Source organism: Pelophylax lessonae, assembly GCF_965119305.1.
Source record: "Pelophylax lessonae genome assembly, chromosome: 7".
NCBI lineage: Eukaryota > Metazoa > Chordata > Amphibia > Anura > Ranidae > Pelophylax > Pelophylax lessonae.
Window position 1 is genome coordinate 224,390,093 of NC_138774.1, and position 144,179 is coordinate 224,534,271.

The 144,179-nt window shown below is 46.8% G+C and overlaps 1 protein-coding gene across 1 annotated transcript; it reads right to left on the reverse strand.

Annotated features, from left to right (window-relative positions):
* Positions 1–476: 476 nt before the first annotated feature.
* Positions 477–71,889, reverse strand: LOC309559354 (heat shock factor protein 3-like). Its single transcript, XM_082262596.1, has 13 exons — positions 71,685–71,889; positions 60,165–60,273; positions 49,671–49,798; positions 44,712–44,839; positions 38,538–38,613; positions 34,627–34,688; positions 33,240–33,327; positions 21,883–22,049; positions 15,502–15,708; positions 12,870–12,975; positions 11,424–11,489; positions 11,246–11,306; positions 477–1,111 (listed from the first exon to the last, which is right to left on the reverse strand). The coding sequence occupies exons 1-13, from the start codon at positions 71,793–71,795 to the stop codon at positions 819–821; spliced, it is 1,602 nt and encodes a 533-aa protein (XP_082118722.1). The 5' UTR covers positions 71,796–71,889; the 3' UTR covers positions 477–818.
* Between the last annotated feature and the right edge of the window lie 72,290 nt (positions 71,890–144,179).

Genomic DNA, 144,179 nt, shown 5'->3' on the forward strand with positions numbered 1-144,179 from the left:
TGTGATTTAAATAAATAAATATTCAAGGCTTTAGTATCATTTTAAACGCTTTTTGCAAAGTTGCTGAATTCCTGGAATTACGCTTTAAGATGAAATACCTAGCAAACCTGGTAAGAGCTGAAGTCACCAACACTATATGTTTTTACATTTTAGGGTTTAACAACACTTTAAAGGATGTCTACACTGAATGCACAAAAAAGCAATATATTGCAGTTACCAGTCGGATGTGGTGGCTTCATTCGTTTTTTTTTCTTTTACTTTATTTTCAGCTGGTAATCCTGCCAGTAAAATACTTCCTAGAGTGACAATACTCACTCATTGCTCCATATCTATAGAGGAATAACATTGCCACCCTAGGACAGGACACCTTCCTCTCTCCTCCGCTCCATAACATACAGAGAAGGGTCAGCAGAAGCAGGGAGCACAGATGTTTTCCTGGCAGGATCAATAGGATTTTATTTATACTAACTGATCGCGTGGCTTTCTAAATCATGCAACTAAAAACTTCCATGTGTACCCAACCTTAGGACACCTTCCATTCCCTATGGCTTTAATGAAGGTTGGGACCATGATACCACAAGCAAGGGTGGCTAAAAGAAGCCTTTCTAGACCTCAATCTTGGTATTGTTTTTTTGTTAATTTTTAATGTCAAAAGAAGTAACACTCCTGTAGAAAGTGAAAAAAATACTTTGATTTCCTATGACAAAACCTTATTGCATACATACCAGCCCCGAGTGGGAACAGTTCATATATAAAATAGTCTTCGTAGAACAGCTTATAATTTGACACAAAACACGCCAGGTACAACCTCCCTACAATCAGAGTTCCTCGGCTTCTTTGGCCTCGTCAATCAGTTTGTTGACAGGGCTAAGGACGAACAAAGGTAAAAGTTCCTGGTGGCCACTAAAATCTTCTGCCAGCAGGTCTGGCTCCTTGCTGGAGCTACACCCTGGAATATTGTCATCCTGCATTGCTGAACCGCCTACGTATGCGTCGTCTCCCATCGTGGTCAGCAGATTAGCTGGGTCTATCGCATCTGTTCCATAGTCGCTGGAAGGGAGATCGAACAGGGAGACCAGAGGGTTTCCCGTGTACTGCATTAGCTGCTTGTCTGTAAAATAAAAGACACACAATGTAAACCTGCTGTGTAGTATACAACAGTCTATTCATTTGTTTAACATAAATGCAGGACCTTCTCATTGCAAGCCAGAGGGAAGGAGACACCGAATGCAGCGGCAGAAGATTCCAGCACCTAGCAATTTATCACAGGCACTATTAGGCGGAAAGATCCCCAATCTGATGGCGCCCAAAAAACCCCAGCCCTGACATCAGCATGAAAACAAACATGGGACATGGGAGGCTGCACAGGGGGGAGCGACTACTGAACACTATTGCCAAGTCGTATACAGTGCTTTGCGAAAGTATTCGGCCCCCTTGAACTTTGACCTTTTGCCACATTTCAGGCTTCAAACAAAGATATAAAACTGTAATTTTTTGTGAAGAATCAACAAGTGGGACGCAATCATGAAGTGGAACAAAATTTATTGGATATTTCAAACTTTTTTAACATATAAAAAACGGAAAAATTGGGCGTGCAAAATTATTCAGCCCCCCTAAGTGAATACTTTGTAGCGCCACCTTTTGCTGCGATTACAGCTGTAAGTCGTTTGGGGTATGTCTCTATCAGTTTTGCACATCGAGGGACTGAAATTTTTGCCCATTCCTCCTTGCAAAACAGCTCGAGCTCAGTGAGGTTGGATGGAGAGCGTTTGTGAACAGCAGTTTTCACTTCTTTCCACAGATTATAGATTGGATTCAGGTCTGGACTTTGACTTAGCTTATTTGTGAACCATTCCATTGTAGATTTTGCTTTACGTTTTGGATCATTGTCTTGTTGGAAGACAAATCTCCGTCCCAGTCTCAGGTCTTTTGCAGAGTCCATCAGGTTTTCTTCCAGAATGGTCCTGTATTTGGCACCATCCATCTTCCCATCAATTTTAACCATCTTCCCTGTCCCTGCTGAAGAAAAGCAGGCCAAAACCATGATGCTGCTGCCACCACCATGTTTGACAGTGGGGATGGTGTGTTCAGGGTGATGAGCTGTGTTGCTTTTACGCCAAACATAACGTTTTGCATTGTTGCCAAAAAGTTTGATTTTGGTTTCATCTGACCAGAGCACCTTCTTCCACATGTTTGGTGTGTAACAACACTTTTTATGGATATCTTTAAGAAATGGCTTTCTTCTTGCCACTCTTCCATAATGGCCAGATTTGTGCAATATACGACTGATTGTTGTCCTATGGACAGAGTCTCCCACCTCAGCTGTAGATCTCTGCAGTTCATCCAGAGTAATCATGGGCCTCTTGGCTGCATCTCTGATCAGTCTTCTCCTTGTATGAGCTGAAAGTTTAGAGGGACGGCCATGTCTTCGTAGATTTGCAGTGGTCTGATACTCCTTCCATTTCCATTTCATATTATCGCTTGCACAGTGCTCCTTGGGATATTTAAAGCTTGGGAAATCTTTTTGTATCCAAATCCGACTTTAAACTTCTCCACAACAGTATCTCGGACCTGCCAGGTGTGTTCCTTGTTCTTCATGATTCTCTCTGCGCTTTAAACGGACCTCTGAGACTATCACAGTGTAGGTGCATTTATACGGAAACTTGATTACACACAGGTGAATTCTATTTATCATCATTAGTCATTTAGGTCAACATTGGATCATTCAGAGATCCTCACTGAACTTCTGGAGAGAGTTTGCTGCACTGAAAGTAAAGGGGCTGAATAATTTTGCACGCCCAATTTTTCAGTTTTTTATTTGTTAAAGTTTGAAATATCCAATAAATTTCATTCCACTTCATGATTGTGTCCCACTTGTTGATTCTTCACAAAAAAGACGATTTGCCTATAGTTCTACTTTAAAGCCAAGATAGAAGCCAGCCAGTCAGCCAAGCTAATATTCTTGTCAAAATGGTCATCATAGATTCCCACAAAACATTATATAAATCCTTTATGTGAATATACAGTGCTTTGCGAAAAGTATTCGGCCCCCTTGAACTTTACAACCTTTTGCCACATTTCAGGCTTCAAACATAAAGATATAAAACTGTAATTTTTCATTTTGGATAGAGCAAGGTTATTTAATTATTACACCTGTAAAGGTTTATTTTTGCCATGTTTGCCCCATTGTAGAAATTTACCTTTACTTTCTGTCCCAAACTGAAAGTGAGAGGAAATCCCAATAATAACAAAATTTGGGGGTTTTTCATTTTACTTTCAATGATAATGGTAAAAACACAGGACAAATAGAGGGTGAATCGCTCCAGCGTGGGACAACAGACAGCAATAAACACTGACAGATGTTCTAATACATCGCCTCTCCTCCACTCTATCCAAAATGAAAAATCAAAGTTTTGCCTTTAGTTGTACTTGAAAAAGGTTTAGACATTATATTAATATTTTCTTTTCTTTTATGAAGAAGTAAACTGCACTACTAGTTTGATGTCATACTATTTACTGTTACTTCTAGTAAATAGTGTTGTTTCTGCTATGCTATTTTCAGACTTTCCTATATGTATGCAGGGCTTGCAGGCCATGCCAGGGTCCAGGAAAGTGTACTTTAAGAGCAGATGAAAATAAAAATGATTCCTTAATTGACTGCTTGTTTTTTTTTTTTTTTATATAAAGTTTTGAAAACCATTGGGCAGTGGGCTGGGCATGGGCAGTAATCGTGATGCATAGTGGAATCAAATCGAATCGTTGACAAGATAATCGTAATCGAATCGAGAGACCAGTGAAGATGTGCAGCCCTACTGGGGACTGTAAAGAGATTTGAGTAAAAAGAAAAACCCTTGAAAATGTCCTGAAGTCGGAACCGGAACAATCACCCCTTGAAATAAGTCTTGCACTGCCCCAAAGAGACCCTGTAAGTGATCTGAGGACAAGCGCAGGTTGGAAGGGAAAAAACCTTTCCGGAGAACAAGAATGAACTCGATCTTGTAGCCTGACCAAATAACTTTGCGGACCCACTTGACCTGTACCAGGCAGGTCCATGGATCCGGAAACCAGCGGAGATGTCCCCCCACCCCAAATACAGGTGAGGGCGCCCCTTCATGCAGAGGCAGCCTTGTTTGCAGGTCTGGAAGACCCCACTTGTGGCTTGCCACACCAGGTCCTCTTGGAACCTCGGGTGGAGGCCCTGACTTTTGATCCCTAATCTTGAGATCCTGAGAGACAAAGAGGCCGTTTAGTAGTCGAGGAGAATGGCCCACGTCTACGACGGGGGCTCCTTGCCCTTGGTAGCCTGCGGAAGAAGAATACTCTTCCCCCTGTGAGACCCTTAATGATGTCATCCAAGGAAGCTCCAAAAAGGCGACCCCCTAAAAGAGGGAGATCAGATAAGGCCTTCTTCTAAATCTAGCCTGCAGACCAGCATTTCAGCCAGACAATACGCCAAAGGACCACTGCTGATACAGACAGCCTAGAATCAAAAAAAGCCGCATTCAAACTGTAGCCCCTGGACCAAGTGGTCCGCCAGCTCTGCAAAGACAGGGGGAAACTATTCTCCCTCCAGGTCCCGGCGTAAAAGCTTAGCCCACTTGGTCAGACTTCGCAACACAAGGGCAATAGTAATTACCGGCCTAATTGCCGAACCAGCCAGAGCGCATCCGCCCTCTTATTAGCTGGACCTGTAAAGGTCGGGGGCTTCTCAACAGGGATGAAGGTAACTCAATTTGACCTGGAAACCCCCGAGTCCCACTACAGGTAGGACCCGTCCACATTTTACGCAGTAAATCCTCATAAGGATACCGCAAAAAAACAAATGCCTAGCAACCACTGTGGTTTAGACAACCCGGCTGTTTGTGACAATGTTGTCAAGGTAAGCGAAAAGAGGAACACCCTCGCTGCTTTGGAGAGCCTGTGGGTGCCAAAAGGAACCAGTGCCTCCGACGCAGAATCAGCCGCAACTTCCATTTTTAAAGTTCCGCGCACTGACACAAATAGTGCATCCACCAGCGCCTAGTTAAGCGTGGCTAGAGAAGCAGAGGAATCATCCTCACTATCTGAGAACTCTGAGAATAGGACGCCAGACAATGGTCCACAAATGGACCACCTATATTGGACCCCGCAAAAAACAAGGGGGTCGCCTTCCATAGAGAACATAATAGGACATAGCCCCCTTAAAAGGGGGCCGCTTGCAGTGACGTGGACGTGCAGGCAGGGTACCCTTGCTAAAACAGGGCAGAAGCCCCAAACAATAATGGCGGCAAGACTGGCATTAAAAATGAAGCGCCCCCACAGTGCCACCCGATCCAAGGGAGGTGCCAAGCTGACCAAAAGGCCCAGCAGGCCGCAGTTGGTCTAAATTTTTGGGCAGATCCGGCCGCCTGAGCTGCATACCCGTAGATGGTAAAAACATTCACTCCCCAAGCCCAACAACCGCCGCAGGGAGCCCAGAGGACCTCCCTGCCCTAGTCACTAACCCCCAGGTAGGCAGGGAACCCTGCTCAACCCCCCATTGCGCACTAGAAAAACCGGCGTGGCCAGTCCGGCGCCACCAGAATCACCAGATTTTGTTCCGAGGCCAAACTGCGAAGGAACCTGGACAACAACTGAAATCGGAGGAAAGGCATATATCAGATGATACTGATGCCAAGGCACCACCAGCACATCCGAGGCGTCTGCCCGTGGATCGCGCGTTCTTGCCACGAACCTTTTTGTTTAGCCGCGACGCGAACAGATCCACATCCGGGGATCCCCACTTCGCACACAACATTTGAAATACCCCTGGGTGCAAGGACCATTCCCCCTGGTCCAGGGACTGGTGGCTCAGATAATCTGCCTGCCAATTCTCCACACCCGGAATGTGAACTGCTGAGATCGCCGGGACATGAGTCTTGGCCCAAGACAAAATGCTGGTCACTTCCTGAGCCGCCCGGGCACTCCTGGTGCCCCCTTGGTGATTGATGTACGCCACCGCAGTGGCATTGTCCATCTGCACCCGTACAGGGCGGCCCTGAAGACGATCCGACCAATGGAACAAGCACAGCTTGATCGCTCTTAACTCCAAAATGTTTATCGGGAGGGAGGAGTCCTCCTCCGACCAAGTGCCCTGGGCAGACAGGTTGCCCAGTATGCCACCCCAGCCTGACAGGCTGGCATCCGTGGTTATCACTGTGCACAGAATTGGCCGGAAAGATTTTCCGTCCGACACCGCCAGGGACTAAAGCCACCACAAGAGATCCATTCTGGTTTGGCGACTCAGAGACACTCTCAGGTCCAAGGACTGAGGCAGTCTGTCCCACCTGGCCAGGATCTCCGCTTGAAGAGATCGCGTGTGAAACTGTGCAAATGGTATCGCCTCGAAGGTTGAGACCATCAACCCCAGGGACCGCATACAGGTCCTGAGTGATGAGGATTCGTTGTCCCTGAGGTACCCGACCTCGTTCTGTAGGGTCCGGAGCTTGTCCTCCGGCAAGAACACCTTCGCTTGAGCAGAGTCCAGAACCATTCCCAGATACGGGAGATGAACCAAAGTCGACAAGGTCGACTTCTGAATGTTGATGGTCCACCCGAACTCCTGGAGCGTCTGGACCGTAGTGGACAGATTGCGTAACAGGCTGTGACTGGCACTCGATCTTATCAGATCGTCCAGATAACCCAAGACCGCAATGCCCTGTGCCCGCAACAGGCCCAGAACAGGCGCCAACACTTTGGTAAAGGAGCCGAAGCGAGACCGAAAGGTAACGCCACAAACTGGTAATGATCCTCCGCGATAGCGAATCGGAGATACCTCTGATGACCGTCGAAAATGGGGATGTGCAGATACGCATATTTTAGGTCTATAGAGGCCAGGATCTCCCCCGGATTCAGGGAGGCCACTACCGAGCGGAGTGATTCCATGCGGAATTTTGAACGCGCACAAAGCGGTTCAGCGCTTTCAAGTCCAGAATCGGACGCACTTTGCCCTCCTTTCTGGGCACAGTGAACAGATTTGAATAAAAACCCCGAAACCTGTCCCGATGAGGCACCGGGACGATCACCCCTTGGGCGAGGCGATCCTGCACCGCCTGATGCAGGTCCTGCAACCGTCCTGGGGTCAAAAGAAGATTTGAGGGAAAGAATCTGTTCGCCGGCCATGAAAAATTCGATCTTGTACCCTGACCGAATGATTTCCTGAACCCACCTGTCCGTGATACGGAGCAGCCAAGGTTGGAGGAAACCGCGCAAATGTCCCCCCACCCCTGAAACGGGTGAGGGCGCCCCTTCAGGCAGAGGCATACTGAGCCGCCGACCCAGCCTGGCAGAATCAGAAGAAAAGGAAATTCTAGGCCTTTTCCTAGCAGCACGTTCAGACATCAGCACATCCATTTTTGACACCAAAGTTGCCACAACAGCAGCCAAATTAGTGACGGTAGAGGATTCAGAGGACCCTGAATCCCCCACCAAAGCTGGAGGAAATTTGCTGTCCTGGGATTCCATAATAGAAATACGTTTTTTTTTTCAACTGGCCCTTTAAGTGCGCTGCGGACCCCCACAGCACACCGCTATCGATACTGTGAGACACAGACCCCCCGCAGGGACAAAACTGACCAGGAAGTGTAGCAGGATAAGAAAGGAACAGCAGGACAGACACCCCACAGTGTGTTACCAGCTTCATCGGTCGGCTCTGTGAGAAAGAAGGAAGTGATGTCACCGCTGGAGGCTGAACTAGGCTGCAGGCCAAGGGAAAATGGATGCCTATAGAAACTAATGGGAGGCTTCGGCAAGATGGCCGCCGACATGTGCTCTGAACGATCGTAATGCCACACGCAAGATAGCGCTGCAAGGCGCCAAAATCACTACATAGCATGCTGTAGAAATGCCCACAATGAAGCCAGCATGCTGCCCACACTTAAAATGGACCGGCGGTGTTTAACCCCGCAGCGGTCGCCGTATGCGTCTGCACCTCCAAGCACCCAAAGTGACCTTAGGAGAGGGACCCCCAAAAACCCCACACAGCACTGCTGAGAGGGAATAAAAAACCCCCGCAGGGACTGGATCAGGGAGCCCAAAAACGCACAGTCATAGGGGACACCACAGACACACAGGACTGCCGACCCCAGACAGAGGCCCCTCACAGAATGTACTTACCTGTACCCGATGGCGTGGGGTGCCTCATATCAAGCGGGAAACCGCCCACCCTCAGATGGCAGGGGAGTGCCGCCAGCCAGAACGCAGGACACTAGAAGTGCACGGACGAACCAATGCTGTGTCCAGTGAGGTAGCCACCTCACATGGCTGCATCCCTGATGGACAGGGATGGGTCGTTTGTGAGGCCGGGGCGAACACATAGCCTGCAAAACGCTCGATGGCGGGCTGGGGTTCCATCTGACCTGGAGAACCAGGACGGCCAGTCCGATTCCCAGCTCCGCAAATGCCGTCTTCATCCGAAGATCCACTAACTAGTGCTGATAAAATAAACAGCTAGCAATGTAAAGAAAAAAGACATCTTTTGAAAATAAATCATAAAAGAAAAAAGAGGAAGGCTGAGACAGTAGCTCCAGCACAGGGAAGCCTATCCACTTCTAAGCTAGGCAGAAGACAAAACTGAATTGGGATGGCTATTGCAGGGGGGTATTGGACTAGAAGGACAGCCCCCATGGGTGTGACTATGTAGATTAATTGTTCTTTTACAAGTCTTATGCCTAGAAACTCCTGTGGAGATGAAATCAATACCCCATAAGTGAAGACTGTATGAGTGGGCAGCGACTGTCGGAGGACGTAAGAGAAATGTGTTTTTTTCCCAGCAGCGGCGGGTTTACTACCACTTTAAATGATTCGGATGATCAAACTAATTTTAATATTGCACAAAGATAACCCGAGTAAATGCATAATGCAGTTTTTAAATGATGATTTCATTTGTTAAGGGAAAAAAGCTGTTCAAACCTGCCTGGCCCTATGTGAAAAAGTAATTGCCCCCTAAAGCTAATACCTGGTTGTTCCACCCTTGGTGGCAACAACTGCAGTCAAGAGTTATCGATAACTGGCAATGAGTCTCTCACAACGCTGTGGAAGAATTTCGGCCCACTCTTCTTTGCAGAATTGTTTTAATTAGGCCACACTGGAGGATTTTCCACCATGAATGGCCATAGCATGTCAATCAGACTTAAGTCCGGACTTTGACTAGGCCACTCCAAAACCTTCATTTTGCTTTTTTTTCCCATTTTTTAAGTCATTTAGAGGTGGACTTACTGGTGTGTTTCGGATCATTGTCCTGCTGCATAACCCAAGTGCATTCGAGGTCAGAAACCGATGGCCGGACATTTTTATGGTAGAGTGCAGAATTCATGGTTCCATCAATTATGGCATGTTGTCTGGGTCCTGAAGATGCAAAGCAGCCTCAGACCATCACACTACCAACACCACGTGTGACTGTTGATATGATGTTCTTTTTATGAATTGCTGTGTTAGTTTTACTTCCAAAAAGTTGAATTTTTGCCCATAAGTCTTGGGGATAATCAAATTGTTTTTTGGCAAATGTGAGACGAGATGTTGTTCTAGGCTCTTTTATGACCTCCTGAATGAGCGGTCATTGTGCTCTTGGAGTCATTTTAGTCGAGCGGCAACTCCTGGGAAGGTTCGCCACTGTTCCAAGTTTTCTCCATTTGTGGAGAATGGCTCTCACCCTGGTTCACTGGAGTCCCAAAGCCTTAGAAATGGCTTTGTAACCCTTTTCAGACGGATACATATGAATGACTTTGTTACTCATCTGTTCTTGAATTTCTTTAGATAGCGGCATGTTGCATTGCTTTTTGAGATCTTTTAGCATGCTTTACCTGGTCATACAGCTTCTATTTAAGGGATTTCAACATGTCTGGCAGTATTATGGTCCTCCAATGCTGCTGAATTAAAACATTTCTGCAAAGAAGTGTAGCACCCTCCTAGGTAGGTGCTAGTGAGAGAGTATAGTTTTGAGCCCTGTCTGCTTACCAGAGGAGTTGCAGGTAAATCTATATTGCTTTCTGCCTATCAGGGAGCAGGATCTTTTAGGGAGGTCTGCTGTGTGCGCTCAGTATGCGATTCATTCAGTCGGAAGAGTGTTTCACGTTGGTTCAATAGGGAGGCATGTTGGACAGTGGGAGGAAACCTGACGAATGGGGTGCATAGGCTTTGATACAGTCCTGGTGATTGGCAGAGGGCAGGTCGCCTCGGTGCCTTCTGGGATACTGTATAAAAGCCAGGAGCACATGTGCTCTGGGGTCTTTGGCTTGAGAGCAGGATCCCGGAGGGGGCGGCTGCCTCCTGCTCTGAAGAGGTGCCATGCGGTCGCAGGAGGCCGTCCTGAGGAATGGATGAGAGGAGCTGAACCGAGAGGTGCAAGAAAGCTGACTGAGAGGGTAGACACTGGAGACCCTGGAACCACAGTATCGTGGGACTTGTGTCAATGGGCCTGACCTGAGGGGGGCCACCCCTAAGTGTAGAATAGTCAGTGGGCGGGTGTCAGCAGTGGAGAAGAAAGAGGATGCTGGTGAGAGTGTCCTGAAGATAATTGTCAGTTCCCCAAGTCGTGTTAAGGAAAGAGACTTAATTCAAGTTCACCCATAGTGGCAGGGTGAATGAACAGCTGTATCGAGTCCTCAAACATGGTCTATAATTCAAACTGGAGTATCCCACTAATCCATTCTCCTATCCCCCTATTTAAAATAAAACCAAAACAACCACCAAATACCCCGTGGAGTGATTATTGGAGCGAGCCCAGGAAGGAGAAAGAACTTGAAACTGCCATTAATGTATGCTGGTAACTCAGGGGGACCCATGGAGTGAAATCTGGCAGTCCTTATGGGTGCAGTGCTACAGAAGAATGGCCCAGAATTCCTCTACAGCGATGTGAAAGACTCATTGCCAGTTATCACAAACTCTTGATAGCAGTTGTTGCCGCCAAGGGTACAACCAGTTATTAAGTTTAGGGGGAATTACTTTTTCACATAGGGCCATGCAGTTTTGGACAGCTTTTTACCCTTAATAAATGAAATCCTCATTTAAAAACTGCATTTTGTATTTACTCGGATTATCTTTGTGTTATCTTTGTGTAATATTAAATTTATTTGTAGATCTAAATCTTTTAAGTGTGACAAGTATGCAAAAAAATTAATCAGGAAGGGGGAAAATACTTTTTTACAGCACCGTATGTAGAGATTCTAAACAAATCAACTACTGTAGTTGAAATCATGTATTTGTGCGATCAAATTATAAAATGGATCACCTTTGTTCAAATGGTCATTGCTGATCCGTAATGCAGCATCATCCTCATTTTCCTGCAGGTCCTGTGAATAAAAGTAGTACAACATAAGTTTGTACTTACACCCAATCTGTCTACAATTTGTCATTTGCGATCGTTACATGAGGCGATGTAACAAATCGTATATAAAATATAAACTTACATTTGCTGTGCTGGGGTTTGGTTTGGTCACGGGATTATCTGAGGATGACAAGTCAGGTTTAAAAAGCTGCAAAAAGTTAAAGAGATAAAAGAAGACTTGCCTTCATGAATTACCTTATGTGAACTCCGGATTTCTAGACCCAACCAGAAATACAAATATGCAAGGCTAAGCTGCAGTTGGCTATTCCAGGTTTTTCTAAGCTTGTATTTCAGACATGCTCATTAGGTTTTAAAGGGACAAAAATTATACATTTCACAGCAACATTCCCCAACTACAATAGCAAAAAAAAAAAAAACATACTAATTCCATCATACATTAGCCTAACCCCAGGGTTAGCAAACTAACTCCAAAACTCCAAAAATCAATTCTTCACTCATTATCATGACTTTGCATGGTTGCAATATATAAAGATCCCCCCCCCCCCCCACACAATATTTTGTGTCTGGCCTGGTACCCTCCTTTATTCTTGCCTAGGTAAGCATGACGTCTCCTCCACATCTGCAGCCTCCAAGCATATTAATGTCACATTACCCAGGAGGTTTCAGGTTCCTTGCAACAGAGGACAGACACAGCACTGGAGGAGGGGAAGCTGGTGCACATCATGAGGGGTCTGGCTGTCCGAACCCAGAGGAGACAGCTCCTGATGATTATAGCATGGGACCTGGCATGCCAGCTGTCAGAGAATGCTTTGCATTCCTTCCCAACATACAAAGCATTCTCTAAATCATGTGGCCCTTGCACCTCTCCTGCTGCTGCGGAACCCTCTGTCTCTGCTTCCACCTTGAAAAAGGAGAACAGAACTCCTCCACCAGATCCTGCGCTTCTCTGTGAAGCCCCCCCCCCAAAAAAAAATCTCAGCAGTCAGCAACAAATAGGAGGAGGACAGAAATGCTCCTACAGGTCCTGCACCTGTTTGTGCAGCCGCAGTACCCTCTTGTCTCCATTGCCCCTGGTCCCAGCATTCAGCAGACTCTGGCAGCTGACTACAGCCCTCCTCCAGACCCTGCATTTTTTGCTTCCCAGCTCCATCCCTAACTTCTTGCCTGCAGCAGCAAATGTTAAGAGGGGTGCACTGTGATGTAAATGAGGTTAGGGGACTCTTGACTTCTTAAAGGGGGTGCTTTTGATAACTGATGCAAGGGGGGGGGGGTTCCCAGGACATGTAGCCTTACAGATACAATCCGCAATGTGAGAGCAACCATCATGCTGATGCGGCCCGCAATTAAATGGATTTGGAAACCCCTCCTATTGGTCACCTGCTGCCGCTTTACCAACCTCTGTACTTATTGAGAAATCTGCACTTCTATGGCCATCCTAAATCCTTACTTTGGGAATTTTAACACTCATAGAATGTTATACATTAGAGAAAAGCAAATATTAGAAAATAATTAGCAATGAACTGGTAAAGTACAACAATTAGCATTTTTTTTGCAACCTCCTTCTCACCTCATCAATAATATCAGTATCCACATTGAGTTTCTTTTTGCATAACATAGTCTGTAGCTCTTCCAGACTAGCATCAATACAGCTCAGGAAGTCTTGGATTTCCTCTCTAATAAAAAAGGACACCCCACAAACATTAGCATTAAGTGGCATATATCAGATGATTCCAAAAAAATGAGGCAATAATAGTGAATTGTGATCTTAGACAGAAGAAAATGTTCTCCATTAGGTTGGATATGTTAACAAGAGGACTAACATTCCTAGAGATAAAATAAATCTGTAGATCCAAAAAAATAGAAGGTGCTGGGCACCCCATTAGCTAGCCAGGTGCCAAAACCAAACCCTCCTGGAACAATAAAGCTTCACTTATGAAGGATCTGCTGCTTTCCTTGCCGCTAACGGAACCGGGAGTGACAAAATCCTCTTCACGGAGAGGGAGGAACAGCATTAGTTGAACAACATCAGTCCCACCACCCGTAGAAGTTATCGAGTAGCTGTTCAGCCACTCTAAACACTTCTGCTAAACAAAGAATTGCCGGCCGCAAATTTTATTATCGGGATGATGTTTGCACTGCAGGTTTAACCACTTCAACCTATGGACGTCCTAGGGTACTGAAGTGGTTAAAAGCTTCAACAAAGCTTGCTGAAAGCTCTGCAAATGCTCTGTCAAAGCATGTTCAATGCTCTGCAAGATGCTGTTCACACACCCATACTAAATCTCATTAACGCGAGTCTAACGTCCATAATAACGCTATAGGAGCATTTGTTAAGCGGAGTTCCAGCCATTTTTATGTTTAATAAAAGTCAGCAGCTACAAAGTGTAGCTTCTGATTTTTTTTTTTTTTAGATATTTTTATTAACAATTTTAAGACATACAAAGTAGTAACATACAGTGTATTCTTTGAATCGTAGCAGTAATAAGTTTGAACATAAAGAACTTGTATAGCAGTAAACGTTACAAACCGGTATAAGTATCGGGTGATAGGGGTGGGGAGAGGGAGGTAGGGAAGGTGAAGGAGGCTGGCTTATAGCCTTGCATGGTACGCTTCTGACTTTTAATAAACACACACTCACCTGCCCCAGGATCCAGAGATGCAGCCGCCCGAAGCCTCGGTTCTATTCCTTTTCTCCCTGCGGGGTCGGCATCACTAGTGTGGGCACCTGGCTGTGACAGCTTGGGGCTTCAGAGCCGGGTGCGCATTGCGCGATTCGTGCTGCGCTTCCTTAGTGCCCGGGCAATCTTCTGGGGCCTGTGTCATGTCCCAGAAGATTGCAGGGAGGGAGGGGGAGAGGAGAACTTCCGCCAGGAAAGTAGGAGCGGGTACCTGTCAAAATTAGGTACCCACTCCTCCACTCCAAAAAAATTACGTTAAACTTCAGGGGGTCAGGAGTCCTTAAAGCGGAATTTCCACTTTTGGGTGGAACTCCGCTTGAAGCGTTAAAAAATATAGTCAAGTGTAAACAAGCTCTAAGGCTAAATTCACACTGGCATTAAAAGCAGGCATTTGAGGGGGCGTAAACAACCCTCCCTAAACGCCTATGCAAATGATACAATGGACAGCACACAGTGCTGTTCACATTATCAAAACATATAGCGTTAGCGTCGCGTCATTTTTAAATTGAAGCCTCAAGTCAGGAGGCGTTTGAAGCCTTTCAAAGCCACCAATTCAAGTCTATCGTAATGATTGGCGTAGTTGCGTGGTGTTAAAATTTGTTTGTTTCCTGTAATATCACAATCCATTGTGAAGCAGTTTTAACACGCCTAAACACTCAGGAAAATGCTTCAAAACTGCGCATAGGGCGTTTGGGAAGAATATTTAACTCATCCTTAACGCTTGTAAAATGCCAGTCTAATGCCCATACTAAAGCTCATTGATGCCAGTCTAACGCCCATAACAAAGCTAATTAACGGCAGGCCCATACTAAAGCTCAATGACACCAGTCTAGCGCCCAAACTAAAGCTCAATGACGCCAGTCTAATTCCCATACTAAAGCTCATTGGCGCCAGCCCATCGCCCATACTAATGCTCATATAAGCGAGTCTAACGCCCATACTAACGCTATAGGAGAACTTGTTAGGCATTAGAAATTTGATATAGTGTGAATAAGCCCTAAGGGTAATTACACCAAAGACGAGATCAGTATTGCTGCAAAATCGGCTTTTAATCAGTTAGGCTAGCCATACATGGGTTCGAATTTGGAAAGAATTTTCTTTCGAAAATCTTATCTAATAATTTTTGTTTGCATTTCGCACCATTAGTGGGCTGCTGCAAAGGCCGATTTTCGTACAGTCATCGAATTTGAGTGATCGGGCATGTTGTAAAATTTTTGAAAAAGGAGCGATTTTCTAATCAATGATGGAAGAATCGTGCGAGAAATCTAATCAAAAAAGAAACGTGCATGATTGCAAGAAAAGAAAATTCCCAGAAAGAAAAGAAGATTCCCAGCCACAAAAATTATTTTCTGTAGCAATATAAAGTGAAATTGAAGTCTTGGCCGGTCGAATTTCAAAATCAATGGTGGCACCATCAAATCACAAAACACACAAAATTTCTGATTTGCGAAAGAATGTTCTTTCAAAATTTCGACACATGTATGGCCAGTCTTAAACTGAATAAATATTTTTCCTACTTACCGATATAACAATTCATTGTTGCTGGCTGCATTATTCTCATTCAGAATAGAACTGATCATGCTATCGGCATCCTCAGAAGAATTTGCTTGCACTAAATCCAGCGCTAGTCCTTCTTCCACTGCAGAGCTACTGGGGACTGGATTTTGCTCAGCCAAGGACTGCAGCTGTAGAACTGAATCATCAATGATAATCTCCTGCACTGTTTCGCTGTGAAAGAATAAAAAATAAATCTGAGTTTTATAGCTTACAAATGGGACATTTCACGTGGTGGGTGCACAATTGGGGTAGACTGATTACTGGTGCGGCCAATTTTCGGGGGCCGATATTTACTTTTTTTGAAGAATCTATCAGTCACAAACTTACCGATGTTGCTTCAAGGGGTTGTACCGGGGTGATGCCTGCAGCTGCCAGTAACGTTTTTTAGAGTAGGCAGTCGGCTTTCTTGTAATAACAACTGATGCGGCTAAGCAGCCGCTCGAGTGTTAATACAAGCATCAGGAAGGGACGTTCCCTTTCTGCCACCTTCCACTCCTCCGCCCGGGTCTCCCATCCCACTGGGAAGCCCGAGCGACCAGCTAGCACCATCCACCGGCTGGCCGAAAGACCTGAACAAAGGCAGAATCGGCTCTGATCGGGTCTCCGATATAGTAACCTAGTAGCCTTAAAGGTGGCAGATTTAAAAAATAAAAAATAAAGACAGTATTAAAAACAGCCAAACTTGGCACTTTAAATGCTTTTAAGTGCAGCGGAGGGACCCCAGATCTCTCCATAAAGAAGTGTCTGTCACTGCCTATTACTGTCACAAAGATGTTTAAAACTTAAAATGTACAGAATATCTGCACCTGATATCGGCTATCTGCCTGGAAGGCAGGCGAAAAATCGGTATCAACCCTGAAAAAACAATATTGGTTGACCCCTAGTGCACAATACCCACAACTGCTATCCAGTGATCTTTTACTGAGCCACTGTCATCAATACATAGTCCCAGTGTGTGAAGCACATTTAGCAGTCCATCTGAATGCCCAATCCACCTTTAAGAGATCATGTACATGGACATGGCCTTCCTGCTTTTGAAACGCACATCAAATGCAGATCAGCGAATTCCTGCTAACTTCAATGGAGTTGTGTGGATGACAGTTCAGAGGCTGTTTGACCTGCTTTGTGTTTCACTTCCTCGGATGCAGCAGCTCCTCCTGAGGTGTGTTTGCATTGCAGACAGGTTGAATGCAGCTTTATCCTGTCAAACACTGTAATTAGCATGTGAACGCATGTGCCTAAGCAGTGGTGTGTTTGAATGGAAATGGCTGCATTTATCAACACCCATTTACACAAGTCCTTACTAACTCTAAAAGACTTTGCAGCACCGCTCCAAGCAGGAGTGTATGATGTTTTCCCCCTCAGTCCTCATGTATAGAGGTGCCGGTGTTTGAGTATCACAATCAGCAGCAACAATGACCAGCATTGATGAACACTGCTCTCCCTCCCTACCCATAGAAGATATATTAGACGGCCTTAGCCAGCGCTCCTCTGCTGACCACTCCCCCCTAATGTGATTCGCCCCACCCAGCAGGTCTTGGTCTACAACTAAGCCCCGGTGGGCAGCGCGAAATGCGTCAATTGTGTGGTCAGCAAGGGCGCATTGGCTGGGGCCATCTAAATATCTTCTATGGGTTGGGAGGGAAAGCGGCGTTAATTGATGCCCATAATCACTGTTTGCTAGGGGAAGAAAATGGTATAATCCTACCACTTTATAAAACTCTGGTCCGGCCGCATCTGGAGTATTCTGTCCAGTTCTGGTTGCCAGGGATGTGTTGGAGCTGGAGAGAGTCCAGAGAAGGGCAACTTAACTAATTAGGGGATTGGAGTACCTTAATTATGAAGAGCGTCTGCAATCGCTTGATTTATTCTCCCTGGAGAAGAGACGCCAGAGAGCAGACATGATAGCAATTTATAAATACCTCAATGGTGATCTCAGCATAGAAAAAAAGCTATTCAGTCGAAAGGATTGCATGAGGACTCAAGGGCATACAATGCTATTAGAGCTCAGCTCTCAAGGCAGTTTGCTGAACCTGGCTTACAGGGGGACCATCTGACTTCCAAAGTCTGCAGGTCAGTGAAAACAACAAATGTTTTGTAGGAAGAAACACAATCTAAACTGAGGGGCAGAGGGAAGGGTGGGGCCTTTTAACAACTGTTGATTGATTGTCTTTCTGGTAGGAGGAGCCTATCATCTCTCATGTTGGGCTGTCCTGGAAGGCGAGGAGAGAAAAAAGCTATTCAGTCGAAAGGATTGCATGAGGACTCGAGGGCATACAATGCGATTAGAGGAGAAGCATTTTAACCTCAGGCAACACAGGGGGTTCTTTACTGTTATAGCTACAGGATTGTGTAATTCTCTACCACAAGAGGTGGTTGCTTTCAAAAGACTCTTGGACATACATCTCAATGATCAGAACATTGAGGGGTATGAGAGATGATTACGGCCACACACACCTACACAGGTTGAACTGGATGGACTATTGTCTTTATTCAACCTCAACTACTATGTAACTATGGGAAAAAAAAAAAAAAAAAAAACCTGTAAAAGGAATAAGGCTGTCCCGCTGCCTGTCCTTCAGATCTGTACTCTTTCGTAGAGCTACAATGACTAGCTTCAGAATTTGACCCCTTTGGATGCCACATCACTTTCGGATGTGATGGATGCTGCACTTTTGCCGTTCCACCCAATGGCCAATACATGACCACAGATCTGCAGGGTCGTATCAGTGAAGTTGTGGTCAACAGGGTAAACTACATTGCTGCAGTAGGTGGATGAGACATCAGATACACCTGAGGGGTTGGCTGCTGAAGATTCTTTGGCCAGTGTGCAAAAAAGGGTGAAGATCTGTATAACCTTTAAAGCTGAATTCCAGGAATTTAGCCACTTTATAAAACCTGACGGCACACTAGGAGTTAAGTCCAAGGAGTTGCATGACATGTATCCCTTTTATTTATATTCAACATGTTTATGGCTCTGCCGCAGCATACACAGACACGGGGCTGCGAGAGAGAAGAGAAAGGCACACAGAGCAGCAATGCCTGCCCCTCCCCGCTGCTGAATTCATTCACATAATACAAAGGCTTCTGTGATTGGGCAGGGGGAGGGGAGGAGCAGGCATAGCAGCGGACTCGAATATTGAAGATGCTTAGACTTGAAACATCAGCATCGGGCTTCCAGAAATACAGCGATAGCTGTATTCCTGGGAGTGCAATAAAACTGTCAGATGTAATATAATGGAGATAAGCCCAGGAGAGGTCTTGCACCTCCTTTGACTTAACTCATAATATGCCTTCACTTTTTACAAAGGAGCTGAATTTCTGGAATTCAGATTCAAAGCAGTTGTTCTCAAAGTCTGTGGCACCACCACCAGAGTGTCCTATGGATGGCATGACTGAATAGGCACATATTTAGTGCCCAGAGTGAACTGAAAGGGCAGCAGTCATATGATGCAGCTCTGTTCACTAGAGCTCAGCATGAAGAGAAAGGGAGAGAAGCCACAACATAGAACAAAGGTATCCACATTCTGGCAGCCACTGCGTTATCTGAACATCCTGTTATTGCAAGGATTTGGGCATAGCAACGGGCATCCAGACCCTATAAAATGTGAGTGTGCTACGGATGGTGTGAGTATTGTTGGGGCAACTATATGTAAGAACGAGACCTTATTTTATTATGTTTAAACTAGGACACTGCCTGTACCCAGGTTCCTTCAGTTTTTACCTATGCATGCAGTTGCTGTTTAAGTAATATCTATTTCTTTCACTTGAATTTAATTCTATTAGACATGACAAGTAAAAATTTCATATCCAAAAGTGTGTGCAAAAATATGAACAATTACAGAAGGAGTTTCTCTCCCTAAATTTCTAACATTCAACAGTAACATAGGTGTAAAGGACCATTGGTCCTAAACATTGTCATATCAGTATATAGTTAATTACCAGCCTTGTCTGGAGATGCAATGGGCTTTGTTTTGTGAAAAAGACTTTTAACTAGGGGCCCTTAAGCTATAGCAGTGTAGTCGTCCTTAGGACCAAAAATAAGTACTACTCTTGCTCGAGGGCATAAAAAGAAAAAGAGAGAAGGGCGGTGTTTTAGCGGAGAGAGTAAGGAGAAAAAAAGAGAAAAGAAGGATTAAAAAAAAAAAAAAAAAAAAAAAGGGGGGGGGGGGAAAGTATCAGGGAAAGGCCACCTTTACTTCAGGTATATTGATCTATAATATATAGTTATAACTCCAGAAAGCATGTAGGTGGTTGTGTTAGAGGGAAATAATCTAGCCAGGACTAAGTTATATCAATTTAGTCACTTGGCCACCGAAAGGTTTTACTGGCAATTGTGTGGTCATACCAAACTGTACCCAAATTAATAAAAATAATTTTTTTTTACAAAAATAGAGCTCTCTTTTGGTGGTATTTGACCACCACGGGGTTTATTTTTTATTATAGCAGGTAAAATAAGCATTAAACACGTCACCATTTTTCTACATTAATATATTTCTGAAGGTGCTTTTGAAATGAAATGTTCATCACAAGTCTGTAACAATGGGGTGATGTGCAGTGTCATATGACCTCCGAACATAATGTGTATTATGGCATCCAGAGAGTTCAATTGTGGTCTATACTATATTCTCCCAGTATTTCACAGGCTCTTCAATATTCTCCCAGTATTTCACAGGCTCTTCAGCAATGGAGTCTTGGGTGGTGAGCACGCATACAGAACATGGCGGTTGAATGCCTTACTTATTTTTTTCTTTCAAGCAATTGTACTTGCTAATTCTAGGTCTTTCTGAAGCTCTCTACAAGGGTACTTGGCTCTTGGACAATGCTTCTAATAATTATTTTTACTCCTCGGTCAGAAATCTTGCGAGAAGATCCTGTTCGTGGCTGGTTTATGCTTAAATTATATTCTTCCATTTCTGGATTTTGGCCCCAGCAGTGCTCACTGGAACATTCACAAGTTTAGAAATCCTTCTGCAACCCATGCCATCAGTATGTTTTGCAACAATAAGGTTTGCAAAGGTCTTGAGAGAGCTCTTTGCTTTTACCCATCATGAGATGTTTCTTGAGTGACACCGTGGTAATTAAACAACTTTTTATAAGCCATTGGTTGAGACTGAACCAGCTGATATTATTTTGCACTGACAAGGGGCAGGATTGCTTTCTAGTTACTGAAAGATTTCAGCTGGTGTCTTGGCTTTCCATGCATTTTTTCCTGCATTATTCCAGTTTATTAAACATAACTTAATTTCTAAACGTATTTGTTTTGGTTTCTTTGTAGGAATGGATTGCATAGGTTGTTACAGACATGTGGTGAAAATGTCTTATCAACAGCACCTTTAGAAATATATTTAACTAGAAAAAAATGGTGATATGTTTAATACTTTTCTTACCCGCTGTATATGAATGAAAATAGAAAAAAGATTATAAAATTGCTGTTATAATATATCCAAAAAAATTAAATATCTTCATACATTTAGGCCAAAATGTATTCTGTTACACGTCTTTGTTAAAAAAAAAAAAAAAATCCCAATAAGTATATTGATTGTTCTGTTATAGCGTCTACAAGCTATGGTATATACTGGAATTTATGCAGCTATAGAGGCTATACTGGTTGTGATGGTGATCAGCAACTTATAGTGCGACTGTAATAGTGTGGTGGCCAATCTGGCACTAAAAGACACTGGCTGGGAGGGACACTAATACAGTGATTAGATATAATACTGTACACAGAACTAATGACAATGGCTGGGAAGGGGGTAACATTAAGGAGCAATCAAGGGGTTAACTTTTTGCCTAACAAGAGTAATGTGCGCTGCTTTTACTAACAGATCTGTCTTTTTTTTCCAAGAAGAAACAGCCAGCTCGCTGGTCTGTGTACACAAAGTTTTGTGCGTTTGTAAACGCAGAACTCTGCTGTGATTGGACACAGCTGATCAGCAAGTTTCAGCCGAAATGATTTGTTGAAACCTGTTGACAAACTTGGGCGGTGTCCAATCGCAGGAAGGGGTGCGTACATGCGAGCCCCAAAACGTAGAAGAAAGCCGGCAACGTATATGTACGTTGCCATGCATACACCTGTCGCCCACTCGCTGTATATTTATTGTGGGCGAGTGTGCAAAATTTGGCCCATGTTATTTCTCATGCCTGTGATATATGACAGATGTGAAGGTTGATCAGCTTCCAATATTGGGCACAACAAAAAAAAAAAAAGCATGAGAACCACTGTTTTACAAGGGTGGGGCCTATTTTTATATATTTTTTTTTTTTTTAGCGACTAGGTGACTTTAATGCCCATATCGGCTTGTTCCACAACCAATATTTGAGTGAAAACAAACCAGTACATACTCATTGACGTCTGCTGCAATGGGTGTTGCTGGTTGGGCTGTGAAGTCTTGTGTTTGCTCTGAAGTTTGTAGGATGGGTTCAGATGTGCCTTCTCCGGGGCTAAAAATCTCATGGATTTGCAGAGTGCTTTCTTCAGAGTTATCAGAGTGTTGGGAAGAAAGGAGAACCTAAGGAACCCACAACAGAAACGGGAAAATGATTAAAACGTTTATACATGCTTATATTTAATCTGTAATAAGCTACTGCACACATTTTTTTTTTTTTAACAGAAAACCTAAAAAGCTTAACAAAGATAAGTGTGTACAGTAATTGCGGTGTTCCTAAACCACCACTCTAAACCTAGGCGTATCTAAACCCAATAACTGAAATGTATTCTATTGCAGCTTAACAGTCCTTAGACGTGGTGGCCGCATTCGTTCTTTTTCCAGGCTAAAAACATTTTTCGGCAGAGAGAATAACTGTTAAGAGAGAGATATGGGCTTTCTTTCCCTGTAAGCTGCTAAAAAATAAAAAAACAGTTACATTTCCGGAATACTGGGATTGCTGTTACATTTGCAGGTTTCCTTAAAGTGGAACTTTAATCAGAAAATTAAGTCCTGCTAGATCACTTCAGGCTGGCCCCTTTTTCAGATATAGCTATATGTAAAACATTAAAAAGAAGAAGTGTCTATATGCTGTAAAAACCAGTAATGCACTGTCTCACCCTGCTCTGCACATGCTCAGCTGCTCACTATTTTTTAGGTATTTTTAGGCACTGCCCAATTTGTAGAGGCCGATCTTCTGACAGCCTTAGTCTAAGTTCACACTAGCGCGACGTCAAAATCGCCCGACTTTGAAGCCGCACTGCACAGTGCGACTTTATCACGGCTTGCAAACAAATTTGTTAACAGAAGTCAATGCAATTCGCCAAGTGGTGCAGGAACCTTTTTCTAAGTCGCTCCGATTAGACTGAATGGGGCACGACTTGTCAGGGGACTAAGTCGCTTGACAGGTCGCCCAAGTGTGAAATCAGCGTTAAAGTGGAATTAAACCCTCCTGTCCTTTACAGCCAAGGAGGCTGTCTCCGTTTGATCTGCAACTACCAAGGTGCTGCACATTTCTGCTCAACCCCCCTTTTAAGAAAGGTCAAGACCCCAGCCCCCGAAAAAGAGTGAGGGAACACTAATCGACTCACACCACAAAATGTACGCTTTCCAGGTAGGATGGTGGATCTTCCCAGTGGTAGACCTCCTAGCGTTCAGCAGTGTCTAATCACTGACCCAGTCAAACCTCTATCCTTCAGCACCTGACTTTCAACAGCCAAGCCCTCAAAGCCAGTGACTGTCAAGCAGAATGGAAGATTGGCCCTTGGGACAAGAGATCCTCCCTGAGAGGAAGTCTCCAAGGGACTTTGGAGACCAGCTGCACCAGGTTGCCCTACCAAGACCAGCGGGGCCAGTCCGGGCCCACTAGAATGACCAGAATTCCTTCTGCCTCGATTCTGTGCAAGAGCCTCAGCAGAAGCTTGAGGGGAGCAAAAGAGAAGATCAGGCAGTACTGGCCCCGCGTGGCCACTGGAGCGTCTCTGGCGTCTGCCAGTGGATCCTGTGACCTTGCCACAAACCTCTGAACTTTTCTGTTGAGCCGTGACACCAACAGATCCACCTTGGGATTGCCCCACCGAAGACATACCTGATGAAACACGTGTGAAGGGACCACTCCCCTTAAAGCAGAGCCTGACGACAGATAATCCGCCTGCCAGTTTTCCACTCCCGGAATGAGTATGGTGCAGAGGGCCGGAAAGTAGTTTCTGACTACCTCCAGAGCTGCCAACACACTTCTTGTTCCGTCCTGGTGATTGACATAAACCACTGTTGTGGCATTGTCTGACTGAATCCGCACTGGAAACCCCCAGAGACGATCCATCCAGTGATCCAGGCACAGCCTGATCGCCCGGAGTTCCAGGACATTTATCGGTTGTCTGGAGTCTTCCAGTGTAGAAACACCCTGACCAGAGTTACGACCCAGGACACATCCCCACCAGGACAGACTGGCATCTGTGATGACCACTGTCCAATAGAAGGGCAGAAACTATTTATCCTGTCGAAGAGCAGGAGAGCGAAGCCACCAGACCGGTTCCCCAGCTCAGCCGGATTTGATTGTCTAGAGATTTCGGACACTTGTCTTATTTGACCAAGATCTCCCTTTGCAAGGACCTTGTATGGAACTGTGGAAATGGAACCGCCATGAAGGTAAGTACCATCAGGCCCAGCGCCCGCATGCAAGTCCGGATGGATGACTATCTGCTGGGCAGCAGGAGATAAATTGCAGCATACAACTTCTTGAGTTTGTCCAGAGCAAGGAACCCTCTGGCTAGAGCTGAGTACAGAGTCAGACCCAGATAATCCAGTTTTCTGGATAGAATAAAAGCAGACTTCTAGTAATTCAGAAGCCAACCAAACTCTCTCAGGGTCTGTATAGTGATCTCCACATCGTCCATCAGAACCGCAGAGGACTCCGCTCGCAAGAGGAGGTCATCCAGGTAACCCAGTACTGCAAGTCCCTGCTGATGTAGCAATGCCAGAACCGGAGCCAACCAACACTTTTGTGAAGACCCGAGGGGGCGTAGGTGGGACCAAAGAGTAACGCCACAAACTGATAATGCTTTCTTTGGGAACGTGAACAGGTTCGAATAAAAACCCTGAAACCATTCCGAGGCCAAAACCGGGACAATCACACCCTAAAGCAGCAGGTCTTGTACCACCCCAAAGAGAGTTTGCAATCGGTCTGGGGACAGGCGCACATTGGAAAGAAAGAAAGGACCTTTTCGGAGGGTAAGAACTAAACTCGATCTTGTAGCCGGACTGTATCACTTTGTGGACCCATTTGTCCTGCACCAAGGTGGCCCACGGGCTCGAAAACCAGAGAAGACATCCCCCCACGGGTGAGGGCGCACCTTCATACTGAAGGAGCCTTGTCCACGGGCCGAGAGAATTCTGCTCTTGTCTTTCCAGTCTAGGTCCACTTGGAGCCTCCCGAGGAAGACTTGAAAGGTATTGAACCCTTGTCAGAGGACCCTGAGGGATGAAAAAACTTCTTGTGAGCCGAGAAGGACAGGCCACATCTGCGACGAGGTTCCTTACCCTTACCAGCCTGTGGAAGAAAAGTGCTCTTGCGTTCTGTGAGACACCCTAATGATGTCATCCAGGGTAGCACCAAACAGGCGATCTCCCTGAAAAGGAAAATCAGTCAAAGCTTTTTTTAGAAATCTGATCCACAGACCAACACTTTTGCCAAAATATGCGCCTAAGTACCACTGCCGAAACAGACAGCCTAGAAACCAGGGGAGCCGCATCCAAAGAGGCATCACAGATAAACTGCAGCCCCTGGACCTTTAGCCCACTCGGTCAGAGTTTGCGATACCAGGGCAATGGTGAAGATCACCCTAAGTGCCGAACCAGCAACAGTGAACCTATTGTGGGCCACAGCCTTGGGTTTTCTGTCAGCCGGATCCCTAAAGGCCGGCGATTCCCCAACCGCAGTCATGGTCGCCTTATTCAAGCTGGAAACAGGGGGGGTCCACCACCGGTGGAACAGCCCACTTTTTAAGGAGGGGCTAGTCAAAGGGGTACCTCATCGCAAAGCGTTTAGGAACCACAAAAGGGACATTTAGGACACTTCCACTCTTTGGCGACAAATCTGTCAAGATAGGAGGAAAAAAGGAAAACACATTTGCCACTCTAGATGGCTTGTGAGTGTCAAAGGAGACAGCCACCTCCGCCGCATCAGCTGCATCCTCCATTTTTAAAGTTTCACGCACAGACACAATCAGTGTGTCCACCAGCGCCTTTTTTAGTGCAGCTACAGGTATGGAGGAATCATCCTCACTATCAGAGAAGTCAGGGTGAGTGGCTGCAGACCCCACAAGATGGGCCACATCCCCACCCCACCAGAAAGGCATCAGCTGCACCAGGATAGCACTTGCTCCACGTGCATCCAGGGAAAGGAAAGACCCAGGACTCCGCATCAGAGGAAAAGGGGGGGGGGCCCAAATGCGAGATAGCCGCCCAGAGGCTCATCTGTAATGGCTGCCGCTCTGTAGTATGCCGGACCAAAAAAAAAAAAATGGCAGTCGGACTACACAAACATAGCCTAAGACTAGAACAGGCTACAACAAAATGCCCACCGCGTGCGGCTGCATGAGGTTCCAAGAAGGGATCCCTTGGGCTTAGGCATGAAACTTGAGGGAAGGGGGGGAACCAGGCACAGGGCCACAGAGGTACAGTCCCCCCCAGCCTATAGCCCAGTTGCGGGCGGCATACCCCCCCCCCCTTCCCCAACACAGCACCATACCCCAGCCCCAGACACATCCCAGACCGCCACACTATTGGGGAGGGGGGGGGGGGCTAGATGACCGAAGGACCACCAGAAAACAGGGGGCCTAATGGGAAGGAAGGAAACCCAACCGTGTCCATCCCAAAACCCTGGGGGGGGGGGGGGGAGGGGGCGGGTTTGCTACTCAGCATACCGGGAACCAGGCAGGCACTGCTCCAGATAGAGCCTCCTTGCCATCGAAATGGGGAGGCTGTCGGCCAAAGGAGAGCTGAAACCCGGTCGCATGCGACCTTGCCTATCAAGTGGGGCTATCTCGCAGCCGACCTATCGCGGAGCTGTGGTCTGTGCGCACCTCGCTGGCCAGACTGGGGTGACCACTGGCTCTATATTATCCAGTCTGTCGCCCAGTCCTGCAATTGATTGAAGATCTCGCAGGAAAAAAAAAACAGGAGAAAAAAAGGGCCATTTAAGAAAAAAAAAAAAAAAAGGGAAAAATTGCCAGGACCAGAGATCCCACTAAGTCCTTACTCCTGACTAGGCAGAAAAGAACCTATAAAGAAAAGAGGACCTATAGCAGAGAGGGGTAGTATATTACCTGGGACTGCCCATAGGCGTAGTACATTTTTTTCTGCCTAGTGTCCTGCTCCTGTAGGTGGCAGGATAACCCAATGGTCAAGAATCCTAAGGAGCTGTGTCCGTCAACGAAAGAGAAAGCGTGTTTTTTTTTTTTCAAAATTAGCGGCCTTTTTTTGCTCAGAGCGAAAAAAAATAAAAACCGCAGAGGTGATTAAAAACCACCAAAAGAAAGCTCTATTTGTGGGAAAAAAAGGACATTATTTGGGTACAGCGTCGCACAACTGCACAATTATCAGTTTTTAACAAACAGACACTCACCTGTACCAGGATCTAGCGATGTGCTCACCCAAGCCCTTCTTTCTATCCGTGTTCTGTCCCCGGCGGCAGCAAATCAACTGTGGGAACTCAGCTGTGACAGCTTGCGGCTTCACAGTTGGGTGCGCACTGCGCTTTGTTAACCATTTGCTAACCACCCTATAGCAGTTTTACTGCTAAAGGGCGGCAGCTGCACGCCGGATCACGTATACAGTATGTGATCGGGCTCTTCTGACTTGCTACCTCTCCTTACTGTATGTCCGCTGGTAGTCGCCGATCATCCTGCAGAGTCAAGCCTTGCAAACTTGTATCACTGACGCCTGATGGCAAAAAGCCCAAGAGGCACTCAGTGCTCTAGTAGAATGCGCCTTCACTGGGAAAGGAGGAACCTGACCCTTTAGTGAATAAGCCTGAACCACTGTCTGCCTGATCCATCTGGATATAGTCACAGCAGACGCAGCCATTCCTTTGCGAGGTCCTTCGTTAAGGAAAAAGAGTTCGATTTCCTGAAGGGTTCAGTGGCCACCAGGTAAACTCTTAATTGCCTGAACCACATTTCGAAGAACAGATAATACCAAATTAAAATCCCACGGAGGCAAAGGGGATCGCCTCCGGGGGGCGCCATATGATGCACCGCCTGAATAAAAGTGTGAATCAAGGCATGCATAGCTAAAGGACGTTGAAAAAACACAGCCAAAGCCGACACTTGGCCTTTGTTAGTGCCCAAAGCCAAATGCTATTCAACCTTATGAAGAAAGTTCAAAACCCTAGCTACTGAAAACAAGCAAGGGTGCACTTTCAGCGATTCACACCATGAAATGTATGATTTTCAGGTATGATGATAGGTCTTCCTGGAAGTAGACTTTCTGGCCTTCAATAGTGTAGGAATCACACAGTCAGAAAGACCTCTATCCCGCAATACCTGGCTTTCAGCCATGCTGTTAAAGCCAGCGACTGTAAAGCTGGATGGAAGATCGGCCCTTGAGACAGCAGATCTTCCCGGACAGAAAATCTACAAGGAGCATCAGCGACCAACCTTACCAGGTCTGTGTACCAAGACTGGCGAGGCCAGTCTGGGGTCGCCAGAATTACCGGAATCCCTTCGGCGTCGGCCAGAGGATCCCTCAACCTGCCTACAAACCTCTGAACCTTCTAGTTGAGTCAAGAAGCAAACAGGCCGACGTCGGGTGTCCCCCAGCGGGCACACAGGAGGTGAAACACCTCTGGGTGCAGGGACCACTCCCCCTGATCCATCCGCCTGCCAGTTCTCCACACCTGGAATGTGCACAGCAGAGAGAGCTGGTACAAACTTTTCTGCCCAATCCAGGATCTCGGCCACCTCCCGGGCTGCCAAGGCACTCTTGGTGCCCCCTTGATAATTGATGTACGCCACGGCCGTGGCATTGTACGATTTATTCCGGACCGGGCAACCTTGCAGAAGGAGCCGTCCAATGACTCAGACAGAGCTTTATCGCTCTGAGCTCCAAGATATCAGCAGCTTGGACTCTTCCACCGTCCAGGATCCCTGGGCGCAGAGCCTCCCCAGCACTTCTCCCCAGCCTGACAGGCTGGTGTCCATAGTTACCACCGTCCAATACAACAGAAGGAAGGACTTGCCTTGGCGTAATGCTGACGAATGAAGCCACCATAGAAGAGCAGACTTTGTGTTGCGACTCAACCGAATCAAATTGTCCAAGGATGTTGGATCCTTGTTCCACTTTACGAGAATCTGTAAGGGTCTCATGTGGAACTGAGCAAACGGAACTGCTTCGAAGGTTGATACCATCAGACCCAAGGCCCGCATGCAAGTCCGCAGAGAGGACAACTGGATCGCCACGTGCAATTTTTGAAATTTGTCCGGGAGAAGAAAGACCCTCGCCAAAGCAGAATCCAGAGTCAGGCCCAGATAATCCAGTCTCATTGAAGGTATCAGGGCAGATTTTTTCAAATTGATGTTCCATCCGAACTCTTGCAGTGTTCGGACAATGATCGTCAAGTCGCCCAACAGTGCTGAGTGCGAGTCCGCTCTCAATAGATCGTCCAAGTACCCCAGTACCGAAATCTCCCGTTGGCGCAGTAATGCCAACACTGGGGTCAGACCAAAATGATGATGCTCTTCCCCAATAGCAAATTGGAGAAAACGCTGGTGTCCAGCGTAGATAGGGATGTGTAGATATGGGTCCTTGATATCTATGGAGGTCAAAAGGTCTCCTGGGTGTAAGGACGCCATTACCATGCGAATGGACTCAATTCGAAACCTGTGTACCCGCACAAAGCGGTTAAAAGCCTTGAGGTCCAGGATCGGACGCACTTTACCTTCCTTCCTGGGCACAGTAAACAGGTTTGAATAAAACCCCTGAAAAAGGTTCCTGTGAGAGGGAACCGCCACAATCACCTTTTGCGACAGCAGATCTTGTACTGCCTCTCGGAGATCCTTAATAAGGTCTGGAGATAGGTGCAGATTGGACGGGCAGAACCTATCCGAAGGTCAAAACCAGAGTTCGATCTTGTACCCTGATTGGATCAGTTTGTGAACCCATTTGTCCTGAAACAAGGAAGTCCATGGTTCCGGAAATAAGTGAAGACGTCCCCCCACCCCAGAATCGGGTGAGGGCGCCACTTCCTGCAGACGAAGATTTGTCTGTAGATCCGGATTTGCCTGGCTTCAGTTTACCTTACCATGTTTTCTTGGTACTCCCAGAAGACCTGAATGGCTGTCCTTTTTCTTGCAACCCGGAGGCACGAAAAAGCCGCCGCTGAGCAGTAAAAGAAGGCTTAAGGAGGATTGAGGGAGAAGAGTAATATTCCCACCCGTAAGGCCATCCAGGGAGGATCCTAACAACCTCAGAAGGTCAGAAAGAGCCTTTTTGGAAGCCTGGTCCACAGAGTAGCTCTTTAACCACACCATGCCTCTAATAGCAATCCCCATAGCAGACACTCTGGCCACCAGGGGAGCCGCATCCAGCTATGCATCACATATATACAGCAGGGCTTGAGCAATTTGATCCATGAACTCAATCAGCCCCAGGGAGAGCTGTTCCATTTCCAAGACACCTTTAAGTAACTTCACCCATTCAGTGACGTTTGCGACACCAAAGTGGTCACAAAAATTGGTTTCAAAATTGAGCCCGCTAACACATGTAAAATGATGGGACAGAGACTCAATCAGTCTATCAACGGGGTCCGAAAAGGCTGGGGATTCTTCCACCGGGACCACAGTAGGCATATTCAGTCTGGAAACTGGATGATCCACCTTTGGCAGCACGGTCCACCGAATGGAAAACTTATCCGCAAAGGGATAATGGCCATTTTTAAAGTTTCTCGCACTGAAACTATAAGTGCTTCCACCAATGCGCTTTCCTGCGCAGCGGCTGACGAGGAAATGTCCTCTTCGTCATCAGAATGCGATGACATAGAGTTACCAGAGTGGGATGCGTCTGCGGCGGCCATATCTGCCTCAGAATCTGAAGATATAGCAGAGGGAGGCAAAGGCAAAGGGCGCTTACGGCTAGTGTTACTTTTTAACACTAAATCCACTTTTGACACCAGGCTTTCCAAAACGGCTGTAAAAGCCGACAGGGGCTGTGACCCAGAGGGTTCCGCAGCTGCACTGAGGGGGTCTGTAGGTGAAATTTTGTCCTGGGACTCCATTTACACTGAAAATAAAAAGATGCGATCGCACCGCTGCACTAGTGGTATAGCAAGTCCCAGCCCAACACAGTGTCAGCAGTGTGTGTGGAAACCTACAAGAGACCCCAAAAAACATTACCAAACCAATCAGGAGGTACGCAGGAATGATCTATACAGCAGAAAGAACGATCTGACACAGGAAATGAAAAGCACCTGGGTCATGCCTAGAGTATCTAGTAGTGCCTTTGCTGTCAAGCATAGTGGACTACAAGAAAACTGCCACCCCATGCATTCCTATTGGGAAATTTAAGAAAATGGCTGCCCATGCATTACAATGAAGAGATTCTAACATTAAAGCAGAGCAAGTCTACAGCAAAATGGCGGCCCCCACGGCACGCCATGCAGTCTCCAGGACCCCTGGGGGGGGGGGGGGGGGTCAGCAGACAAAGGCATCGGATGGTGCCCAGGAGGGGACCCCCCCAGAAACCCCCCCCCTAGCAGAACCGCCGCAGCGGCCACAATATATCCGCCCCCCAAAGGTAGGGACCTGTTATGTGTGTGTGTGGGGGGGGGGGCTGGTATACCTGAGAGGCCAGGAGAACCGAGGGATAAACGAGGGTCTGACTATTGCACGGATGGGGCCCAAGTCCACCACAGAATTGGGGGGACACTTGCTCACTATACCACGATATCAGGTGGACGCCGCTCCAAAACAGACTACTTCCCACCCGGGGTGGGGGTGCTGCCAGCCAGGGGGTACGCTGCGACTCAGGGTGTTCCAGGTCGTTCGCGTCCCAGCGAGACGGTCCACTAGCGGGCTCGTCCCCGTCCAAGGGGGCTCTGTCATGGCGAGGCCTAGTGCTGGACTGTAACCTGCTCACGCTCGCTGGCTAGGCTGGGAAACCTTAAGGATCTAGAATATCTAGTCCGAAACCCAGCCGGCTGTTGCTTGTAGTTCTCCAGAAACTCTACTAAAAGAATAAATTAAAAAAAGGTTCCCAAAAATTAACAGCTAAGTTGTATTGTATGTACTGTATTGGATGATCAGATTGGGCCATAAGGAGGGTGTTGCCAGCTAAAGGCTTTCTATAAAGACTAGTAATCGCTCGATCGTGGGTGGAAGTAAGAAGAACATCTAAAAAGCACACCGGATGATCATTCATGAAGCCCATAAAGTTTTTATCATTCGTGTTTAAGTGGGCAAGAAACGATTCAAGGCCACCCACATTGCAATCGCAAATAAACAGCAAATCGTCTATATATAGAAAAAATAAACGTATATGCTGTCTAAACGGATTTCTATCTCCAAAGATGTGGGACCACTCCCACCAACCCATGTAGAGGTTGGCGAGTAGGGCAAAAACTTCGCCCCCATCGCAGCCCCACACCTCTGGAGATAGAAAGAGCCATCAAATGAAAAATAATTGTGTGACAATAAATAACTCAAAACTTCTAAAATGTATGCGACTTGAGTGGGTGGTAAGGCTGAAAAATGCTCTAAGTAAAAAGAGACCGCAGAAATAGCAAGGTGATGTGGAATACACGAATACAGACTGGCTACGTCACAGATGATCCATGTATATCCCTGTTTCCATACAACATCTTGCATTATCGTTAATAGAGGTTTTGTATCCTTAAGAAAACTGGGTAGGGACATGACTAAAGGCTGCAATTGGCCGTCCAGCCATTGTCCCAATTTCTCATTTAAAGACCCTATACCTGCCACAATAGGTCTGCCAAATAAAGGATCAAGACCTTTGTGGGTCTTAGGAAGATGGTGAAAGATGAGTATAATGGGGTGTGTGGGTATCAAAGCCTCTGCTTCTCTAACACTAAAAATGCCCAAATATACACCCTTCTGAATTAAATCATATAACAAACCTTTAAACAAGGTTGTAGGATCATTACTAAGTGGTGTATAAGTGTTACTGTCGGAGAGCTGTCTTAGAGCTTCATCACGGTACATGCTGGAGTCCATAACGACAACCGCCCCGACTTTATCAGAATTCTTGATGATCATTTTGATTAAGCACATGGTGTGAAACGCGTCAGCTGATCTAGTTTGTCCTGTGTGTTTGATGTTGGACCTTTGATTCTGCAATAAAATCAAGTTTTTCCTACTGCTGGAAGTGCCGCTTTCTTTCTACAAAGCATTTTCCTGCCTAGTGTCCTACTCCTGAACGGAGCAGTATAACCCAATAGTCAAGAAGATATGAAGCTGCGTCTGTCAATGAATGATAGAGAAAATGGCCTGGTCATGAAGAGGGGTAAATCTTCCAGAGCTGAAGTGGTTAATGGTCCCCAGTATTCTGGAACTTGTGCACGACATTTTCCGTTAGCAGCCGTCCCAGTTTTAAAAGCACATCAAAATTACCCATAATTTACATTTTTACATCTGAAAGATTTGTTAGATTAAGTTCCATAAAAACAGGGAAATGCAATAAAAGAATGAATGATATCAGAGGTTGTTTACAAGTAGCACTTTTTCTTATTTCTGAATATGATAAGTGCAAATTTCTTACCTCTTCCTCCACACCCTCAGGAAACTGCAAAACATTTCGACTGTATTTTGGAGGAGGAGAAGACGAGGTGGACTCCAGCGTCAGCTGTCTGGAAATAAAAGAAAAATTATGCATGAAGGACAGAGAAGTGATCAGTGTAGGACTCTATTCATACACTTCTTGTCATTATCAATTCAGATTTTTCTATTATTAACATAAAAGGCTGAGATTTGGGATTGTGTGGTTGTTCATCACACGGCATTGCATTGTTTTCAATGTAATATCTAGAATCAACAAAACCGATTACATCATAAATGTGGGTTCTGTTTTATGTATTTTTTTTATTGTTGCAGCACAGATACAGAACAAGCTGTCTTGTGTACAAATGTTGGCAAATACAAGACTACTAGAGCAGCCTTTCTGAACAAGGGCTCTGTGGAACCTTAGGTTGTACCCTGGGATCCTGGCCTCATATCTTTTTAGCAAAGAGACATTCTCCTGACTGATGATCAATGTGAGGGGTCCCTGATCTATGGATCACCAATATAAGGGGATTCTAGTGCACTGATCACCAAGCTGATGGGGGAGCCCTGTTGCACTTGACTACCAATGTTCCTTTCTCCAATGGACTACCTAGTTGAGGTGGTCCTTCTCCACTGACCACTACTGTAAATAGGCCCTTCTCCACTGACCACTAATTAAACTGGCAATACATCACTAACTCCCAAGGTAAGGGGGCCCTTTTCTGCTGATCAAAGTGAGAAGGGCCCTTTGCCACTTAACCACCAAGGTGGCAGGGAATCTTCTCCCTTGGACTACCCAGGTAAGGTGGTCCTTCTCCACTAACCACCAATGTAAAAAGGGACCTTCATCATTTGCCAATAATGTAAGGGCCCTCCTCCCATGGCCACCAATCCAAGGGGGTCTCCTCCCCTGACCACCAATCCAAGGGGCCCTCCTCCCCTGACCACCAATCCAAGGGGCCCTCCTCCCCTGACCACCAATCCAAGGGGCCCTCCTCCCCTGACCACCTTTTTAGGGGGCCCTTGATCTGCTTTGGATGTCAAAAATATAAAATTATTATTTCTACAAATTACTCATGATGATATTTACTAGGATTCCCAAATTGTTTCATGGGTTCCTCGGTAAAAAGAAAGGCTGTATTACAGAGAGTTTCTCAACTAGGGTCCTCCAGTACCACAATGGGTCATGACGTGAGGTCTTGATGTTCCAGCAGAGGAGACCCATCATTTATTTATCCACGAATATTTAAAAAACCCTCAAACTAAAAACTGCCGTTATGATTCTTCAACAAAGAGGAGAACAGGAATTACAGATTGATCCTCGGTTCTATCACATTAGGTTCTGTGATGTTAGCATAATGTAGAAATCAGTCGTATATAAATACCTTTTTCTTTTTGGCGCCATTACAATGTTTCCTCTCATTAGGCTCAAAATGAACTGAAGGATCTAAAAGAAACAAAAAATATATAAATTGCTAAAAAACGAGTGGGTAGAGCAGACTGAGCAGTGGCAGAAGACAAGAGGATCAGTGGCAGGACAACGCTGGATCCTCTGAGTATCTGAAATGTGCACAACAGACCACCTAGTAAGTAGAGCCAAAAAAATAAAAACTGGGGGGGTGGGCAGCATCACTACCACCCACTACAGACTGCCTGCAGAAAACTACAGGTAGGGGGTGGAGACAAGACCAGTCACCTTGCACAAAGAAAAAGAGCAGCAATGAGGGGGTCTTTATTACAATTAGGAAACACTGGATTACTGCACAGATCTGGAAAAAATACACAAAACACAAATGAGTCAAGAAGAATACGCATGACAAATGTATTAAGATAATAATTCCTCCTCCCAGAGTTCAGCTTTAACCACTTGCTGACTATGACTACCCTATAGCACTTTTACTGCCACACACACACACACACACATATATACATACATACACTATCCTGCACTTCTTCCTGCAGGGGGCGCACACGTGCTAAAGGCGGGGAGTTTCTGCTGTGATCATTCACAGCAGAAGCCGATCTGCGGGCCCTGGGGACTCGATGTAAACATGGCATATCTCAGTTCTGACAGGAGGGGAAAGGACCAATTCTATGTCTCTGCAAATCAGGGACTGGAATCCATCTCTTCCTATAGTGAAAGCAGCACAAAGTGTACACAAAAACACTTGCTAGGCACACATTTAACCCTTTGATCACCCTAGTTGTTTAACCCAGCCTTCCTTAACCGGTGTGCCCCGGCACACTAGTGTGCCGCCAGAGGTCCTCAGGTGTGCCGCGGGATCATGGTAGAGAAGGGCTGTCAGATGAGGCCGATCTCCAGATCCCCTGCCGAACTGTACATCAGCACTGCGAGGGAGCTCCGTCAGCCTCAGGAAAGTGAAAGTAAAGGGAGGGGGGAGTGTGCTGTGATCTCTGCCTCCCCCTACAGTGCAGTACCCGGCTATGTAGGGAAAGGTATTGTACTAGAATTTTTAAAGTGTGTGTGTATGTATATATAGTGTGTGTGTGTGTGTGTGTGTGTGTGTAAGCATGTGTGTACATGTGTGTGTTTGTACATGTGTTTGTATGTGTGGGTGTGTGTACATGAGTGTGTGTTTGCACATGTGTTTGTATGTGTGTGTGTGTACATGTATACATGTGTTTGCATTTGTACGTGTGTGTGTGTTTGTATGTATCTATATGTGTGCATGTATACATGTGTATGCATGTGTGTGTGTGTGTGTGTTTGTACATGTGTTTGTATGTGTGTGCATGTGTCCATGTTTCTGTGTGTGTTCATGTATACATGTGTATGCATTTGTATGTGTGTGTGTTTGCGCATGTGTCTGTATGTGCACATGTGTCTGTATGTGTGCATGTATACATGTGTATGCATGTGTGTGCATTTGTACATGTGTTTGTATGGGTCTATGTGTGCATGTATACATGTGTATGCATGTGTGTGTGTTTGTACATGTGTTTGTATGTGTGTGCATTTGTATGTGTGTGTGCGCATGTATACATACATGTGTATGCAGGTGTGTTTGTACATTTTTTTGTATGTGCGTGTATGCGTGCGCGTGTGTGTGTGTATATATATATATGTTAATTTTAATCCTGACCCCCCATTCCTGTACTGTCAGAACTGCTTTTTAGGGCTCGTTTCTGATAGCAGCAAGGGCTGCTGCTCCTTTGAAAATCAATCCTTGCTTAGATCACTTTTCAGAGGCATTTGGCAGGCGGTAAAGAGGCAATATGTTGCTTCTCACCACCTGTTTTAAGCCCGGAAATGCAGCACCACCACACCGTAACCATGCACACAGTTGCAGGGTGGTTGCAGTGCAGCCCCATTCAACCTGGGTATACCTCCAGCTGCAGCCACCACATGTGTACATCCCCAGATGCTGCCTCTGCAGTTAAAGGGGGAGCAGCTGAGGGTAGTAAAGACAGCTCAACCATGTGGTTTTACTGCCCCTCCAACCTGACGTGAACAAGCCCTGTGTGGATGTGTGCTGCGTGTAGGGCTTCAATGGGCTTCCCTACCAGCAGAAATGCAGGGAAAGAAGTTGCTGACCACTTTTTTAAACTTGTGCAGCACCCAAAGCACCCCATGTTTGCCAAAGTGTGGGGTGCCATAAAGAATTAATGATCCCCCTAAAGAGCCAGACATGCGGTCCAAACTGACGCGTTTTGTCACTTCCGGTGACATCCTCAGAGTTTGACTGAGTCTGAGGACGTCACCGGAAGTGACGAAACGCGGCAGTTTGGACCGCATAGCGTCATTACGTCATGTGAGTGGAACGCAAGCCGGAAGTTAGCTCGCCACTCTGCGAGGAGGACACGCAGCCCGCACTGCTGACCACCAGTGATTTGTCATTTCTCCTGCATTTGAACCCGATATATGGGAAGTAAACTATTTTAATCTTAATACTACTACACTATTTGGAGCCTTTTTTCTCCTTTTCCTACCACACTTGGTAGTTTACCCCGGAGCCTAAAGGAGCCGTCACCAGCCCATAGGACCACAAAGGGGAAACCTATTCAGCCCAGGGGGCTAATAAGCTCGAATGGTTCTAATGCCATATGGCATATAGGACCCACTAGATCCGGTAAGTGATCCAATCTATTCACTCACACGAGGCAAGGAATCGATGATATGGCCAATCACGCCTGAGCACTTGCACCTTCGAAATTTTGAAGACTCACTTTCACTGAGGACTTTACTAATATTTGAGCACTACAGTCACTGTTTATTCTGGACTATTCATAATTCATTCATACTATAATACTGTTGATTATATTTGTTTCTACCATTTTTATATCTATATGATTTTTTATATTTTTTATATATATCATTCACCAAGTCACTTATGCACACTGTGGCACCTATTTAATTATTTATTGGGAGTTTTGATGATTAGTACTATTTATATTTGATAACTTGATATTTTAACTTATATTTATACCACTTTTTATTGATTGATTATTTATATGTACCACAGAGATTGGCATGGATATTGCTATCCAATAGTGATTAATTAGCAAGCGCTGTATTTGGTCTTTTCGATTAGACCATTCATTTTTCAGTCTACCCTTTATCCTACAGCAGCTGCTCATTCCATTTATTTACTTCTAGGTACACAGGTTATTTGCATACATATATTTTATTATAGTTCCTTGGCGCGTGGAATATACTTTGTATATTTTTTTTTTACAGAAAGTAAAAAATGTTTTTTTTTTCAAAAATGGTCGGCCTTTATGTTTATAGTGCAAAAAAATTAAAACCGCAGAGGTGATCAAATACCTCCAAACGAAAAACAGGACATACATTATATTTGGGTACAGCGTCGCACGACTGCACAACTGTCAGTTAAAGTGGACGTAAAACCTGTAAACTTGTACCTAAGAGGTAAGCCTATAATAAGTCTTACCTGTAGGTACTATGAATATCCGAGATATTCTCACTGCATGCAACTGGTGATCTCACCAGTGCATGCGCTCTGAAGATACGGTATACCCATGCCTTCCCTTCAGAGCTTTGTGCCGTGTCCCACACATGTGCTCAGGAGTGACAGCATGGCTGGCATGGGTAATCACATGGCCAGAGGACACGAACGCAGAAGGAAGACCAGGTGAAGATTATAGCGCCTGTCGGCGCGGCGCTGCAGGGCTTCGTTGTAAGGTATTTCATAATGTGCTAGTATGTGCAGTGGTTTGCTGTATCATGAAGGTGTAGTATATACACAATACAAGAATAAACCAGCTACTTTATTACTGGTGTGGAAAACAACAAATATGACGCATGTCAGCTCACCTTTGTAAGAAGTTTTTGTTGCTGGTTGTGTTTCCTTCTGAGTGATGACACCTCCTTCCAAAGCATTTCATTTTCCCTGCAAATAGAACATATTTTATACAGTGATGTAGTAGCTAACAAGAGGATGGGGGGGGGGGGGGGGGTATGAGAAGAGGAGGATTGGGGCTGCTCTGTGCAAAACCACTGTACAAAGAAGGCAAGTAGGAAACGTTTGTTATTATTTCAAAATATTGAACGTTTATAATCACTTTAGTGCCGGTTCACACTTGTGCGATGCGGGAAGGCTGCGAATACGCAGCCTGTTCCCGCATCGCATCTGCACATCTGGCAGTTCACACTGCCATATGCGATACGCAGGGGGTGTCAATTAAATGTAAACGACACCCCCAGTTTGATCGCATTTGACAGTTTGCACAGGATCGGATCGCACAAGTGTGAACCACTGTGTGATCCGATCCTGATGCGGCTGAAAAAAGGGTCCTGTGCGTGTTTGCTGTGGATACAGTGCGGATTCAGCCATACAAAGTGTATGGCTGAATTCGCATCCGCACAGGAGATCGCATGTAATGAAGGAGCAGTGCACTCGGAATTACATGCGATCTCGCAAGCCGCACATATGTGAACCGGCATTTAAGTGATTGTAAAGTCTTGTTTTTAAAAAAAAAAAAAAAACATACCGTAAAATACTTTCTTTTTATGATCATTGACGGACACCTGATTCTTCTTAAACATTGGGTTATACTGCCCCCTACAGGAGGACACTAGGCAGGAAAAAGCTTGACTACGCCTATGGGCAGTCCCAGGGGGTATATACTAGTGATCGACCGATTATCAGCACGGCCGATATATATCGAGGGCCGATATGCACTTTTCCCCAATATATCGGAATCGGTCCCGGAAGTTACCAATATTGTGCGCGGCGCACACGTGACGTCATTGACTTCTAAGACCACCTCCCACGTTTCGGACAGCATGTGGAGCTGTAGTCCGGTTACGGTGCCAGCCAGCCAGCCAGCCACCCACAGGTCCTGGCCTCAGCCACCCACCCATCACAGGGTGCCAGCCAGCCACAGCAGTTTGCCAGCCATCGACCCACAACAGGGTGCCAGGCCAGCATCAAGACACCCACCCCACAACAGGGTTTCAGCAAGCCAGCCACCCACAGGGTGACACCAAGCCAGCCACCCACAACAGGGTGACACCAAGCCAGCCACCCACAGGGTGACACCAAGCCAGCCACCCACAACAGGGTGACACCAAGCCAGCCACCCACCACAGTGTTCCAGCAAGCCAGCCAACCACAACAAAGTGACACCAAGCCAGCCACCCACAACAGGGTGACACCAAGCAAGCCATCCCCAACAGGGTGACACCCAAGCCAGCCACCCACAATAGGGTGACACCCAAGCCAGCCACCCACAATAGGGCGACACCCAAGCCAGCCACCCACAACAGGGTGACACCCAAGCCACTCACACAGCCAGGCGTCAGCCACCAACCCACAACAGGGTGACAGCAGCCAGCCACCCCACAACAGAGTGCCAGCAAGCCATTCACACTGCCAGGCATCAGCCACCGACCCACAACAGGGTGCCAGCAAGCCACCCACACTGCCAGGCTTCAGCCACTGACCCACAACATGGTGCCAGCCAGCCACCTATACTGCCAGGTGTCAGCCACCGACCCACAACAGGGTGCCAACAAGCCACCAACAGCAGGCCAGGGTGCCAGCAGCCAGCCAGCCATTTCTTTAACCTTATTGTCTCTTTCAAATTGCAATGGAGATGGATGAAGACAGAAAAAGTAAAAGTGCGGTCTGGGACTATTTCTGGTCTCAACCATCTCCAGGAAAAGAAGCAGTGTGCAACACATGCACAAATATAAGCATGGGATCAGTAACTGCAAAAAACAAAAATAAGTCAAACTTTTGGGCCCATCTAAGAGTTCATCATATTGAATTATATCATGCATCACAGAAAAAACTAAATTAATATCAATGTGATTTTGAAATACCTCCTCCACTATCCCAGGTAACAATAACATATGTTTCAGAAAAAAAAAAAAAACAGGTGTCAGAGTAATCACAGAGATGATGGTCACTGATAACCAGCCATTTACAATGGTGTCTGACTCAGGATTTAAAGCAGAGTTCCACCCTTAAAAGACACTTTGCCCCATCTGCTTGTTCTGTGTCACCTGAAAAAAAAAAAAAAAAAAAAAAAAAAAAATGGATAATCATGATTTTTTTTTTTCTTTACTTACCTTGTTTTAGAAGAAAATATACTTACATTACTTCCTCTTCCTCCCTCTGCGGACACGTCCGCCGCCATCACTTACTTCTTGCATTGATTCCTGGGAGCTGAACGTCATCGCTCCCAGGAATCAATGCGCCTGCACCAGCCCTGCTCGTCATGTCTGGTGCAGGCGCGTCATTCCCTGCTAAACAGCTTCTTGGCGTGCAGGAATGACGCGCCTGCACCGGACATGACGAACGGAGCCGGTGCAGGCGCATTCTGGGACGAAGAGGACGACAAAGAGGACGCGCTGGCATCAGCTGCCCACACCTGAGATGGCAGCGCTGGTAAAGACATTTTCAATGTAAGTATTTCTTCCAAAAGATAAGTGCGACCTCGGACAGTTCAGAGGCTATCCATTGTGGAATGCACTAGCCCTGACTGTAACGGGGGTATTTTTAGTGAAAAAAAACTTTGAGGGTGGAACTCTGCTTTAAGCAGTTGATATCCATACTTGAGCCAAGGTACACACTGAAAAGTGAGAAGTATTATCGAAGGCTATTGTGCAACCAGAGAATGCTGGTAACTCACTCTCATTCACGACTGACTGGTCCGGAGGAGGACAAACAGAGTCACTAATGAATCTTTCATGCCATGTCATTGATAGCTGATGGACAAAAAGGCAATTGGTCTTGAATACAAGTGATGCAAGGATCCCACACTGGGGAGTACAGTAGGGAAATGTTTCTAGGCATGCTTGAAGAATGGGGAATCACCAGAGACCGAGTGATGCTTGTGCTCCTTCGAGACAGCGGAGCAAACATGCGGAAAGGAATGAGGCATGTTGATATGTCAGACCTCAGTGTCATGGCACACGACACCCTCTAACTTTCAAATGATGGTCTGTCAAGCCAGAGAGCTTTGAAGTATGAAGAGATTAAAAATGTTGTGCTGGCAAGTTTTTTGAATCCTCGATACAAGAACCACGCTTTCTCTTCTGATGATGTATTGGCCAAGGCAAAACAATGACTGACAGAAGATATTCACAGGAGGTTCCTGCCGAAAAGACAAGTCCAGAACAGCATTTTTAAAATCTGAAAGAGCAGCATGCTGCAAAAACAGAAAAATGTCCAAAAAGACTACAATGAACAGAAGATAATCTTATTCATCGTGGTCGAATTGATCATTACATTTTCAGTGTTTTATTGGGGCCTCATGCAGAGGATTCTTATGAATCTGCAATAATGAGCTTGGATGATGAACTTCATCTCTTTTTGAAGGAACAGGTAATTGACAAAAGAAGTGGTGATCCTCTTCAGCGGAGGAAAGAAAATGAGGCACGCTACAAAAGACTTGCTTCCTATGCTAGAAGATACCTCTCTCTCTCTCTGCTCCTCTGTCCTCCTCTCCTCTTGTACCAAGTGAGCATGTTAATGAAGTGGCAGATTATATGAAAAAAACAGGTGAACATGAACATGCTGAAATGTTCTACTTTCCTATAATATTGTTCTACTTAACTGGGTGTATTGAAAAGTGTAGTAATACTAGTGTCCACTCCAATCCACTGTCTAGCTTTTGTCTAGCAGTTTTGCACTGACTACAGTAGTTGTTAAAATCATTGCAGTGAGTGCACTACTGCAACAGTAGTCCACTGACTCTAGTCCAATCCACTGTCTATCTGTTGTCTAGCTTGTTTCTAGCAGTTTTGCTGCCACTGACTGCACTGCTGCAGTAGCTTGTTTCTAGCAGTTTTGCTAATACTGACTGCACTGCTGCAGTAGTGATCTAAAATTATTGCAGTGAGTGAGTGCACTACTGCAGCAGTTTATGCATCATTTACAATCAGGTGATGTGAAACTGATGTCCCTGCAAGTGCAGTTTTCCTATCAGTTTTCATGCAGGTAATGTGTGAAGAATAAGCCCTTAATGTTAAAAAAGTTAATAAACAAACATTAAAATGTTCAGTAACAGATTTGTGTCGAAGTTTGTGTTTATTTTGCAAAACTTTAAATATACAAAATACCGGCCGATACCGATATGCGATGGCCAGAATATTGGCATCAGTAACGAAAAAACGATATCGGTCCATCCCTAGTATACATCCATTCTCAGCTATTGGCACTCAGTTTTGTTACAAGCAGTGTCAGAAGAAAGCCAACTCTGCAGAGGGGTGGGAGCTGTGTCTGTCAATGAACATCAGAGAAATGGATTTTATGGTAAGTCAAAAATGCCAATTTTCTCTTTCGTTCATGGACGGACACAGCTCCGGATTCTTCTTAATCATTGGGACGTCCCAAAGCAGTGTTAAACATGAGGGGTGGAAAATTCCCAAGGCTAACCATATCCAACCAGGTAACATAGAGCTCAGCCATAAACATCTGGAGCCCACCTGAAAAAACAATATACCCTCAAAGAGGACCAGGTCCTCTAAACAGCAGCCAGCAAAACCTTGCGGCCAAAAGAAGCGTCCGCAGATGCCAACACAACCACTTCACAAAATTTTGTAAAAGTGTGCACCGACGACCAGGTGGCCACCTTGCAAACCTGCATCATTGACGCTTGAAGACGGAAAGCCCAGGAGGCACTAAGCTCCCTAGTAGAGTGCGCCTAAACAGGGAAAGGAGGAACCTGACCCCTGCCGCAACATGCCTGACCGTCTGATCCATCTGGAAATGGTCGCAGAAGAAGCAGACACCCTTTGTAAGGTCCGTCTGTGAGCACAAAATAGAGAGTGACTTCCTAAAAGTCTTCGTAGCTGCTAGGTACACCCCAATTGCCCGGACCAAATCCAAGACATGCAAGGCAATTACCCTCAGATATTTAAACCTGGGACACAGGGAAGGCAACACAATATCTGCATTCAAATAACAGTCAGAGACCACCATAGGAAGGAATGACGGAAAGAGGCAAAGGACCACCTTATCCTTGTGAATCATAAGGTGAACAACAGGATAATGCTGTCAGTTCCGACACCCTGCATGCAGAGGCGAAAGCCACCAAAGAAGGCCATCTTCTGGGGCAGCGTAAGCAGGGAACCTCCCAAATATTTTCAAAGATAAGCTTCAGTAGAGCTGAAAGCACCACATTAGGATTCCAGGGAAGCAATGGAGCCCGCATTGAAGGAACCAAATGTCGGACACCCTGAAGAAAATTTATGCACCAGGGAGTGTGTGGCCAAAGGTCGTTGGAAAAAGACCGCCACCCGATACCTGGCCCTTGATGGTACAAGAGGCTCACACCACGCAATGTACGTCTCTACAATGGTAGATCTTCCTAGAGGCAGATTTCCTAGCTTTTAACAGCGTAGGAACCACCAATTCAAACAAACCTTCATCCTTCAGCACCTGGCATTCAACAGCCAAGCCATCAAAGCATGCGTGCTGACACGTGTGTTCGCCTTTGCACGCAAGCATGGGGCATAAAATTTTTTTTTTTATTATTTTTACACTGTCGCTTTAATTTTTTTTGTTATCACTTTTACTGCTGTCACAAGAAATGTAAACATCTCTTGTGACAGCAATAGGTGTGTGACAGGTACTTTTTAAGGCGAGATCTGGAGTCTATAAGACTAGAAATCCCTCCTCTGCCCTTAAAAGCATCGGTGTGATCAAATGCTTTCCATTTTTTAAAATGGTGCAGTTTACATCGGGGTAAACCGGAAGTGATGCAAGGTTCCCTATATCAGAGGCGAAAAGAGCTGTTCTGGTCTTTGTTCGCCTCTATGATCAGCCGATCAGGTGTCCCAGTGGGACAGGGCTGCCTAATAGCTTAGATGGGAAAAGATTAGTCAGTCACATGACCACTGTGATGGGCTGTCACCGTGGTCACATGATCGGCAGCAGGTCCCACTGGCTATCATTTGCGTGGGCTACGGTATTTCACAGCTCAGTCTCTGTGCTGGGAGTGTGTAATGAAGTGGGGAAAGTTAGTTCGTTCATACCGCCTCATGTTTTCCAATTTTGCATCCATACTATTTTGAACATCTTTTAGGTCTTGAAGTTCAGCAACAACCTTCTGCAATTCCTCCTGTGATAGGTGAGGGTCTTCAGGTTTTACGGAAGAGGAGATCTGTCAATTAAAAAAAAAAAAAATGTATTCACATATATTCACATTTCAGCACGCACATGGAAGACCAACTTACTTCCTTACAACCCCCCACCGTCTAAATACAAATCGCTTTAAAAAGCCCCAAAAAAATGATAAAAAAAATTAAAAAAAAAGATCTTTTTCTCTGATGTCCATCGATAGACGCAGCCTCATTTTCATGTGCTGAGTGGGTTATGCTGCCACCTGCAGGAGTAGTCTAGGCAGCACGTTAGTACAAAGCTTTTAACATATACACGCCCACGGGTCTGTCCTTCCAGGCATAACCCCTACTGCCACAGCCCAGCACATCAGTTTAGTTGTAAGCAGTGAAGACAAAAGAACCATCCCCAATCAAAGGGGCAGGTGCTGCGTCTGTCGATTGGACATCAGAGAAAACGATTTTACAGCAAGATCTTACAAAAATCTTATTTTCTCTATCGTCCATCCACAGACACAGCCTCATCTTCATGAGCTGAGTGGGACGTCTCAAAGCAGTACAGGCATGAGGGGTGGGAAAAACGCAACCAGACAGTATCGTCAACTCCAAGAGGCTAAACCTAGCCAATCGGGCAACATGGAGCTCAACCAAACAACAGGAGCTCACCCGGGCAAAAGACCCCTAAGAGAATAATAAAAAAACATTCTCTTATTAAAACAGCAGCCAAAAGAGGCCAACAAATCCACCTTGTAAAATTTTGTAAAAGGTGTGCACAGACAACCAAGTCGCTGCCTTACAAACATGTATAACAGAGGCCTGGTGGCCAAAAGCCCAAGAGGCACTCAGCGCTCTAGTAGAATACACCTCCTTCTCTAGGCAGAAACAAACTGATGTGCTGGGCTGTGGCAGTGAGGGTTATGCCTGGAGGGACAGCCCCATGGGCTTGTATATGTTAAAAACTTTGTACTAACGTACAGCCTAGACTACTCCTGCAGGTGGCAGCATAACCCACTCAGCTCATGAAGATGAGGCTGCTTCTGTTAATGGATTAATGGATGATAGAGAAATGTTTCTTTGTGTAGCACCCTCCTAGGTAGGTGCTAGGGAGAGAGTATAGTTTTGAGCTCTGTCTGCTTACCAGAGGAGCTGCAGGTAAATCTATATTGCTCTCTGCCTATCAGGGAGCAGGATCTATTAGTGGGGTCTGCTCATTGTGCTCAGGATGCAAATCATTCAGTCTGAAGAGTGTTTCACGCTGGTCCAATAGGGAGGTGTGACTGTACTAACCGTCACTATGAGTGAAAGACAGATAATGGTTTGGATTGCTTCAAGTGGGACAGTAATATTTGTCAAACATATCTTCATATAGAAATATCAAGATTTAATACCACCTTACACAGTGTATTCCATGTGCTTGTCTGTGAGAGAGACACACAGACTGTCATTGGCAGACTTGCCTATTGTTTGTGTATTGGGAGGGAATGTGGATTGTGCCTGCCTCATTGTTAAATGTTAATGACCTCACATTGTTCTGTCTGCCTTAAGATACGCTTATTATGGGATGTATATGTGTATGTGGATTGGCTGCTAAGGTGTAGGGGGAATTGTCCCACAGTGTGTATCTTTGTGTACAATGTATGAGAGTGTAAAACTCTGTTTTCATTGGATTGTGAATGTCAGGGCCTGTTTTAACAAGGTCCACCTGGGCGGTAACCTTGTGTGCGAAAACTGTATAAAAGTTTGTTTCTTGTTCAATAAAATAGAGTTATACTTCACCCTCAATCTAAAGTCCTGTCTCTCATTGGGGGGAATATGCTACAAAGGATTGCTGTGTCCTTCATACTCCCTTGGATAATCAATAAGCTCTTGTAAGAGCTTGTGTAAGAGCTTGTTCCTGTTCCTGCTGCACTCTCTGAGGAAAGAGAGGTTCACCCACGGGAACCTGGAGCCTTGTCGTTGGTCCAGGGTGGGTAGGAGACGGCGAGACCCTAACCAAGCTGCGGCGGTTTGTGGGGTCTGAAGTGGTTACGGTGTCTGGTGGAGTGCTCGGAGCCTTCGGGAAGCACTAGGAGCATCCGTCAATGGAGGTGTCCGATTGGGGTGCCGGTTGATCCATTACAGGAGGCAACATTGTTGGACAGTGGGAGGAAACCTGACGAATCAGTGCATAGGCTTTTGATACAGTCCTGGTGATTGGCAGAGGGCAGGTCGCCTTGGTGTATTCTGGGATACTGTATAAAAGCCAGGAGCAGATGTGCTGCGGGGTCTTTGGCTGGAGAGCGCAGTCCTGGAGGGAGGGGGCGGCTGCCCCCTCCTTTGTAGAGGTGTCATGCGGTCGCAGGAGGTCGCCCTGAGGACCAGAGGAGCGGATGAGGGGAGCTGAACCCTGAGGTCCAGAGCTGACAGAGGGGAGACACTGGAGACCCTGGGACTACAGTATTGGGAGTACAGGGACTCGTGTGAAAGGGCCTGACTGGAGGGGGGGGCACCCCTGATTGTAGGATAGGCAGTAGATGGGTGTCAGCAGAGGAAGAGAAAGAGGATACTGGGGAAGAGTGTCCTGAAGATAATTGTCTGTTCACGAATCGTCTTAAGGGAAAGACTCAATTCAAATCCATCCATAGTGGCAGGGTGAATCAACAGCCTGGCTGTATCCGAAGATAGGAGTCCTCAACAAGGTCTATAGTTAAACTGGAATATCCCACTATTTACTTCTCCTATCCCCATTTTACAATAAACTACAAAACAACCAAATACCCCTAGACTGATTATTGGAGTGAGCTGAAGAGAAGAAATTAGGAACTTGTATCTGTCATGACTGTGTGCTGGTAACTCAGGGGGACCCGCAGAGTGAATAACTTGCAGTTCTAACAGGGACAGTGCTACATTTTCATTAAAATTCATTAACCACTTCAGCTCCGGAAGGTTTACCCCTCATGACAAGGTCATTTTTTGCGATATGGCACTGCGTTATTTTAACTGACAATTGCGTGGTCGTGCGACGCTGCACCCAAAAAAAATTGATGTCCTTTTTTTCCCCCCACACATAGAGGTTTCTTTTGGTAGTATTTGATCACCTCTGCAACAAAAAAAGACCGACAATTTTGAAAAAAAAAAAAAACAAAACATTTTTACTTTCTGCTATAAAACATATCCAAAAAATGAAAAAAAAAAAAAAAAAAAAAAACGAAATTTCTTTATCAATTTAGGCCACTATGTATTCTACTACATGTTTTTGGTAGAAAAAAAATCCCAATAAGCGTATATCTTATTTTTCTTTTTTACTATTAATGGTGGCGATCAGTGACTTATAGCAGGATTGCAACTTGCAGTGGACAAAATTGGACACTAAATAACTCTTCTGGAGGACCAGTGACACAAATACAGTGATCAGTGTTAAAAAATGCACTGTCACTGTACTGACACTGGCAGAGAAGGGGTTAACATCAGGGGAGATCAAAGGGTTAAATGTGTCCCTAGGGAGTAGGGATCAACGAATATAGTTTTTTCAGGGCAGATATCGATTTTCCGGCCACACTTCAGGCCGATAGCCGATATTAGGTGCCAATCTTCTGCACATTTAAAGTTTTCAATTTTTACACTCTTTTTAAAAAAAAAAAGTTTGATCGCTTTTATTGCTGTCACAAGGGATGTAAACATCCCCTGTGACAGTAATAGGCAGTGACAGGTACTCTTAATGAAGGGATCTGGGGTCTATAAAGACCCCCAAACCCCTCCTCTGCATGTAAAAGCATGCAAAACGCCAAGTTTGGTTGTTTGAATGGTATAATTTTTTTATTTATTTATTTATTTTTTTTAATCTGGCGCCTTTAAGGCTACAGTACCCGGAAGTGATGTCATGACATCGCTTCTGGGTTTTTACAGAGAGCCGAATGCGGCTTAGTTTGGGTCTTTGGGCAGCCGTCGGACGTGCCGGCTGGTCGCTCGGGTCTCCTGATGGGACAGGAGACCCGGGCGAGCTGCGGAAGGCGGCGGAAAGGCATCGGTTGTCTTTACAAGAATGTTAACCATTGACACTGAACAACGGTACCGGGGTGAGGCATCACTCTGGTACAACCACTTGAAGAAATATTGGTCATATCGGCAAGTTTGTGGCCAATACCAATACTTAAAAAAAAAGTGAATATCGGCCTCTGATTATTGGTCCCATCGATATTCGGTGGATTCCTACTAGGGAGTGCTTTCTGTGTGGGGGGTGCTTGTACGCTGGGAAGACAGAGATCCGTGTTCCTGCTTAGCAGAAACACAGGATCTCTGTCTTCCCTTGTCAAAGAATGGCTATATGCCTTATTTACAGAGACAGACCGCTGTTTTGCCTCTCTCGGAATGATCAGCGGGTGCCAGCGAACATTGGGCCCGCAGGACCCGCTGATTTTCTCCCGTTGTGTCCAATCACAGCGGGAACTGGTCGCCAGTGGCACGCATGCGCTCCAGAAACCTGGAAGAGGCGATCACGTACAGGTACGTGATTACGCCTGTAGTAGCCACTACCCAGCAGTCTATGTACATGGGGAGGTCAGGAAGAGGTTAAAGTGTATTTTTTCCCCCTAATATTGCGTTTGAAAAATTGCTGCGCAAATACCATGCGACATAAAAAATTACTAGGGTCTCTGCTATATATAAATGTTTGAGGTTCTGAGTAATTTTGTAGCAAAAAAAAAATAATTCTGATTTTTACATGTAGGAGAGAACTGTCAGAATTTTCTCGGATGGCAACTGGTTGAAACAACCAGCCTTCACAAAAGGTTGAATAGAGGACTACTCTCCCTTTACCAGCACAGACAACATATTTTGTTGGAATTTATCATATACTTTTAAAGCATAATTTAAAAGAAACAAAAAAGGAAACCTCACCTTGCGTTTGATATGTTCTAAGAGTTCTGCTCTTCCTTTTTTGAAAAAAGGGTGTTGGAATTCAATGGCGGAGCTGCGGTCCGATCTCATGAGCCCGCTCTCCAGACTCATCACCTTTCTGAAGCCATCTAAAAGGGAAGGGCAAAATGGACTTTAAAATAATGGGATTCTTGAATAGACAATGCCAGATATAATAGGACTAAAAGCTTCTTGATATAGAACTTTGTTCAGAATGCACCGATATGAAACGTGAAAAAAATAGGATTTTTGACTTACCGTAAAGGACACAGCTCCTGGCATTCATAACCATTGCGTTACACTGCCTCCTGCAGGAGTAGGGCACTAGACAGAAAAGAATTCTGGCTACACACATGGGCAGTCCCAGGGGGTATACTTCCTCCCTTTGCTATAGCCACTCAGTTTTGTCACAAGCAATGTCAGAAGAATAATAACTCCACAGAGGGGTGGGTGCTGTGTCCGTCAATGAAAATCAGAGAAATGGATTTTACATCAAGTAAAAAAAAACATTTTCTTTTTTTGTTTACTGACGGACACAGCTCCAGGTATTCATAACCATTGGGACGTCCCAAAGTGTTAAACATGAGGGTTGGGAACAACCAAAAACTTCCCAAGGCTAAACATTAGCCAACCAGGCAACAGGGGCACAACCAAAACAACTGGAGCCCACCTGAAGAAAACGATACACCCTCAAAGAGAATCAGGTCCTCTTAGCAGCAGCCTGAAAAACCTTGCGGACAAAGGAAGCATCCACAGATGCCAACACATCCACTTTATAAAAATTTGTAAAAGTGTGCACCAACGACCAGGTGGCCGCCTTGCAAAACCTGCGTCACTGACACTTGATGACGGAAGGCCCAGGAGGCACTAAGCGCCCTAGTAGAATGCGCCTTGACAGGGAAAGAACATGACCCCTGATGGAATAGACCTGAACCCACGTCTGTCTGATCCATCTGGAAAATGTCAAAGAGGAAGCGGACAACCCTTTGCGAGGTCCATCTGCACAAATAGTCTGACTAGAAAGACTCCGTAGCTGCCAGGTACACGCTTATTACCCGGACCATATCCAAGGCATGCAAAGCAATTTCCTTCAGATGTTTAGGCCTGAGACAAAGAGAAGGCAACACAATGTCTTCATTCAAATGAAAATCAGAGACAACCTTTGGAAGGAACGACGGACAGGGGCGAAGAACCACCTTATCCCTGTGAATAAGGTGGACAGGATATTGCCGCCAGTTTCGACACCTTGTGCGCAGAGGTGATAGCCACCAAAAAGGCCACCTTCTGGGACAGCGTAAACAGGGGAATCTACCGAATATTTTCAAAGGGAGGCTTCTGTAAGGCGGATAAAAAGCACCAAATTGAGATTCCAAGGTGGAAACGGAGCCCGTGCTGGAGGGACCAAATGTCGGACACCCTGAAGAAAGGTAAGCACCAGGGAGTGTGTGGCCAAAGGTCATTGGAAGAAGACCACCACGGCCGACACCTGGCCCTTGATGGTACTCAAGACCAACTTCTGACCAAACACCCCCCTTGAAGGAAGGTTAAGATCTGAGCCACTGAGAAAGAGCGAGGATGAACCCCAAGCGACTCACACCATGCAATCTACGTCTTCCACGTACGATGGTAGATCTTCCTAGAGGTAGACTTCCTAGCTTTCAGCAGTGTAGGAATCACCAATTCAGATAAACCTCTATCCTTCAGCACCTGGCATTCAACAGCCAGGCCGTCAAAGCCAGAGACTGTACAGCAGTATGGAAGATCGGTCCTTGGGACAGCAGATCCTCCCTGAGAGGAAGCTTCCAAGGAATGTCGGCGATCAGCCGCACCAGATCGGCGTACCAAGCCGGACGAGGCCAGTCCGGAGCTACCAAGATGACCGGAATCCCTTCTGCCTCGATCCTGCGTAGAAGTCTTGGCAGAAACTTGAGAAGGTGTAAATCAGCCGATAATGACCCCACAGGGCATCCAGCGCATCTGTGACGTCCGCCAGAGGATCCCTTGACCGAGCCACAAAACCTCTGCACCTTTCTGTTGAGCCGAGACGCCAACAGATCCACCTTGGTGGTGCCCCACCGGAAACACAGCTGATTAAACACCTCCGGATGAAGGGACAACTCCCCTTGGTCTAACGCCTGCCAACTGAGGTAATCCGCCTACCAATTTTCCATGCCGGGAATGTGTACTGGAACGAACCGTTCTGACCACCTTAGAATGCCGGCTACCTCCAGAGCCACCAGGACACTTTTTGTGCCCCCTTGGTGATTGACATAAGCCACGGCCGAGCCACTGTTATTGAATGCGTACTGGACAACCCTGAAGACGATCCATCCAATGATCCAGACAGTGTCTGATCGCGCAGAGTTCCAAGACATTGATCGGTCCAGCGTCCAGATCCCCTGAGCAGAATGCTTGCCGAGGTCGCCTACAGACAGGCTGGCATCCGTGGTGACCACTGTCCAATACAAAAGGAGGAAGGATTTTCCCAACCGAGGCAGGAAGCAACCACATCAGGGAATCCCTCGTTTCCGGCCTCTGCCGGGTCTGATCGTCCAGAGACTGCAGAGTCTTGTTACATTTGGTCAGAATCTCCTTTGCAGGGACCTCGTATGGAACTGTGAAGACGGAACTACCTCGAAGGTAAACACCATCAGGTCCAGCACCCTACGCAAGTCCAGAGGGAAGTCCATCTGTTGGACAGCAGGAGGCGAATTGCAGCCTGCAATTTCAGGAGTTTGTCCAGAGGAAGGAGCACTCTGGCTAAAACAAAATGGTGGCCCAGCGTGGCACCATGAGGCATACAGGGACCCAGGTAAGAAACCAGGCCTTCAGATAGGATGGGAGGCCCTGGCAGGAGCCCCCACCAGGTACAACCCTCCCCCGCACAGTCGATCGTCCATTTGCCAGCGGCGCAAACCCCCCCTGGGCCCCATCACTAGTAAGCACCCTGCCCCCTCACAGAAACAGTGGCCAGACCACCCAAACGTATGTGGAGGGGAGGGGGCGGAAGTGAGGGACTCGGCAAGGGGGGGTGCCTGCAAGAACTAGGGGAACCCGAGGGTCTGACCATGCCAAGGAGGGGCCCACGTCCACCCCAAAACCCTCCAGGGGGAGAGGGGGGACAGCTACTCACCATTAGGGATGTAACGATATCGAAGATATCGCAATATCGTATCGTCGTGGTCGTCTCGATATCGTCGTGGTCGTGTCTCGATATCGTCGTTGGGTTACAATATTATAGACCAGAGTTTAAGGATTTTTTTTACTCTTTTTTTTTTTTTTTTTCTTGCAATGTAGATATTTTGATCTTTCTGATGAAAAACGTGAACATAAGCTAAATGATAGGTCAGTGTTTTTTTTAAAGGCTTTTTGACTATTTTATTTAAGTTTAAGTTATGTTCCTAAATACCAGTTTTAAAAAAGGCTGCCTTTATTTGCCTTGCACATTTAAACCTGACTTAACTTGATCTTTGTTTGCACTTAAGGGAATTGCCTATTGTTTGTTTACAATTGTTCTAGCTGCTTCTTAACTTGAACATTGCACAGAAGAATCAGTTATGCAACCAAATATTACTATACAGAATATTGATGTTCCTGACTACAACTTGCACTTTAAAAGCACTATGTGATCAGTGTTTTATGTTGTCATGGATCCATAAATACAACAATAAATTGCCTGTTGACTGGCAAAAGCAGAATAAATGTCGGTATTTTTTCGCTATTATCATCACAAACACTATCATGAGCTATTTAACAATACCATGAGCTTTTCCACAATATCGCAATAAATATCGTACCGTGAGGTCAATATCGAAATTGTATCGTACCGTGAGATTTTGATATCGTTACATCCCTACTCACCATACCAGGATCCAGGCGGGCAACATTCCAATCAAAACCCCTCTCCATCTAAATGGGGGGCTGTCGGCCAGGAGGAACGATGCGACTCGGGCCGAGACCTGGTCATACACGACCAGTGGGGCTATGTCGCAGCCGACCTAGCGCAGAGCTGAGGTCTGCACGCGCTCCCTGGTCAGACTGGGGTGACCACTGGATCTTGATTATCCACCCCGTCGCCCAGTCCAGCAGTTGATTGTAGATCTCACAGGAAAAATCCAGGAGAAAGAATTTCTATCTAAAAGAAAAACATTTTGCCAGGACCAAAGATCCCAGCAAGAACTAGGTCCTTACTCCTGACTAGGCAGAAAAACCAACTGAGTGGCTATAGCAGTGAGAGGGAGTATACCCCCTGGGGATTGCCTTTGGGTGTAGCCAGAATTATTTTCTGTCTAGTGTCCTACTGCTGTAGGGGCAGTATAACACAACGGTTACGAATACCAGGAGCTGTGTACGTCAATGAACGAAAGAGAAAAAAAAGAACGTGATGTTCAGAATATTAAAGAAAAAAAAGAAAGAAAAAATCCTAATCACTTCTTCCAAGAAAAGCACAGCTGAGCACTATTATAGTATATGACAGCTGCCTTCCCTGGCTGACTTTACTTCTACACAAAGGAAGTCATACCATTTCAAAGCCACATGTGTTCTAATATATAGAGGAGGAATCTGTAAGCATTTACTTTGTGACTGCAAATGATCTTATTAAAGCCAAACTCCAGCCAAGAAGTTTAAAATCTGAAGTTTAATCTTAGATTTTGCATTGGTTCCTACTGGAAATGGCAGACTTAATACAAGAGCTGGTCAGAGATTGCAGGCAGGACACAAGAGCTGGTCAGAGACTGCAGGCAGGACACAAGAGCTGGTCAGAGACTGCAGGCAGGACACAAGAGCTGGTCAGAGACTGCAGGCAGGACACAAGAGCTGGTCAGAGACTGCAGGCAGGACACAAGAGCTGGTCAGAGACTGCAGGCAGGACACAAGAGATGGTCAGAGACTGCAGGCAGGACACAAGAGATGGTCAGAGACTGCAGGCAGGACACAAGAGATGGTCAGAGACTGCGAACAGGATGCAGGAGAACATCAGTGATTGTAAACAAGCTATAGGAGTGGTCGGAGACTAAGGACATGCTTTAGGAGACAGCCATAGACTGGAGACATATTACACGAGACTGCTAAAAACCACTGCTATAAACAGAGCAATAGGAAAAATGGGATTTTTGACTTACCGTAAAATACATTTCTCTGATGTTCATTGACGGACACAGCTCTTCATCTTCATGATCGTAGGGTTATGCTGCCCCCTTCGGGAGTAGGATACTAGGCAGAGAAATGCTTGAGCCTATGGAGCAGTCCCTGGGAGTATACCCTCACTTCCTGCTATAGGTATTCAGTTTTCTAACAAGCAGTGTCAAAAGAAAAAAACCCAACTCCAAAGAGGGGCGGGAGTTGTGTCCGTCAATGAACATCAGAGAAATGGATTTTAGTCAAAAATCAAAAATCCCATTTTCTCTTTCATTCATTGAGGGACACAGCTCCTCATCATCATTATCGTGACCGTAGGGATGTCCCAAAGCAGTGTCAAACATCAGGGGTGGGAACAGCAGAAAACAAACTTCCCAAAGGCTAAACATAGCCAACCAGGTAACATGGAGCTCAACTGAGAACAACTGGAGCTTACCTGAAAAAAAGAAAAACCCTCTGTTTTAACAAAAACACTGCTGTTTTAGAGGACAATCCTCTAAACAGCAGCCTGCAAAACTTTGTGGCCAAAAGAAGCATCCGCAGATGCCAACACATCCACTTTATAAAATGTTGTAAATGTGTGCACAGACTACCAAGTGGCTGCTTTGCAAACTTGCACCACTGACGCCTGATGACGGACAGCCCAGGAGGCACCAAGCGCCCCGAGTAGAGTGTGCCCTGACAGGGAAAGGAGGAACCCTGTGTGCCAATATAATAACAACCAAAAAGGCCACCTTCTGGAATAATGTAAGCAGGGGAATCTCACAAATATCTTAAAGGGAGGTTTCTGAAGAACTGTCAACACCAAATTGAGGTCCCATTGCGGCAATGGAGACCGTCCTGGGGGAGCCAAGTGTTTCACTCCCTGGACATAAGTACGCACCAAGGAGTGTGAGGCCAATGGACATTGAAAGAAAATCACCGAGGCCGGGATCTGGCCCCTGATGGTACTCAAGGCCAAAGATTGCTCAACCCCTCGCTGGAGGAAAGCCAAGAACCGAAAAGGAGCGAGGGTGAATCCCAAGAGACTCACACCATGCAATGTACGTCTTCCAAATACGATTGTAGATCTTCCTAGAGGTAGATTTTCTAGCCTTTAAAAGCGTAGAAATCACCGAATAAGACAACCCTGTATTCTTCAGCACCTTTTTTTTTTTCAACAGCCAGGTGGTCAAAGCCAGCGACTGTAAAGCAGGATGGAAGATCGGTTCTTGAGACAGCAGATCTTCCCTGAGAGGTAGTCTCCAAGGAACATCGGTGACCAGCCGTACCAGATCGGCGTACCGAGCCGGACGAGGCCAGTCCGGAGCTACTAAGATGACGAATCCCTTCTGCCTCGATCCTGCGTAGAAGTCTTGGCAGAAACTTGAGAGGAGGGAAGGCGTAAATCAGCCGATACTGACCCCACAGTGCATCCAGCGCATCTGTGACGTCCGCCAGAGGATCCCTTGACCGAGCCACAAACCTCTGCACCTTTCTGTTGAGCCGAGACGCCAACAGATCCACCTCGGTGGTGCCCCACCGGAAACACAGCTGATTAAACCCCTCCGGATGAAGGGACAAGATCTTCCCTGAGAGGCAGTCTCCAAGGAACATCGGTGACCAGCCGTACCAAGACCGTCGAGGCCAGTCTGGAGCCACTAGAATGACTGGAATCCCTTCTGCCTCGATCCTGCGAAGGAGTCCCGGCAGAAGCTTGAGAGGAGCAAAGGTGCATATGAAATGATAATGACTCCAGGCAGCCACTAGGGCATCTGTGGCGTCGGCTAGAGGGTCCCGAGACCGGGCCGCAAACCTGAACTTTCCTGTTGAGGCGAAAGGCCAACAGATCCACCAGAGACACAACTGACTGAACACCTCCGGATGATGGGACCACTCCCCTTGGTCCAACGCCTGTCGACTGAGATAATCCGCCTGCCAATTTTCCATCCCAGGAATGTGTACGGCCGAGAGGGCTGGAACGACCCGCTCTGCCCAACTTAGAATGTCGGCTACTTCCCGAGCCGCCAGCACACTTCTCATGCCCCCTTGGTGATTGAAATAGGCCACGGCCGTGGCATTGTCCGATTGAATCCGTACCGGAAATCCCTGGAGATGAACTGTCCAATGATCCAAGCAAAGCCTGATCGCTCGGCGCGCCAGAACATTGATCGGTAGTATGGACTCCTCCAGAGTCCAGACCCCTTGAGCACAATCCGTGGTGGGGACGTCTCCCCACACGGACAGGCTGGCATCTGTTGTGACAACCGTCCAATACAGGGCAAGAAAGGATTTTCCCTGAGGAAGTGCCAGAGAACGAAGCCACCAAACCAGGGACACCCTTGTTCTCCAGCTCAACATGATTAGATTGTTCAGAGACTGAAGATCCTTGTTCCACTTCACCAGAATCTCCTTTTGCAGAGATCTCGAGTGTAAACAGAACCACCTCGAAGGTAGACACCATCAGGCCCAGCACCCGCATGCAAGTCCGAAGAGATGACCGTCTGCTGGACAGCAGAGGCCGAATCGCCTCCTGCAACTTCTGAAGTTTTGCCAGAGGGAGAAACACTCTGGCCGAGGCCAAGTCTAGAGTCAGTGCCAAATATTCCAGGCTCGTGGATGGGACCAGAGTGGACTTCTGAAGATTCAGAATCCAACCAAACTCCCTCAGCGTTTGCAGAGTGATCTCCAAGTTGGCCAACAGGGAAGTCGAAGACTCTACTTGCAAAAGCAGATCGTCCAGATACCCCAGTATCGCGATCCCCTGCTGATGCAGTAATGCTAGAACCAGGGGCCAACACTTTTGTAAAGGCCAGAGGAGCAGAGGCGAGACCAAAGAGTAAAGGCCCGTACACACGTACCGATCGTCGGCATACAAACGTCGGCGGACGAAAGATCTGCCGATTGTACGCGTGTTAGTATGGTGCCTCCGACAGCTGTCTGCGCACAATCCGCGGACAAAAGTCTTTCTTGCAAACATGAAAATTTTTGTCTGCGGACACCAGAACGGACGATTGTTCGCCTGTCAGTACAGAATTCGGCCGACAGACCGCAGATTTGCAAGACTGGGCATGCTCAGAAAATTAAAAACACAGGGAAAGTTAACCATTACATGACATCACTTCTGCAGTCAGCTGAAGTCTGCAGACAAAATTCTTGTGCTGTCTTTGTGCTGTCTTTGCACTTTTCAACAGACACCGACATCCCGGGGAGAAAAGACGAACATTTGTATGCCGACGATCGGTACGTGTGTACGGAGCTTTACATTACAAATTGATAATGCTCCTCGCCCACGACAAACCGGAGGAAGTGCTGCAATTGTGGATGTGAAGGTAAGCTTCCTTGATGTTGATGGATGGGAGAAAGTCCCCCTGATGTAGGGATGCTACCACCGTGCGAATGGACACCATTCTTAACTTCTGTACCCACACAAAGCAGTTCAGCACCTTGAGGTCCAGAATTGGACACACCTTGCCCTCCTTCCTGGGAACCGTAAACAGGTTTGAATAGAAATCTTGAAAGCGATCATGTAGCCAGATTGAACGACTTTGTGGACCCACTTGTCTTGAATTAGGAAGGTCCACAGGTCTAGAAAACAGCAAAGACGTCCCCCCACCCCCAATACGTGTGAGGATGTCCCTTCATGCGGAGTAGTTTTTGTCCCTTGCCCTCCTTCCTGGGAACCGTAAACAGGTTTGAATAGAAATCTTGAAAGCGTTCCGACATAGGAACCGGGACAATCACTCCTTGAGACAACAAGTCTTGCACTGCCCCATAGAGATTCTGTAAGCGATCTGGGGATAAGTGCAGGTTGGAAGGAAAGAACCTTGCCAGCGGGTATGATCGAAACTCGATCTTGTAGCCAGATTGAACGATTTTGTGGACCCACTTGTCTTGAATTAGGAAGGTCTACGGGTCTAGAAAACAGCAAAGACGTCCCCCCACATCCAATACGTGTGAGGACGTCCCTTCATGCAGAGGAGTTTTTGTCCGCAGGCCTTGCAGACCCCACTCTTGGTTTGCCCGACCAAGACTTCTTGGAACCCCCAATGGAGGCCCTGAAGGGTTTTGATCCCTTGTCCTGAAATCCTGGGGAATGAAAAGGCTGCTTGTGAGCAGAAAAGGAGGATCCTCTCATCTCTAATCAAATCCTCCCTTCCTTGTGCAGTATTCCAATACCACCCCATTCCAGTGGATTAGCCAATGATACTTTTTACTTTGTGGGTAGCAGTATCCAGATACCTCCCATCACCCACCCCCACAGAACAGTGATATGTGGATAGAGCTCATTTGGCTCCCCAAATCATTTTCAAGTGGCATTAAACAAATTAAAATTTTTCTTCTTTTTTTTTTTTTTAATGGGCCGCCTGCAGGGTTATGCCATAATGTTCTAGTATGCACTGTATACCAGCACATATTGGCAGACTTGCCTGTCAAATGGAGCCCTCCAGCGCCACATGCTGTTACTGCTCTTGGGCGCTTCCATCTTCCTTCTTGGTTCAGTCTGTTTTCGGCAGCTTGAATGGCCTGGCCATTATGACATCACTCCTGAGCATGCGCATGGAAGTTACATCAGCACAGCGAGGATGCTGTAAATGTGGTCTGAGCTACTCATTCATGGTTTAGAGCGCATTACTTGTGACTTCAATACAGTATTTAAAGTGTCCCTTCCCCCCAAGGCTGTAGCCCAATATATCACAACATTCCTTGCTTGCTGTGGCTCTAACCAACCCACCCTGTCAATGCAGCAAATACCCAACACTGATCTGACACTTTACTAAGGGAACGAACTCTACCACCCATTCCATCAACCCCACTGTGTCCACACAGCAAGCCCTGGTTCACATGTATGCGGCTCTGCGGGAATGGCAGCCCATTCGTGCAGGGAAAAGGTTCACGCACCTTTATTATAACGCGGAAGCATGGAAAAAGTGGCCACATGGAAATCACACCACACTTTTCAGTGCGTGGGGGTGTCATTAAAGTGGAAGTAAACCCATCAATTTAACAGTTTCAAAAAACAGTTACATTACCGCCACGTGCTGGGAATGTAACCGTCACATTGGTTGTACTCTCAAGTCTCAACCAAACCATTCAATGGCTGGTGTCATAACGAATCACATGAGCAGCATCATGGCAGTTGAAGATTTAACAGAGGCCAAGATGGCAGCTTCCTTGGCTAAAAATGATAGGGGGGTTTACTTCCACGTTAAGTGTTAATGGCACCCCGAACGGTTTTTATGCAGCTATGGGAATGCGTGCAATCTACAGGCACTCCTGCACCCGCATATATGTGCACGCAGCCTTTTACAACTCCTTTATATTAGTACTTCTGCATGCAGTTTGGGTTATACTTACACATGTTCAGCTGGCGGATGAAGCTGGATAGATTGTTGTGTTTGAAATACTTGGGGAGAGTTTCTTTAGAAAACCGCTGGTCGTCCAAGATGCAGAAGTTTTGGCCATCCTTTAGGAAGAAAACAAGAAAAAAAAAAAAAAAATTAACCCAAAGAGGTGAAGGTGGCGCACATAAAATTACAATATCTCTAAAAGGTCCAGAAGCTCCCCTCTTTCTCACACAGACCTCCATCTCTCTATAGAACACAGGAGGCACATGGAGGTCACTGCAGAGCTTTAAGAGAATGATTGAGGTGGCTGTGTGAGCAGCGCCCCACACAAGGCCAGTTCAATCTGCACCATGTTACACCCCATAAATAAGGGTGTAAGGCTGACCAAAGAGATGATCAGGGAACTTCTTTATTTCTACGGTAAACCGGCTTTAGTCCCAGGCTACCTGGTGGAACGGGAGAGCCCGGAAACACAGCGGGAGGTGGAGGATCACCTTCCTCCACATGTAAAAGTAATCCAGTGACTACTTAGCTCCTCTGATCGCTTTTACATTATTCAGCATCTCCTGCTGAAAAAAAAAAAAAAAAAGATCCTCTTATTGACAACCATCTGACTAGTTGCTGAATGTTCTTGATAATGGAAAAAAAGGGGGGCATCCGTCCCAATTAGTTAGCATACTTAGGCCACAAGGGCCGAGGAGGGGAGAAAGAGAGACTTTGATGACGCCAAGACATAATATACAATTCTATACAAAGAATTATTTATAAAAAAAAAAAAAATACAACTTTTATTGGCAACAAACCATAAAAATAACCCCAAAGACGGGGGGTAGATAGGAAACATAAACCCATGTATCATATTACAACATAGACTTAACAATATAGATACATATCAAGGTGCAATCCCAAAGAATTTTGTCCAAAGCCCTGACACGTTTCGACTTGCTAGTCTTCCTCAGGGGAAGATTGTACATTGAAGTCACATGAGTTTTTTCCAAAAATATAAGCAACATATTCAGAGATATACATACATCACAAATCATAGTAGAGAACATACAATATCAAAAAGTTTTTTTTACCAAACAACAAGGTTGCAAAAATAACAAATTGTGCTGGAGACCCAACCATAGAGTGGACCAAGATGGAACTGCCCTCCATTACCCTACAAGATCCCAAGTGCAAGGGACAAAAAGATAGCAGCTCAAATCCGTGCGCCCATAATAAATATCCCATTATATAGTTAATACAGAATGTTTGCAGCTTAAAGAGCCGCATATACATATATTTACAGAGAGGTTGCAAAGTCCCTGATGACAAAATTCTTTGGAATTGCACCTTGATGTGGATGTGTATACATATTGTTAAGTCTATGTTGTAACATGATACATGGGTTTATAGGTTTCCTATCTACCCCCAATCTTTGGGGCTATTTTAATATGGTTTGTTACCAATGAAACTTTTATTGTTTTATAAAAAGATTCTTTCTATACAATTGTATATTTTGTCTCGGCGTGATCAAAGTCCCGCTTTCTCCCCTCCTCGGCCCTTGTGGCCTAGGTATGCCAAAAGATCCTCCTCTTCTCGTTTCTTCCACCAGCGCTCCTGGCTCCTCCCCCTTGACCAGTGTGCCTAATAGCAAGCTGTTTGCTATGGGGGCACTGGTGCGTGCTCATTTCTGAGCCCTTCTGTGTCCATAAGACACACAGAGCTGTGGTTCGGCCCCACCTCCTGCTCTCTCCTCATTGGCTCACTTGGCTGTGATTGACAGCGGTGGGAGCCAAATACACCCCCCCATGGTCCCCAGCCATCTCTATGACCCTCGGAGGCCAAAAGCGACATCACAACGTTACTTCTGGCTCTGGCAGATGTAAACACTGATGTTTTTTTTCTACTGGAAAGCCTAAGAACAATTTTTTTTTTTTTTTAATCCCAGGCTTTCCATCATAAAGGAGAGATGTGGGGTCTCAGAGGGTGACATGTTACGTTTCTATTTATTTGGCGTAACATCATCTCTTATAATTTACCAAACAATTTGATATTATACTGTGTTTGTGTGCACTGAAATTAAAGTGCATTTTTTCCAAGTGCACTAAAAATACATGTTAGCGTATTCCGCAGGATCTCAGTATCGGAAAAAAAAAAAATAATAAAGTTTGGGGGTTCTATGTAATTTTATAGCAAAAAATGCAAATTTTATCTTGTATGTGAAAAATTTTAAAAATAACTCCGGACAGAAGGTGTTTGACCTCCGGTAGTTTTACCCCCTTCATGGCCAGGCCATTTTTTGCAAAACGGCACTGCGTTACTTTGACAATTGCGCGGTCATGCAGCGCTGTATCCAAATATAAGTTATGTCATTTTTTCCCCCACAAATAGAGCTTTCTTTTGGTGGCATTTCATCACCTCTGGAGGTTTTTATTTTTTGCTATAAAACACATCCAATAAAAAAAAAAAAAAAAATTTGCAAAATCAAATGTTTTCTTAAATTTAGGCCAATATGTATTCTGCTACATGTTTTTGGCAAACAAAATCCCAATAAGCTTATATTGATTTGGTTTGTGGAAAGTTATCGCGTCTACAAACTATGGGATATACCTCTATTTATGGAAATTTTTATTTATTTTATACTAGTAATGAAGGCGAATAGCGACTTATAGCAGGACTGTGATATTGCGGTGGACAATCAGACACTAAAAATATGCACTGTCACTGTAATGACACTGACTAGGAAGGGGTTAAACATCTAGGGCGATCAAAGGGTTTAATGTGTGCCTAGTCAGTGTTTATGTGTACTGTGTGATGCTTTTACTAAGGGATGTGCTTTGCAGGGAAACAAAATCCAGCACATCCTAGAACTGCACGATTCTAGATAAAATTAGAAACACAATTTTTTTTTTTGCTTAGAATAAAGATCACGATTCTCTGCCTGTCATATTATACAAAAACATTGGGCTAACTTTACTGTTTATTTTATTTTTTTTTTAATTCCGTAAAATGTATTTTTCCCCAAAAAATGTGTGACATAAAATATTGCTATGACCGCCATTTTATTCTCTAGGGTCTCTGCTAAAGAAATATATATAATGTTTGGGGGCACCTTTTCCCCACAGGGGTGAATGGAGCATCCCATCAGGTCCGCCTGAAAAACTTACAGGCAGACCTGATCGGAAAGCCCGTGTGAAAGGGGCCTAAAAGAACCAAATGATACATTGTAAAACATGTTTATAGTCATCTCCCAGCCTGAAAAATGTTGATAAACATTTGGATGCTCTTTTTTTTTTTTGACAGCTGTGAGTGAGCAGAGAACTGGTCTGCATTGTATAAATCCTGGAAATGCCAAGTTAAGATCGTGAGGCGGGTTGAATTGAGATCGCGATTTTTAAAAGATTAATCATTCAGCTCTAGCACATCCCCACTGATAGGCAGAGCTCCGTCTAGCCTGTCTCCTCACCGATCGCGGGTGCCGGTGGACATCCATTGGCCTGCACCCGCTGATCGGCATGTGCTGTGACTAATCACAGTAGAAGCTGTACGCCCCTTACCTAGAAGAGAAGAATTATGTGTATATATAAATGATTCTGCACAGAACAGCCGCCCTGCTATAGGTCAGCTGGCAAGTAGTAAAAAAAGAAGAAAAAAAAAAAGTGAATTGGTTGGGCTATGCCTGTAAAGCCGAGTTCCATGGCAGTGGTTTGCTGTCCTGATCCCATATGAACCCATTTTCAGGCTCCATAGTTTTGTCACTGAGAGATAAAATCCTCTATTCATGAATAAACGGATCTAAAAAACCTTATAATGTCCCCTCACAGCACTGAAAATGTTTGTTACAACAGCCGCAGTACATGACTCATAGGAAGGCGATGTATTTCCATAGTGTAGCTATTGCCTAAAGCAGGTACGCTTTCAGAATGGTATGCTGTGATTGACACCTTCTGCGGGATAATTCATGCCTGAACCCGCTCAATCACAACGTGACGCTGAATTATCTGAGCTCTTTACCAGCAGTGCGGCTCTCTGCATTCACCGTTTTCCATTATGTTCTGTCAGAATATATTATATATATATATATATATATATAGATATATATAAAACCTTTAACTCTTTCGCCATGAATGCGAGTACTATGTCATGGCAGCTCCTTCATATAAACCATCTCTCGGCTGTTATAGCGACCAAGAGATTGTTTACACCAGGGGGTAGGTGACCCCAGGACTCCAGCTATTTTGGAACTACAAGTCTCACCAGCAGCTAGGATCCTGGTATAACCACTTGTTGGCCAGGACATTTTAATATGTACATCATTTGGCTGCCCTTCTGCACTGTGAACACAAGAGGTCGCTCCCTTGGCACGGGCGCCATTCAGAAAATGCTTAGCATAAATTGCAAAGTGTTCTCTGGTTGAACAGGCTGCTCAACATGCGATGCATGAACAAACCACTCATTCACATGGGTAGAGTACCTGTGTAAATGATCCCTTAACCCCTAGGTGCCGACTGACGCAAATATGTGGCCTTTCGTTGGCCGGGCCTTGGCACCGAGAGGGCCGCAATTTTTGCGTGCTTTACTGCCAATAGAGCTGTGCCAAGAGCGTGCGCCCTGCTGGTGGCTCACAGAAAGCTAGCAAAAGCAATCACAGCAGTCATAAGCCCCGCCCGGAATACCAAACACCAAGGGGTTAAAAGATGTATGGGGTTTTTGTTTTTTCGGAATCATACTTACCTAGGTGGATGCAGCATCGGTCCGATGCTGCATCTGTCCCCCCCGCAGGCTCTAACACTGTGAACCGAGCGATCAATCACCACCGATCGCTCAGTTCTCAGAGCTCCGTAAGCAGAGAGCTGTCAGTCACTACTCTCTGCTCTGCCCCCCCCCCCTCACTCACTTGAGCGCTGGTCTGTGGAGGGGACAGGAGTGGCAGACTCAGGCTCTCAGAAGCTGAGCTGGGGGCCGGTGCAGGCATGTGGGCGGATTCCGACTATATGGTCGCCTGCCTTCCCGAGTCTGGACTGGCTCTGCGACATCAGCAGAGAGTGGACTTCAACCCGCTGTGTGCAGAAAACAGGTCATAGGAGTGCAGAAGGAATTGCACAAGTGGAGTACAGCCAAATGAGCTTTTACACGTTAAAAAAAAAACCAAACACCAAAAATGACATAAATCTTTCCCTTAGTTAGTAAACGCAATAACTTTTGCGCAAACCAATCAAAATACGCTTATTGTGATTTTTTTTTACCAAAAATATGTAGCAGAAAACAAATTGGCCAAAAATTAAAAAAAAATTTGATTTTTACATTTTTTTTGGGGGGGAATTTCATGTAAAAAAATGTGAAAAATATTGTTATTTTTTCAAAATAAACGCTCTTTTTTTGTTTATAGCGCAAAAAGTAAAAATCGCACAGGTGATCAAATACCACCAAAAGAAAGCTCTCTTTGTGGGAAAAAAAGGACGTAAATTTAGTTTGGGTACGGCGTCGCACGACCGCGCAATTGTCCATTAAAGTCACGCAGAAAGAAAAAAAAAAAAATCGCAAAAAACCCCCTGGTCAGGAAGGGGGTAAAATCTTCCGGGGCTTAAGTGGTTAATTTTTTTTTTTTTTTTTTTATATATATTTTCAACAGCTTTGGGGGGGGTTGCTGAAATATTAAGGGTCTAAACAGACTCCTGATGCCTCACTTTTGAGATTCTTTAATCCCTTTGTCTGCAGCCTCAGCAGCACTACAGACTGAACGAACAGGAAGCGCTCTGTAGAGAGACTCCCTGTTCACTCACAAACTGACACATAGGGAACGCAGTTTACTTGTTTAGTTATGAATGAACATAGGAATGATCAGTACCCGCTCACTCACTGTTCATTCAGGCAAATGAAGGGGCCAGTAAACATGACATCCCCACTTCACTCACCCTCCCCCGGCCATCTGGACACCGATCAACCCTGATCCTTGCAGGAGCTGGCAGTCGGTAAGAAAGAGAGGAGCAGAAGCTACCAGCAGTTTGGGGGCACGTAGGGTGATTGGAGCTACAGGAACTAGGGGGTTCAATTGTGGAGCGTAGGTGAATAGAGCGGCAGTGGGAAAGGTGGGTTGGGCCCAATTACTGGAACTGACTCCCCCTGCAGCAGCTGAAGCCAGAAGGAGGGAGAGAGATTGAGAAGCTGGCTGTGCTGCAGAGGGATCGGTTCCAGTAATTGGACTGTAAGCTCTAACGAGCAGGACCCTGTGATTCCTCCTGTATTGAATTCTATTGTAACTGTACTGCCTGCCCTTTCATTTTGAAGCACTGCGCAAACTGCTGGTGCTATATAAATCCTGTATAATAATAATTGCCCCCCCTGTTGAACTTATGAGGCCCAGGCCCTGTACAGGAGAGCTGGTGCTAGACTCTTATCAGAGGTCCTACACTGACATCCGGTGCAGTATTTTGAGAAAAGGGCGAGGGATTAATTTTCCGTGTTCGCACATTTGGCAGGCCGTTGAAACCAATAGGCTACCCTACACGTGGCACGCTTGGTCGCACTAGTAGGTGTGAACTAAGCATTACAGTGTTTCTAAGGAGTTGTCTCCACTCCTGCCCAAAAAAGCTGTTGTTACAGAGGCCTGCGATCTCCACTATGAAAATTTTCAGCTGGTGATTTCTGATAAAAGGGATCCGAGTGGCTGATTAGCCGCTGGTTTATGTCATGGCTTAATCCTATTACAAGGGATGTTCACATTCCTTCTAACAGGAATAAAAGTGATCAAAAAATTAAAAGGAAAGTGCAGAAAATAAAAATGTAAAGCCCCCTATCCCCTCGAACGCATATGTAGATCGCGCCCACATATGTAAACATAATTCAAACAACACAAGTGAGGTATTGTTGTGAACATTATAGGGAGAGCAATCATTCTAGTAATAGTCCTCCTCTGTAACTCTAAACTGGTAACCTGGTAACATTTAGAATTTAGCCTACGGGGATTTTTAAGTACTGAAGTTTGGTGCCATTCCACAGATGTGTGCATTTTTTAAGCGTGTTAGGTATCTATTAACTCGATGTAACATATTTTTTTTTTTAATTAATAAAAGTGTTTTTTTTTCTAAAATATTTGGGCAAATATCATTTGACATAAAACATTGCAACAACTGCCATTTTATTCACTAGGGTCTCTGTTAAAAATATGTTTTTTGTTTATGGGTTCTGAGTAATTTTCTAGCAAAAAAAAAAAAAAAATGATGATTTTTACATGTAGGAAGTTTTATATATATATATCGCTATGTTGGTGATGTATGTGTAATTTTGTTGTTTTTTTTTTTTTTTTTTTTTTTCAATAAAGCTTGAACAAATTTTCTTTTATACACTGCTGTTGGACCTCAACTGAAGCTACTGCTGTTGAGAAAGCCTCTATTGGCTCCCCTGAATCGACTACTTTACTCACTTTTAGGTGCGTTTGGCGTTTTCTTTTTCATCCTGTAAACGCACTTCTACATTAGCCTTTATGTCTGTGCACGCATAGCTGTTTACAGGTGTTTTAGAAAAGGAGCGATAACAGGCTGACAAAAATAAAAATCATCATCAGCGAGTTCAGAAGAGGAGCGTTTGGAGGAAAAAACGACTGATGCGTTTAGCACTTCATTCCAATGGCCACACTTTGCGATTTGGAAACGCAGGCAGAATCACTGCGACTCTACCCGTGATTCCAATTCACGTGGCAAAATGTGTGACATGCACTTCGGTGCCATTTATTCCCAAGGACACCCCAAAATGTGTTGTTATTTTGCCATGATGGTCCCATGACAGAATCCTTTACTGGTTCCCGATCGCCCTATAGCAGATTTAATGCTACAGAGCAGCCGTGCTGCGCAGGGTCACAGATATATACACGATTCTGCACTTCCAGGCTTCAGGTGTGCCGCTGGCCGCTCACTCCTTCTGTGATTTTACACAGTGGGAGCCACAGACTAGATGTCCGCCGGGACCCGCCGATCGTTCAGTACTCTGGCAGAATGACAGTCTGTCTACAGTATGTAAACAAGGCAGACTATCATTCTTCGAGTACAGAAGACATGGATCCTGTGTTCTTATGAAACAGGGACACTGATCCATGTCTTCAAACAGTAAAAGCACCTCCCCCACAGTTAGTAAACACTGCCTAGACACACATTTAAAGGCAGAAGGACTTCTTCTCTTAAAGCGGAGTTGTGGCCTCAAAAATGACTTTGGGCCATCCGCTTGCTGACATTAACCTAAAAAATAAATGGATAGTCACAATTTTTGTTTTGTTTACTTACCTTGTTTTTGAAGAAAACATACTTACCTTCCTTCTACTTCCTCCCTCTGCGGCCCGTGCCGTCACTTCCTGCTTGCGATGACTCCTGGGAGCTGAATGTCATCGCTCCCAGGAATCAATGCGCCTGCACCGGCCCCGCTCGTCAGTTCCGGTGCAGGTGCGTCATTCCCTGCTAAACAGCTTCTGGGCATGCCCAGAAGCTGTGCAGGGATGACGCTGCATCACCGGAAGTGATGGCGGGGCCGGTGCAGTGCATTCTGGGACGAAGAAGACATGGAAGAGGACACCCTGGCTTCAGCTGCCCACACCTGAGATGGCAACGCTGGACAAGAAATTTTCAAGGTAAGTATTTCTTCTAAAAGGTAAGTGACACCCGGGAGTATTTTTTTCTAAAAAAAATTTCCGAGGCCGGAACTCCGCTTTAATGCATTGTAGGTATTAATATAAAAAAGCTTTCTGTGTGCAGCAGCCTCCCTCACCCCCCCCCCCAAAACTTATCTGAGCCTCGTCTCTATCCAGCGATGTTGCGGGAGTGTCTCAGCTGCCCGGGATTCCCCTCCTCATTGGCTGAGACAGCAGTGAGGCGCGATTGGCTCCCGCTGCAGTCAATCAAAATAATTCAGCCAATGGTGAGATTGAGGGGGCAGGGCCGGGTCGCAGCTCCGTGTCTGAATGGACACAGGGAGCTGTGACTCGTCTCAGGTGTCCCCATAGCAAGCTGCTTACTCTGGGGGCACTCAACAGGAGGGAGGGGCAAAAAGGGACCCGAAAACAGGAGGATCGGGGCTGCTCTGTGCAAAACCACAGCACAGAGGAGGTAAGTATAACAGGTTTGTATTTTTTCTTATAAACAAGACTTTACAATCACTTTAAACCCCTTTATCGCCCCTGTTAACCCCTTCCCTGCCAGTGTTAATACAATAACGGTGCATATTTTTAGCACTGATAGTAATGTCACTGGTCCCCCCAAAAGTGTCAAAAATGTCAGTTAGGGGTCCGATCTGTCTGTCGCAATCCCACTAAAAATCTCTGATCGCCGCCATTACTAGTGAAAAAAAACAAAATATCCCAGTTTGTAAAAACCAATCAATATTCGCTTATTGGGATTTTATTTACCAAAAACATGTAGCAGAATACATATTGACCTAAACTGATAAAGAAATTAGATTTTTTTTTTTTTTTTTTTTACATTTTTTATTGGAATGCGTTTTATAGCAGAAATCAAAAAATGTTTTCTTTTTGTTTTTTCTCAACATTGTCACTCTTTTTTGTTTATAGTGCAAAAAATAAAATCCGCAGAGGTGATCAAATACCACCATAAGAAAGCTCTATGTGTGTGAAAAAGAAGGACATCAATTTTATTTGGGTACAGCGTCACATGACCGCGCAATTGTCAGTTAACCACTTTAGCCCCGCTCACATTGCTGCTACTGCGGCAATGTGGTTCGTTATCATCCAGCGACGTAGACCTACGTCGCTGGACTCCGCCCCTTGTGGGCGAGGCACGCGCACCGCCGGAGGCGCGCTCCCGCTGTTTTCAGTCACAGCGGGAGTCGGGCCAGGGGAGGAGCAGCGGTGATCACCGCCGCTCTTCCCCGATCGTCGGGGAATCGAGTGTGGAGATCCGCCTGGTTGTGTAAACAGAGCGGACAGATCTCCTAACTTCCTTAGTGACAGGCAGTGACAGATTTCAGGGTTCAGCATAGCTGAACCTGCCATCTGTCCCTGTGTCACTCAGTCACCTCCCCCCACACACGTCAGTAAGCACCAGGCATACATTAACCCCTCCCTCTCCAATAAAATTAACCCCTTCCCTGCCAGTGTCATTTTTACAGTAACAGTGCATATTTATAGCACTGATTACTCTAGTAATGTCACTGGTACCCCCAAAAGTGTCAGTCAGGGGTCCGATCTGTCCGCCGCAATGTCGCAGTCCCGCAAAAAAAAAAAGAAAAAAAAAAATCGCAGATCGCCGCCATTACTCATAAAAAAAAAAAAAAAACACCAAAAATGACAAAAATCTTTCCCTTAGTTAGTAAACGCAATAACTTTTGCGCAAACCAATCAAAATACGCTTATTGCGATTTTTTTTTACCAAAAATATGTCGCAGAAAACAAATTGGCCAAAAATTTTAAAAAAATTTGGGGGGGATTTTATATAAAAAAAATGTGAAAAATATTGTTATTTTTTCAAAATTTTCATTCTTTTTTTGTTTATAGCGTAAAAAATAAAAATCGCACAGGTGATCAAATACCCCCAAAAGAAAGCTCTGTTTGTGGGAAAAAAATGACGTAAATTTAGTTTGGGTAAGGCGTCGCACGACCACGCAATTGTCAGTTAAAGTCGCACAGCGACGAATCGCAAAAAAGTGGCCTGGACTTAAGACAGCAAAATCCTCCGGTGGTAAAGTGGTTAAAGTAACGCAGTGCTGGATCGCAAAAAAATGGCCTGGTCATGAAAGGGGGTAAATCTTCCAGAGATCAAGTGGTTAAAAAACTGAGCAAGGCTGGTGACTGAAAATACAGCAGGAGACTCTCATGGGACAAACGCTTGTTGAACAGAGAGCGAGCTGCCCTATGTACAACACGCAGAAACACGTGAAAATCGCTACGCGAGATCTGGACAGGGCCTGAATGAATGATCTATATACGGAATCCATAAACGCTTGACTCTCCCTAAACGCATGTGCAACGATGCAGCTTTAGGCGCAGGTGCCAGATTCTCCGAGAGGGCAGCGCCGTGACAGGAACAGAGAGGGAATCTTCCAATGGGGTTCTGGGGTTTCCTCATACTTCCTGTTGTGGCTATGGGACAGGAAGTGAAGGAAAATCTCCCCAATGGGGACACTACAATAAAAAAAAGGAAAGCTTCCCGGCTCTATGCTATTCAAAATGTAAAATAAAATTAAAGTTTTGCCTTTAGTTGTACTTTAAGCTGATAATTGGTGGTGGGGGAGGGGAGAACATGGCGGTCAGACCCTAAAGAGATCCTGTCACTGCGCTCTGAGATGGTGACACAGTCCTATGTCCAAACTATGGCCCTCCAGCTGTTCAGGAACTACAATTCCCATCATGCCTAGCTATGTCTCTGAATGTCAGAGATATGCAATGCATCCTGGGAATTGTAGTTCCTGAACAGCTGGAAGGCCATAGTTTGGAAACCCAGCTTATAGGAAGTGTCCCCAACTAGTATAAAAGCAAGTCCCCCCCCCCCCATAGGACATGACGAGAGACAGAGAGTGTGTGTATGTGTGGCAGTGTTGTGGTTACCCAGCTCCAGGTGATGACGTCACTGTTGCTCGGGTCCTCCAGCAGCGCCCAGAGCTTCATGAGGAAAGCGGGGACCGGGGAAGAGCCGAGCGGGGCAGAGGGCTCGTTCATCCTGACACCACAGAGAGAAGAAGGGGGGATCTCCTCACACCGAACGATACTGGGAACACCGACTTCCGGGACACGCACTACCACACCCCCTCCACCGATCCGGGGACACGGCTGTGATTGGCTGGGGGGAGCGCTCCGCCTACCATGACACATTCCTGGGAGTGTGGCCAGGAGGCTGATAATAACTCAGTGAGAGGGGGTGGTAGGATTTGTGAGAGGGCGTGATCGAAAAATGCACGGTAACTGAGAGGGGGTGTGGCCAGGAGGGCTGAAAGCTTTGTCAGGGCATGTGGATGGGAGGCGCATGGCTTTGCGAAGAGGCGTGGCCGGCTGTGAGGGGGTGTGGTCGAGAAGGCACAATTTTGGGAAGGGGTGTGAGGGGCGTGACCGAGAAGTAGTGCACGGCTCTTTTGAAGGGGGGGAGAAGCACACGGCTTTGTGATGGGGTGTGGCTGGCCTTGAGAGGGGGTGGGTCCAGAAGACAAGGCTAAGCCTGGCCATACATCATATCATTTTCTCTACCACTTTCTTGAAATTTACCTTTAACCACTTAAGCCCCAGCCCTATTTCGGACACTTTTTGTTTACAAGTTAAAACCAGTATTTTTTCCTAGAAAATTACTTAGAACCCCCAAACATTATGTATATTTTTTTTAGCAAAGACCCTAGAGAATAAAATGTCAGTCATTGCAAATTTTTTTGTCACGCGATATTTGCGCAGCGGTCTTTAAAACGCCATTTTTTTGGAAAAAATTTGAAAAATCACATTTCTCTTACGTCCTCCGACAGTCGCCGCCTCTTCATATTCGTCACATATGGGGTATTAGACTTTGCTCCGAAGGAGTAGCTAGGCAACAGAATATGTTAATAAAGCTTTTAACATATCCAACATATCCCACCCTCAAGGGGTGGTCCCCTCAGTCAATACCCTCCTACTTCCTGCAACCATATCTCAGTTTTAATGTCTAGCTTGTCAGGAGTGGCTGGCTCTCTCTGTGCTGGGACTTTATGTCCCAGACTCTTTCTTCTTTTTAATATTTTGTTTGAGTTTTTCTCTCTGCTTTTACTTAGCTGTTGTTTTGTCAGCGTTAGTTAGTTCTTCGGACGAAGAGGATCATGCGGACTGGGTCTCGGGCTGATCCCCCTGGTCGCAGGTCGTGGGTCAGTGGCTTCCCAGTCTGCCATCGAGCGTTCAGCCAGGTAACGCTCCTGGCATAGTGAACGACCCATCCCTGTTCGGTGCAGGGATGCTTGGTGAGGTGGCTACCTCACTGGACGCTGTGCGGTTTCTTAACCCACGTTCGGAGCGTCTTGTATGCGACTCTCCCTGCCTCATGTGTAGCGGCTTGTTCGCCTGTGCGGGTCCCCCACGCCATGTGAGGTAAGTGTATTTATGTGGGGACCTGTCTGTCTGGGGGGGTGTCAGTCTGGGACTGTGTAACCTGCCTCTATTCACACTGCTTGTCTCCCTATCTCTCGGCTGCATGCTGTGGGCTGCAAGGGGGGGGGGGGAGTTGTGTGGCACTATGGGTGTCAGCATGATCAGTGTGGAAAGCTGTGTGCTGTGGGGCATGTTTTATGGCATGTTTGGGCACTTACAGCGATCGCTGCGGCGATCGGTTCTGTTTTTTTACATACAGACATGTGTGCATTACTGCACTGTGGAGCGACGGTTTTGGCGCCAAAAGACGCCATTTTGCCTGCCCTCGCTCCGGCCGCATGGTTTACATGCACGGCGGCCATTTTCTTGTAGCCTCCATAGGCTTACATAGAGCGCCCTGGCAGCATCACTTCCTCTTCCCAGGAACACCGATCGAGGCAGCAGCAGCGGCGAGGGTCTCCTCAGGTTTTATCCTTCTGTTTCTGCTATCCATTGCCTGTGTTCAGTTTACATATCCCTGTGGGGGTCTCATTGTGCTTGAGTGTGACGCGGTGGGCTGCGCTTGCCGCGCTTGCTTAAAGGGGCAGTTAACCCTTGGTTGTCTGGCATTACAGGGGCAATGGATTCTCAGGAGGGCAAATTTCCTACAGTATTGGTGGAAAGCCAGGGGACCGCTGCTTCCCCCCCAGGGGGGGATTTAGCCACTATTGTGGCTGGCCTTGCTGCTCAGGTGCAAATGCTGGTGGCTGCTCAATCTACCAAAAGGCCCAGAGTTGTGCTCTCCTCTGATTCTGAGGGTGAAGGTGATGGGGCTGTTCTAGCAGGGGCTTCCCTATCGGGGTCCCGCTCCTCTCTTGATCTAGTGGGGTCTGAGGTGGAGGCTGAAGTTGAGGGGGTTGATAATTCTCCCCCTGGCTCGCCTGAAGAGCTTGCAATCTTGGATGAGTTGATTGCTTCTATTAAGCAAACGCTGCGTTTGCAGGACGAAGTGTGTCCCCCCGCTGCCTTGGCGGCTTATGGGACGCAGAGGAAACGCAGGACGCCACAGGTTTTCCCTTGCAATGCTGATTTTCAGCGCGCTGTTAAGGATCAATGGCGCGATCTGCGCAAACCTTTTGCGGTACCAAGTAGATTCAAGCTGCGTTATCCTTTTTCACCTGCTACTGATGAAAGGTGGTGCGTGCCTCCACCAGTGGATCATGCGATTGCGGTTTTGAACAAAGCCACTGCGATTCCTGCAGAGGGTTCACCCATTTTCCGTGATGCCACAGATAGGAGACTGGAGTCTCTGGCCCTTCATACGTATTCTGTTACGGGTTCTATGCTTAAAGCTCTGTTTGCTTCTCTCATGGCGGCCCAGGCGATCGCAAGTTGGACGCAGATGCTTAGGCGCGTCTTGGTGGCCGACTCGGCCTCGCCGGCGACCCTGGATATGGTGGATCAGATCCACCAGGGTGTCATGTGTCTGTGTGATGCGGACCTAGACCTGATTGCGTTGGCTGCACGGGTGCACAGTGTGGCGGTGTTGTCTCGCCGCCTGGTTTGGTTAAAATGTTGGTCGGTGGACCAATCTTCGCGTAAGACCTTAGCCAATCTGCCTTATGATGGGTCTCGCCTTTTTGGGGAGTCCCTGGATGTGTTGATTAAGGGAATCACCGGGGGTAAGAGCACTCTCTTGCCTCATTTCCCCAAGGCTAAGGGGGCTTCTGGGAAGAAGCATGCTAATTTTCGGCCCCCTCAGGGGTCCTTTCGTGCCTTTCGGCCGCACTACAAGGGCAAGCCGTTCAAAGGTCAAGGCTCTCAGAAGAAGCCCTGGTCTGGTAAGCAGAAGTCCGGCCAATCCGGACCTGCAGCCCATAACAGTTCGGCCTGAAGGGGCGCCCTCACCCAGTTTTGGGGTGGGGGGACGCTTGCTCGGTTTTCTTCAGCCCTGGTTGGCCCGTGTGCGGGACAGATGGGTTCAGGAAATCGTTCGGTCTGGTTACAAGATCGAGTTTCTCTCTCGGCCGGAGAGCAGATTTTTTCCTTCAAATCTTCAACTGTCTCCGGAGCGCCTGCGGGACCTACACCTGGCGGTGCAGGACCTGAGGGCTCAGGGAGTGGTGGTTCCGGTGCCTCATCGGGACAGATTTCGGGGGTTTTGTTCAAACCTGTTCACCGTGCCCAGGAAGGAGGGCAAGGTTCGTCCGATTCTGGACTTGAAGGCTCTGAACTGCTCTGTGCGGGTTCGCAAGTTCCGCATGGAATCCCTGCGGTCGGTGGTGGCTGCCCTGGTTCCGGGGGAATTCATGGCCTCCATCGATTTGAAGGATGCGTATCTTCACATCCCCATCTTCGAGGGTCACCAGAGGTACCTTCGATTTGCCATTGCGGAGGATCACTACCAGTTCGTGGCGTTGCCTTTTGGCCTCGCCTCGGCTCCGCGGGTCTTCACCAAGGTGCTTGCACCGGTTCTGGCGTTATTGAGGGCCCAGGGCATTTCTGTCCTGGGGTATCTGGACGACATTCTGGTTCGGTCTGCGACCAGCCAGGGTCTGGAGCAGGACCTGTCTGTCACGATGCAAACTCTGCAGGAGTTTGGTTGGACGATAAATTTTCCAAAGTCGGCACTGAGTCCGTCTGTTCGTCTTCCCTACCTGGGAATGATTTTGGACTCGGTGCAGGCGAAGGTCTTCCTGCCGGAAGACAAACTCAGAACTCTTCAGGAGGAAGTCAGGTCCCTCCGGGACGTTCCGCACTCGTCTCTACGGACGTGCATGAGATGTCTGGGATTGATGGTCTCGGCCTTCGAGGCGATTCCCTTCGCCCAGTTTCACACGCGGGGTCTCCAAGCAGAGATCCTGTCCAAGTGGGACGGGCGACCTCAATCTCTGGATCTTCAGATCTCGTTGAGTCATCGCACCAGAAAAGACCTTCTGTGGTGGCTCCAGTCCCCGATGGTGTCCGGGGGCAAGTCGTTTCGTCCTATCTCGTGGACGGTAATCACCACGGATGCCAGCCTGTCGGGCTGGGGTGGTGTTCTGGGCGTTCTGTCCGCCCAGGGAACTTGGTCGGAGGGGGAGTCCTCCCTTCCGATCAACATTCTGGAATTGCGTGCGATAAGTCTCTGTCTTCGTCGCTGGACGGACCGGCTGCAGGGCTGCCCGGTTCGGGTGCAGACGGACAATGCCACGGCGGTGGCCTACATCAACCACCAAGGGGGCACCAGGAGTGCCCGAGCGGCTCGGGAAGTGGCCGACATTCTGTCTTGGGCCGAGACTCATGTCCCGGCGATAACGGCGGTTCACATTCCGGGGGTGGAGAACTGGCAGGCGGACTATCTGAGTCGCCAGACCCTGGATCAGGGGGAATGGTCTCTCCACCCGGCTGTCTTCCAGATGTTGTGCGCGAAGTGGGGTCTTCCAGATGTGGACCTGTTCGCGTCACATCTCAACAACAAGGTGAGGAGGTTTGTGGCACGGACGCGCGACCCTCGGGCAGACGCGTCGGACGCGTTAGTGGCCCCGTGGCATCAGTACAGACTGATGTATGCGTTTCCACCGATCCAGTTGCTGTCCAGGTTCCTTCGCAGGTTTCAATCGGAACGCAACACGGTGATTCTTGTGGCACCGGACTGGCCTCGCCGGTCCTGGTACGCAGACCTCGTGAATCTGGCGGTCGACGCCCCGTGGCGTCTGCCTCTTCGAGACGATCTACTGTCTCAAGGACCGATATACCATCCTGCTTTACAGTCGCTGGCTTTGACAGCCTGGCTGTTGAAACCGAGGTCCTGAAGGAGAGGGGTCTCTCTCCGGAGGTCGTTCATACTTTAATCAACGCGAGGAAGTCTTCCTCTGGGAAGGTTTACTACCGTACTTGGAAGGCCTATTTTGCCTGGTGTGAGTCCAGGGGGTTTTCACCCCGCACGTACTCGGTGTCCCGTGTGCTGTCTTTCCTTCAAGCGGGTGTTGATCAGCGCTTGGCGCTGGCTACGATAAAGGGTCAGGTGTCTGCTCTGGCCGTTCTGTTTCAACGTCCCGTGGCATCCAACCTTTTGGTTGGCACCTTTATTCAGGGTGTGCGGCATCTGGTTCCTCCTAGGAGGGATCCTCTGCCCCCTTGGGACTTGAATCTCGTGCTATCTGTGTTACAACGTGCTCCTTTTGAACAGATCAGGGAGATCTCGTTGTCTATGTTGTCCAAAAAGGTCGCCTTTTTGGTGGCGATCACTTTGGCTCGCAGAGTGTCGGAGCTGGCGGCTTTGTCCTGCAAGTCTCCGTACTTGGTTATTCATTTGGATAAGGTGGTCTTGCGACCTAATCCTTCCTTCCTTCCGAAACGTGTTTCGGAATTCCATCTTAATGAGGACATTGTCTTGCCTTCGTTGTGCACGAAGCCTAAACATCCACAGGAGGTGAGATTGCACTCTTTGGATGTTGTTCGGGCGATCAGGGTTTACCTTCGATCGACTGAGTCTTTTCGTAAGACGGACTCCTTGTTTGTTCTTCCGGAGGGTCCTCGGAAGGGCATGGCGGCTTCGGCCTCTACCATCGCAAAATGGATCAGACAGACCATTGAACAGGCCTATGCCTTGCAGGGGAAGGTTCCCCCTGTGCCTGTGAAGGCGCACTCTACTAGATCTCTGAGTACGTCTTGGGCCTGTCGTCATGGGGCTTCTGTAGCCCAGGTGTGTAAGGCGGCGACTTGGTCGACCGTGCACACTTTCACAAAATTCTACAAAGTAGATGTTCGGGCATCGGCGGATGCTTCCTTTGGCCGCAAGGTTCTTAGTGCGGCTGTTCCCTAGGGTCCCTTGTTGGGGACTCCTGGCTGTTGGGATAAGTTTTGTATCCCCTGGTTTTTGCCTTTTCCTGGGTTGTTGCTCCTGTTGAGCACTTGTTTTTTGCTGTTGCCCAGCTGGTTTCCTTCCTTTGGTAAGGTTCCTTTCTTGATGTGGAAACTGCGTTGCCTTTCGGCGCGGATGTGTTTCCCACCCCTCATGTTTGCACTGCTTTGGGACGTCCCCATATGTGACGAATATGAAGAGGCGGCGACTGTCGGAGGACGTAAGAGAAAACTGAATTTTTGTAAAATCTTACCTGTAAAATTCCTTTCTCTGAGTCCTCCGACAGTCGCCGCCCCCGCCCCTCTTTTGGGGTTTGGTTGTATACTCTACTGCTATTCCACTAAAACTGAGATATGGTTGCAGGAAGTAGGAGGGTATTGACTGAGGGGACCACCCCTTGAGGGTGGGATATGTTGGATATGTTAAAAGCTTTATTAACATATTCTGTTGCCTAACTACTCCTTCGGAGCAAAGTCTAATACCCCATATGTGACGAATATGAAGAGGCGGCGACTGTCGGAGGACTCAGAGAAAGGAATTTTACAGGTAAGATTTTACAAAAATTCCGTTTTCACTGCATTTAAAAAATACTAAACAGTAAAGTTAGCCCAATTTTTTTGTATATTGTGAAAGATGATGTCACGCCGAGTAAATAGATACCCAACAAGTTACGGTTTAAAATTGCGCCCCCCCGTGGGATGGCGACAAACTACGGTCAATAGAGATCTCAATCTGCAACGCTTTAAATTTATTTAACGGTTACCAGTTTAGAGTTAGAGTGTAGCTCTTTTTTTAAATTATTGCCCACGCTCTGGCGATCGCGGCGATACCTCACATGTGTGGTTTGAACAGCGATTTCATTCGCGGCTCGACTTGCGTATACGTTTTTTTTTGTACGCGAGCTAACGGTGACGGGGGCGGCTACATTTTTTTTTTCCTATTTATTTTTTCTTTTTTTTTAACTTTATTACAGGTTTTTAAAAAAAAAAAAAAAATCTGATCACTTTTATTGCTGTCACAAGCAATGTAAACATCCCTTGTGACAGCAATATGTAGTGACAGGTAAACTTTATGGAGGCATCGAGGGTCTAAAAGACCCTCGACCCCTCCACCACACTTCCCTGTATGCAAAACGCCAAAAACGACATTTTTGCATACAGCTGTTTTTTCAAATCTGCCGCCTTTTGCAGCACAGTAACCCGGAAATGACGTCATGGACGCCGCCTCCGGGTTACGTCATCGGAGACCCGATCAATGCCGTTTCTGGCATTCATCGGGACTCCATCCAGCCGGCGGACGTGCCGGCTGGGTGCTCGGGTCTCCCGGTGGGACGGGAGCCCCGAGCAAAGCCACGGAAGGCGGCGGGAGGGGGGGGGGGGACGTCCCCTCCCGCTCACCCGGGTAACGATCGAGCGGCTCCCGAGCCGCATCGGTCTTTACCGACGGAAAGCCGACCGTCGGCTTCAAACCACGGTACCGGGATAATGCCTCTAACTAGAGGCATCATCCCAGTATAACCCCGCAAAGATACCCGACGTACGGGTACGTTAGTATGCGGTAAGTGGTTAACTATGCAGTACAAAGGCCTGCCTAGCCTAACTGGATACAAGTGAAAGTGTTGTTTAGCTTTGATCTCATACTATGTGGTTTTTGGTAAATCGAACAGAAAATTGTACAAGGTAATTGAACATGTATGGCCAGCCTTAGATGTGTGGGCGGGAGATATAGAGGGGGGGCGTGACCGAGATAATTCTCTAACCCAGCAGTCTGCAATCTCTTTTCAGTCAAGTCGCCCTTTAGAACTGTGCGTAGTCCTGGGGCACACCAGTCTGAGGGCTCCTTCACGCCAGGAGGGGCGTCCAAGTATGCGCTTTTTTACGCATGTTGTATTTTTTGATGAGCGCAAACATTTTGCTAGATGTGTGGGGTGAGAGAATTCCCCAAAGAGAAGTATGGGCTTTGGTTATTTCCAGAATTCTACTCACCCAGGTGGATGCTGCATCTGTCCCCCGGCGCCTCTGCACTGAGAACCGAGCGATCGAACACCACTGATCGCTCAGTTCTGACAACTTCCCGAGCAGACAGCTGTCTCGATTCCCATAAAGGTGCTTCGGATTGCGGGCAGAATTGCCAGTACAGGAACTTCTTTTGGAGCGACAGGCGTCCCACGGTTCTGTTTGCGATTTTACTGCGATTTCATCGCTTGACAATTGCAGAAAAATCGCACTGCGTTTGGGGATCCATTGCAGGCCACGGGAATCGCACAGGCGTCCCGCGACTTCCAATGGTTCAGAATCGCGGCGATCATTTTTAATAAATTTGCAAAGATTTCAACCAAACTTCTTTCACATTGTCATTATGGGGTATTGTTTGTTGAATTTTGGGGAAAATAATGAATGGAATTCATTTTGGAATAAGGCAGAACATAACAAAATGTGGAAAAAGTGAAGCGCTGTGAATACTTTCCGGATGCGCTGTACAACCACAGGAACCCGTGTGTACAAAATCGCATGTTAGGGTTAAGGGCTAGGCTTCCTAAAAAAAAAAAACTGCACACTTGCGTTTTTGTTGTGGGTCCATTGCAGTCTATTACACAAAAAACGCAATTTGCTGTGGGAAAAAAAACGTCCCTGACCCTTTCCATAGAGCGCACCGGCTCAAAACACACAGATGTGAACTAGATCCATAGGAAACCATGTTAACCACTTGCCGACCGCTCACTGAGCTGGTACAGCGGCAAAGTGGCTCGTTATCGTCCAGCGACGTAGACCTACGTCACTGGACTCCTCCCTCTCTCTGCGGCGCGCGTGCGCCACCAGAGGCTCGCTCCCGATGTGACTGAATACAGTCTTCCCCGATCGTCGGAGATCGAGTGAGGAGATCCGCCCGCTTGTGTAAACAAAGCGGGCGGATCTCCTATGTGACAGGCAGGGACAGATTACAGGATTCAGCATAGCCGAACATGCCATCTGTCCCTGTGTCACACAATCCCCTCCCCCCACACACGTCAGTAAGCACCAGGCATACATTTAACCCCTTGATCCCCTTTAAAGTTAACCCCTTCCCTGCCAGTCATTATTACAGTAACAGTGCATATGTATAGCACTGATTACTGTAGTAATGTCACTGGTGCCCCCAAAAGTGTCAAAAATGTCAGTTAGGGGTCCGATCTGTCCGCCACTATGTCGCAGTCCCGCAAAAAAAAAAAATCGCAGATCGCCGCCATTACTAGTAAAAAAAAATAAACAATAAAAATGACATAAATCTTTCCCGTAGTTAGTAAACGCGATAACTTTTGCGCAAACCAATCAAAATACGCTTATTGTGATTTTTTTTTTTACCAAAAATATGTAGCAGAAAACAAATTGGTCTAAAATGTTAAAAATTTTGATTTTTACATTTTTTTGGGAAATGTTATATATCAGAATGTGAAAAATATATATTTTTTTTCAAAATTGTCGCTCTTTTTTTTCAAAAATTAAAAGATCGCACAGGTGATCAAATACCACCAAAATAAAGCTCTATTTGTGGGGGAAAAAAGGACATAAATTTAATTTGGGGACAGCGTCACACGACCGCGCAATTGTCCGTTAAAGTAACTCAGTACCGTATCACGAAATATAGCCTGGTCAGGAATGGTGTAAAATCTTCCGGTCTTAAAGCGGTTAAAAATACGCTCATTGGGAATTTTTTTGTCAAAGACATGTAGCTAAATACATTTTGGCCTAAATATATGACAAAAATTGAATATATTGGATATTTTTTAACTGTCAAAGTAGAAAATGTCAATTTTTTCACAAAATTTTCGCTCGTTTTTTATTAATATCGCAAAAAAAATGAAAAGCACAGAGGTGTTCAAATACCACCAAAAGAAAGCTCTGTTTGTGGGAAAAAAAGGACGTAAATTTCGTTTGGGTACAGTGTTGCACGACCACGCAATTGTCAGTTAAAGTCACGCAGTGCCAAGTTGCCTGGACGTAAAGCAGGAAAATCCTCCGGTGGTAAAGTGGTTAAATGAAAAAACGCATTGGTGTGAACCAAGGGTAAGAGTGGAATTAATCATTCATTGACGCGGGTGTGTCCGTTACACACACATTTTTCTCTTTCACACAGATCCGATCCGCTGGACGGATGGAAATAGGGTTTCCATCCGTCCAGATTTGACGGATCGGATCGGATGTCAGTGGACATGTCACCGCTGACATCAGATGCCCCATAGAGATGCATTGGGGTATCCGTTCAGATCCGCCTAAAAAACTGACAGGCGGATCTGAACAGTCCGCCTGTGTGAAAGGGGCCTTAGTGCCGGTTCACACTGACTTGGTCGCCTGACAAGTCGCGCTCCATGCTGTGCAATGGAACTCAATGGAACTCAAGTCGCTCCGACTTAGAAAAAGGTTCCTGCACAATTTTTTTTTAAAGTCGGAGCGACTTGCATTGACTTCCATTATGAGAAGTCGTTGCAAGCCGCGCCGAAGTCGCGGTGCACGGGCGACTTCATTAGTCGCCTGAAGTCGGGGCGACTTCGAGTCGGATCAGTGTGAAGCGACACTAATACATTCTTTTCCTCTGGCTACAATGCAATGTATCTTTTTCTCCATTCAGGAGAAAGAGATTACAGGGGCAGGTTTAACCACTTCCATACCGCGCCACATGTAAAAGCCATAATTATTTGGCTAGAAAATTACTCAGAATCCCCAAAAATTATATGTTTTTTTTAGCAGAAATCCTAGGGAATAAAATGGTGGTCATTGCAACTTTTTATGTCACACGGTATTGCGCAGCAATTTTTTAAACGCATTTATTTTTTGGAAAAAAAGCTTCACGAATTAAAAAAAAATCACTAAAGTCAGCCTAATTTTTTTGTTTAATGTGAAATTTGATGTTACGCCGAGTAAATAGATACCTAACATGTCACACCTTAAAATTGCGCACACTTGTGGAATGGCGCCAAACTTCGGTTCTTAAAAATCTCCACAGGCAACACTTTACATTTTTTTTACAGGTTACCTGTTTAGAGTTACAGAGGAGGTATTGGGCTAGAATTTTAGCTCTCACTCTAACGTTGGCGGCGGTACCTCACATGTGTGGATTGAGCGTCGTTTACATATGTGGGTGCGACGTACGTATGCGAGCACGCAGGGACAGGGGCACTTTCATTTTTTCTTTTTTATTGTTAATTTTATTTTTACTTTGACACTTTCCCTCTATTTTTTTTTTTTGGATCACTTTTATTCCTATTATAATGAATGTACACATTCCCTTGTAATAGGAATTGTGCATGACGGGTCCTCTTTATGGAGAGATCTGGGGTGAATAATGCCCCGTACACACGTACCGATTGTCGGCCGTAAATATTCGGCCGACGACCGATCGGCCGATTGTCGGCTTGTTAGTATGATGCTTCCGACAGCCGACAGCGCATTTTCGGCCGAACAGAATCTGTCGTGCAGGCATTAAAATTTTTGTTGGCCAACACCAGAACGGCCGATTGTTCGCCAGTCAGTACAGATTTCGGCCGACAGACAGCAGATTTGCAAGACTGGGCATGCTCAGAAAAGAAAAAAGACAAGGAAAGTTAACCATCACATGACATCACTTCTGCAGTCGGCTGTTGTTGGCTGACAAAATTCGTGTGCAGTCTTTTGCAGTTTTCAACAGACACGACAGCCCTGGACAAAAGACGGCCGATCGTTCGGCCGGCGATCGGTACGTGTGTACGAGGCTTAAGACCGCAAATCTCTCCTACAGGCTGGAAAAAAAAAAAAAAAAACACATCTCGGCTATCAAGCAGTATTTATAACTTATGACATTATGACATCACACCCAGGCCTACGAGAGTCATAGAGACTGCCGGGGACCATCTGGTCTTCGGTATTCTTTATGGTGTACTTCCAGCACTGGCGGACTCCTTCTCCGGCTCGCCGATCGCATAGGCAAGGCGGTGGAAGCACCAGAGGGCGGCGGAAGATGTCCCCTCTCACCGCCTATAAGAGCAATCAAGTGGCTGAACGGCAGAATCGCTGGTTAAAAAAAATGATATCTAAATGATGCCTGCAGCTACAGGCATCATTCAGATATCTCCACTTAAAGCCCAGGACGTCAGGTGGCATCCAGCGGTATGGAAGTGGTTAATGCGTGTAACAGCTAAACAGAGGCTATTATAGTGATCATGTGATTACTCGCCAATAATCCTAGCTCCTGATCGGTCGTTCAAGGCCTGGACCTGACATTTCAATGAATATTCAATGAAGTCCTCCGATTGGATTAGGTGGAGAAGTGGGGTGGTGCCATCACAATCTCCACTTTATCCAATCAGAGAATGCCTTGTATTCATTGAGAATAAAAAAAATAAAAGACAGTCCTTGAACGGTGGAGGTGCTGAGTGCCTCCTGTCCTCACTAAGCAGCACAGGACCCAGAAGACTGCTACGGTCACTGTAGTAGTGCTGACTACTCCACTTCCAGTTGTCCCTTAGATATGAGAAATCCATACCGGAGTCTTAAGGCCCGTACACAGAGTCGAAATTTGGCCGGGAATTTTCGTCCGACGACGATGTGCCGATTTTCGGCTTGTTAGTATGATGCTTCCGACAACCAACTCCGACTTTTCGGACGAAAAAATCCTGGTGTGCAGGCTATAAAATTTTTGTCGAAATAATTGAATATCCGCGCTACCAGAAAACAACAGCCAGCATTAACCACAATGCGATACAGAAAATATATAATTAAAATGCAGCGCTAAAAATAACTTATGTATATATGTGTAACAATAAGTAAAAATAGGAAAGTCCAATTCAAGATGATATATGGAGTTATCCAATCCACCAGCAACACCTTGATGTGTATAAGTCCGAAAATTCGGTGACTAGACCAGTGAAAACCTCCACCACACACAGGATAGCCAATTGGCCTCTTACCGGATAGATATGACCACTGCTTTCACAGTGCTCATCAACGCCTTATGTCTCAAACTGGACAATCCACCCAGGAAAACGCCAATAGAAACTCCCCAGGGATCCAGGTATGGAGTCCGGCAACAATCAGGCAACACCACTCCCGAGTATAAGAATATAAAAACGGGGGAAGGCCATAGTGAAGTACGTTTTCAACATGTGTAAGTTTATTTAGATTAGAATACACTCACCGAGTATATACTGTATGCATATAAGACCTTTGATAAAAACTTCAAATACAGGAACCACTCTGCAGTGGTATACTCGTTCCAGCTTCTGACGTCGACGCTCGCTGATACTCCATCTACATGTTTCGCAGGCAACTGCGTCATCACGGGGGGAGTGGTCAGCGTTAGAAGACGTCATTAAGTATTGGCTGAGTCCGGAAGGGGAGGAAAAAACTTCTAACCCGCCCACTAGCGTCACGTCGGAAACAGGAAAAGAACCCTCTGGAACGCATAAAGGAAAGCAGAAGGGGTTCCTGAACCGCAAGCTCTATGGGCGGTGAACCGGAAGCAATGTAAGCCTGCGGAAACAAAACAAAACTTCGCCATGGGAGAAAAACGAAAACATACCACGGAATATGCACAACTATAATTTTTGTCGACCGTCAAAACACGTCCGATTTTCGTCTCATTAGTACAGATTTCGATGGGGAAAAATCTTATGAGCAAGACTAGGCATTCTCAGAGATGAAAGAACACATAGAAAGCAATCCAACACATGACATCACTTCTGAAGTAGAATTCTGTCGTGCGGGAAAATTCGTGTGCAGTCTAGGCACATTCCAACCAACAGACACCACTCTGGACAAAAGACGAACGAGCGGTCGGCGGAAATTCGTTGCGTGTGTACGAGGCTTTAGTATTAGCCACTTGAAGACCTGACTTTTTCTGGCACTTTTTGTTTAAAAGTTTAAATCAGTATTTTTTGCTAGAACCCCCAAACATTTATACATTTTTTTTTTTTTTTTTTTTAGCAGAGACCCTAGGGAATAAAAAAGTGATTAGTGCAAATTATTTTATGTCACACTGTATGTGCATACAGGTTTTTCAAACACAATTTATTTGGAAAAAATACATTTTAATGGATTAAACAAAAAAAAACAATATATACCCCAATTTTTATGTAACATGTCTTTATGGACCTTGCTTTGCACACTGGGGCGCAGTCATTTTGGAACAGGAAGAGGCCATCCCCAAACTGTTCCCACAAAGTTGGGAGCAGGAAATTGTCCAAAATATCTTGGTATGCCGACATCTTAAGAGTTCCCTTCACTGGAACTAAGGGACCAAGCCCAACCCCTGAAAAACAACCCCACACCATAATCCCCCCCCCCCCCCCACCAAATGATTTTGACCAGTGCACAAAGCAAGATCCATAAAGACATGGATGAGCGAGTTTGGGGTGGAGGAACTTGGATGGCCTACACAGAGTCCTAATACATAAATGATATTTGGGGTGGAGGAATTTGACTGGCATGACCTCAACCCGATAGAACACCTTTGGGATGAATTAGAGTGGAGACTGCAAGCCAGGCCTTCTTGTCCACATCAGTGCCTGACCTCACAATGCACTTCTGGAAGAATGGTCAAACATTCCCATAGACACACTCCTAAACCTTGTGGGCAGCCTTCCCAGAAGAGTTGAAGCTGTTATAGCTGCAAAGGGTGGGCCAACTCAATATTGAACCCTACGGATAAGGACTGGGATGCCATTAAAGTTCATGTGTGTGTAAAGGCAGGCGTCCCAATACTTTCCGTAATATAGTGAGTGTATAGCCCCGTACACACGTATCGATCGTCGGCCGAACGATCGGCCGTCTTTTGTCCAGGGCTGTCGTGTCTGTTGAAAAGTGCTAAAGACTGCACATGAATTTTGTCGACCAACAGCAGCCGACTGCAGAAGTGATGTCATGTGATGGTTTACTTTCTGTGTGTTTTGTCTTTTCTGAGCATGCCCAGTCTTGCAAATCTGCTGATTGTCGGCCGAATTCTGTTCTGACTGGCGAACAATCGGCCGTTCTGGTGTTGGCCAACAAAAAATTTAAAGCATGCACATCAGATTCTTTTCGGCCGAAAGTGCGCTGTCAGCTGTCGGAAGCATCATACTAACAAGCCTACAATTGGCCGATCGGTCGTCGGCCGAATATTTACGGCTGACAATCGGTACGTGTGTACGGGGCTTATGTGAACCGGCTTCACAGAAAAGGCTGCAGGTTCACATGTCATGCGAATTGGATGCTGTTTAAAACGCATCCTATTTGCATACATGTGAACTAGGGCTTATGCAGAGGTTAAAAAAAAAAAAAGAATGAAAAAAATTTACCATTATTTTCCAGCACTGTCTTAACCCTCTTGGGCATGGAGTTCACCAGAGCTTCACAGGTTGCCACTGGAGTCCTCTTCCACTCCTCCATGATGACATCACAGAGCTGGTGGCTGTTAGAGATCTTGCGCTCCTCCATCTTTCGTTTGAGGATGCCCCACAGATGCTCAATAGGGTTTAAGTCTGGAGACATGCTTGGTAGACTCTCGAATACCTAAATGGTGGTCATCCTTGAAGCCCCAGTTCATTATTTCATTTTTTCTACTTTTTGGGGTGATGACCCCCAAGTTATCCTTACAGCCTTTTGGCTTGTTGTTCCATCCCCACACTACATTGTTATGTATTGTTATTCTGGGGACACACTTATGAATTATTTCCATCCACTCATACTACTCTTCCATCCCTTTTAACCTCAATGCACGTCACTTTCTTTTTTTTTTCCAAAATGCTCACCCCCACCCAACATCCCAGCCCCCACCACCATCCTCACTCAGATACCTTGGTTTCTTTCTTCATCCTACAGCCCTGCCCTTTTCATATACAACCCTTGGAATGTTTTTCTAGTTTGATTATTGGATGAATGCATTCATGAGAAATCATTGCGTATATCCATATGCATGTATTCCAAGATTGCCATTAAATTTGATTTGCTACGTTCAAGGCAAGGTTATCCTACTCCAATCATTTGCATATCCTTTCCTTTCTCCAAGAGCATTTGTGTTTTGTATTTCATGTAGCAGAATTTCCAGCATTGGTGCCGGGGATGGGTCTGCCAGGGTTACCGCTAACACCAACAGCACATTTAAGCTTGTTGCCCAAGTGTGAGAACTGAGACAATGAACAGTCCGGCATCTTTGGTTTTTTGTTTATTTTATATGGGGATGGGAGAAGGGAATGAGTGGGATACTCCTCTGGCTCAACTAGTTACAAAAATGGGACACTTGAGAAAAAAATGCCTTCTAGCGCTGACTTGGCGCCGGCTGAATGCCGACCACCGCTTACTGGCGCTTCTGAACACTGATTTGCTATTACTGAACTGAAACTGACATCTGACACTTCGTTTAAGCTCCGTACACACGTTCAGATAATCGGACGACTTATCGTTCGCATTTTGTTGCATGATACTAACATCGAATTCAACAATGCGTACAAACCGTATGATTTTTGTTGTGCGATTCGGGAAAAGCTTCCTGGATGCTTAGCTACGTACAAGATGGTGCAAAACTAAAACAATGGCAGACAGGCTTTTTGCGTGTTTCTGATCATGCGTGGTCTTTGTCGATTGATTTTTAGCTGACGCATAGTGTACTGATGAAACGATTGTCGTTCGCGGGGCTATCGTACGACTGAAGTTTTGCTGTTTGTCCCTTCGGATTTTGTTGGACCAACTGTCGTGATCAGCTATCGAAAGCTGTGTACTAACGATCAGATTATCGTGCGATCAGGTCGAAAGCGAGTTTTATCGTACGATTATCGGAATGTGTGTACGGGGCATTAGCTCAAAAGTCCTTTGCACTGCTTCCTCCAGTTATCCCTGACTGAAGTAGCCACTTCAGGGCCCATCCGCTGGCGCCCCCTTTACTTTACTCTTCAGGGCATACACTGGCACCCCCTTTGCTACACTTCCACACCGACTAGCTAGCTCCTGGATACCTCTGACCTTCTCCAGAGTGGTCCCCTCTCCTAGGCAGACCCCAGAGGCAGTTTGCAGTACTCACGACTCAGAATGCTTTCCTGAAACTCTTCCCCAACAGCTCCGCTGGTCCTCAGCACACTGGATCCTTCTCTGCAGCTCAGCTCAGCCCGGTATCCCTTCAGGCAAGCCGCCTGGGACACCCGTTTCTTCTGACAGGAGGAGAGACAGCCGTCACCTCCCTCCTGGGACTCTGCTTCCCGCCAAAGACCATCTGACATGCGCTCCCCACAGACTTATACCCCCTCCCAGAATGCTGTGCGGCAGAATCTGCCCTTCCAGGATGTATACAAGCCCTGGTGTGCTATTGGCCAGGTTTCCTCCACTGCCCAATGTGAGCCCTCATTGGGAAACAGTGGGAGACTCCCTAGCACAACAGGCACACCTGGGAGCACATGTCAGCCTAGCTGAATCATATGGCCCTGCTAATAAGCAGGCAAGGCCCCACTATAACTTTACCTAGCACCTACCTTGGAGGGTGCTACATTCATTTTACTCAAGGTAATTTAACTTTAGAACACCAGATGATAACATATGCTTTTCAATTTAAGGAGACAAAGTATTCTAGAGTTGACTTAAAGCGGAGTTCCGGCCACAAAATTGACATAATCGATTTTGGGCCATCCACTTGCTTTTGGTCACCTGAAAAAGAAATGGATAGTTACGATGTTTTTTTTGTTTACTTACCTTGTTATTGAAGAAAAATAGAAAAATATACTCACCTTACTTCCACTTCCTCCCTCTGCGGCCGTGGCCCGCACCGTCACTTCCTCTTTGCATTGATTCCTGGGAGGTGAATGTCATCGCTCCCAGGAATCAATGCGCCTGCACCGGCCCCGCTCGTCACTTCCCGGTGCGGCGCCTCATTCCCTGCTAAACGGCTTCTGGGCATGCCCAGAAGCTGTGGAGGGATGACGCGACCGCACCGGAAGCGACGAGCGGGGCCGGTGCAGGCGCATTCTGGGAGAAGAGGACAGGGAAGAGGACGCAGAAGAGGAAGCGCTGGCTTCAGCTGCCCACATCCGAGATGGCAGCGCTGGAGAAGAAATTTTCAAGGTAAGTATTTCTTCTAAAAGGTAAGTGCGACCCGGGACAGTACAGAGGCTATCCATTGTGGAATGTACTAGCCCTGACTGTCCCGGGGGTATTTTTATTGAAAAAACTTTTTCGTGGTCGGAACTCCGCTTTAACTCCCCATTAACCACTTAAGCCCCGGAAGATTTTACCCCCTTCCTGACCAGGGGGTATTTTGCGATTCGGCACTGCGTGACTTTAACGGACAATTGCGCGGTCGTGTGACGCTGTACCTAAACTAATTTGGCGTCCTTTTTTTCACACAAACAGAGCTTTCTTTTGGTGGTATTTGATCACCTGTGCGATTTTTTGATCATGCGCTATAAACAAAAAAAGAGCGTCAATTTTGCAAAAATAACAATATTTTTCACATGTTTTTATATGAAATTCCCCCAAAAAAATATGTAAAAATCAAAACTTTTTAACATTTTCGGCCAATTTGTTTTATGCTACATATGTTTGGTAAAAAAAAAATCGCAAAAAGCATATTTTGATTGGTTTGCGCAAAAGTTATCGCGTTTACTAACAAAGGGAAAGATTTTTGTCATTTTTGTTGTTTTTTTTTAAACGCGTAATGGCGGCGATCTGCAATTTTTTTTGCGGGACTGCGACATTGGGGCGGACAGATTGGACCCTTGACTGACATTTTTGACACTTTTGGGGTTACCAGTGACATTACTACAGTAATCAGTGCTATATATATGCACTGTTACTGTAAAAATGACACTGGCAGTAAAGGAGTTAACTCTATTGGAGAGCGAGGGGTTAAGTGTGTCCTAGGGGCGTGCTTCTAACTGTGATTGGCTGTGGCTGTGTGTGTAAGAACAATGATCAACGGTCCTACATAGTAGAACCGTTTGATCATCGTTCTTTCACAGGGAGAACTGACAGGCGGCTTTGTTTACACTAGCCGCCTGCCTTTCTCCCGCTGGCACGGGCGATCGCGAGTGCCTGGCGGACATCGGGTCCGCCGGGCGATCGCAAGTGCCCGGCGGACATCGGGTCCGCCGGGCACACGCGCGGGGGGGTCCGTGACTGAGCGGGAGCGCGCCTCCGGCGGCGCGCACTCGCTCCCCACACCCTTACAGGCTAGCGACGTAGATCTACGTCGCTTTGCCTGTGAGGGGCTGACTGCCGACGTAAACCCAAATTGCAATCTAGGCCCTGACGAAGGGGGAATCTAATAGCCCTTAGGCTCCATTCACATATAGGCGTTTCGGATCACGGGCAGAATTGCCGATATTCCACCCGCGATCCCGAACTATTGAAAGTCGCGAGACACCCGTGCGATGCCACCCCAAACGCGGCACGATTTTACCGTGATTGTTGTCCGACCAATCGCGGTAAAATCACGCAAACAGAATCGTGGGACACCTGTCACCCAAAAAAAGTACAAGAATTTCTTTTTTGCGTGATTTTACCACAATTCGTCGGGCGACAATAGCAGCAAAATTGCGCCGCATTTGGGGTTCCATTGCAAGTCACTGGAATCGCACGGGCGTCCCACGACTTGCAATGGTTCTGGATCGCAGGCAGAATCATGGCAATTCAGCCCGCCATCCGAAACATTTATATGAAAATGGAGCCTAAACGTGGTGGATTGTCATCTTTGGACTTCTCTGAATAAATAATTATTTTATTATTATACAGGATTTATATAGCGCCAACAGTTTGTGCAGCACTTTACAATGTTGGGCAGACAGTACAGTTACAATAAAATTAAATACGGGAGGAATCAGAGGACCCTGCACCTTAGAACTTACAATGTAGGAGTAAGGGTCAAGTGATACAAAAGTTAATAACTGTGGGGGATGAGTTAATGGAGAAAATAAGAATACAGTTTTCTCTTTCGTTCATTGACGGACACAGCAACATATCTTCATTAGTCGAATGGGTTATGCTGAGCTTCCTAGGAGTAGGACAGTAGGCGCAAAAGGGTTAACGAAGTTAACAGAGCTTTAACTACACCTATTGGGCAGTCCCAGGGGGTATACTCCCACTTCCTGCTTCTAGGATTCAGTTTTTTTCTGCCTAGTCAGGAATAAGGACCTTGCTGGGATCTCTGGTCCTGGTATTTTTTCCTTTTAAACTGAATTTTTTTCTTCTTTTATTATTTTTTGTTTCTGTAAGAACTACAATCAATTCAGTTCCTGTGATAACTACAATCAACTGCCGGACTGGGCGACAGACTGGATATTCTAGATCCTTAAGGTCTCCCCAGTCTGACCAGCAAGCTTGTGCAGGCCTCAGCTCTGTGCTAGGTCAGCCGTGACATAGTCCCATTAGACGGGAACTGGTCTGCGAGTGAAACACCTCACGAGGACGTACACGATCGTCGCGGCCTGAGTCGCAGTGTACCTCTAGCCCGCAACACCCCCCATTGCAAGAGATGGGGAGGTGGTTTGCCCAGAGAGGTCCATGAGTGATAAGTAGTGTCCCTCCCGCTCCCTTTGTGGTCCCTCGGGGTGGACGTGGGCCCCTCCTTGGGATGGTTGGACCCCCGAGTTCCCTTCCATTCCCCCAGCCCCTCTAACAGTCACGGTGGTCTTTTGGCCCCAACCTACCCCACGTCCCCCTTCCTGGGTGAGGTAGGAGCTGGCTTTGCCACTTGCTCCGGTAAGGAAGGTGGGGGGGTGGATGTGGTTGTTGCTGACCGAGCTGTCTGGATCACACACAAGGGCCTATGAGCAAGTTCCTGGCCCCCTGGGGGTTGGTGACTGGGGCAGGGATGTCCTTTGGGCTCCCTGTGGTGGTTATAGGCTGGGGGGGTGTTTCAATGTCTCATCATCCGCAGGTCTTCGCCTCACGAGGCTGGATCGGGCCGAAAATTTCGTCCGCGGCTTTGCGGCCTACGCGGGTGTTCGAGGGCCTGACCAAGCTGTCCGAGTGCCTGACCAAACTGAGCGGATAGTACTGCCGACGAAGCGCCTCACATTGCTGGACAGGGCTTTGCGGCCTACTCACGGCTGACGGAGCTGGCTTTACGAGTGACTGACCAAGCTGTCCGAGCGACTGACCGGTCTGTCTGAGCTCCTAACCGAGCTGTCCGAGCTGTTGATCACACTAACAGAGCTGCCAGCGGACTCGCATCCGGATCGGGCCCCAAATTTAGGCCGCAGCTTTTCGGCCTACTCGCGGCTGACTGTCCGAGCTGCTGACCAAGCTGACTGAGCTGTTGACCAGGCTGTTGGAGCTGCTGACCGGGGTGATAGAGCAGCGGACGGGCGTCCACCTTCCCCCTCACCCTGCCTGCGCATCTGCGCCACGGCGGGCCCCCCCTTTCCCTTTCTAAGGGGCTATGTCCTTTTACTGTATGTCCTTTATGGTGGGCGACCCTTAGGTATAATGGGTGGTCTTTTTGTGGACCTTTATCTGGCATCTCCTTGCGGGACTGTGGTCGGCGACCTCCCCTGCTGGTTATGTTCTTAGGGTGAGCTTAGCATATAGCGACTCTACAGGGCTTTGCGGCCTACTCACGGCTGACGGAGCTGGCTTTACGAGTGACTGACCAAGCTGTCCGAGCGACTGACCGGTCTGTCTGAGCTCCTAACCGAGCTGTCCGAGCTGTTGATCACACTAACAGAGCTGCCAGCGGACTCGCATCTGGATCGGGCCCCAAATTTAGGCCGCAGCTTTTCGGCCTACTCGCGGCTGACTGTCCGAGCTGCTGACCAAGCTGACTGAGCTGTTGACCAGGCTGTTGGAGCTGCTGACCGGGGTGATAGAGCAGCGGACGGGCGTCCACCTTCCCCCTCACCCTGCCTGCGCATCTGCGCCACGGCGGGCCCCCCCTTTCCCTTTCTAAGGGGCTATGTCCTTTTACTGTATGTCCTTTATGGTGGGCGACCCTTAGTTATAATGGGTGGTCTTTTTGTGGACCTTTAGCTGGCATCTCCTTGCGGGACTGTGGTCGGCGACCTCCCCTGCTGGTTATGTTCTTAGGGTGAGCTTAGCATATAGCGACTCTACTGGGTCTGCGTCCACGCACTTTGGGTGCTCTACGGTGAGAATAATTTCCTATTTTTACTGCAGCTGCCTTCCGCAGATGCATGGGGGTGCCATTAATTCCTAATAGTCCCCCGACGCAGCTGGCAAACATGCATGTGTTTGCAGCCGGCAAAATGCAGGGTATCGCAGTACCGTGTGGTTTGGGGCAGAGAGAGTTTAGAAATTGTATCTGCACTATTTTTGCATGCGCATGCAAGGGCACTGGTGAATGCACTGATTGTATCAGTGCAGGAAACTTTAAACATGGTGGTTGCAGCTGCTGCTGCGTCAGAGGCGCCGGTCCCTCTGGGCCCGCAGATCCGCTTAAAAACGGTAAGGTATTCACTTTTCCTGCCTACTGTGACAAAATTATTGCGAGTCAGTGGAGTTGTTCTAAACGCAATATGGCGGTGTTTGAACGTTTCAGTAGGTGTTATCCCTTAAAGAGTCTGTTGAGTACGTGGGCAATCCCACCTGTGGTGGACTCTCAGGTTTCCAAGCTGGATAATTCAGTCCTATTCCTGGTAGAGGAGTCTCCGGTCTAAAAGATCCTTCACATGTCTTATGTGGCCGCTTCGGTCCTTTGGCCGGTGTTCACCAGAGCATCAGTGTCCCTGACTTTCCCGGGTGGGCAAAGCTTTTGCACCAGGTTCTGGAGTGGGAACAGATTCCTCCTGCTTTTGCAGAGCTGGTGGACTACTTGGTCAAGGGGCTGCAGTTAGTCTGTGATGCCTCTCTGGATGCGGCTCCTTCAATCTCTGCAATCTCTGGGCTGTCTGTGACAGCAATGATCCTTAGGCGCACGATATTGCTAAAATGCTGGTCTGAGGACCAGACTTTCCAGATGACCTTATGTGATCTTCCCTTGGTAAGGAATCATCTGTTCTGAGCCTCCCTGGAAAGATCTCCTCTGGAGGTTCCATGAGGGCCTGGCCTGGTATGCCGACGGGGCCTTCCAGACCTGCAGACAAACACCCCTTCAGTCTGAAGGGGCGCTCTCATCTGTATCTGGGGTGGGGAAGGATGTCTTCTTTTTCCACACCCGTGGATCTCCCTGATTCAAGACAAGTGAGTCCATGAGCTGTTTTTGGCCGGCTACAAGATCGATTTTCTGTCTTCTCCTCCAGAGAGGTTCTTTCACTCCAACCTGTCTTTTTTCCCAGATTGTCTGCGAGGTCTTTTCATGGCGGCGCAAGCCTTGCTACTATGATCAAGATATGATACTACATCAAGGGGATCTTCTGGCCTTTATCGCTATTAAGGACGCTTACCTTCATATTCCGAGATCTGTCAGTCTTCCGCGTTTCCACCACTTGCCTTGGGTGAGGAGCATTATCAAGAGGTCTCACTTCAACCCCTCAGGTTTTTTGCTAGTGCGGGCCCTAGTGTTGGCATTGTTGTGCCAGCATGGGATTGCAATACTGGAGTAACTGGATGATCTTCTTCTGCGAGTAGAGTCTCCAACTGCTCTAAAGGACAACCGGGTGATTACTGTGGGGACTCTGCATGAGTTTGGTTGGAAATTAAATTTCCAGGTATTGGCTCTGGTTCTGTCCAGCTAGTTAGACTATCTGGGTCTGTTCTGGACTCGGGCTCAGCCAGGGTGTTCTTCCCATGGGACAAGTTCTAAACTCTGTCCACGGGAGACATCTGCAAGGTAGATTCTTGTCATGTGGGGCAAGAATCCACAGTGTCTAGACACTCTGATCCTGTTGAGCCAGGGTACGAGAGGGTCCCTGACATGGTGGCTTCGCTCTCTGGGGCTTTGACAGGTAAATCTTCCTCCCTCTGTACGAGACCGATGGTCACCACCGATGCCAGCCTGTCCGAGTGGGGTGGCATTTTTTGGCACGGTTTGTGCTCAGGGGATCTGGACTCAGGAATAATCCAGACTATCGATCAATATACTGGTCACTTCTTCCAGAGGTGTTTCATCAGTTGTGTCTTCAGTAGGGTACTCCCGAGGTGGTCCTGTTGACCTCTCGTTTCAACAGGAAGGTGCTTGGGTTTGTGGCACGGTCTTGGGATCCTCTGGCCGACGCCACAGACGCACTGGTGGCTCTTTTGGGACCAGTATCGTTTGATGTATGTATTTCATCTTCTGGAACTTCTGCCAAGACTTCTACGTAGACTTGAGGCAGAAGAGATTACGACCATCCTGGTGGAGTCTTTCTTTTAGAAGAGATCTGTTGGCTCAAGGGCCAATCTTCCATCTTGACTTACAGTCGCTGGTTTTTGCGGCTTGGCTGTCGAAAGCCAGGTGTTGAAGGCTAGAGGGTGGTCGGAATCGGTAATTCCCATGCTGCTGTAAGCTAGTGAATCTACTTCTAGGTAGTTTTACCATTGCGTTTGAGAGTGTACTTTGCTGATGTGAATCTCTTGGGATTCACTCCTGCTCCTTTTTGATGACTTGGATTTTGGCCTTCTCTCAACGAGATGTGGAGCAGTGTCTGGCCTCGGGTACCACAGAGGGCTAGGTTCGGCCTTGGCATTTTCTTTCATCGTCCTTTGGCTACATTTTTCTGTGGTTCGCACCTTTGTTCGAGGGGTTCGCCACTTGGATTCCCCAGTGCGTTTCCATTGCTCTTGTAGGATCTCATTTTGGTGCTGTCGGTTCTTTAGTAACCGCTGTTGGAAAATATTCACGAGATTCCTCTGCTTACATGTCCCAGAAAGTGGTCTTCTTGGTGGCTTTTTCTTCTGCATGTAGGGTGTCGGAGCTCGCAGTTTGTCTTGTCGTTCATCTTGCTTGGTGGTTCACGGAGAGAAAGTGGTGCCCCGGCCCTGCCAATCATTCTTTCCAACAAACAGAGCTTTCTTTTGGTGGTATTTGATCACCTGTACGATTTTTTGATCACGCGCTATAAACAAAAAAAGAGCGTAAATTTTGCAAAAATAGCAATATTTTTCACATATTTTTATATGAAATTCCCCCCCAAAAAAATGTAAAAATCAAAATTTTTTAACATTTTCAGCCAATTTGTTTTATGCTACCTACGTTTGGTAAAAAAAATCACAAAAAGCGTATTTTGATTGGTTTGCGCAAAAGTTATCGCGTTTACTAACAAAGGGAAAGATTTTTGTCATTTTTGTTGTTTTTTTTTTAACGCGTAATGGCGGCGATCTGCGATTTTTTTTGCGGTACTGCGACATTGCGGCAGACAGATCGGACCCTTGACTGACATTTTTGACACTTTTGGGGTTACCAGTGACATTTCTACAGTAATCAGTGCTATACATATGCACTGTTACTGTAAAAATACACTGGCAGTGAAGGGGTTAACTTTTTTTGAAAGGGAGGGGCTATGTGTGTCCCTAGGGGCGTGCTTTCTACTGTGATTGGCTGTGGCTTCAGATATATGAAGAGTGATCAACGGTTCTACATAGTAGAACCGTATGATCATCCTTCATACACAGGGGAGAATGACAGGCAGCTTGTTTACACAAGCCGCCTGACTTTCTCCCTCTCCCCCGCCGATCGCAGAGTGACCGGCGGACATCGGGTCCACCGGTCACACGCGCGGGGGGGTCCGTGACCACGTGGGAGCGGGAGCGCGCCTCTGGCGGAGCGCGCTCGCTCCCTAGACCCTCACAAGCTAGTGACGTAGCCCTACGTCACTTTGCCTGTGAGGGGCTGACCGCCAACGTAGATAGTCGTGCGGCGGTCGGCAAGTGGTTAAAATTCTTGCATTGTACATTGACCCACTCGGAGTGGATTTTTTTTTTTTTTTTCTCAAGAAAAGTAGATGTACACTTTAAAAGCCTGAAGCACTCAGAAGATGATGTATTCCTTGATTACCTAATACCCAGACATGCACTGTCCGCGAGAGAAGATATTAGGTTTCTTGAAGAAACAAAGACCTGTAAAAGTATATTCCTTTTTTTTTCTTATACTGTACATATTACTCACCGGGTCTGCATGGAGAATCTTTGTTCAGATCATTGAATGCTTTCATCATCTTAAAGTATATACTTCACTTTGTTCACTATGCACCTTCAACTCCCACATCATACTTGCAACAAGCATTTGAAGAAAAGGGCAAAAAATAATACAAGAGAGGTTACATAATTAGTTATTATTGTTGAAGCCACAGATATTATATGAAACACGATTCTAAGAGTTGTAGGAAATTACTGACTTCCTTGTTCCTTCCAATATAGAACATAAAAACTCTACAAATGAGTCTTCCAGCTCTATTTTCCAAGAAAGCCAGCTGTTACCTTCAGTTTTATTTTCAGAACTGGAGAGCATGCTAACTGCTTGTACAGGTTCTGATTGTACTTTTTTCCAGATGCCTTGTTTAAAATGTATAGATCATATCGAATATATACTATATTACCAAAAGTATTGGGACGCCTGCCTTTGCACACACATGAACTTTAACCACTTAAGCCCCGGAAGATTTTACCCCCATTCCGACCAGGGGGTATTTTGCGATTCGGCACTGCGTGACGTTAACGGACAATTGCGCGGCCGTGCGATGCTGTACCTAAACGAATTTGGCGTCCTTTTTTTTCCCACAAACAGAGCTTTCTTTTGGTGGTATTGGATCACCTGTGCGATTTTTTGATCACGCGCTATAAACAAAAAAAGAGCGTCAATTTTGCAAAAATAACAATATTTTTCCCATTTTTTTATATGAAATTCCCCAAAAAAAAAATTTAAAAATCAAAAATTTTTTTACTTTTTCGGCCAATTTGTTTTATGCTACCTATGTTTGGTAAAAAAAATCGCAAAAAGCGTATTTTGATTGGTTTGCGCAAAAGTTATCGCGTTTACTAACAAAGGGAAAGATTTTTGTTATTTTTGTTGTTTTTTTTTTTTTTAACGTGTAATGGCGGCGATCTGCGATTTTTTTTGCGGTACTGCGACATTGGGGCGGACAGATCGGACCCTTGACTGACATTTTTGACACTTTTGGGGTTACCAGTGACATTTCTACAGTAATCAGTGCTATATATATGCACTGTTACTGTAAAAATACACTGGTAGTGAAGGGGTTAACTTTATTTGGGAGGGAGGGGCTGTATGTATCCCTAGGGGCGTGCTTTCTACTGTGATTGGCTGGGGCTTGAGCTGTATGGACACTGATCAACGGATCTACATACTAGATCCGAGTGATCAGTATCCTAACAGCAAGGAGAATGACAGGTGGCTTGTTTACACAAGCTGCCTGACATTCTCCCTCTCCCCCGCCGATCGCCGAGTGACCGGCGGACATCGGGTCCGCCGGTCACACGCGCGGGGGGGTCCGTGACCACGCGGGAGCGGGAGCGCGCCTCCGGGGGCGCGCGCTCGCTCCCTAGACCCTCACAAGCTAGTGACGTAGCCCTACGTCACTTTGCCTGTGAGGGGCTGACTGCCGATTAGGCAGTCGGCAAGTGGTTAATGGCATCCCAGTCTTAGTCTGTAAAGTTCAATATGGAGTTGGCACACCCTTTGCAGCTATAACAACTTCAACTCTTATGGGAAAGCTGTCCACAAGGTTTAGGAGTGTGTCTATGGGAATGTTTGACCATTCTTCCAGAAGCCCATTTCTGAGGTCAGGCACTGATGTTGGATGAGAAGGCCTGGCTCGCAGTCTGCACACTCATTTATCCCAAAGGTGTTCTATCGGGTTGAGGTCAGGACTTTGTGTAGGCCATCCAAGTTCCTACACCCCAAACTCACTCATCCATGTCTTTATGGACCTTGCTTTGCGCACTGGTCCAAATCATTTGGTAGAGGGGGGATTATGGTGTGGGGTGGTTTTTCACGGGTTGGGCTTGGCCCCTTAGTTCCAGTGAGAGAAACTCTTAAGGCATTGGCAAACCAAGACATTTTGGACAATTTCATGCTCCCAACTTTGTGGAAACAGTTTGACGATGGCCCCTTCCTGTTCCAACATGACTGTGCACCAGTGCACAAAGCAAGGTCCATAAAGCAAGGCCCGGAGTAAAGGAAAAAGAAAACCTAGACGAAGGGCAGACATGACAGGGTTAAAAGGGGGTTTGGAGCAGTGGCGGCCCATGCATAGCGGGCGCCAGGGCGCCGCCCCCCTACCCCTAAAAAAAAGAAAAAAAAAATTACAAAACGTACAAATAAAGTTGTACAAAAAAAAAAATTGGGTTCGCCGGCCTCGCCGAAGAACTGGTGGCTAGGGGGGGGGTGGGGGTGGGGTTACGTTCCAGAAGAGGAGCCGATTGGCTGCCTTCTGAAGTTCTGGGGCGTAACCTGGTCACAAGTGTATGCGATTGGACACCCCCACTTTTGGATATCCTGGCTGTGATTGGTCCAGTCTACAGCCTGGACCAATCATAGGAGGACATCCCCGGGACCTGGTGACGTGACGCCTGGGGGCGGTGCACCACCCCAGCGTCACGTGATCACCTTCCCGCCCGCCGGTACAGGAGAGCCACCGCCGCGCCCGCAGGCTGTGAGAGGAGTGCAGACTGCAGAGTGTGGTCGCCATCGGGGCTCGGTCGGAAGAACAGGAGAGAAGAAGCACTGCAGCCGTCAGTTTTACTGAGTGACTTGAGGTAAGTTCGTGATGCCTCGGGGGGGGGGGCCCCACACATGTCACTGACAGGCAGCTTTGAAGGGGGCACGCACGCACGCTGAACTCTGCATTGGGGCAATTAGCTGGTCACAATATTGGGGGCACGCACGCACGCTGAACTCTGCATTGGGGCAATTAGCTGGTCACAATATTGGGGGCACGCACGCACGCTGAACTCTGCATTAGGGGCAATTAGCTGGTCACAATATTGGGGGCACGCACGCTGAACTCTGCATTAGGGGCAATTAGCTGGTCACAATATTGGGGGCACGCACGCACGCTGAACTCTGCATTAGGGGCAATTAGCTGGTCACAATATTGGGGGCACGCACGCACGCACGCTGAACTCTGCATTAGGGGCAATTAGCTGGTCACAATATTGGGGGCACGCACGCACGCTGAACTCTGCATTAGGGGCAATCAGCTGGTCACAATATTCGGGGCACGCACGCACGCTGAACTCTGCATTGGGGCAATTAGCTGGTCACAATATTGGGGGCACGCACGCACGTTGAACTCTGCATTAGGGGCAATTAGCTGGTCACAATATTGGGGGCATGCACGCTGAACTCTGCATTGGGGCAATTAGCTGGTCACAATATTGGGGGCACGCACGCACGTTGAACTCTGCATTAGGGGCAATTAGCTGGTCACAATATTGGGGGCATGCACGCTGAACTCTGCATTGGGGCAATTAGCTGGTCACAATATTGGGGGCACGCACGCACGCTGAACTCTGCATTAGGGGCAATTAGCTGGTCACAATATTGGGGGCACGCACGCACGCTGAACTCTGCATTAGGGGCAATTAGCTGGTCACAATATTGGTGGCACGCACGCACGCTGAACTCTGCATTAGGGGCAATTAGCTGGTCACAATATTGGGGGCACGCACGCAGGCTGAACTCTGCATTAGGGGCAATTAGCTGGTCACAATATTGGGGGCACGCACGCATGCTGATCTCTGCATTAGGGGCAATTAGCTGGTCACAATATTGGGGGCACGCACGCACGCTGAACTCTGCATTAGGGGCAATTAGCTGGTCACAATATTGGGGGCACGCACGCACGCTGAACTCTGCATTAGGGGCAATTAGCTGGTCACAATATTGGGGGCACGCACGCACGCTGAACTCTGCATTAGGGGCAATTAGCTGGTCACAATATTGGGGGCACGCACGCACGCTGATCTCTGCATTAGGGGCAATTAGCTGGTCACAATATTGGGGGCACGCACGCACGCTGAACTCTGCATTGGGGCAATTAGCTGGTCACAATATTGGGGGCACGCACGCACGTTGAACTCTGCATTAGGGGCAATTAGCTGGTCACAATATTGGGGGCACGCACGCACGCACGCTGAACTCTGCATTGGGGCAATTAGCTGGTCACAATATTGGGGGCACGCACGCACGCTGAACTCTGCATTAGGGGCAATTAGCTGGTCACAATATTGGGGGCACGCACGCACGCTGAACTCTGCATTAGGGGCAATTAGCTGGTCACAATATTGGGGGCACGCACGCACGCTGAACTCTGCATTAGGGGCAATTAGCTGGTCACAATATTGGGGGCACGCACGCATGCTGATCTCTGCATTAGGGGCAATTAGCTGGTCACAATATTGGGGGCACGCACGCACGCTGAACTCTGCATTAGGGGCAATTAGCTGGTCACAATATTGGGGGCACGCACGCATGCTGATCTCTGCATTAGGGGCAATTAGCTGGTCACAATATTGGGGGCACCCACGCACGCTGAACTCTGCATTAGGGGCAATTAGCTGGTCACAATATTGGGGGCACGCACGCACGCTGAACTCTGCATTAGGGGCAATTAGCTGGTCACAATATTGGGGACACGCACGCACGCTGAACTCTGCATTAGGGGCAATTAGCTGGTCACAATATTGGGGACACGCACGCACGCTGAACTCTGCATTAGGGGCAATTAGCTGGTCACAATATTGGGGGCACGCACGCACGCTGAACTCTGCATTAGGGGCAATTAGCTGGTCACAATATTGGGGGCACGCACGCACGCTGAACTCTGCATTGGAGGCAATGAGCTGGTCACAACATTGGGGGCACACACGCACGCTGATCTCTGCATTGGGGGCATCATGTATGCTGGTCACAACATTGGGGGCACGCACGCACGCTGATCTCTGCATTGGGGGCACCATGTACGCTGGTCAATGCGTTGAAAGGGGACCTGTACTGTGGGGTTTGTGCTAGGGGGTCTGTACTGAGGGGTTTGTGTTAAGTGGTCTGTACTGTGGGGTTTGTGCTAGGGGGCCTGTACTGTGGGGTTTGTGCTAGGGGGTCTTTACTGTGGGGTTTGTGCTAGGGGGCCTGTACTGTGGGGTTTGTGCTAGGGGGCCTGTACTGTGGGGTTTGTGCTAGGGGGCCTGTACTGTGGGGTTTGTGCTAGGGGGCCTGTACTGTGGGGTTTGTGCTAGGGGGCCTGTACTGTGGGGATTGTGCTAGGGGGCCTGTACTGTGGAGTTTGTGCTATTGCTAGCAAACAGAGAAATATGAAGGGCGCTTCTGCTGATCTTCTAAAAATGCTGCTTATCCATTCCCCACTATTAAAAACTATGATATGCTAGGAGAAGTGACTGCTGAATAATTGAATTCTTCTAAATGCATACTTGTAAAACACGTAATGACACGCTAAACATAAAGTGATCTTTTTACAGAGTTGTCTTAAGTGAAATTGTACCAGGATCGTGTTATGTGGCCAGCTTAAAGCAGAGTTCCAGCCATTTCTGTGTTTATTAAAAGTGTATCTGCTGACTTTAAGGCCCCGTTCACATTGCCGCGATCCGACTTGGGGGGGTGACCTCCGAGGTCGTGGTGTGAGCAGCGCGCCGCGACCTCGGAGCGGCCGCCACGGCCTGTCACCCACCCGCTTAGTGGGGATCAGCGGATTGATCCCCGCTGAGCAAGCGGAGTCTGTCAAACCGGATCCAACCCATGTGAGGCCTTAGTCTTAATGATACTAAAGGTAAATTAAAAATAGACAAACAAGTTATACTTATGTGCTCTGTGTAATAGTTTTGCACAGTGGACGGACACGGCAGGAGAGAGCGGAGAGGACCGGCAGAGAGCGGAGAGGAGACCGTCACCGGACCGGAATCGGATCGATCCGGGACCAGACCACCACCGGTAAGTAAGCGGTGCCGTGACACATTCATGTGAATCATTTACAAAATGACCATAAAGTGCAAATATGTAAATCAAGTGCAATAGTGCAAATATGGAATGGGAATGGGATGTGCAACACAAGGGAGGTAAAAACAATGAAGACGGCATCCAATGGTTATAAAAGGTAGGAGGGGTGTCACTTAATGTCTGAAAAAAATTGCCATGTGCAAAAGAATTAAATTTAAAAATAACTGTAATCTTCAATAGCACATATAACAATAGCCCATCAAGAAAAATATAAAAGGAATAGTCCTTAATTTGTGCTATCCTGTGTCCCTTCACCAGTGTTATCTGCTGGCACAAAAGTGCTCTGTAGTAGCTCACCTCAGTATTTCTTGGATAAGAATCATAATAGTAAATATATCCATAAATTGGTTGTGCTACTGTTCTACCACTAGATGTCCCTGACACATCTGTTCCCAAACCCAAAGTATATTTGGTCAGCCCTATCTTGGGCTTGTAATGTCCACAATACTACGGATCGCTTGTCCTCATACGTTCATATGGAGGGATGGAAAGGAAGCTCTGATAGTGTAGCACGTTTAATACTTTATTAAAACAAACAGCATTAGCAACTCACATTTAAGAATAAAAAGGCCCGGCGGTGGCTCAGGCTAAACTGCTCCTGATGGTTGTAACATTACTTCCGATGTTCTCCGTCTACGCCCAAAGCCCAGTAGTAAGATGCTCTACCTTGGGGTTCTTCCTTAACACCTGCAAAAAAATGGGGGGAGGAGGGAGTATGGGGATGAGAACCATGGAGTATGGGAGAAGGGCAAAAAAGTGGAGGTGGGTATGAGATGGGGAATGAGTAGAGAAGAACTGGAGTGAAACTGGGGGACCCTGGTCTGTATAGGGGTAAAAAAGGGGGAGGATTTGTGCTGGTATGAGGGAAGGGGGAACAGAGGCAAATAGCTGGAGGACAAGGGGACTGGAGAGGGGTGGTCAGGGATGGGCATGGGGAATACTGTCAGCTGGTATGGAATAGCTGCAGTATAAAGCAAATGGGCTGGGTGGTAGGGTGGAGGAGAGGGGGTGATCTCCATTGACTAGTAAAGAGACAGTGTTGGGGGTTGTGCAGGGTGGGGGATCCCAGCCATTTGCAGTTTTTGTAGCTCCTGGGACACACACCTGCATGAAGGTGAAGTGTCTGCAGAGGAGAAGACAGGGAAGAGGCTGTAAATCTGCAGGGCTGCTAGATGTCAGCAAACTGTCTGGGCTGGGAGAAGGGAGCAAAGGATAACAATGATCTGGAGAGAGACAGTGTGACAGCCAGAGATGGATGTAAGGATGAAAGGGAGCAGGACAGAACAGTGGCCAGGGAGGGAGAGGGCACTGAAGACTGCTGAGAGACAGATAACAAAATGGACCTGTAGCAAAGCCGACCAAAGCGAGGGGAACTGTTGGCAGAACACTGCGGAGACAAAACTTCAAGGGCCTTCCATGCACCTAGAACCCCTGGGCAGTTCACAGAAGTGCCTGTGCATTAAGAAAGCCCTAGGAAGGGGCCAGTAAATTAGATATTTACCAACCCCTTCCCCGCTCTCAGTGCCCTGACAGATACCTCTGGCACACATGGCAGGATCATATGTCTCTCTATCGGCAGGAGGGAGAGACACACACAAGGCATCAGCATAGTTTCTGTAACTGCCACAGTGCACCGATCCCTCTTCCTGTCCGGACCCCCATGTATGCCTGGGCCCCCTACAGGAGGATCGGTGGTCCCCCCTATCAGCGGCCCTGACTATTAGAATCGTTTTTTACATTTTAGAATGGGGTGGCTTGTGACTGTCCATAATTTTAAAGGGTGCCTTGAGATTGTCCATCATTTTAAAAGGTGCCTTGACTGAAAAAAGGCTGAGAAACACTGTGTTAGGGTTTTTGAAAAGGTCGAGGCAATGAGCGTCCTAATCAGCGGCTCGTACAATAGCACAGTGATTTATTAATTTGGCAAGGAGTAATAAGGAAACGGGTAGCCAGCATTTACATTTGTGCAATTACTGGCTTTTGTGTTTTTATCAACCACGCTAGCATAGAAGGACAGTGAAAATCTTACTGCCAAAGAAAAATACCCATTTACAGAAAAATCTGTGAATTTATTTGAAAATACTACCTACTATTCTATGTGCAGTTTGTCTGGGATTACAGTACTTTGCTGTTTCTACAGAAAAATAAACTTAGATGGAACAGAACATCAAAAAAAGATTGATGGGATAAATTGTAGCAGTACAGGGCATGTCAAGGCAGGCTACTGAAATGTTACAGTAAGAATAGAGCCTTAAAGTGTATTTACCATAAGAGAAAAATAGGGGCTGCCATTGCTGACTTGATTTTCAAAACAGCTAGCTGCCTGACAGTGTCTGCCATTTACCAAGTGAAAGTAAGGAACGTTAGAATTTCTTATGAATATTAGTGCCAGTGTCTCTGGAAAAGTAGAATTTTCAGGAGGATTTATAGAGGACTGACTACTTTTGGCCAGGGAGGCAATCACAACCAACTGGCTCTTTCATTCAAGGGAGAGTCTCCTGTAGGCTATAAAAAAACATATAACACAAAAGGGATTATGTATAATCTGTTTGCTGTGCAGATGTGAAAAACATCTGCACAGTGAGAACAAAAATGTATTGTATTTTCTTTAATATGATTTGTTCCAATATTGTCATCGCCATCTAGTGGCCATAATGCATTTTTCCCCTTGATTGAGGTTTTCCTGGAAAAAAAACATATTATGGCCACTAGATGGCACTTAATTCTTTCTGCCTGTGTGCATGTTTGTCACATCCACGCAGCAAACATTTTATGCAAAGATCTTAAAGTGTGCCATAGTTGCTGGTAACCTTGGCAAAGGAACTCAAAAAGTAAAGATTTACTATGTTATATTGAATATTTACAAATAGTAACTTACCTAAACAATAACTTTAAAAAAATTATATTTTTTCTTGGACTCCTCATAAAAAAATAGCAGTGCACTTCCTGGTATGTGAGTATGCATAAGCACAATTGTCTGTACAGACTCATGGCTATACGTGTGCAGTGTGAGATCCAAGGCAATGCTGTACCTGGTTGCTAACTTATGAGATTGTTGTGTGATTCAGTAATGTCACTAATGTTCTGCTTACTGTTTTCTTTGCTGGAGGCTCTGACATTAGAAAGCAAAGTTGGCTACGGCACGAATGTTATCACATGGATCCTGGCATTCTAACTGGCAGAATTTTTAGGTCCCTGGTGCCCAATATACAGCCGCTGCCCCTCTGCTTATGGCCCTTGGGTAATTGGGCAACATATAGAAAGCAAAGTGGCAGTGGGGTGATGGGTGCTAGAATGCTGTCTGTGTCCCAGCACTGCCAGGCCAGGCCAGCAGCCTGCTTAGCAGTATACACAATATAAGACAGCACAGGCCAGGCCAATTACATTGTACACTGGCTAAGTTAGCATAGCACTTTACCAGTGTACAATGTAATTGGCCTGGCCTGTGCTGTCTTATATTGTGTATACTCACTGCTAAGCAGGCTACTGGCCTGGCACTATATATTTATTAATAGTAAATGGCACACAGACAGCGGCCTGGTAGAAGATGGTTCCATCATGGTTATGGAGTGGTGGCATGATGAGAAGTCCTTGTAGTAGTTCTGGTCTCATCCAGGACAGGGAAGGATGCCACACTGCCCACTCTGCTATTAGGGATGCCCCCCCCCCATCCTATGATAATAAGGAGTCCAGACAGCCTGCTGAGCCACCCTCCCATTCCTAGATTCACACAAAGGTAAAATGAGTAAACTTGACACATTTTAATTCAGTTTTAATAGTTATCACTGATGGAGGTCACACAGTCTAGGAATGGGAGGGTGGCTCAGCAGGCTGTCTGGACTCCTTATTATCATAGGAGGGGGGTGGAGAAATCCCTAATAGCAGAGTGGGCAGTGGCACCTTCCCTGTCCTGGATGAGGGAATGGATCCTGAGGACTTTTTTATAGTGACCTGTAATTAGTTTCTTTATGTTCACCCGCTGATCCTGCTAGTAAGACTAAGTGCATTGTTTTCAACAAAACAAGCAGTCCTGCAGATGTTGCAGTTAGAAGGTTCTGACAAAGCATTTACACTGACAGAGGTGCTCACAATAATCAGCTTTTGTATATTTATGTCAGTTTCCATATGCTGCTTCACCTTTGTCTTGCTTGTCTCAGCAATACCACTTCTGATCATTGGCATCTAGTCAGTACAACATGTCACTGTATAATGACCACTGTAAAAATCATTAAGTAGGCGAACAAAAAATGTGTGTACGAGGCTTCAGGGTGAGGTGCAAAACACCTTCAAACCTCCTAGCCTAACTATCATAACTCTTGATTAAATAGACACTTGTATATAGCAGTGCCATACGGATCTCTCTTTTAAACGTTCCCATATTGTCATCTGACTCCTAGGTACTGATCATTTTGGAAGTGAGGCACATTTGTCAGCCATGATGAGTCATAGAGAAAATTCTGTGGTAGCTTTAAAAGAAAACCCCTTCTCACGGCGTTCGGATGCTGAGAAAAAGAGGATAAAGGAGCTTGGACCAGATCGTCCCAACTTGCAAATTAAGCAGCAGACAAGTGATCGTGGTCGAGTTTACACTCTGAGCTTTTCCACCACTTGCTATGAGAGACGGAATTGGCTTGCTGGATGTGATGTTAGCAATGCCTTCTTTTGTTTTCCCTGTTTGCTGTTTCAAGCTCATGGAACTGACACATTGTGGATATCAACAGGGGTTTCTGACCTGAAACATCTGACAGACAAGTGCAAGCGGCATGAAGGTAGCCGAAGTCATCTGACCAACGCTATGAGGCTCCAGCTTTTTGGGAGCCATAGCATTGCTGAACAGCTAGATCAAAGCTACAGGACTGCCATAAGAAAGCACAATGAGGAAGTCACCAAAAATAGACACATCCTGTCTAGAATTATAGACTGCGTGAAATTCTGTGGTGCTTTTGAACTTGCTTTGCGTGGCCATGATGAGAGTGCCACTTCAGATAATCCCGGGATATTCCGTGGCTTGGTCGACTTTGTATCTTCTCTGGATGGAGTTTTGAAAGAGCACCTTGAGAACGCCACTGTGTTTAAGGGAACTTCAAAAACTGTGCAGAACGAGCTCTTGGACTGCATGTTGTCTGTTGCAGGGGTCGGCAAGGTGTCCGCTCACGGATACCGGTGTCCGTGACTGGGCCTTGCCGGGTCCGCCACGCTGTCCCCGCTATCTGCAGCCATCCATCGCTCGTCATTATCATCAATCTCTCATCAGCGAGTGCTGCTTACTCGCAGTCGCCGGCGCCGCCCGCCCGCCGCTCCCTGACAGTCTCGCCTCCCTCCCAGCAACGCCCAGAATGCAAAGAAGGCCCGTCCTGCCTGTCCTGCGCGGGCTGCCAGTAACTATCGTGCTGCTGGCTGGGGGAGGGAGCGTTGAATTGTCCAGAGAGCTGTCCCTCTCACTCTGGAGGAGGGACTAGGGAGTGGCACTGTGACTGGCTGTTATGTGACCTGGAGACCGTCACCTCACCGCACGCTCACAGCAGAAGAGGAGCCAAGGAGAGAGTGCTGCACACACAGCGAGCACAGCAGTCTACTCGGGGAGCAGTGCCAGAGAGAGCTTGAGAGACTGAGGGGAGACAGTGACACTGACAGTGAGTGAACAAGGCACAAGTCTTTAAAGATTATACAGAAGTCTATGGGGACAGGGGGAGGGGGGCCAGCCCAGTAGGCCACCTCACCTCAGGAAGGGATGGGACCTGCCCTGGCCTCCTTTAAGGGTTTTTTGGGTGGGGGGGCCTGGTCCCTGGAGGGGACTGACTGTCACTGGGGGGGGGGGGGGGTTGATGGGGATCCATCCTGGCCCACCGCCCACCCTGTGGAGACTGACTGTCACTGGGGGGGATCCACCCTGGTTCCTGGCCCACCCTGGGGGGGGGGGGTCTATGGGTTGGGACCAGTTACCAGGCCAGGGGTCCCCCCATATAGATCCCCCCTAGAGCAGGCCAGGACCACCAGGGTCCCCATATAGATCCCCTTAGAGCAGGCCAGGCCTGCTCTAAGGGGCATCTATAGGGAGGGGGACTATGGCCTGCTCCAAGGGGGATCTATTGGTAGGGGACCCTGGCCTGCTCTAAGGGGGAATGGGATCTATGGGGGGACCTGCCTGTGCTAAAGGGGGATATATGGGGTACCTGCCCTTGCCTGCACTAAAGGGGGATCTACGGGAGATCTGCCCTTGCCTGCACTAAAGGGGGATCTACGGGAGACCTGCCCTTTCCTGCTCTAAAGGGGGCTCTATGGCAGGAGACCTGCACTAAAGGGGGCTCTATGGCAGGAGACCTGCACTAAAGGGGGGGGGGGATCTATGGGGGACCTGGCCTGCACTAAAGGGGGATCTATGGGGGGGACCTGCCCTGACCTGCTCTAAAGGGGGATCTAGGGAGACCTGCCCTGGCCTGCACTGAAGGGGAATCTATGGGGGACCTGGCATGCTCTAAAGGGGGAATCTATGGGGGACCTGCCCTGGCCTGTTCTAAAGGGGGTTATTTCGGCTAAATATATGTATATATTCTTTGCAGGGAGGACTTGGAGTACCTGGTGGTGCAGGAAAACCTGGTAGCGGCTGCACGGGAATATTGGTGAACAAAAGGTAAGACTAAAGGGACACCTATATGGTAGGGGGACCCTGGCCTGATCTAAGGGGGTTATTTTGGCTAAATATATGTATATATTCTTTGCAGGGAGGACTTGGAGTACCTGGTGGTGCAGGAAAACCTGGTAGCGGCTGCACGGGGAATATTGGTAAACAGGTAAGACTAAAGGGGGATCTATGTATGGGATCCTAGCCTGTTCTAAAGCGGGTTAGTTTGGCTAAATATATGTATATATTCTTTGCAGGGAGGACTTGGAGTACCTGGTGGTGCAGGAAAACCTGGTAGCGGCTGCACAGGGAATATTGGTGAACAGGTAAGACTAAAGGGGCATCTATGTATGGGATCCTAGCCTGTTATAAAGGGGTTTAGTTTAGCTAAATATATGTATATATTCTTTGCAGGGAGAGCTTGGAGTACCTGGTGGTACAGGAAAACCTGGTAGCAGCTGCACGGGGAATATTGGTGAACAAAAGGTAAGACTAAAGGGGGATCTATATGGTAGGGGGACCCTGGCCTGCTCTAAGGGGGGATGGGATCTATGGGGGACCTGCCTGCGCTAAAGGGGGGATCTATGGGGGACCTGGCCTGGCCTGCTCTAAGGGGATCTATGGGGGACCTGGCCTGGCCTGCACTAAAGGGGGATCTATGGGGGACCTGCCCTGGCCTGCACTAAAGGGGGAATCTATGGGGGACCTGCCCTGGCCTGCACTGAAGGGGGATCTATGGGGGACCTGGCCTGCTCTAAAGGGGGTCATGTTGGCTAAATATATATTGTTTGCAGGGAGAGCCTGGAGTACCTGGTGGTGCAGGAAAACGGAAGAGAATCTTCCTCTGTGACAGCCTGGTGCTGGTGTCTGTGTGAAGAAGACTGCTGCCTAGACCTAAAGCCTACTTTTACCTGCAACAAACCTTACCTAACCAAGTAAGTAACTAACCATCCATGATGATCAGAAGTTTCATTTAATTTAGATGACAGTCTTTATAATTTGTAAAACTAAAGCAAACATTTTTATAATTTGTAGGACTGCGTCTTGCTCTCGCACATCTAGTTTGACCACCTTAACAATTTTGTTAATTGATAATGGCATCGAAAAATGTCAAAAAGAGAACATTCAACCCTGCTTGGGAAGTTGAATATTTAGTGTTTGAAAGATCAACAGATTGTCTCATGGAATGTGCGAGATGTGGACAAGTAATGAAACAACTAAAGTCAACAGTAGCTCGTGATCATGCTGAAAAATGGTGCCGAAACATGTCTAAAACGTCAAATATGACCACTTTACAAAAACAAAAATTTGTTCAGGAATCAAAAACAAAGCGAGTCACAGAGGTAAAAAATCTGTCAAATTTTTTTAAAAGAGATGCCAAAGAGGAGCAGAATGACATCAATCTGGCCTTTTGTTTGGCTAAAGCCAAATTACCATTTACTGCTGGTGTTATTTTTAAAGAAATTGCAGTAAAAATTGATCCAAAATCCATACCATTTCAACACCTACACTGTAGTGCCAGAACTGTAGCAAGAAACACTGAACACATAGGCGACTATATGTTCAGTGAGACAATTAAAGCAGTAAAAAAGGCCCCTTTCATTAATTTGATGTGTGATGAAAGCACTGACCATAGCGATAAAAGTCAACTGATTATTTACCACCGCTATGTAGATACTGATAAATCTGAAATTTGTTCTGATTTTTTAAGCTTAATTGAGATATCAGAACGTTGTAATGCTGAAAACCTAGCTACGGCCATCATAGATTGCTTGGAAAAAGAGCAATATCCTACCCAAAAAATTGTTGGCTTTACATCAGATGGTGCATCTGTAATGCTAGCAAAACGTGAAAGTGTGTCAAAGAAGCTGAAGGATCACTTTGGAGATTTATTTGTGCAACATTGTATGACTCATCGACAAGCATTAATGGCTAGAGATGCTGAAAGCGTTATTCCTGACTTTGTTGAGGATACCATAAAAGCAACCTTAAAACACTTCTCAGGTGCTGCAAGAAAAAAGGAGTTCAGACAAATCTGCGAGTTAAATGAAGAAGACTACACAAATTTAATAACCTACAAAAAAATTTGTTGGTTAAGCTTAGCAGCATGTGTTGAAAGATTTGTGAGTTTACGTGACTCTCTAGTTCAGTATTTTGAGAGAGAATCATTTGAGAATGGGCCAGCAAGTTACAAAAGTAGCTGTCAAAATATTTGTGAAATGTTACAGTCACCAAAATTTATCCTTTACTTACATTTTTTAAATTGGGTATTACCTCTTCTGGCATCCATGAATATATCATTACAGAAAGAGAACTCTGACCTTTACAGTGCATACTGCTGTTTGGAAAAAATATTGCAAAGTTATTCTAAAACCTTTTAAAAAAAGATCTTCTCTTGAGTCTGCAGAGGAATATTTCATCTCCCCTTCAGACCTGTGTATTCCTAGTGACAAAATCAATAAAATGTTTTTAGAGTGTGAAGAACAGCAATATCTGTCCAAAAATGAAATTCTTCAAGTTAAAAATACATTTATTGAATATGCCAAAACACTTGAAAAGGCTTTTAAATCAAGGTTTCCAGAAAGTGATTTGGTCAAATGTATGCTGTTCTTAAACCCCTGCAACGTTAAACCACCTCTTTGTGACATGAAAAAAAATTTTGACAAATTTTCAAACCACATTAATTCTAAAGAGATCGAAAAGGAGTACACTATATATAGGGTTGAGCGAACACCTAGATGTCCGTGTTCGACGGGTTCGGCCGAACTTTAAAAAAAAGTCCGGGTCCGTGTCCCGGACTTTTACCGAACTTTTCCCGGACACCGAACCCCATTGAAGTCAATGGGGACCCGAACTTTAAGGCACTAAAATGGCTCTAAAACACCAAAGGAAAGGGCTAGAGTGCTGCAAATGGCAGCAAAACGTAATTAAGAGCATGGCAAGTGCTCTGCAAACAAATGTGGATAGGGAAATAACTTAAAACAACAAAAAAAAAACAGAAAAATAAAACAATGTTCTTCTTCATCTCTGAAGGACGAGGCCCATATGGAGTAGGAGGGAGGTTGAGGTGGTGGTGGATGTGGCGGTGACATAGGCGTGCGCACAGGGTGTGCTGGGTGTGCCTGGGCACACCCTAATCACCTAGGGCACATAGCATTGCCAGTGAGGAGATGGGAAAGATCTCCCTGGGACCTGCTCTGCTCTATTTCTCCTTGCCTACAGGTACATGGCCCCGATACATTACTCTCCCTGCTGGCAAACACATGCATGTGTATTTCAACTTTGGGGTGCACACCTTAATGCAATAGGCTGCGCACACCTATGGGCGGTGTAGGTGGAAGCGGCGGTGGAGGAGGACCAGGGCCGGATTAACAGCATCATGGGCTTGGTGCTGAGGATTTTGAAGGGCCTTAAGGGCCGTGCCTTGCCATGCACCCAGAGGAGGAAGGGTGCAGCCATGCATGCCTAATTCAACATGGGATGCTGTCTCTGAAGCCCATAAACACATCCATGCATCGCCAACTGTCCCTCCTTGTCCGGCCTTCACGCTGTGTGGGGAGGTTCTGAGGGTGCTGCCTGGGGAAGCGAGCATAGAAGCCAGACTTCTGTGTTTACAAGTGACAGAAGAGCGGTAACAGTGAATATGGCCAACCCGGGGCCTATATAAAAGGTAGGGGCCTGGAGCTGCAGCTCCAATAGCCCCTACATTAATCTGGCCCTGAGGAGGAGGACGAGGTAGCCAACACTGCTTCTTTTCAAAAATTTTAAATGAGGGTACACCCCAAAAGAGTGAGAAAGAGCAAAAATGGAACAATGGGTGGGTAAGGTCGGTATCCATTGCTATTCTGCATAAGGTACGGAAAAGTCCCGTGGGATCCATGCCTGGTTCATTTTAATGAACGTGAGCTTGTCCACATTGTCTCTGGACAGGCGGCTGCGCTTGTCTGTTATAACGCCCCCAGCCGTGCTAAATACCCGTTCAGATAATACACTGGCTGCAGGGCACGCCAGCACCTCCAAGGCGTAAAGGGCAAGCTCAGGCCATGTGCCCAATTTGGAGACCCAGAAGTTGAAGGGGGCAGACCCGTCATTCACTACATGTAGGCGTGTGCACACATACTGCTCCACCATGTTGGTAAAATGCTGCCTCCTGCTAAGACGTTCCATCTGAGCTGCTGGTGCTGCTGTTTGTTGTGGCGTGCTGACAAAGCTTTTCCACATTTCGGCCATGCTAACCCTGCCTTCTGAGGTGCTGGCGGTGCCCTGGTTGCGTTGGCGACCTCCTCCTCCTCCTCCTCTGCCTTGTGCTTCCACTGTGGCCCCGCTGTCAGATGGGAATGCCAGCAGCATGGCGTCTACCAGCGTGCGCTTGTACTCGCGCATCTTGCGATCGCGCTCCAGTGAGTGAATTAAGGACGGTACGTTGTCCTTGTAACGGGGATCCAGCAGCGTGGCCACCCAGTAATCAGCACAAGTTAGAATGTGGGCAACTCGGCGGTCGTTGTGGAGACACTGCAGCATGTAATCGCTCATGTGTGCCAGGCTGCCCAGAGGCGACGAAAGGCTGTCCTCTGTGGGAGGTGTATCGTCCGTGTCCTCTGTATCCCCCCAGCCACGCACCAGTGATGGCCATGAGCTGGCCTGGGTGCCACCCTGCTGTGAACATGGTTCCATCTCCTCCTCCAGCTCCTCCTCCTCCTCATCCTCCTCATCCTCCAGAACTGTGCCCCTGCTGGACAATTGCGTCCCTGGCGTTTGCGTGTGCAGGAACCCACCCTCGGAGCCCCTTGCGAATGACTGCCCTGAAAGCCTTGGAAATGTTGCCTCTTCATCCTCCTCCTCCTCCTCATCCTGTGCCACATCCTCTTCCATCATCGCCCGAATTGTTTTTTCAAGGAGGCATAGAAGTGGGATAGTTAAGCTGAGAACGGCGTCATTGCCACTGGCCATGTTGGTGGAGTACTCAAAACAGCGCAACAAGGCACACAGGTCTCGCATGGAGGCCCAGTTATTGGTGGTGAAGTGGTGCTGTTCCGCAGAGCGACTCACGCGTGCGTGCTGCAGCTGAAACTCCACTATGGCCTGCTGCTGCTCGCACAGTCTTTCCAGCATGTGCAAGGTGGAGTTCCACCTTGTGGGCACGTCACATATGAGGCGGTGAGCGGGAAGGCCGAAGTTACGCTGCAGCGCTGCCAGGCGAGCAGCAGCAGGGTGAGAACGCCGAAAGTGCGCACAAACGGCCCGCACTTTCTGCAGCAGCTCTGACATATCGGGGTAGTTTTTAAGGAACCTCTGCACCACCAAATTCAGCACATGCGCCAGGCAAGGGATGTGCGTCAAACCGGCTAGGCCCAGAGCTGCTATGAGATTTCGCCCGTTATCACACACCACCAGGCCGGGCTTGAGGCTCGCTGGCAGCAACCACTCATTTGTCTGCTGTTCCATGCTCCTCCACAACTCCTGCGCGGTGTGTGGTTTGTCCCCCAAACAGGCAAGTTGTAAAACTGCCTGCTGTCGTTTACCCCTGGCCGTGCTGAAGTTGGTGGTGAAGGTGTTACGCTGTCCGGATGAGGAGGCGGTAGAGGATGAGGAAGCGGAGTAGGAGGAGTTACGAACAGGAGGCAAACTGAAGCGCCCTGCAATCCTCGGTGGTGGAAGGACATGCGCCAAATTGCTATCCGCCTCAGGCCCATCCGCCACTGCATTTACCCAGTGTGCCGTTAGGGAGATATAACGCCCCTGACCGTGCTTACTGGTCCACGTATCCGTAGTTAGGTGGACCTTGGCACAGATGGCGTTGCGCAGTGCACACCTGATATTTTCCCCCACTTGGTTGTGCAGGGAAGGGATGGCTTGCCTGGAAAAGTAGTGGCGGCTGGGCACGACGTACTGTGGGACAGCCACCGACATAAGGTTTTTAAAACTGTGCGTCTCCACCAGACGGAATGACAGCATTTCAAAGGCCAATAATTTTGAAATGCTGGCATTCAGGGCCAGGGATCGCGGGTGGGTAGGGGGGTACTTCCTCTTCCTCTCAAGTGTTTGGGAGATGGAAAGCTGAACGCTTCCACGGGACATTGTGGAGATGGTTGTTGGTGACCCAGGTGGTGGTGTTGCTGACAGATCGTCTGTTTGCGGGGTGGCAGGTGCCGGTATCACTACAGATGTGGCTGGAGCGGCCGAGACTGCAGCAGAAGAGGAAGCAGGATGAGCCAGAGACGTTTCTTGGTTTTGAAGGTGTGTACTCCACTGCAGCTCGTGCTTTGCACTTAGATGCCTGATCATGCAGGTTGTGCTCAGGTTGAGAAGGTTCATGCCTCGCTTCAAGCTCTGATTGCACAGGGTGCAAACCACTCGTGTCCTGTCATCAGCACATTTTCTAAAGAACTTCCACGCTAGAGAACTCCTTTGAGCTGACTTTGGTGCGCTCGTTCCCTTGCTGCGTTGGGCAGTAGCGGGCGTAGTGTCTAGGGCACGGCCGCTCCGCTTCTGCACCCTGCTCCCTCTTCTGCTGTGCTGGTGGCTCTGTGCGACCACCGCCTCTTCCTCCAAACTACTCAGGTCACCTGCATGACGTTCATTCCATGTGGGGTCGAGGACCTCATCGTCCTCCACATCATCTTCCACCCAGTCTTCACCCCTGCCCTCCTTGTCGGTCTCCACAATGCTGAACGCCGCAGCAGTTGGCACCTGCGTTTCGTCATCATCGGAGACGTGCTGCGATGATCCTTGCATGTACTCATCTTGAGAAATAAGTGGTTGGGCATCGCTGCACTCAATCTCTTCCACTTCTGGGGCAGGGCTAGGTGGATGGCCCTGGGAAACCCTGCTGACAGAGTCCTCAAAAAGAATAAGAGACTGCTGTATGGCTTGGGGCTCAGACTGCTGGCCTGATTTGCAAGGGGGTGAGGTGAAAGACGGTTGGACATTGGCTGCAGGTGCCAACTCTGACCTTTCTGCAGTAGACTGGGTGGGAGACAATGTGAAGGAACTGGAGGCACTGTCAGCAGCAAACCAATCTACTATCGCCTCAACTTGTTCTGGCCTCATCACTTCTAGGGGCGTTTGATGCCCTACCAAATACTGATGCAGGTTCTGTCGCCTACTCACACTTGAGGAAGGTGTTTCACTTGTGCGTGTAGCTGGCACAGATCGACCATGTCCTCTCCTTGCAACAGGAGCTCTACCAGCAGCACCACGACCCAGGCCACGGCCCTTATTTGACGGTCTCCTCATATTTCTGTAATTTAAGATCTTGCCCTAGAAAGGTTTTTATTGAATAGCGGAATAGAAAATATGATCCAAAAAAAGTGTATGTATATCACACGTACACAACCACACTAGGCCCCAATTACTATTGTTTGTACCCCTAAAAGGCTAGATGAGGAGTAGGGGGAGTATGGAACAGGCAGCACCCTCAAACCTTCAGAAGTATGAGATGAACCCCAACAACTTGGAAAGGTGGATCTCTCTCACACGTACCGACACAGACTATCCCGCAATTCAATTGATCCTCAAAGGTTTTTATTGAATAGCGGAATAGGAAATATGATCAAAAAAAGTGTATGTATCTCGCACGTACACAACCACACTAGGCCCCAATTACTATTGTTTGTACCCCTAAAAGGCTAGATGAGGAGTAGGGGGGGTATGGAACAGGCAGCACCCTCAAACCTTCAGAAGTATGAGATGAACCCCAACAACTTGGAAAGGTGGATCTCTCTCACACGTACCAACACAGACTATCCCCCAATTTAACTGATCCCCAAAGGTTTTTGATTAAATAGCGGAATAGAAAATATGATCCCAAAAAAGTGTATGTATATCACACGTACACAACCACACTAGGCCCCAATTACTATTGTTTGTACCCCTAAAAGGCTAGGAGTAGGGGGAGTATGGAACAGGCAGCACCCTCAAACCTTCAGAAGTATGAGATGAACCCCAACAACTTGGAAAGGTGGATCTCTCTCACACGTACCAACACAGACTATCCCCCAATTTAACTGATCCCCAAAGGTTTTTGATTAAATAGCGGAATAGAAAATATGATCCCAAAAAAGTGTATGTATATCACACGTACACAACCACACTAGGCCCCAATTACTATTGTTTGTACCCCTAAAAGGCTAGGAGTAGGGGGAGTATGGAACAGGCAGCACCCTCAAACCTTCAGAAGTATGAGATGAACCCCAACAACTTGGAAAGGTGGATCTCTCTCACACGTACCAACACAGACTATCCCCCAATTTAACTGATCCCCAAAGGTTTTTGATTAAATAGCGGAATAGAAAATATGATCCCAAAAAAGTGTATGTATATCACACGTACACAACCACACTAGGCCCCAATTACTATTGTTTGTACCCCTAAAAGGCTAGGAGTAGGGGGAGTATGGAACAGGCAGCACCCTCAAACCTTCAGAAGTATGAGATGAACCCCAACAACTTGGAAAGGTGGATCTCTCTCACACGTACCGACACAGACTATCCCGCAATTTAACTGATCCCCAAAGGTTTTTGATTAAATAGCGGAATAGAAAATATGATCCCAAAAAAGTGTATGTATATCACACGTACACAACCACACTAGGCCCCAATTACTATTGTTTGTACCCCTAAAAGGCTAGGAGTAGGGGGAGTATGGAACAGGCAGCACCCTCAAACCTTCAGAAGTATGAGATGAACCCCAACAACTTGGAAAGGTGGATCTCTCTCACACGTACCAACACAGACTATCCCCCAATTTAACTGATCCCCAAAGGTTTTTGATTAAATAGCGGAATAGAAAATATGATCCCAAAAAAGTGTATGTATATCACACGTACACAACCACACTAGGCCCCAATTACTATTGTTTGTACCCCTAAAAGGCTAGGAGTAGGGGGAGTATGGAACAGGCAGCACCCTCAAACCTTCAGAAGTATGAGATGAACCCCAACAACTTGGAAAGGTGGATCTCTCTCACACGTACCAACACAGACTATCCCCCAATTTAACTGATCCCCAAAGGTTTTTGATTAAATAGCGGAATAGAAAATATGATCCCAAAAAAGTGTATGTATATCACACGTACACAACCACACTAGGCCCCAATTACTATTGTTTGTACCCCTAAAAGGCTAGGAGTAGGGGGAGTATGGAACAGGCAGCACCCTCAAACCTTCAGAAGTATGAGATGAACCCCAACAACTTGGAAAGGTGGATCTCTCTCACACGTACCAACACAGACTATCCCCCAATTTAACTGATCCCCAAAGGTTTTTGATTAAATAGCGGAATAGAAAATATGATCCCAAAAAAGTGTATGTATATCACACGTACACAACCACACTAGGCCCCAATTACTATTGTTTGTACCCCTAAAAGGCTAGGAGTAGGGGGAGTATGGAACAGGCAGCACCCTCAAACCTTCAGAAGTATGAGATGAACCCCAACAACTTGGAAAGGTGGATCTCTCTCACACGTACCAACACAGACTATCCCCCAATTTAACTGATCCCCAAAGGTTTTTGATTAAATAGCGGAATAGAAAATATGATCCCAAAAAAGTGTATGTATATCACACGTACACAACCACACTAGGCCCCAATTACTATTGTTTGTACCCCTAAAAGGCTAGGAGTAGGGGGAGTATGGAACAGGCAGCACCCTCAAACCTTCAGAAGTATGAGATGAACCCCAACAACTTGGAAAGGTGGATCTCTCTCACACGTACCAACACAGACTATCCCCCAATTTAACTGATCCCCAAAGGTTTTTGATTAAATAGCGGAATAGAAAATATGATCCCAAAAAAGTGTATGTATATCACACGTACACAACCACACTAGGCCCCAATTACTATTGTTTGTACCCCTAAAAGGCTAGGAGTAGGGGGAGTATGGAACAGGCAGCACCCTCAAACCTTCAGAAGTATGAGATGAACCCCAACAACTTGGAAAGGTGGATCTCTCTCACACGTACCAACACAGACTATCCCCCAATTTAACTGATCCCCAAAGGTTTTTGATTAAATAGCGGAATAGAAAATATGATCCCAAAAAAGTGTATGTATATCACACGTACACAACCACACTAGGCCCCAATTACTATTGTTTGTACCCCTAAAAGGCTAGGAGTAGGGGGAGTATGGAACAGGCAGCACCCTCAAACCTTCAGAAGTATGAGATGAACCCCAACAACTTGGAAAGGTGGATCTCTCTCACACGTACCAACACAGACTATCCCCCAATTTAACTGATCCCCAAAGGTTTTTGATTAAATAGCGGAATAGAAAATATGATCCCAAAAAAGTGTATGTATATCACACGTACACAACCACACTAGGCCCCAATTACTATTGTTTGTACCCCTAAAAGGCTAGGAGTAGGGGGAGTATGGAACAGGCAGCACCCTCAAACCTTCAGAAGTATGAGATGAACCCCAACAACTTGGAAAGGTGGATCTCTCTCACACGTACCAACACAGACTATCCCCCAATTTAACTGATCCCCAAAGGTTTTTGATTAAATAGCGGAATAGAAAATATGATCCCAAAAAAGTGTATGTATATCACACGTACACAACCACACTAGGCCCCAATTACTATTGTTTGTACCCCTAAAAGGCTAGGAGTAGGGGGAGTATGGAACAGGCAGCACCCTCAAACCTTCAGAAGTATGAGATGAACCCCAACAACTTGGAAAGGTGGATCTCTCTCACACGTACCAACACAGACTATCCCCCAATTTAACTGATCCCCAAAGGTTTTTGATTAAATAGCGGAATAGAAAATATGATCCCAAAAAAGTGTATGTATATCACACGTACACAACCACACTAGGCCCCAATTACTATTGTTTGTACCCCTAAAAGGCTAGGAGTAGGGGGAGTATGGAACAGGCAGCACCCTCAAACCTTCAGAAGTATGAGATGAACCCCAACAACTTGGAAAGGTGGATCTCTCTCACACGTACCAACACAGACTATCCCCCAATTTAACTGATCCCCAAAGGTTTTTGATTAAATAGCGGAATAGAAAATATGATCCCAAAAAAGTGTATGTATATCACACGTACACAACCACACTAGGCCCCAATTACTATTGTTTGTACCCCTAAAAGGCTAGGAGTAGGGGGAGTATGGAACAGGCAGCACCCTCAAACCTTCAGAAGTATGAGATGAACCCCAACAACTTGGAAAGGTGGATCTCTCTCACACGTACCAACACAGACTATCCCCCAATTTAACTGATCCCCAAAGGTTTTTGATTAAATAGCGGAATAGAAAATATGATCCCAAAAAAGTGTATGTATATCACACGTACACAACCACACTAGGCCCCAATTACTATTGTTTGTACCCCTAAAAGGCTAGGAGTAGGGGGAGTATGGAACAGGCAGCACCCTCAAACCTTCAGAAGTATGAGATGAACCCCAACAACTTGGAAAGGTGGATCTCTCTCACACGTACCAACACAGACTATCCCCCAATTTAACTGATCCCCAAAGGTTTTTGATTAAATAGCGGAATAGAAAATATGATCCCAAAAAAGTGTATGTATATCACACGTACACAACCACACTAGGCCCCAATTACTATTGTTTGTACCCCTAAAAGGCTAGATGAGGAGTAGGGGGAGTATGGAACAGGCAGCACCCTCAAACCTTCAGAAGTATGAGATTGTGTTCACTGTACCCCACAAAGATTGAGTTCACTGCACCCCACAATGATTGTGTTCACTGCACCCCACAAAGATTGTGTTCACTGCACCTCACAAAGATTGTGTTCACTGTACCCCCCAAAGATTGTGTTCACTGCACCCCACAAAGATTCTGTTCACTGTACCCCACAAAGATTGTGTTCACTGCACCCCAAAAAGATTGTGTTCACTGCACCCCAAAAAGGATGTTGTTCACTGCACCCCAAAAAGGATGTTGTTCACTCCACCCCAAAAAGATTGTGTTCACTGCACCCCACAAAGATTGTGTTCACTGCACCCCAAAAAGATTGTGTTCACTGCACCCCAAAAATGATTTTGTTCACTGCACCCCAAAAAGGATTTTGTTCACTGCACCCCAAAAAGGATGTTGTTCACTCCACCCCAAAAAGATTGTGTTCACTGCACCCCAAAAAGATTGTGTTCACTGCACCCCACAAAGGATTTTGTTCACTGCACCCCAAAAAGATTGTGTTCACTGCACCCCAAAAAGGATGTTGTTCACTGCACCCCAAAAAGGATTTTGTTCACTGCACCCCAAAAAGATTGTGTTCACTGCACCCCACAAAGGATTTTGTTCACTGCACCCCACAAAGATTGTGTTCACTGCACACCAAAAAGGATTGTGTTCACTGCAGCCCAAAAAGATTGTGTTCACTGCAGCCCAAAAAGATTGTGTTCACTGCAGCTCACACACAGAAAAATGGATGTGGATCACTGACACCTGCCTATCTCCAATCCCACACCACACAGCAATATCGATTGTAGTTTGTAGAACACAGTTTCCCTAAAATTCAGCAGACTCTGTCCCTAACAGGATTGAGAAGAGATCGTAGATCAGGATTGAGTGCAGATTCACCCCACCCCCCACACAGCAATATCGATTGTAGTTTGTAGAAGACACTGACCCTATAATTCAGCAGACTCTATCCCTAAAATGCCTACAACTCGCCCTGCCTAAACACTCCGACCTGTCCCTCAATTCTATCCGGACACAAATGGTTTTTTCCTGCCTATCTTTCCCTAATCAGCAGCCAGCACGTTGATGTGTGCTCTGTCCCTGAATCTAAGCAGCATAATGACGCCGCTGCGGCTGCCTCGAACTTATAAAGACTTGGTCACATGCTTCAGACGGCCAATCACAGCTACTGAGACATTTGCAGGCATGGCTGGGATGGCTTAAGGCACACCAGTTAAACGATTGTTGATTGGCTGTTGAAAGCCCGCCATGAAAAGAGCGCCAAAGCATGCAAAACCCAGAAATAAAACGACCGAACACGGATTTTTACCCGAACATACAGTAAAGTGTCCGTGTCCGTGTTCGGGTACAAAAAATCCAATTATTCGGTACGAACACGAATAATACAGTCCGTGTTCGCTCAACACTAACTATATACTGTGAAGATGATGCTGTCAAAACCCTGTTCACCTCTGACCATTGTTCCAGTAACATTGTTAAATTATGGAGTACTTTATTCAAATCAAGTGATGGTGAATACACTGAACTGTCCAAACTGTCTATTCTGTTGTTAAAGCGGAGTTCCGGGCAGAGAAACGTTTTTTTGTTGAACATACCCCCGGGACAGTCAGGGCTAGCACATTCCACAATGGCTAGCCTCTGATCTGTCCCGGTTCGCACTTACCTTTTAGAAGAAATACTTACTTAGAAATTTTCTTCCACAGCGTTTCCATCTCGGTTGTGGGCAGCTGAAGCCGGCGCGGTCCTCTTCTCTGTCTTCTTCCGCGTCTTCGTGTCCCAGAATGCACTGCACCGGCCCCTCTCGTCACTTCCGGCGCGGCGCCGCATTCCTAAACAGCTTCTGGGCATGCCCAGAAGCTGTTTAGCAGGGGAATGCGGCGTCGCCCGGAAATGACGAGTGGGGCCGGTGCGGCGCATTGATTCCTGGGAGCTATGACGTTTAGCTCCCAGGAATCATCGCGAGGCAGGAAGTGACGCTGGAGGAGGAAGCTGTCATAGGTGAGTATTTACGATCGTCAATAAAAAGGTGAGTAAACAAAAAAAAAAAAATAACTATCCAATTCCTTTTCAGGTGCGGCATACCTAGCGGAGGGGCACAAAAAAAAAAAATCTTTTTTGTGCCCGGAACTCCGCTTTAACACTGAGCCCTGACACATGCTGCTGTGAGAGAGGCTTCAGCCATATGAATGCTATCAAAACCTCTACAAGAAATCGCCTTGAGAACTGTCGTGTTGACGCATGTTTGCGTATTGCTACATCATCCACGTCTACAAAGGACTTTGATGCTGCTGCTGCGACTCAATACAACCGAAAAATATAAGGTAAGAATTTTGAAAATATTTTAAACCGTTTATAACAATATATCACAAGCAGTAAATGTTATTTTAAACGTATTTGTAATTGTAGAACTAGGCCAGAGAGTAAACAGAATGTTTGTTTGTTTTTTGATGGTTTTAATTTGAGATGTACCTTGGTGTCCTTCACTAAGGTCTGTACTTTGGAAAATGTCCGCCACGGCCTTGGTCCATGCCTATCCCTGGTCTGTTGTTAAAGACCAAATTGTCCAAGAAGCACAACACAGTGATTTTCTCTCCATCCAGGCCGACGAGACCACTGATATTGCCACACAGTGCCAACTTGTGCTTGTGCTGCGCTACATTGATGGCAACAACCGCATCCAAGAGAGGTTTTTTGAGTTTATTCCTCTCCATACAACGACAGCTGATTCCATCGCTACAGCACTACAAGAGTGTCTTGCTGTCATCCTTCCAGAGGATCAGAAGAGTAAACTCATCTGCCAAGCCTATGATGGAGCTAGTGTGATGAGGGGTGCCACTGGAGGTGTGCAAAGGAAGATCCAGGATGTTTACCCAAATGCCCATTACATCCACTGCTATGCACATCAGCTGAATCTGATAATGCAGCAGGCCACTTCTCGCATATCCAAAGTGAGAATTTTTTTTTCTAACCTTGGAGGGTTTTCCAGCTTTTTCTCCAGATCACCAAAGCGCACGGATGTTCTGGATAAAGTAGTTGCCCATCGATTACCAACAGCAAGCAGTGTCAGATGGGACTTCCACAGCCGTGCTGTCAATACAGTCTTTGAGCACAGAGAGGACCTCATTCGCTGTTTTGAACAAATCCAGGATTCTGGTGACTTTGACCTTACTACCACCAGAGAGGCAGGATGCTTTGCCACGATGCTGGAGAATCAGGAGTTTATTTTTTTTCTGAACCTTTTCCACCAAATCATGCCACATGTGGACCTCCTCTATGCCAAACTCCAGCGGAAGGACATAGATTCAGTCCACATTAAGGGGAGCATCCAGCAGTTCCAGCAGGCCATACAAAACATCAGGTAGCAGCTGTATTCATCCCTTTCCATGTTGTTGTTTTTTTTTTTTTTTTTTTGTTGTTGTTTTAATTATTCTTACTACTTCTACATTTTTCAGAGATTCTCTGCATTTCCTGGTTGGTGAACTGAGTGAAGGTGGTTCTCAACCGAAGAGGCGGTGCCCGTTTGACCCAGCAACCCATAAAGTTATTGCAACAGAGGTTAGTTTTTATTTGTAGAAAATAATGTTTTTTTCCCCTCTAGTGGACAAAATTGGTATTACAGCATTCATAGCTCCCAGACCATCAGAAATGCATACAACTTAAAAACATTTACTTTGAATGTCCTGTGTTGATGTGTATGGAGTTCTGAGAAATTCTGGATTCAAAAACACTGAATATGATCTTCCTTTATAATAACTTAAACCTGAACATTTTAACAAGTGCTTTTTGAAATCATAATTTCTCTGCATCCCATACAAATGCCCAAGATATTCTGAGTACATATTTTAAGTTTCATGCATTTCTGATAGTTACATAGTTACATAGTAGGTGAGGTTGAATAAAGACAATAGTCCATCCAGTTCAACCTGTGTAGGTGTGTGTGGCTGTAATCATCTCACATACCCCTGAATGTTCTGATCCTTGAGATGTAAGTCTAAGAGTCTTTTGAAAGCCACCATACTACCCGCAGAAACCACCTCTTGTGGTAGAGAATTCCACAATCTTGTAGCCCTAACAGTAAAGAACCCCCCACGTTGCCTGAGGTTAAAACGCTTCTCCTCTAATCGCATTGTATGCCCTCGAGTCCTCATGCAATCCCTTCGAATGAACAGCTTTTTTTCTAATCTGGGATCCCCATTAAGATATTTATAAATTGCTATCATGTCCCCCCTCAGACGTCTCTTCTCCAGGGAGAATAAATCGAGCGATTGTAGACGCTCTTCATAGTCAAGGTCCTCCAATCCCCAAATTAGTTTAGTTGCCCTTCTCTGGACTCTCTCCAGCTCCAACACATCCCTCCTGAGGACTGGCGACCAGAACTGGACAGAATACTCCAGATGCGGTCGGACCAGAGTTTTATAAAGTGGAAGGATTATAGTCTTATCTCTGTAATACATCCCTTTCTTTATGCATGCTAATATTCTGCTGGCTTTGGCAGCTGCCGCTTGACATTGCATGCTGTTGCCTAATCTATCATCAACCAAGACTCCCAGATCCTTCTCCATTTTTGATTCCCCCAAGGGTTCCCCTCCTAACGTGTATTGTGTTTTTATGTTTTTAGTCCCCAAGTGCAAAACCTTACACTTCTCCACGTTAAACCTCATTTGCCATGTCGTTGCCCACTCTGTAATTTTGTCCAGGTCATTCTGTAGGATATCTGCTTCATGCTGTGCAGTTATTGCTCTGGCCAATTTTGTGTCATCTGCAAAAACTGATATCGAACTACTGATCCCGACCTCAATGTTGTTTATGAATAAATTGAACAAGGTTGGTCCCAGGACTGAGCCCTGGGGCACCCCGCTTACTACCTCAGACCAGTCTGAGTATGCGCTGTTTATAACCACTCTTTGGACACGCCCTTTAAGCCAATTCCGTATCCAAGAGCAAACCCTGCTGTCGATACCTGCAGACCTTATTTTATAAATTAAGCGCTTGTGGGGAACTGTATCAAACGCCTTAGCGAAATCCAAGTACACCACATCCACTGGTCTGCCCCTATCTAGCTCACAGCTCACCTCCTCGTAGAATGTTAATAGATTGGTTTGACAAGAACGCCCATTTGTAAACCCGTGCTGATTACTGCTGATGATGTTGTTGTCTTTAGCAAACTCTATGATATAGTCCCTTATCGTTCCCTCCAGAAGTTTACATACTATTGATGTCAAACTGACAGGCCTATAATTTCCCGGGATATGCCTCTGGCCCTTTTTGAATATCGGAATCACGTTAGCTTTCTTCCAATCCCCTGGTACATCTCCTGTCCTAATACTGTCAGCAAAGATCAGGAACAGTGGTCTGGATATAAGCTTACTGAGTTCCTTGAGTACTCTCGGATGTACGCCATCCGGGCCTGGTGATTTGTTTGTGTTGAGTTTATCCAGCCTTTCCCTGATTTCACCCTCTGTTAGCCATAGTGGCAAGTCCTGTGTATTACTACTAACCATACAGTCATGGTCAGTGTACCCCTTCGTTTCCTGTGTAAAGACTGACGAGAAAAAAGCATTCAGCACGGTTGCTTTTTCAGTGTCCTCTGTAACCATCCTCCCATCATTGTTAATTATGTGTGCAATATGCTCTGCCCTAGTTTTTTTGCTGTTGATATATTTAAAGAATTTCTTTGGGTTTTTTTTACTATCCTCCGCTATTTGTCTCTCAAAGTTGATTTTAGCCATCTTGATTTCTTGTTTACTTTTCTTATTTGCCTCCTTGTATTGCTCGAAAGTCGATACTGTGCCCTCTGATTTATACTTCTTGAAGGCCAATTTTTTTCCCCTAATAAGTTTTTTGACGCTACGGTTTAGCCAGCCAGGTTTGGCTTTGTCTCTTCTAAATTTATTCCCCATAGGAATGCACTGCAAGATGCCTTTGCCCAATATGTTCCTAAAGCATTCCCATTTTTCCTCTGTGGTCAGGGATCCCAGGGTTTGGTCCCAGTTTACCCTTTCCATCAATGAGTACAATTTTGGAAAGTTTGCCCTTCTGAAGTTTAGGGTTCTTATGTTCCCCACTTGCCTTGTTATATTGTTATTTATACTAAATGTGATCATCCTGTGATCGCTAGAGCCCAGGTTGTCCTGGACTCCTACCTGCGAGATTAGGTCTGGGTCATTAGTGATCAATAGATCCAGGACTGCATTTTCTCTAGTCAGAGAATCCACCAACTGTGACATGTAATTATCCAGTAAGGTTTCCGTGAATAGGCGGGCCTTATGTGAGTGTGTAGTCCCCTCGTCCCAGTCAATGTCGGGATAATTGAAGTCCCCCAATATGATGACTGATCCCAATTTTGCCACTCTACTCATTAGTGCTAAGAATTCCAGCTCTACCTCCTCCCCTTGGTTAGGTGGCCTATAGCAAACCCCCACAATTACTTTCCCCTTTTCTCCTTCCCTATGGAGTTCAACCCACACCGATTCTAAATCCATGCTCATCCCATCCGTAATGTCACTCCTTTCTATCACCTTTATATTGTTCTTGACATAGAGACATACCCCTCCCCCTCTTTTTCCTACCCTGTCCTTCCGGTACACCGAATACCCTTGGATATTGGCCAGCCAGTCATGTGAGGGGTCCAACCAAGTCTCTGTTATTCCCACAAGGTCTATGTCCTCCTCATGTACCAATATTTCCAACTCATCCATTTTATTAGCTAGGCTCCTGGCATTAGCATATACCCCTCTTAGTTTTACGGAAGTTAAGCGCAATTGGCGGTTATGTTTATTCCTGTTTGGTCTGAGATTTTCCCGCACAGACCCGCCAATTGACGTTGTGGACCTACTGTCGCTGCTGACCCTACAGCTGCCTTCAGTCCACTGCTCCCTCCTGACTGACTCTACTTCTGAGCCCTCCCCCCCGTCTCCTAGTTTAAAAGCCCCTCCAAATTGGTGGCCATCTTTCTCCCCAAAAGAGCTGTACCGTCCCCATTAAGGTGCAGCCCATCCTTACTAAAGAGCCGGTAGCCGACTGAGAAGTCAGCCCAGTTCTCCAGGAACCCAAACCCCTCCTTCCTACACCAGTTCCTCAGCCACTTATTAAGTTCCCTAATCTCCTTCTGCCTCTCCTGTGTGGCTCGAGGTACAGGCAGTATTTCAGAGAAAACCACCGTGGAGGTCCTTTTCCTCAATCTATTACCTAAGTCCCTGAAATCGTTCTTAAGGATCCTCCACCTACCTTTAACTTTGTCATTAGTGCCCACATGCACCATGACCGCTGGGTCATCCCCAGCCCCCCACATCAATCTGTCTGCCAGATCTGCGATGTGCCGAACTCGGGCGCCCGGTAAACAACAAACTGTTCCGTTCACGAGATCTTTTTTACAGATTGCCCTCTCTGTCCTCTTGATAATTGAGTCCCCAACTACCACAACCTTTCTAACCTTTCCTGAGTTACGGCCCCCCTTCTTCCTGGAGCCGTCCCTCCCCTGGCAGCTGGGGGAGGGCGCGTGCTCCAGCTCTGCCACCCCTGAGTTGATATCCCCCTCAACCTGCAACTCGGCAAATTTGTTAGGGTGTACCAACTCAGGATTGGCCTCCCTGGCACTCATCCCTCTACCCTTCCTAACAGTCACCCAGCTGCGTACCTCTGCTGCTTGCATCTCCTCTATTCCTCCCTCCTCTATGCTGGCCCCTGCCAGCGCCTGATAGGTAATGTCCAAGCTCCTTTCCAGTTTGTTGATGCCACGCAGTGTTGCCACTGTGTTCTGTAGGATACTCACCAGTCACAGGATACTCACCAGTCGCAAAGATACTCACCAGTCGCAAGGATACTCACCAGTCGCAAAGATACTCACCAGTCGCAAAGATACTCACCAGTCGCAGGATACTCACCAGTCGCAGGATACTCACCAGTGGCAAGGATACTCACCAGTGGCAAAGATACTCACCAGTCGCAAAGATACTCACCAGTCGCAAGGATACTCACCAGTCGCAAGGATACTCACCAGTCGCAAGGATACTCACCAGTCGCAAGGATACTCACCAGTCGCAAAGATACTCACCAGTCGCAGGATACTCACCAGTCGCAAAGATACTCACCAGTCGCAAGGATACACACCAGTCGCAAGGATACTCACCAGTCGCAAGGATACTCACCAGTCACAAGGGTACACACCAGTCGCAAAGATACTCACCAGTCGCAAGGGTACACACCAGTCGCAAGATACTTACCAGTCGCAAGGATACTCACCAGACTTCCCAGGTACTCAGTTGCAGAGACAGTCACACAGCAGTCAGTCGCAGCACTGTCAAACAGCTATTGATTTCTCACAGAGCTCAGTCACACAGCTTTCTCCCTGTTTGCAGCTGCTGCCTTACTCACAGCTGCTGCCACACACACACTGGGACGGATGTCTCCTCCTCCTCACTGGGCACGGACGGTCCTCCTCCTCTTCATCCAGGCACTAAGGGAGGGAGGCAGTTTCCGACCTCCACCGCCGCGCTCTGCCTCGGTCCCTGCACCCGGTATCCTGGTGCGGTTGTTCACGTCCCTGCTGCCGCTCCCTCTGCTCTTCTAGCGGCTCCCGTCCTCCACCGCCGCTCAGTTGATGGTTACCGGCCCCCTGCACGGTGCACCCGCACCCCTTGTGCGGCTCCCCCCGCACGTGTCCCCGCAGCTCCTCTTCCTCCTCGCTCCCTTGCCGCACGTACACACACTTCCGGTTTCTCTCAGCGCCGCCTCCGGTCAGTGCTCAGCATTACGCTCAGGGAGCTAACACATGACATTGACATTTTGTCACCAGTACCTAATTTTGTTTTTTTTTTAATTCTTGATAGGTCTGTGATACCATCCTCCTACATACCATGGAGCGCTTCTCGTTCACAGACCGTCTGGTTAGTGCCACCCTGCTTCAAGCGGACAAGTTTGAGCAGTATGCGAGGGAATTCCCAAAGGATGTACTTAGCACTACTGTGAAAACCTATCCTGTACTTGATGGGAGTAGGTTAAAAACGGAGCTTCGTCTCCTCTACTCCGAGGAGCAATTCCGAGCATGCAATGGAGCTGTGGACTTATTCCAGTTTTTTGTGGTGAACAATCTTACAGAAGTCTTTGAAGAGACTTTCACCTTCCTCAAGATCCTCATCACCACACCCATGACCACAGCAGAGGCTGAGAGGTGCTTCTCAACCCTAAAAAGGATCAAGACTTTTCTGAGGAACACCATGACCCAGGAGAGGTTGAATGCATTGGCCATGCTGTCTATGGAAAAGAGACTGGTGACAGAGATGATCGATTTCAACCAGAAGGTCATCGAGAAATTTGCATCCCTTAAGGAAAGAAGAGCAAAATTTCTTTTCAGATAAGGACGCTGGCTTTTTGCGGTTTGGTTTTCTTCTTTCTTGTTTGAATTTTGTTAATAAAATGTTCAAAGCGATACATTTGTCATTTTTCTTCCATTTTCCTTCCAGTTCACAATTTTGTGCCGGTCTATCACATGAAATACATGTACGTTTTTTGGTGGTAAACAACATGACAAAATATGGATTATTTAAAGGGGTAACTATGAATGCTTTATCAAGGCACTCTTCCTTGATCACTCATGGCCCCTTTAACACTTGTGTGGCATCAAAGTCAGGCAATTTTTTACCGCGTTTTTTGCCGCGAATTTTTCTTTTTGCGCCCCCCCCAAAAATTTTGAGCACCAGCCGCCACTGGTTTGGAGCAGTAATTTAATAGGGGTTTAAAGCAACTAGTATAAGGACACTTACTGGATTGGTGGAGTGTAGGGAACAGGTTGGGCTTTAGGGGTCAAACAGTAGGAGGTTCCTGTTGAGGTCTTCAATCAGGAGAGAGACAACGTCGGAACAACTTGAACTTCTGCTTCTCCATGTGTCCTGGTAGGCCTGCTTTTCCCGGCGGGTTGCTGCCATTAGTCAGGTCCAGGTTTGGTTAGGGACCCTGGTCTGCCTGCTGCTGGAGGACACCGGGCTGCGGGTTTCTGCTGCGGCTACTGTGTGGCTACACGGCTTGGTGTTTGACTTTCGGGTCGGCGCCACGCTGGGAGCCGCGTCAGGGGCCTCCGAACCGCTCTCCTAGCACTGTTCGGCTTCGTGCAGTACAGCCCAGGAGGAATCGTCAGCACTGCTTGCCGGGGGTGAGTCGTCTGCCAGTGCCTCTCTCCCCCCCCCCTGCCCGGCGCATGGCGGGAACAGCAGACAGCCATCCGGGTGGCTCGGCGGGGGAGCGTGGGTCTTGTTGCCAGTGTCCCTGCCTTGCATTCCGCGGCGCGGCTCCTGGGGCGGCATCACACTCACGGGGAGGATTGCTTCCAGGCTCGCCGCCAGTTACTTTGCGGAGGACTGAGCGAGAGGGCGCCGGTGCTACTGTCATAGAGGGGCGGGTCGCGAGCCCCACACTAACGCTGGTGGCGGATCGCTCGGTGCCTCCTGTGCGGGCACTGTGGATGAGGGTAGATGAAATTACTGCAGAGGATCGGTGGCTTTGGATTCAGGACCAGCGGCTGGTGGGGCTTAGTGTCCTGGGCAGCCTTGTGAGTATTCTTTTATCCTTTTCATATCTACAGGGGTTTTAGTTCAGGTTGCTGGGGGGGGGGGGGGTAGGTAAGGGGCTTGCAGGTAGGTGCGCATGAGGTGTGGGGGGTTGGCGACCTATTCTGGGAGCCGTGGTGGTTAGCTGGTAGTGGATTCCCTCTCAGCAGGTTTGCAGGGCTGGCGTTTAGCGATTTGTCTTGGTTTTGCCTGGTGCAAAATCGGACTCCGCATGGCGGGGTGGGTTATGCGGATGCAGATTTGCCCCCGTTTGGCAGATTTGTGGGATGTGCAGTGTTCGTGGGGTTCCAGGGGATCGGTCGCAAGCAGGCGGTGACAGTTGGGATAGAAATAGGTAAGTACCTGGCGTTTTTCCTTTTGCTTCTGGTGGAACGGTTAAACCTGACCAAGGGTAAGTACGGCGAGATCATGTAGGCCAGCAGGAAAGGTGGGTATTGGTGTTCGGTGCCGTTGCCATCTTTCCGGGTTGTTGGGGCAGATGACCATGGATGGTTGTTTTACGTGGTTTTTGCCACTGGGGCGCTCGTGGAGCTGCTCGCTGGGTTTATGGTGGCTTTCTAGGATTGCACTATGGCTTTAGAGCCTTAGGCTAATGGAGGGTGGGGTGCGGTAGGTGACACAGACGCTTTCTTTGCTAGGTGGCTATTCGGATCATGGTGCGGCCTGTTCGGTGTACGCAGGGTTGGGCTTAGGGTTCGGTTGGTTCAGGTGGGCTTCTGATGTTCCTTTCATGCAGGCACTTGCTGTCCGCAGTTAGACCCGGCGGCGTTTCTTTTCGATTGCGATGTCCGTGGTACAGTAATTTGGGTCACGTGGCTCGTCCATTTCGGGCCCCTCGCTGGGAAGGTTTTGTAGATTCCCCTTTTGGATGTCACCCCCCATTTGCGTATCTTACACCACAAAAAAAAAAAAAAAAAGCCGATTCATTCTTTATTTTGCCCTAGCGCTGTATCAGTTTTTCAGCTTTGCGCCCGGGCAATGTTCCATGCTGTACAGGCCTTTGCTAATTTTTGGCAATGCCGGATAGCGCGGATTTTGTTCTCTTGTTGCCTGTCCCTCCGGGGTGTTTCAGTGGGGTTTGGCCTGAGGACCAGGCTCTTAGTTGGTGGATCGGCCTTGCCAAGGTGGTGTTTGATCTCCTGGTCCTGGTTTACATTTTTCAAGTTCCTTTCAGGAATGGTTGTTCCGCTGTACCCGGGAATCTTTCCGTTATCCTTTGGGGGATGACAGTCTTTGTACAGGTCTGGTTATTTTCTGGGTGCGCGGTTTTTATGGTCCGTGCGCGGCTGGGGGTTTTGGTGTACTTTTTAGTTTGACATCCCCGGGGGTCCTTACCGTGGTCCTTGTTTAGGCAGCAGTGGGTACCCCCACTTGTCATGCTGTAGACCGAGGTTGCATTCCTTGGGTTTTCATTTGCCTGTTTTTCCGCTTTCCAGGCATTTTAATCGATGCCGGGCCGTGGTAGGCTGCCATATGTAGGATTGGCTGTTGACTTGCCAGGCTCTGCAAGGGACACTTAATAGAGCGGTGCTATTGCTTGGCGACGGCCTCGGTTTTCGGTGCGACACACCTGCTTTTGCTTGTGTAGTCATGCAGGACGCATTCCTACACAGGGTTAAGTCGGCGTGATTGGGGGAGGCCACCGATGTTTTTGCTCCAGAGTGGTTGGCGGGATTGGGTGTTATGGTGCGCATTTACTGGGCAGTTGCGACTGCGGTGAGGGGCGGGGGGGGGGGGGGGGCAGGTTTTCTATCAGTTCTCTAGTAGGGTTTTTTACCCCGTTGTGCTTGCTGTGGACTGGTTGGGGGAGTATTTTGGTTATCTGTATGTCGGTTTTTTCATTGTGTTCCTCAGGTCATTGCAGTTGCAATTGTCGGAGTTTCGGCATCTTCCCTGCCACGAGTTTGCTTGCCGTAACGTATTGTCATGGCTTGCTGGCATATGCACATATTTCGTTATGCCGTACATACGCTTGGGGGTATTAGCTCTCGGGTGCATGGCTTTCTCAGTTTCTGTGGAAAAGGTTTCTGGGTGGCACCGGGCAATTCTTGATTGGTTGGGTCTGGCGGGGGGCATTTTGCTTCGCTGCTTCCAGGGTGCAATGGTTAGCACTCTGTACTTTGACTACAGCACTCCAGAGTTCGAATCTTGGTGGGACCTCTTTGGAGCTGCTTGGTGTAACGCTCTGGGGTTTGTTTTAGTGAACTGGATTTGCAGCTGCAGAATTTCCACTCAGTAGTCCTGTAGAGATGTGTTGAATCACCATATCCAACTCTCCAGACTCATCATTGTGGCCCAGCCTGCTTCAGCATGCACATACACAGACACTCAGATAAGATGTTCCTGGAGTGATAGATTGTATGCGATAGTATAGAGGTGATGTACTGAAGGGACAGGCGTGAGTAGTGATAGCAATGATAGACACTCAGGTAGTAATGTTCAGGAGTGTTAGCAGATGGTGATAGATAGTATGCAGGTAGGTTAGCAATCATGTACAAGTAACAGGTGGTAGGGGACAGCAGATGAAGTGTACAGGAGATGCTAAGTTAGTGCAAGGATATAGATAGTAGTAGGCTCAAGAGCTAGCAATCTAGGTAACGGTGCAGATGATAGATATAGCAGTGCATAGATCCTAGAGATAGCAACAGTCTTTAGTATGCAAGAGTAGATAGTGTAAGTTGATAGGAAGGAATCCCCTGCGGGGTACTTATCACTAGCTGGTTTAGCGAGGTGAGGGGTCCGGTAGTGAGGTAAGGATCTTGTAGCGAGATACAGGATCAGGTAGCGAGATACAGGATCAGGTAGCGAGATACAGGATCAAGTAGCGAGACTCCGGTCAATCCAGGTATTGGGAAAATAGCTGGAGGATTCTGCAGCGTCAGACAAGGCTGTATAACAGGCGGTTTGCACGAACACCTTGTGAGTGAAAGCCGGCGATTGAAATAACCGCTCAGAGCGGCACCTAGTGATGACATCATCCGGTGTTTAAAGAGATAGGCAGCTATATGCGTTCCACCTAGCTGAATGGTGGAACGCAATGCGTAAGAAATAGGCTAGAAGGGTACCGAGGGTACCAGAATCTTACACTTGGTCAGTCAGTTAGCAGTATCTATGGTCAGTTTTTCCAGGGTGGACCGTGAGTGTTCAGTTTGTTAAATAGTGTGGGTGGTGTGGTCCATGTTGTCCAAGCCCTTCTCTATTTTCTTATTTCAGATAGTTAGGTCGACGCTCGGGCCTGTGTCATCGTCAGTCGCGGGCTTCTCCTTTGCTGTTCACACCGTTGGGGTTCTGTGCTGATAACGAGGATCTATTAGTTACATAGTGACTTAATACATAGTTTGTGAGTTTAAAAAATAACAGACACCAGTCCCATCCAGTTCAACCTACTATGGGTAGGTGGGTGTATGCGGTTAACCGTACATTGTACACCCCGTTCTGTTGTGGGCTTTAAGGCGCCCATCTACTAGTTTTTGTTACACTATTGTTGTGCCCTGCTCATACCATTGCTTGTGGAATGGAATTCCACATCCTTGCTGGTTTGATTGTAATGAACCACTCACGTATTTTCAGGTTGCACCGTTTTCCGCCAGTTTTCGTGAATGGCCACGTGTCTTATTGCATCCCCTTTCTCTGACAGGTTTGTCCCCATGCTGGGTTCACCAGCACGGTATTTGTACATTGATATAATATCCCCTCTCGAATGCCTGGGTTTTGATCTCTGCAGGGTTTCCTCTGGGTTGTTGTTTTTGTGCCCGGCCATCGCCGGGATCCTTTCTATCGGAAGTGTCCTTTGGGGCAGGTATTGTAGGAGGGTAGTTCAGCACCTTATGCGGTGGTGTGGTTCCAGGTGGCTTCCTGTTGCCTTTTCTACGAGTGGTTGGCGCCACTTTCCGTAGTGGGATGTTACGCAGCACCAGGTGGTTCGGTGTCTCATGTTCCCCCTTGTATTTTGGACTACGGGTCCAATACGTTTACAATGGGGACGCGGTTTGTGGGCGTGACAGTTTCCAGGTGTGGGGTCTTATTCCTGTCCTGCGATGGGGGAATAATCTTTGTTTTCCTTGCAGTTTATCGAATGCAAGTTTCAGGGAAAAATATATTGTAATGAATTTTAGTTCACACAAACAGAATACCCATTTTTAAAAAAAAATAAATAAATAAACGAGTTTAAAATATCAAGAGATTTACATGTGTGTTCAAGCTTCAGCTTTTTGTTTTAGCCTATGAAAATCACTAGGGGAAGGAGACCAGTCCTTATGTCCTTATGTGTGAATAAAATTCCTGATGTCAATGAGACAAAAATGGCTAAATCTGCCTCAAAAGTAGCTTTGGAGCTTCAGGCGTCAAGCTCAGATGTAAAGAGTCACTATTGAAATACATGAGATTTTGGAGCTTTGGAGGTACAAAATACTCAAGTGAAATGGGGCCTTCAGGTCTTGCTCATGAGTAACAGCACATCTACCACAGTGTACGATATAAACATACATATATACATGGTAAATTGTGGCACAAAAACAAAATATAGGCATATGCCAAAATAAACAAACAAAAAACAGTGAAAATGAGTCCTCTAATATTCACAATAAAAAATCAAAAATAAAAATTGTGTATCCGTGATGAATTGATCTTGTAAAAAATGATTTCCACCACACCATGTGACGGTCGTGACAGCACTCCCCCATAGGGTATCAACTCAACAAAAATAATTGCCTCACATTATGTTCGGCAACACAGGCATGTACTCCTCTAGCGTTAAAAGATATCCAGCAACAATCTCCACTCCTCAATAGTGACTTATAGACACTGCTATGCTTTTAAACTTGAGAGCTTCAGTATCTTCAAGTACAGGTTTGTCACGTTTTGAGTTGAAGACAGGATGAAAAATATATATTCTTCTCCTTTTTAGGATTAGCATACCTATTCATTTACAACCTGATAAACTGAAGGGATCTTTTTACTGCGGACACCGTAAAAAGCCGGCTCGAATGTCCCCATGGTCAAGGAGTTTACAAATCTTAGGGGATAGCAGGAGAGCTCAGGGTGGTGTGTTTTCGGCTTTGTAGTAGATTTCACAAAAGGTAGAAGTTAATTGAAATATCTAGAGCTCAGGAGCTTTAAAATGGCGCTGCTTGTCTAGTGGCTAGCCAGACAGCAATGACGCTTAACCGCTTGCCGACCACCGCACGACTATTTACGCGAGCGGTCAGCCCCTCACAGGCAAAGCGACGTAGGTCTACGTCGCTAGCCGTGAGGCTCTAGGGAGCGAGCGCGCGCCACCGGAGGCACGCTCCCGCTCGCTCACGGACCCCCCCGCGCGTGTGCCCGGCGGACCCGATGTCCGCCGGGCACTCGTGATTGTCCGTTAGAGCGGGAGAAAGGCAGGCGGCTAATGTAAACACAGCCGCCTGTCATTCTCCCCTGTGTAAGAATGGAGATCATACGGTTCTACTATGTAGGACCGTTGATCTCTGTTCTTACACCAGTAGCCACAGCCAATCACAGTTAGAAACACGCCCCTAGGGACACACTTAACCCTTCCCTCTCCAATAAAGTTAACCCCTTCCTTCCCAGTGTCATTTTTACAGTATCAGTGCATATGTATAGCACTGATTACTGTAGTAATGTCACTGGTAACCCCAAAAGTGTCAAAAATGTCAGTCAAGGGTCCGATCTGTCCGTCGCAATGTCGCACTCCCGCAAAAAAAAAATCGCAGATCGCCGCCATTACTCGTTAAAAAAAAAAACAATAAAAATGACAAAAATCTTTCCCTTAGTTAGTAAACGCAATAACTTTTGCGCAAACCAATCAAAATACGCTTTTTGTGATTTTTTTTTACCAAACATATGTAGCAGAAAACAAATTGGCCTATAATGTTAAAAAAATTTTGATTTTTACATTTTTTGGGGGGGAATTTCATATAAAAAATGTGAAAAATATTGTTATTTTTGCAAAATTGACGCTCTTTTTTTGTTTATAGCGCATGATCAAAACAAAATCGCACAGGTGATCAAATACCACCAAAAGAAAGCTCTGTTTGTGGGAAAAAAAGGAGGTGAAATTCGTTTAGGTACAGCGTCGCATGACCGCGCAATTGTCCGTTAAAGCAACGCAGTGCCGAATCGCAAAATAGGCCCTGGTCAGGAAGGGGGTAAAATCTTCCGGGGCTTAAGTGGTTAAAAGAGTTCCAACACATGTCCATGCAACAATGTCTAACAGCTACTCACATCTATTATCTTTGGTCGAAGGATGTGACCGCTTGCTCATGAGTAGCTGATTAACACACAGCACCAGATACTTCAAAGGCTGGAGCTACAATACCTGTTGGGTCAGGGGACATGCCAAGCATTGTTTCAGGGAACACTGGAAGTTCTGGTAGTGATTCTGGAAGCCTCATTGGAAGTATATCAAGGCTTCTGGAAGTCCCAGTGGGGATTCTATGAGTGCCATTAGAAGTACCAGCAGGGATTCTGCAAGTGCCAATGGAAAAGATAATGGAAATACTGGCAGGGATTCTGTAAGTGTCATTAAAAATACTGGCAGCGATTCTGAAGTGTGCATCCACCTATGCTGCACCGCTGTGTGGGCAGTTGCTAATAAAGATAATCTAATTTATGTTTTCCTTCAGAGGCTTTCATAACTGATGGAAGTGTGGTGTCTATGCCGCTCATTGAGGTCTTGGCTGCTGCACCTCTTAAAGTGATGGAATGAATGGAACTCTACGGGAATATGTAAGAGGAGTGTAGGAAAGCACCCAGTAAAAAGTTTGTCACAATTGTGTACCAGTACGCTACAATGCGATTCACCTTCTGGTAGCTGATTCCTGGTTCCTGGTCTGTCACAACATCATCCACTATAACAGCCCTGATGAAGATGGAGGCATTTCCCCAAAAACATGTTGAATATATGTATTACCTGTGAATGAGCAACTTCAAAAAAACGTTACCGCAAGTGTGACCTTTTTACTGGCAAGGAGTTTGGAATTCCTGATGATGATCCTGCAAATACCAATAAAAGTACTGGCAGAGTTTCTACAGGAGCCATTGTAAGTACTGGCAGGGATTCTGAAATTCCCAGTAATGATTTTGCGAGTACCATTGGAATTATGGACAGGGATTCTGTGCGTGCCATTGAAAATACTGGCAGGGATCCTGTGAGTTCCATTGACAATACTGGTAGGGATTCTGTGAGTGCCATGGAAAGTACTGGCAGGGAATCTGTAAGTACTATTGAAGTACAGGCAGGGATTCTGGAATTCTCAGTGATGATTCTGCAAGTACCATTGAAAGTACTGGCAAGGATTCTGCAAGTACCATTGAAAGTACTGGCAGGGATTCTGGGAGTACCATTGGAAGTACTGGCAGGGATTCTGCAAGTACCATTGGAAGTACTGGCAGGGATTCTGCGAGTACCATTGGAAGTACTGGCAGGGATTCTGTGAGTACCATTGGAAGCACTGGCAGGGATTCTGCGAGTACCATTGGAAGTACTGGCAGGGATTCTGCGAGTACCATTGGAAGTACTGGCAGGGATTCTGTGAGTACCATTGGAAGCACTGGCAGGGATTCTGCGAGTACCATTGGAAGTACTGGCAGGGATTCTGCGAGTACCATTGGAAGTACTGGCAGGGATTCTGCGAGTACCATTGGGAGTACTGGCAGGGATTCTGCGAGTACCATTGGAAGTACTAGCAGGGATTCTGCGAGTACCATTGGAAGTACTAGCAGGGATTCTGTGAGTACCATTGCAAGTACTGGCATAAATTCTGCGAGTACCATTGGAAGTACTGGCAGGGATTCTGCAAGTACCATTGGAAGTACTGGCAGGGATTCTGCGAGTACCATTGGAAGTACTGGCAGGGATTCTGCGAGTACCATTGGAAGTACTGGCAGGGATTCTGCGAGTACCATTGGGAGTACTGGCAGGGATTCTGCGAGTACCATTGGAAGTACTAGCAGGGATTCTGCGAGTACCATTGGAGGTACTGGCAGGGATTCTGCGAGTACCATTGGAGGTACTGCATTGATTCTGTGAGTGCCATGGGAAGTACTGGCAGGGATTCTGTGAGTACCAATACTGGCATGAATTTTGTAAGTGCCATGGGAAGTACTGGCAGGGATTCTGTGAGTACCATTGAAGTACTGGCAGGGATTCTGGAATTCCCAGTGGTTATTCTGCAAGTACCATTGGATGTACTGGCAGGGATTCCTGCGAGTATCATTGGAAGTATGGACAGGGATTCTGCGAGTACCATTGGAATTATGGACAGGGGTTCTGTGAGTGCCATTGGAAGTAATGGTAGGGATTTTGCGAGTACTCGCAAGTGTCACGGGAAGAAATGGCAGGGAATCTGGAAGTCCTGTAACATTTGCACATCAATTTCAACATGTATTTACACTGTATTACCTTTTGATTCTGTCAGGAGAGCCATTTTTTTCACTTTTTTAATAGTGCCACAATGCTGTTCTTTCTGTAGTGAAATGGCACAGAAGCGTTCTCACCCTATGAACAGTGTACTTTTAGATGGACATTAAGTGACAACTAAATTAAAGGCCAAATCCAGGTAACATGTTTTAATCATTTACGGATTTCTTTTTTTTTTCAAAAAGTGTGAACCATATAAATAAAATGTGACCATTGTAACCACCCCCGGCAGTGTTATATGGTTTGTCCCAGCTCCTGTACCTGTCACTTTTTCTGGACAATTTGGCCTTCATGTTAATGTGGAGAAAAAAAGATATATTTTATATCATATTATATTTTATAAAACAAGGCATATGAAATAAAAAAGGAAATATAAATCTGCATGTTACCATTGCAGGTGTAACCCATTACAGTTACCAGAATACAGTATTTTTCACTGTAGTGGGTGTTTAAGTTTTATGTATATCTTAGAAAATGGTGCCCTTCCTTATATTAAAATCCTGAAGTTGTTTTGTCCAGTAAATTGTCTGTAGGAGATCAGCAGCAGTGAGATGAAAAAAAGTATGACTAAAAGGTGAAATTAGGGATTTTATTTATTTGTATAATGCAAAATGGTTTAGCAAACCAAATGTCATTTAACCACTTAAGCCCCGGAGGATTTGGCTGCTAAACGACCAGGGGGTATTTTGCGATTCGGCACTGCGTGACTTTAACGGACAATTGCGCCGTCGTACGACGCTGTACCTAAACGAATTTGGCGTCCTTTTTTTCCCACAAACAGAGCTTTCTTTTGGCGGTATTTGATCACCTGTGCGATTTTTTGATCACGCGCTATAAACAAAAAAAGAGCGTAAATTTTGCAAAAATAGCAATATTTTTCCCTTTTTTTTATATGAAATTCCCCCCCAAAAAAATGTAAAAATCAAAATTTTTTAACATTTTCGGCCAATTTGTTTTATGCTACCTATGTTTGGTAAAAAAAAATCGCAAAAAGCGTATTTTGATTGGTTTGCGCAAAAGTTATTGCGTTTACTAACTAAGGGAAAGATTTTTGTCATTTTTGTTTTTTTTTTTAACGCGTAATGGCGGCGATCTGCGATTTTTTTTGCGGTACTGCGACATTGCGGAGGACAGATCGGACCCTTGACTGACATTTTTGACACTTTTGGGGTTACCAGTGACATTTCTACAGTAATCAGTGCTATACAAATGCACTGTTACTGTAAAAATACACTGGTAGTGAAGGGGTTAACTTTATTTGAGAGGGAGGGGCTATGTGTGTCCCTAGGGGCGTGATTCTAACTGTGATTGGCTGTGGCTTCAGCTGTATGCAGAGTGATCAACGGATCTACATAGTAGATCCATATGATCATCTCTCATACAGAGGGGAGAATGACAGGCAGCTTGTTTACACAAGCTGCCTGACTTTCTCCCTCTCCCCCGCCGATCGCAGAGTGGCCGGCGGACATCGGGTCCGCCGGTCACACGCGCGGGGGGGTCCGTGACCACGCGGGAGCGGGAGTGCGCCTCCGGCGGCGCGCGATCGCTCCCTAGACCCTCACAAGCTAGTGACGTAGCCCTACGTCACTTTGCCTGTGAGGGGCTGACCGCCGACGTAGATAGTCGTGCGGCGGTCGGCAAGTGGTTAAATAGGGTTTACTTTTGCTTTTTTTTTTTTAAAAGGATCTTCACTTTCCCCCATGGTTTATTTTATTAAGAAGTCCTTATTACCTTACCAGGCTGGGGGGAGCTGAAAAAATGTACTCACCTGCTCAATAAATGTCCTGCTGTCATCTGGTGGAAGCCATCGTATGCTGTACCACAGAGGTGTAACTAGAATCTTCAGGCCCCTGGTGCAAGAAACCATGAAGTGCCTACCTGGCCCCTGACTGGGGCCCTTCCCACTGATCCTGGGGCCCATTACTCCAGTCACGGAACCCTTTATTACAGTCCCACAGCTGGCCAACTTCCTGCCATTTTAGGTGGCAGAATGTCAGAGCCCAGTTGCAAGCGCAAACTTTGCGACCCTGGTAGTTTCACTACTGGTTTCAGTAGTTTTTTATTTTTGTTATTTTTTTTATATATTCTTTTTTAACATTTTATTTTATTTCTTTACAATTTTTTTGGGTTAATTTTTACATATTTTTTTTAGGACCCCTAAAAATATTTTTTAGGACCCCTGGGAGGCTTTGGTGACATATCAGGAATCTAAGCAGATCCCTGATGTCTGAAACAAGGGAAAGGGATTCAGAGCAGAGGACAGAGAAAGGGACTAAGGATAGATTCATCAGTCCCTTTGACCCCTTTTACACAAATGTCCTGATCGGGTCCGCCTGTCCGTTTTTTAGGCGGACCTGATCGGACCACCTATTGCTCCCTAGGAGCGGCGAATGCCAGCAGTCATGTGCTCACTGACACTCGCCGGCATCCGACATGGGCCGTTGAAAACAGACAGATGGGGATACGTTCGCCATCTGTCTGACTGACCAGATAGAATAACAGTCGGATAGAAACCGACAGGCGTTCCGTTTCCATCTGACCGCCCCATAGAGGAGAACAGGTTGTGTCCATGTCCGCTCTGTGGGCAAGCGGGCATTCAGCAGCTACATGGGGGGAATGGTTCCTCTACATGCTACCACCCCGCCACCTTCCTATCCAGGTGTACAGGGGGGCCACACAGGGGGGGGGGGGGGCAAGTAGGGGGCCAGATTGCAATGGTGACCTCAGAACATATGCCCCTGCTGTACTGCTATCTTGATTGTGATTTCATTAGTAAGCTGGCTGTCTCTTCCAGGTCCTGGTAGCTGGCCTCCTGCTGACACTGCACTGGTCATGCGTAGTTGGTTATGCATATTCTGGAACCCTCCTGATGTATTCATCCCAGAAGGCGTTGGGTAGAGGGATGTCGTCATTCTGGCCAAGGCCAAAAAGGTGGAAGCATTGGCTGTACTCTATTTTAAAAAACGATCAACTATCACATTTACAAATAATTATACTCTTATTAATAATCATAACAACAACAACAATAATCCTCATCATCTTTTAAACATGATTTTTGAAATTACTTTGGTGTGTTATAAT

What these genes read in the sequence shown, in the direction of transcription:
- LOC309559354 (XM_082262596.1), bottom strand. Translation starts at nt 71,795, where the DNA reads ATGAACGAGCCCTCTGCCCCGCTCGGCTCTTCCCCGGTCCCCGCTTTC. An exon ending in CATCCGCCAGCTGAACATGT is followed by an intron (nt 49,799 to 60,164) that starts GTAAGTATAACC and finishes CTTCCCTTTTAG; the next exon opens with ATGGCTTCAGAAAGGTGATG. An exon ending in ATGGCGCCAAAAAGAAAAAG is followed by an intron (nt 33,328 to 34,626) that starts GTATTTATATAC and finishes TTTTATTTCCAG; the next exon opens with ACAGCTGACGCTGGAGTCCA.